The 120,772-nt window shown below is 33.7% G+C and overlaps 7 protein-coding genes, 2 long non-coding RNA genes, 1 other non-coding gene and 1 pseudogene across 19 annotated transcripts; 5 read left to right on the top strand and 6 right to left on the bottom strand.

The window, feature by feature from the left end:
• Positions 1-2,503: 2,503 nt before the first annotated feature.
• LOC121249090 lies at positions 2,504-3,322 on the top strand. The gene is made up of 2 exons (XM_041147753.1): positions 2,504-2,849; positions 2,978-3,322. Exons 1-2 carry the CDS (start codon positions 2,599-2,601, stop codon positions 3,201-3,203), a joined length of 477 nt encoding a protein of 158 aa, XP_041003687.1. The 5' UTR covers positions 2,504-2,598; the 3' UTR covers positions 3,204-3,322.
• Positions 3,323-4,330: 1,008 nt separating this feature from the next.
• On the bottom strand, positions 4,331-6,228 carry LOC121249089 (uncharacterized protein At5g64816). Of its 3 annotated transcripts, none has more exons than XM_041147750.1 (2): positions 6,103-6,228; positions 4,331-4,870 (listed from the first exon to the last, which is right to left on the bottom strand). In XM_041147750.1, exon 2 carries the CDS (start codon positions 4,821-4,823, stop codon positions 4,443-4,445), a length of 381 nt encoding a protein of 126 aa, XP_041003684.1. In that variant the 5' UTR covers positions 4,824-4,870; positions 6,103-6,228; the 3' UTR covers positions 4,331-4,442. The 3 variants fall into 3 exon arrangements, with proteins under 3 accessions (XP_041003684.1, XP_041003686.1, XP_041003685.1); XM_041147752.1 differs by having other exon boundaries at positions 4,331-4,863; positions 6,103-6,213; XM_041147751.1 differs by lacking the exon at positions 6,103-6,228 and adding an exon at positions 5,394-5,527.
• A 1,380-nt stretch (positions 6,229-7,608) lies between these two features.
• LOC121249087 (small GTPase LIP1-like) lies at positions 7,609-14,679 on the bottom strand. 2 transcript variants are annotated; one of them, XM_041147746.1, is made up of 7 exons: positions 13,818-14,679; positions 11,521-11,612; positions 11,293-11,434; positions 10,198-10,502; positions 8,802-8,855; positions 8,562-8,692; positions 7,609-8,158 (listed from the first exon to the last, which is right to left on the bottom strand). In XM_041147746.1, exons 1-7 carry the CDS (start codon positions 13,906-13,908, stop codon positions 7,963-7,965), a joined length of 1,011 nt encoding a protein of 336 aa, XP_041003680.1. In that variant the 5' UTR covers positions 13,909-14,679; the 3' UTR covers positions 7,609-7,962. The 2 variants fall into 2 exon arrangements, 1 of the variants encoding a protein (XP_041003680.1); XR_005937588.1 differs by having other exon boundaries at positions 8,091-8,353; positions 8,452-8,692; positions 13,818-14,649.
• On the bottom strand, positions 14,430-19,246 carry LOC121249088 (probable WRKY transcription factor 51). Of its 2 annotated transcripts, none has more exons than XM_041147749.1 (3): positions 18,878-19,246; positions 18,610-18,756; positions 14,430-15,229 (listed from the first exon to the last, which is right to left on the bottom strand). In XM_041147749.1, the coding sequence occupies exons 1-3, from the start codon at positions 19,105-19,107 to the stop codon at positions 15,022-15,024; spliced, it is 585 nt and encodes a 194-aa protein (XP_041003683.1). In that variant the 5' UTR covers positions 19,108-19,246; the 3' UTR covers positions 14,430-15,021. The 2 variants fall into 2 exon arrangements, with proteins under 2 accessions (XP_041003683.1, XP_041003682.1); XM_041147748.1 differs by having other exon boundaries at positions 18,610-18,759; positions 18,878-19,244.
• An 8,943-nt stretch (positions 19,247-28,189) lies between these two features.
• On the top strand, positions 28,190-31,785 carry LOC121248484 (ras-related protein Rab7-like). Of its 3 annotated transcripts, none has more exons than XM_041146960.1 (7): positions 28,190-28,547; positions 28,724-28,750; positions 29,254-29,353; positions 29,468-29,614; positions 30,958-31,034; positions 31,110-31,261; positions 31,382-31,785. In XM_041146960.1, exons 1-6 carry the CDS (start codon positions 28,489-28,491, stop codon positions 31,231-31,233), a joined length of 534 nt encoding a protein of 177 aa, XP_041002894.1. In that variant the 5' UTR covers positions 28,190-28,488; the 3' UTR covers positions 31,234-31,261; positions 31,382-31,785. The 3 variants fall into 3 exon arrangements, with proteins under 3 accessions (XP_041002894.1, XP_041002893.1, XP_041002892.1); XM_041146959.1 differs by having other exon boundaries at positions 30,954-31,034; XM_041146958.1 differs by having other exon boundaries at positions 30,954-31,261.
• A 319-nt stretch (positions 31,786-32,104) lies between these two features.
• LOC121250606 lies at positions 32,105-38,773 on the top strand (annotated as a pseudogene).
• On the top strand, positions 36,597-36,693 carry LOC121251287. Its single transcript, XR_005937955.1, has one exon. It is a non-coding gene; the product is annotated as a small nucleolar RNA snoR2/U65 (small nucleolar RNA).
• Positions 38,774-40,424: 1,651 nt separating the features above from the next.
• Positions 40,425-56,917, bottom strand: LOC121251120. Of its 3 annotated transcripts, none has more exons than XM_041150445.1 (7): positions 56,578-56,917; positions 56,136-56,540; positions 54,347-54,604; positions 53,738-53,914; positions 52,381-52,612; positions 51,404-51,409; positions 40,425-40,461 (listed from the first exon to the last, which is right to left on the bottom strand). In XM_041150445.1, the coding sequence occupies exons 2-5, from the start codon at positions 56,479-56,481 to the stop codon at positions 52,449-52,451; spliced, it is 945 nt and encodes a 314-aa protein (XP_041006379.1). In that variant the 5' UTR covers positions 56,482-56,540; positions 56,578-56,917; the 3' UTR covers positions 40,425-40,461; positions 51,404-51,409; positions 52,381-52,448. The 3 variants fall into 3 exon arrangements, with proteins under 3 accessions (XP_041006379.1, XP_041006378.1, XP_041006380.1); XM_041150444.1 differs by having other exon boundaries at positions 53,738-53,917; positions 56,578-56,915; XM_041150446.1 differs by lacking the exon at positions 53,738-53,914 and having other exon boundaries at positions 56,578-56,916.
• Positions 56,918-67,643: 10,726 nt separating this feature from the next.
• LOC121251121 lies at positions 67,644-68,860 on the bottom strand. 2 transcript variants are annotated; one of them, XR_005937923.1, is made up of 3 exons: positions 68,675-68,860; positions 68,462-68,551; positions 67,644-67,945 (listed from the first exon to the last, which is right to left on the bottom strand). It is a non-coding gene; the product is annotated as an uncharacterized LOC121251121 (long non-coding RNA). The 2 variants fall into 2 exon arrangements; XR_005937922.1 differs by having other exon boundaries at positions 68,462-68,527; positions 68,675-68,848.
• Positions 68,861-74,437: 5,577 nt separating this feature from the next.
• Positions 74,438-87,073, bottom strand: LOC121248857. The gene is made up of 4 exons (XR_005937522.1): positions 86,698-87,073; positions 85,348-85,562; positions 74,860-74,904; positions 74,438-74,747 (listed from the first exon to the last, which is right to left on the bottom strand). It is a non-coding gene; the product is annotated as an uncharacterized LOC121248857 (long non-coding RNA).
• Positions 87,074-93,478: 6,405 nt separating this feature from the next.
• Positions 93,479-103,625, top strand: LOC121250404 (probable ATP synthase 24 kDa subunit, mitochondrial). Its single transcript, XM_041149533.1, has 7 exons — positions 93,479-93,728; positions 95,205-95,298; positions 95,882-96,026; positions 97,251-97,361; positions 97,528-97,674; positions 102,274-102,396; positions 103,327-103,625. Exons 1-7 carry the CDS (start codon positions 93,690-93,692, stop codon positions 103,388-103,390), a joined length of 723 nt encoding a protein of 240 aa, XP_041005467.1. The 5' UTR covers positions 93,479-93,689; the 3' UTR covers positions 103,391-103,625.
• Positions 103,626-120,772: the final 17,147 nt, after the last annotated feature.

The raw sequence follows: 120,772 nt of genomic DNA, 5'->3' as shown, positions 1-120,772 counted from the left end.
AAAATTCTATATATTATATTACTATTTTACTTTCATCCTATTAAATATAATATGACATATTTATCACCATTAAATAATTATTTATTGTATACTTCTTTATTATTTAATAATAATAAATATGCCACATACCCAAAAATAAAATGATAGTGTAGTATATAACATTACTCATAAATAATTTATACATAAAATTACTTAAAATATATCATATCATCAAGAGTGATTGAAGATTGCAAAATTTAGAATGAAACGTTAATCAAATCACCGGGAGCTAGTTCATCCTATTTGGAGAACTCAAGCCGTGATTTAAAGATTTCTTGCTTTTATATATATATATATATATATATATATATAAATAAAAGGCCTAGTTTAGTGTTTATAAATAAATGGAGCAATGCTTCGTTAGAACTTGTTTCAATTTGCATTCTACGCAGAAGTCTCACATTCTTCCATATCATTTAATTCAATGTGAAATATGAAGATAAAAAAATAAAATCATATATTTTTAAATCTCACTTCTTCTGTAATCTCACTTCCTACCATCTAACAGAAATGGTTGGCAAGCATAGCAATGCCAAGTTATGAGAAGCAATGGTCTATATCTGTGAACCCATTTTACCCCACCGTTTGGCAACTGAGAAACCATAGGAAAATAAAACAGGAAAAAAAAAACCAAATACGTACCAAAACTTTCTTTTTCTTTTCCTAGACAATCAAAGAGCGGATTGCTGTCTTTGCGTGCATGCTGACTTAGAGAGGAGCTTGGGCGAGAGAGGGGCTTGAGCTTGGGCAAATGAATTTGAGACGTCGGGCTCCTAAGTGGAACTCGTGTTGATGTGCAAGAACCGGGTTCTCCATGTCAAGTGTGCGGTGTAGATTAGTTAGACCGGATGCTAAGTAGATTTTCTCAACAAACTATATACAGGATTTTTTGTTTTTTGGGTTTAAAGATCAATGACCATGCAAGCAGATTGGAACAATGTCAGCCTCTATTCAAATTTCTTGATGAGTGACAGATCATTCAATATTTTCTCAATCGCCTGGAGGCTCCGTAAACATATATCCATAATCATTCAGGAAGGAGTGCAGAACAGACTTTTTGCTGGAATTTACAATTGTACGAACAAGTATGTTCTTTCTAACTCTTTAAAAATGTTTTTTTAAGGTGCGATGATGTTAGACAACACTGCAGAAAGTTATCCAGCGGACAATGTGGGCATGTGGATGTACTTCATGTATTCGGGCTTTCTTTATAAATGTTACTACTGCTTTGGAGTTTCTGAGCTTTTAGAAAAAGGTCTGTTTGGAGAGAGGGATAAGCCAATGAATAAGATAATACCTTCCATTGCAATAGCTTTCTCCACTGTTTCGGGGCAAAGGTTGGCCAAGAACACAAAGCTGCAACAAAGGAAATAACAACATTTATAGTTGTTTTTGTTTTTACAAACAATCTGGACAGAGTTTACCATGTAATTGTTGTACATTACCTCGAACTCGGCCAATTGACATCTACTGAGGATTCTGAATGTCAGTGAAGATTCGCATTCACGATGCATGGTAGAGCAGATATTGAAGAACAAGTTTCATGTGTTACCAAGTAACCAACACACTGCAATCCCTGCCCATGATGCCCTAATTTAGCACTTTATAGAGGTATGTGATATCCGATTCCGAAGCAATATTAGTAGGATAAGGTGTAATAGCAAAACTGAAGAGACATTCAACTTTGAAACTCCATTATAATCCAAGCCAACCAGAGCAAGCTTATTATTGCAGAATCAAATACATCATAGGATAGATGATGACGAATGTCTATTACTTGAACATCTGATTTTGATGCCCTGTTGATACTTTGATAATTAAAACAATCATAGTCGATATATTTAGATAAAGCTAAAGAAACATCTAAATGGGAAAAAGCCTTAGCATCCACAATATAATGGTCATGAAGTCCTTAAAGTGGTCGAATGCTGGAGAAAATAGTTTAATAATAGGAAAAGTTGCCTCTATATAAATATAAATTAATAGAAATAAAATTCTAATCGTCCAAATTACAGAAGAATGTATTTTTTTTTTTCTTGTAAGTGAAGTGTTTCATTATTAATATTTTCAGATTTGATTAAAAAAAGTTTTTGTTTTCAATATTTATTTATAATAAACATGCAGTTGAATGAACCAAATTCAAATTTATTTATGAGATTTGATATGTAAATTAACAAACTTAACCCTCCAAAATCTTTAGATGTTAGTTATATGATATGTGCTGAGCTCAATGGAAAAAGATCTAGAGATCAACGCTCGATCAACGTATAATTAGGAGACACCGAAAGTAGTTTCATATTCATCAGCGGAAAACAAAAAAGATGCTGTAAGATTGGAACATCTGTACTACGTAGTACTGCATTAATTCTCTCAGGCTTTACACACTTTTGAAAAGTTCAAACCAGAATACCTACACGTAAGATCCTAACCCCACGTCACCTTTGCATGTAAGTGGAACGTGTTTTCACTGCAATTCAACCACCTTATTATGCAAACAACCTGCTTAGCTACAAAGGTGGTACTTTCAATTCTTTTGATCCTCCAAACTTAGTAGCTAGCATGGATAGATCTGCTAGAATCAGTATACTATTTCTTTTCTGGTTTATCATTGTTTCTCAGCAAATCCTCCCAACAGTCGGAGGAGAACAACATCATGACTATGCCGGCCAAAACCAGGAAGAGAAACCCTCTTTTGCAAAGATGGTGACAGATACAATTTCTATATTGAAACAGTCCCATCAACGTTCTTGGAGCAAAGTCAAAACTATCATCAAAGAACTGGAGTTTCAAATTTTCCCTCCAAATTTAGAGTGAGTTTATTATTGGTTCGTGTGCATTCGATTGTTTATTTTTATCATCCAGAAAAGAGGGAAAAAAAAAAAAGAAGAACAAACTCGTGGTTTTAAATTCTTTTTTTCGTGTACAAATTTTTGGTCAGTTTCAGAGCCGCGGATGATGCAAATTCTAAGGATCGTGTCGGTGGCATTAACAGTGCCAGTGGAAAGGTCAAAGACGCGGCCCAGAAGAGTTTTAGAACGAGCAAGAACACAGTGGAAGAAACTGCTAAATCTGCAGCAGAAGTGGTGGGAGGAACGATGCATAAGACAGCAGGGAAGGCGAAGGAGAACCTCTCTGATAAAGATGAGTCTGAAGCAGAGCTTTAAATCAAATTTGGTGCTTTATTACTGAGAAAATTTGGTTCTGTTTAAAACTTCCAACTCCTCGTTGTAAACTTGTATGTATCGCCAGTATTCATTTATTTCAATGATATGTTGATCACTTACGACAGGGACACAGACAATGACTATCTGACACAGGTACAGGATTTCTCCATAGATAATTATCATCTAGTGAAAAACATGGATGTTTTTATCTTACTTATACCCAAAAAATAAAAATAAAAATTCATATTATGTTCACAGGTAAAATGATTAGATGATGGTCTCTTCTCTGTAGAGATCAAGTTCGATAGATTAGTTTCTAGACAGTAAAACAGGTTTTGGGCTTAATTGGTGGGCGCAAGTGGCATCCTAAATTCCCAATCAATTCCAAGAACTGCGAAATTGACTGAAGAAGATGAGCTCCCACGTAAGGGTTTGTTGTCACATGTAAGTACACTAGTTGTAATATCATTCATAGCTTTGTGTGTACGTATATGGAGATGCCGAGCTGGTGGTACTCATGTTCTCCTTAAATCGGACTTGTACCCTTGGCTGGCTTGGTACAAGAACCAAATGTCAATATCATCAAGCACTTGTAGAATGAAAACAATACAAAGGATTTGTACAATGTAAAGGGGCATTAAACAGGCAGAGATATAAGTATTTCTTGGATCCAATCAAAAGCAATGAGACGACCAGATTTTGTCCTGGATAAAGAATTAGCTGTTGTCTGTAACTTCTGATCAAGCAGTAGACAATGCAATGGTAGAGTGAGTCTAATTCTGAGGAAATGAGCAGTTGGAAGATCACCTGTTCACTCACTTTAACCAGAAGCCTGCACATGCGCACATGGAGACTCGAGAGATAAAGAGGTTACTGTGATATCAGATATGTATAGCAACTTGGCTAGGCACCTAAAATCTGTGTTGGTTCCAACCCAACACATCATGAGACAGCACCTTATATACGGTGGCCTCAAGAAACGCTCATCCAAACAAAATTTAATATTGGCAATCCAAAAAAGCTAACAATCACCAGTTCCCCGCCAAAAAATAGAGAAGAAAAAAAAAAAAAAAAAAAAAGGCCAGTGAGGCAATTCAGAATACTATTTCATCTCATGAAACTACAAATTGGTCATGAAGTGAATCACATTCAGAGTCAGAAAACAACACATTTCAGAAGGTGGGATCAACCATCCCTATAATACCATCACTTGGTATACAAACTTGAAGGGGGAAATGACTAAGAAGAACGAGAATCAGAGAGTTTGAGACATTCACTTTGGCATCTCCTTAAGCAGACGTCATTCCAATTAGGCACTTGATGTTGATTTACACAAACAGTGCGAGCACACGCATCAGCACAAGCGTCGAGCTCAGACACACCACAGACAGTAACACAAGTATCAGGAATAGGGTCCTTTGAGAAGGAACCAACCTTTTTCAACATTCTCTTTGATGTACATACCCTTTCACAGACAAATATGTCATCAGAGCTCTTCTCCCTACCCCTGGCAGTCTTTAACCTCTGCTCTTCAGTACGCTTTTTCTTCATTCTAAAAGCTTGCCCTGCAATAACTGCTGGGATAGCAGCCCCCAATAGGGACCACCATACTTCCACCATCACCAATTCAGAGGTCCAGCTCCTCTCTTCCTCGAATCTTCTGCACTCTTTAACAGTGACAGCAAAAGTTAGCTACTTTGTTGTGCATTCTTTATTTCATTTGTTAGTGTACAGTGTACACATCCTTATAAGAACATCCTAACAAGAGATTTAGGCGTGCATGATACAATTTATGGGCATTGTAAAATAGAAAGACTAGCACTCTTTTCAATAAACAAAAAGTTTAAAATTAGAAATTTGCTACTAAATCTCATAAGGAAGTGAGATTCATCATTCAATGTTGATGCCTATCATGAAAATGGAAAATCTTCATAAACAATGCTTTTATGAAACTCCTGATTATTTTTTTTGATAGGTATGAAACTTCTGATTATCATGAGATATAAAATGAATAAGTCTCTCTCGTTAAACGCTATTGGAGTCTCATCTTAGATATTAGAAAAGAATGCACTCGCCATAGCCAGTTAAAATGCACAGATTTCACCAAGAGTGCCTAAGTTCTAGAGTCACGAGAACAACCATTTTATGATCATCTTTATTTCCTAAGCAAACTTTGAACTTCCAACATACCTGAATCCCACCTCAGTCTTTAATCACCTGGACCATTGACCAGAGCTCATATTGACAGATATTATCAGTAATCATCCTCGCTAAAGTCGAACCAGATGTGACATTCTAATGTATTACTGCACAATTATCGAGCAAAAACTAGAACAAAATTTAATTTAGACATTCTGTTGTGCACGTCTACGATTAACAAGGGACAATTAAAAACCACCGAAGAAGCATATCTTCAAATTCTGTAAACCATGCAAATTTCACAGGATGCCAAGCCGTATGACTAGTCCTCCAAGCTTTAGACGCCCATAGCTCCACCGAAATTCCGTAAAAAATTTATTTTGGGTGATTCCATTGTGTTTAGCCATACAAAATAATGTTACAAATCAAACGAAATGCCAAGCAATGGAATATGAAAACCCATTATGATGAAAATATTTAGGAAGACTAATTCCAGATCACAAGAAGAAAAATCCGGATAACACAAAATGCTCGCCACCATTTTCAAAGTTAGTACCGGACGGATAAATGGGAACAGAGAAATGTCACAGAGAAACCCTAGAAATCAAGATCAGGAGCTACAGATTAAATTCACAAAAGCATAGCATCTGCCAGAGCGCAAATAAAAAAGGGTTCATCTTTCACATAGTTCGATTAGAAGACCCAAAATCCACACGTTGAAGTAGAGAGAGAGAGAGAGGGAGAGACAGAGAGGTCTGACCTGAAACGAGGAAACCGCCGAGCTGGGAAGGTGAAAAGAGCGGCAAATAATAGGGTTTTAGTGCACACTTTTTAGGGAATTAAAAAAAAAAATATCGGTACCATCTTTGTCTTTTTTTTTTTTTTTTTTTTTCCTCGAAACTTATAGTAAATTTATAAAAAATATACTACTTTATCATCACTATCCTACATATTAACATGTAATTTATTATTTTTATTATTTTATTTAAATATATTTATTTTACAAATTAATATGTGTATTTAAATAGAATGATAAATCACATGTTAGTTCGTGGTGTACATAAGAATAAATAGAATTTTTCTAATTTATAATTTAACTAATAAATTGAATAATCTTTTTAATAATAAGAATATTATATCTGCGGAGTCTCTATTTTTCTTTTTAATATATAATCTCTATTTTTTTGTGGTATAATCTCCAATAAATAATAAGTAATATTAATTTTTATTTTTATTTTACATTTATTATTTTTACATTTTGTGAAATGTGTGGAGTTTTTTTTCTTTTTATTTTTAGTTTTATAAAAAGTTCGTAATGTTACTTTTCATCATTTACATAGTAAAAAATAACTGAAGTGAACGGACAAAGTCGGCGATTTAGGTCAATAAATGAGTAGATCTTATTTGTTCATTTTTTTAACTTAGTAGGTATAGGGATTTTTAATCTGTTTTTTTTTTATCAGTTTTTTTAAAATCTAAATTTTAAAATTTAAATTTCATAATTTTCAGCATATTAATATCAATACTACAAATAGCTTTTTCCTTTTTAATATGTCTAAGCTCCAACTCGAAGGCTGCGTTTGAATGTTGAACTGAGTTGAGTTGAATTGAGTTGAGATGATAAAATATTGTTAGAATATTATTTTTTAATATTATTATTATTTTAAAATTTGAAAAAGTTGAATTGTTTATTATATTTTGGACTGAAATTTAAAAAAATTGTAATGATGAATTAAGATAAATTAAATTTAGTTTAGCTTCCAAACGACCTTACATCTTGGATTTTATTGTTCAATAATACTAAATGACCTTACATCTTTTAAGTGGTTTCTCATATCAAACATTAACAGAAAGACACTTAAAAATGCACCACGTCAACTAGTATATCTCTCTACCTTCGAGTGCACTTTTTTTTCTTCTTTTTTTTTTAAGAAAATTTAAATCTTTTTGCTAATTATCGTTATTATTTTCTTCACAAAATAAAAGAGGTTGTGCTAGTATGCCGCCCAACTTTGACTGCTGAGCGTGCCTACTAGTACAAATTTCCCTTCCTATTTTTTTTTTACATTTTTTTAAGATTTAAATATTTTTAAAAAATAAAAAAATACACGAATACTCTAATAATTACTTCCTTAATCAGTAATTAAATAAAAAAAATTAAATATATAAATAGTCAAAATAAAAGGACAAAATGAGGCAGCATGATATCATTATTCAAATAAAAATATAGTACAATTAAAGACATTCTTAGGATGATCCATTCGAGTTGAATTAAAAATGAAATTTATACAACCAGAACTTACAAGGAAAAGAATAGAGTTTGATTACAAAGAATCACCTGAAGTTTCAGGTTCAACGAGTCATTACACCATTAACCAAGGGTATGACTAAAAATACAGTTACTGAGGGAGAACCTGTAGATATGAAAGAATCAACAGAACATTTTTATTTTATTTTTTATAAGTGAATCAACAGAACATTTAACAAGCATAGATAGTGAAGAGAACAATTAACCGCTTGTATGATCCGCATTCAAGGAAGAATGGGATTTTTTTTTATCCCAGCAATCAGAGACAGTATCATCCATCTTTTGGCTAAGAACAAGGAGGGTGAGTGGTCATCATACATTAATATCTGAGCGCTTTGATCTGGCATTACTGCTGATCTCTTGAGAGCCAGTCAGGGAGAATCTTGGGAGGCTGTAACCTTCAGAAACCAAAACTGGCTGCTGAGGATAAAGCGTGGGAGGTGGCGTCAGATTGCGTTGCGCTGGAAGGGGGGGGAGCACATTGTATTTATAAGGATCTCCAATGGAACTGCAAATGATAAAGACGTTGGTCAGTGTAGCTGCAAATGGGGTAACAGAAAACAAACTAAAAGTTGAAAGACCTCAAATTGTGCACCAAAAATAATATACCATTCAACACCACTCATATGAGTTAATTAAACAGATATGCAACCCAATAAGCTGTGAAACAAATAATATGTGGAACCAAAATAAGTAAATATCTTTTTTTTTTTTAATAGCCAATGGATATTTTTATTGATGAAAGCAAAAGGAACCTCAATAAGTTAGTATTAATCACACCCCACATTCTATCAAATTCAGAATCTTGAATTTTTAAGCATATCACACAACCAAACGATGATGATTGTTGTTGTTTAAAGAAATCTGGTCACAAGCAAAGCAGAAATTCTCGAGTGTTCAACAGAAATTACCTCATGTTCTTATAAGACTGATCCCCATTACTTAAACCTTCATCTAAACGATGTGAGGCTCTCTGGACTGAAGATATAGACAATGGAGTTGGTGCAGGTAAGTCGTCTGAGAAGTATCTTCTTCTGATCAGCTGAAACAAGGGGTTGCCAAAAGAGTTGGATGATGTCAGAAAGGGAAAGGAAAAAGGGAACTTGGGGGAAGGAGGAAAGGAAACCTACACAAAGAACAAGAATACAGACCATTCGAAAAAATTTCACCACAGCTTCCTTGTCATATCTTGCTTCTTTAGCAGCCTGCATATGCCCAACACATCCACCATGACATACAAATATTATTACGCAGATCTACTACCAATATCTACAATCATCACTGCATCAACTATTACTCTTTTAGTTTTACTATGTCCCATGCCTGCCCTTGATGTAAAGGTTCTAGAATTTTCTATTTGATCTTAACCACTCCCAATCCTGCAAAGTTTGTTCACAGAATATAATCCAACAAGTGGTGGTTTATATATAAGTGAATTAGAGATGCAGAAATGGCCAGGCAGAAATGGAATCATCTTATTTTTGAACAATTTGATTCACAAGTCTTCCTAACTCGTAAGATGGAAATAGCGATGGAGTCATAATGGAAGTAATATATTGCATGAAATCATCTAGTAAAATCCTCAAATCACATTATCTATCAAGCAAAAGAATTTTACAAAAAGCAACCCCTGCAAAAAGGAAAAACAAAGAAAAAAGACAAACAATGGGCACATAACATAAACGTAAAGTGAGCCCCGATATTTTTCATGGGTTGTAATAAAAACGGTCTCTCCATCTTTCTAATAGATATATAGCTAGGTGTAAGAATCTCATGAAATTTTGCGGGAAATTATTTTGAAGAGAAAATCGTGAGGACATCATTGTCTGGAAGTGCAGAAATACATGTAAGATATGAACCATAAATGGAAGAAGAGCTGAAAGAGAGAATAATGCTTCATAACAGCTGAAAGAGACCTGCATAGACAACTCACTTATGTGACCTATGTTGAAACCACTAATATGGAGTTAGCCAACAAGAAAAGTAAGAAGCCTCCCAAGTTGATTATGAAAGACAGGATGCTCAAGTACCACTGCTGAAACCTCCCATTCCATTGTAAGTACAATTTCTATTGGTCCCACACGAGCAAGTTTCTGAAACCAAGAAAGTACATATTTCTGCTTTTGTATTGAAGTAATTCAATTTTGCAATTGATTTCAATTGTATGATGTACTAGAATGCTATGCAAAAGAAGGACTTGGTTTCCAGTCCACTGAAGTAAGAGGCGTGTGGATCCTAAATATAAGGAGATTCAAGGTGTCAGACTCAGGAAACCAGGAATAGACAGGTGGACAAACAATGGAAACTCAGAACTTAATCGTCTTTTCATAGCAATTGAACACACAAGTTGGTTGAGTAGCAAGAACACAACAGATTCATTATTATCTAAATTACAACACAGTAATTTGTTTTCCATGGAGCACTTCGGTAGTAACAGAAGAACAGGATTTTTTTTCTTGGGAAGGGGGGGGGGGGGGGGTAGGGGAGGGTGTATTTCCTATGCCAAATAACAATGATGCAATCAAAAGGTTAAGTCGAAATTCTTACTGCAAGAAGGCTTCCATTGTTGGGAAAACTCTCGTTCAGGGGAAGTTCCTCACTGGATGGAAGTAAACCCTGCTTCTCAACCCAATGACGAGCTACATCAACAAGATTGCCACTGCTTCCTCTTGTACCCTCCTTCGCAGCGATATCAACTTTATTACCGATAACAATATATGGGACTGGAAGGCCAAAGGGACCGCCAGATCCTAGGGGAGCTGAAAATGTCCCATTTGCAGCAATTTCAGTGGCCCATTTCTGCAAGCTTGTTTTTGTCCTTCTCTGGGAGAGATCATGAACAAAAATAACACCTGCACTCAAATTTCAAGCCAGCTCATAACTAGAATTCATAGAACAGCCCTCTGTGCAGTATGTATTGAGGCACCATTAGCTTTAGTGGGGAGTACAATTAGGAAACAGAAGTTCGATCGCTGTTGGATATGATTGTACCGCTACAATAGTAGATAACAAACAGTGATACTACTTAGGGGATGAGAAATGTGAAACAGTAAGAATTGTATGGATGGCCCCATAAAGTTTCATGTAAAAATACCAAATTTTCCTTCATCTTTGAATTACACAGATTTACTTTCCAATGCTAACCAATTCATTACTAATATTTCATTTACTTTCCTGCAGCATCAAACTTACATCTATGCAACTCATATTTAGTTTTACCCTAGATTCCTATGCATTGGCATCTTATAGGATGGTTCCAATTAACTCACCCATGGTTCTCAAAGTAGTTCTCATAGTCTGGAGTCCAATGTGGGATAACTATATGAGACCATCACTATATAGAACTTGCATTGATCAGGAGATGCAATAATGTTTGCTTATGCACTGACAAGCCTAAGAAAGGCTGCACATTTCTTAGTTGAATATCTTATATTGACACCACTTACAATTGGAAACCACTGTTCTTTTGGAGCCTTCTCTTCTACTTTAAATTCTACATGCACATGCTCTTTGGAACCTTTTTTTTCCCCTTTAATTTCCAAGTCATTGACCTACACAATATTTTTGTACAAGTGATTTGACATACACAATTAGCTATCAGGAGAATAGAACATTTATGGAATGAAGAAAATCGGTACTCACCATTGACTTGGGAATAGAAAAGCGACCGGCAGTCTTTGTAACAGTCATGTCCTGACACATCCCAAAGTTCCACAAAGAAATCTCTCTCAGAATCACCTTTTATGCTACTTGAAGAGCTACCAGAATTTCCATATGTAGTGTGCTGGGTCAAAGGAGTGGCATGAATTTCCATAATGTCAGCACCATATTTGAATATCCTTGCAAAATCAAAGAAATTTTAAGTCTTACCTTCACACCAACTGCACACCCGATCGTTTGAGGAGGGCGAGCAACAGAACCACCTTTGACAATTAGATGAACAAGAGAAGTTTTCCCAACACCTACCATGAGATCACAAACTGAATATAGGTAAAGAAAGGACTAAAGACTTTTACAGAGTATTAAAGAAAACAGAGTAATAAAGAAAGCAGGCATTTTGTGGAAGCAAGTCATTTCGTGAAAGCAAATAATCAGTCTTCCTCAATCTCAATTCCTGTGTGACATGTTAATTTTACATCGAATTTCTCATTTTAGATGCAAAATAATGATTGGATAGACCGGCAGAATATCATAATTAGATGATCCATTGTCCATCCTAGATATCTAAAAATTATGCTATTGTAGATCATAATGTACTCTGTCTTGATGGAGAGCCCAGAAGCCATAGACACAACACCTCTAGACTAGATACTGATAATGCACACACCTCATGCATTACTTACTATGGTTTGAATGTGTGTTGCACATAAAAAATGAAATAATAAGTATGACAGTGGAATTCAAGAATTAAATTCTCATTTAGCTTTCTGGTTTAATTAGAATAATTTACCCGAAGTGCACTTGTAGGAAACTCCTTGCCGAGGGCTTGTGCACCCCCGGGATTAGTCGAGACGATGTTCCCAGACACCCGGTGCCAATAAAAAAAAATTAGAATAATATTCCAGTTAGGACTACTACGATAGATTTGATAGATTCAAAAGCACCAACCATGCTGTAATTATGCCCCTTAACGAAAGTATTGTTACCACCCTAATCAGCAATCTGTTTCTTTAAGCACCTAGTTATTGTGGAAACATTTGCATCTACCACCTGCTCATTAATATAAGAATTATCTGAAAGAAGTGAAATGTCATAGTATTGTCACCAATTTCTTGTGAGTAAGCTATAAGTATGCATGGAAGTAAGTTATATTGAATTCTGTGTGATACCTTATACCATTCACAGCCAATTTCTTGCGTCCTGTAGGTTTTTGTGTTCTTTTTATTCTTCTTTCTAGACCTGTAAGTAATTTGTGAGAATAAAATATATTCTTATGCTCAATAAGGTTCATGGAAGTAAGAAGTGAGAAAATTATTTTCATCAGTCTAATTTAACAGCCACACTCATAAAAAAACTTACACACACTGCCTCCTGTTTATCCTACCAGTTTCGAGCAGAATTTAAGACTTAGTAACATATTCTGCATACGGGTTCGCCATATCTATAGTCGATTGTTGTTGTTGAAGTCGCAACTTGTGAGTAAGAAGATGGCCGTAAATCTCATCTACAGGCATGAGATCCACACGGGTGAGGATGGAAGTAACAAGAGACTCATAAGAGAAGTCAAGACCTCCCAAGAGGTAGTAGGTGTACTCAAGATCATTCAAAGGTTGTCCAGCAGCTGTAAGAGAGTCCGAGTAGGACTTAACCTTGTGATAGTATTCAGAAATTGAGCTGCTGCCTTTCTTAAGAGCAGCGAGTTGAAGTCAAGTGGTCGTCACCCGCGCACGGGAGTTGGTAGAGAGATTTCTCAAGGGACGTCCAAACTGCATAAGAGGTGGTGAGGCCAACCACCGTTGCCATAATGTCCTCGGATAGAGAGGAAAGTAAGGAGCTGAGAATGACTTGGTCTTGATCCACCCATTGAGTGTAGGCGGAATTGAGTGCGGGTTTGGAAGCAGTAGAAGGCAAGAACTGCGCAGGGCAGGGAATGCTTCCATCAACATAGCCAAAAACTTTTTGGCCACGAAAATAGAGAACCATCTGAGACTTCCAAAGGAGATAGTTATCTTTGGTAAGGTGAATGGTGACAACATGATGAAGACTGACAGTTGGTAGAGGAGAGGGTGTGATGGGGATGGTGGTTGACATGGCTGAAGTGTTTGAGTCAGTGGCCATAGGATCGAAGAAGACGCGAGCCAGAGAGAATTCTCTGCTACCATAAAGAATTAAAATATGGTTGAAATCACTTCTACAATACGTAGAGTGGCTGCCGTATATTATTTATATAGAAAATGTTTGTTACAAGAGATTACATAGGATAAGTACGAGATATGCGGTTACACAAGCCTAGATAATATTGTTATGATCACGATCCGTTTCGTGAGTGTTCAATAAAAAGCATATAGAGATCATTAAACATCCAATATGACGGCACATTACCAGAATCACAGAAGCATATAGAAAACAAATAAATACAGAACCAATCAAAAACGAAAAGAAAAAACAAATAGTGTTACATAACAGCAAATAAAGAAGATAGCAGATGTAGAATGAATAATAAGTACCTGAGTCTCCAACAACAAGTACCCGAACCTGTCCACAAGGCGATCCACCGTTTTGTTCTTTGTTCTCTCTCTCACGGTTCCTCCAAAACATGATTTCCCCAGACCTTTAAACCAAAATCACCTCTGAACGAAGCCCCCAACCAATTTACATCCTCACGCGTTTACCATTCCAAGTAACATGAAGCAAACTTAACTTCCACGAAGAGCAACGCTCTCTCGACATGGGTACCCCATATTTCAATCTCAAACCCATCATTAGATGAAAAATAGGCTAAGATCTAAAGCTGAAATTACATAAAATATTACAAAACACTTTGTGTTGCAAGGGAAACAAATGACAATACAATTACTCTCGCTGCTCAAACAAAAAAACAAGAACCACCAGCGCCAACAGATCCGGCAGGAAATCTTGAAGTGGGTTTCGTTCGAAAAATTCTTAGGCTCCAAAAAGGTGAAAAAAAAAAAAAAGAGATAGGTTCTCTTCCAAAACAAGATTGAACACAAAAAACCGCAAAAATAAGAAGCGGGTCTTGCTCCAAACTGACGGTGGAGCTCAGTATTGAATACCATTAAAATTAAACATCTCGGAATAAAGATATGTTTTTTTTTTATTTTTCCCAGCAATTATGGACAAAAAATCAAACGGTACGCAAAATGGTTTGTGTCGGTGAGGTGTAGGTGCTCGAAATGGAATGTGGCTCGTGATGGAGAGAACGAACTTGATAGAGAATTGTTCTCACCATGGGTGGGTGTTGTGAACGCTATAAAAAAATCGCGTGAATACAGTAGCTGGTTCAAAGGTCACCGCTTGGAAACATGGCACGATGTCCATAATATAATATGCTTTGTAGCATTGTTGGCTAAAATAACAAACTTCAAAAGAAACCCAAGCATTAATAAACCTGCTAAGAGTAGCATTAATACATATTTAGTTTGTGTACTGGGAAAGCCCGAAGCTGGGGCCCATTCATAAAAGATAGAGGCCCATATGTGGATAAGCGAATGCCGACAAAACAGCAGTTCCATTCCTAGCTACTTTAATAATTGTTTGCCACATGATCATCTGGTACACAGGAAAAAAGTGTCACTGTTCTCGATCATTCTGGTTATCCCTATGGAACATATATATTATTATTTTGACTATATATAACACTATTATATATAAATTTTAAGGCCAGGAAAGGAGTCAGGACGGTTGGGGGATTCAGGAAGAAGAAGAAGAGCGGGAGGAATTAGCTTGTAAAGTCCAACCAGTCGGAACCATAAGAGGTGTCTGGTTATAATAGACAACACAAGGGCTTTCATGGTTGTGCACTCCCTCGTACGTTGTTAACACGTAGCTTGCGTCTTCTCTGTCCCTCTCCACTCTCTTCTTCACGTCGCATCCTCCGCTTGAACATTTGTAGTAGTTCCTGTTTTATAATCACAAAAATGAATCTCATCAGTTATAATTAGAATTTATGTTTAGATCCCAGCCGGCCACCAACAAATTAAACATCATCATGAATCTCAACAAGATCATCAAGTAGTACAAAAGCTTATAAATAATATGGCATGGAGATTAATGTTTAATCAAAGCTGTTTAATTATCTGTGGTATATATACTCCTCAGGATCGAGTACTGATCATCATGGATCGAGTTGATGATCACTGTATGTGCAACTTGAAAAGAAGGATTATTAATTTCATGAGATCAGTCTTCTGCACGCACGTACGTACGTGCAGCCATCTTTTCGACAGTCAAGTATTTGTGCACCAAAATTGCAGCCATATAATTAGATGGTAGACCTCATGGGGCCATGATTGTCCACAAATTAAGATATTTCTTTTGCAATTACATTAAAACTACTCCAATATCCAGCTTTCTCTCTGATCAGAACGTCACCTGATCTCCATGATCACCACATGATTCTTGCACAAAGTTTCGAATAAATTAAATATGCTAGCCACATATATATATATATATATATATATATATATATGGTACTTTGTTAATCTAACTAGTTTATATAGAGAATCAAGTGCCTAGCTAGACCTCATGAATATATGATAAATATATATGATATAATGTGCTAAGTCTCTACCCACCATAACTTGGAAGGCTTTAAAGCCACATATAGTGGAAATCCATGCAGTAGTGCAAGAGGCGGCTAATAAAAAGTACCCTTTGAGCTCGCAAGCAGTATCCCCAAAGCTACTATATGTATGGTGATCTTGAATGAAGTAATTAAAAGTACTGTAGTCATATGAGTCGTGTCCTAGCTAGTACTGCGGGTTTCTGATCAAGACTATATATATATATATATATATATATATATATATATATATATATATATATATAGAAATTAACTTAATTGGCATGGGGAGAAGATCACTGAAAATAATCTTTCTGTGTTTCCACGTATGCGTGGTACTTTCCATATATCAAATAGTCAAGACAAAGCTATAAATAGGCATGAGAAACACTCGATCCTATCTTGGCTAAAAAACAAGTTTATCTGAAGATTATGTATAATTAGTATAGATGATATGATATTATAACTTAGATGTCGATCAATTATGGCCTTGGATTAATTGACTGGTCTCTGAGGGTTACGGTTCCTAATTGTAGAATTAGAGGTGATTGCTATAATATTGTCTTTCCCTCTCATTAATCTCTCTCTTTTTTTTTTTTTCTTTTTCTTTGGCCTTTCCCTTCGCCTTTAATTAGTGTAAAGATTTCCTATATGTACAAGTTTTTCGGGTATTTATGATGTAGTTTTCTTTTCCTTTTAATTAATCCCCATCACTAGTTTCAAATTAAATTGTTGAGAATGATCTTGGCATGAATATTTGTTATTTTATCATATTTAATATTTTTTTAAAATGGTAAATACTTATGTAATGAAATATCAATCATTTAGGAAAGAAGAATATTAGAGATATAGAAAATTTCATGGAGTAAAATATCCTGAGAATTATGGAGATTAATCCTAATTAATTAATTATATATCCTAGCCTTGAATTAATTATAATAGGATGATTATGTAGAGTAGTAAACTCATACCTACGCATGGAGATCAGCCCAATATTAGAATAATTTAGTGATTCTAAGCTGCTTGGTATATCAAAGCTCCATGCATGCATGAGAGTTGCACGTTTCTGCATGGGGTGTCTCAACAAATTAAACTAAAATAGACCAATTAGTTAATTATTGCCGCTCGCTTTGAGTTGATCAAGTAGTGAATATCAATACATATATAAAAGAAGAAAATTAGAGCTAGATTTATAAATTGGAAGTACTTAATTTTGAATTTCCAAATTAATTTTGTAAATTAAGATATAAAGCGCCTTTGTTAAATGAAAGAAAGGAAGAAAAATTAAACTAGATTTAAATTTAAAGAAACTACTAGAAAAATAAACTATATATCTTTTGAACTTCAGTACGAATGTTAAAAAGCATAAAAAAGTGCTTGATGATTAATTTTTATGCATACAAACATCACTCAAAAGATACATGATATGTATATGCACTCTAATAATACAAAGATTATAAGTAAAGAGCAGCCATACATAAATACATACATATATATATATATATATATATATATAATATGATACATGATGATCAAGACCGATAGCAATATCATTAATTGACACATAACAGACGCAGTAGTGTAATTACACACCACGCCTGCATGCAGTACTTCGATCCTTCTCATGGACCCGATCGATCCATGCCTCACATGACTACATTCCCACTCTTCCATTCTTTAACCCACTTGCACTTAGTATTAGACTCCTCGCTCGCACAAGACTCCACACACACACTACACGCACGCACACAAAACATATATATATATATATATATCGGTATGTATGTATGTATGTATGTATGTATCCAATAATCGTAATTTGGGGGATTTTATGAAGGGATCGGAAGATTATCACGAAAGGACAACTTCATCTTGTCGCTTACTATATTGTGCAAGTTGGATTTACTTCCCGACATTGAAGCTTCGCTTTAACTTGAGGAATAGCATATAAAACCCGCAAATTGTGCGAGTTTCTTTGTCTCTTTTTCTGATGTGATAGTGTAGTACTGTGAGCTAGGGTCTCTCCAGTCCCCTCAACTAAATTAAAGTACTGTTGCGGCTTTCTCACTCTTGTAGTCTCACAAACACGCACACACATCGCAGAAAGATGAGCAAAAGTAAATTCCCTTGTCTCAGTTCGTGAAGTAGAGGAGAGGCAGAGGAGGAGGAGGAGGAGGAGGATGATGATGATGATGATGATGATCGGAGGAGGAGGAGGAGGAAAATAAATAAGAAAAACAAAATAGTGACAAGAAATCAGAACTGGTACGTACGGGATTCAGATGTTGTTATTGAGCTCCTGGGGTGTCTGGGAGAGAGTAGATAGAAAGAGAAGAGCTAAAGAGCTGGCCGAGATCAGGTTCTGTGGTACTAAGCCTAACAAGCCAAAAATGTGCACATCCAATGCCCATGGGGTCCATCTGAACCATTTTAAAACCAGGGGATCCACTGGTTCTAATTCCATGCAATCAGTAAAATTAAACACTTCTCTCTCTCTGTGTGCATGTATCACTGGTGGAACCTCGTGTTTATATTAAAGCTAGAGATCCCCACCATTTTGATTCGGGAAATGCACACAGCACATTAAACTATCTTCATCCAATCATTTCACCATCTTAATTTAAGCAACAGAATGAAAAACCCAGATAAAAAAGAACTAAAATCATTCCCAAGTTGGGAATTTAAATATTAGTATTATATATATAGTATATATTTACCTTGGGTTTGGGCTGTTCTTGACAGATTTCTTTCCGTACTTCCTCCACTTAAACCCATCATCCATCACCTCCAGCTCCGATTGGGTTCTAAATGCAACCCTATGACCAGCATCCATCTTACTTTTCTTCACACCAATATTTTTGCATCTTCTATATAGAAAAAAAATAAAAAATTAGAGAAAAAGTTCAACATATATAGCAATGATATGGAACTAGTACCCTAATTTCGATCTTTTCTAAAAAAGAAAAAGAAAGGGGTTTCACTTGCATGTCATTATTTCTCGATATTACACCAATGGATCCGGCAGATGAGGAATCCATGATCTTTTCGGATGATGCTATTCTTTGCAGCTGGGACGTCGAATCTTGGTCAGCGCCACCATCAAGCATATTCAGATACTCCGACAATTCGAAATCCCAAGACAAAGGATCAAGAGCACTCTCGGGTAGGTGTGTGTAATTAGGGTTACGATTAGGGTTTTCAGGGTAATGATCCATTGCCGCTGATCAGGACCGGAGCTAGCTGCTTGTGGGAAAAGAAAGTGTAAAGCTGAGAACAGGCTGAGATATGATGGCTAGTTATCAGGCATGCTTCCCATAAAATATACGGTATATTAATATAGAATGTATATATTATAATTTATGGAAGCTAGGTACTGCTTGACAATAATAATAATATATATATATATATCTTTATTTGAGCTAGCTTGCTCCTTCATCCACACTTTCGTGGAGGAATCACAGATGGTTCTTTTTCCAGGGGAGCCACGTGTCATTTTAGGATGATGTGTTTGATGATGCTGGCATGATGACGTATGATGGACCACGAGGTAATTATAGTTTTGCCTCCTTATTTTGATAGGCTAAGGTATATTTCGGTGGAAGTGTTGTGTAGAGTACTGTAGTTCTAGCGTTATGATTATATATGGATAAGAAAAGCCATCTTCCCTCTCTCTTTAGTGTCTGAAAATTAGTCTTGAGGCACAATTTGACCGGTATTTGTATTAGATTCATCATTTTTATATTTAAAATTTGATAAAAAGTATATATTTTTCATAAATAAAAAATATCTCTATCTATAATTTCATATTAAATTAATTATTGGATTCATCAAAATAATAATATAATATTATTTTATTAATAATAATATTTTAAATTTATTTTTTTTCATATTTTACAATTACACTAACTATATTTTAATTAATAATTTAATTTGATATTTAAATTATTATTTCCTAACTTAAATATATTCTGGCTCAAAATTAGGAAACAATAATTTAAATAAATAAAATAATGGTTATAGAGTGTGAATAGTGAGTCTTCAAATTTGAAGATGAAGATGAATGTACTGTAGCTAAAAGCTTGACATTTGAGCATATGGTGAATCCAATGCCAGGATTTTAAAGCCAAAATCATCAAATTTTGAAGATTGGACTCATTTGATAAGTCCAATGCTAGTGCTCTAAAGCACTCTAGTTACGAGCTAAATTTATTGAGTATTTATTGAGTATTTAATTATTAGAGAATAAAATATACTCATAATAGATTAACTAAATTTTAAATATTTAGAATTTAATTACAGTGATTTTCAAAAAAATTTTTAAATTTAAAAGTTACTGTACATACATCAAATACATATTTTATTAATTATTTCTCTCTTCCTTTCTTTCTATCACATATTTTATCACAATTGATATATTAATTTGAGTTAGTGATATATTAATTTAATAAGAATATGATTATTAATTAATGTATAATAGGTAGAATAGTAAAATATGATAAAATTAAATAAATTAATAATTAAAAAATTAAATATTTTTGAAATTATTAGTTATTCATTACTATATAATGAATAAATGTATAATCTAATGTGGAGATTTGATGTGAATAATCCAAACTAAATTCATTTTATATTATTTTATTATTATATAATGAAAAAATAGCTATTCCAATGTAGAGATTTATGTGAATGGAATAGCCAAAAGTCAAATTTCTCTTACATTCATAAAACATGTCCTTTAACTTTGGCTAATCCAATGAGAGTGTTCTTACTATTGGCATTGACTTCATCAAAAGCCTATTCAAATATAATATGATAAATTTCATTAAAATAAAGCTACATTGGATTAGCCAAAGAGATAAGTGAGAAACTTTGAGCTACACAGTAAATGGATAGATTTCTTCAAATTTGAAGGGCCACTATTCAATTATCAAATCTATTTTTTATTCATTTTTAATCTCCAAATGTTTTTTTTATTCACGTTTAATCTTCAACCGTCTTGTAATAATAATGTAAGAATCAAATTAAATTATTAATTAACATATGATGAGTGTAATTGTAACATATGAAAAAAAAATATTTTTATTAAAAAAAATTTTATATTATTATTTTGATGAATTCAATGACTAATTCAATATGGGGTTATGGCTAGGGAGGTTTTGAATTTATAGAAATCATATACCTTTCATCAAATTTTAAAGATAATTTTGATGAAGCCAATGCGAATGCTCTATGTAAAATTTTATACATCATACTATAATCTCATTTTTATCTCATTAAATAAGATGTGACATGTTTTTCACTATTAAATAATCATTTATTGTATGATTTTTTATCATCTAATAGTGATAAATATGCCACATACTACTTAATATGATCAAAATAAGATGAGAGTGTGGTGTATAGCATTACTCGCACTCAATTAATGTTTTTGCAATATTCCTCGAATTATTATTAAATTTCAATTAATTTAATGTGTCTTTTAAAATATTTAGTTGGTCTTTATGTATCAATACCATTCATCATCCTCAAAATATAAGAACACTACAACACAACTTAATATCTAAATACTACTTTCTCTTAATTAAAAATAAATAAAAAGGACGTACAATAAGATATGATATTATATATATATACACACATGTGTGTGTGCACGCGCTCTTTTAACATTTATCTTTCTTGAATGATTAAAGTTTTAAGATAAATAGGTTAATTAATAACTATTTTTGAGTTTGTAATTTTCCAAAAGTATTAATTGAAAACTGATTAGAATTATTGTTCATTTATTGGAGTTTTTTTTTTTTTTTTTTTTTAAGGAAAACTGTTATCATTCATTTATAAGATAAATTTATATCCATGACCGGATATATTTTGGAATGTTCCCATATCAAACATGATATAATAACAAAAATAATATATTTAGAGCTCCACCAGTACACTATTTCTTTTTGTGACTAGTCTGATCTTCAATATTGCTAATACTTTTTACAGAAAAATGTTCAAGAAACAATATTATTTGTCTAAACAAAGACTCAATCTCACTCTTCATAAAAAGAAATGACTCAACCTCTAGAGACAAACGCCCAAGAGAAGATTTTTTTTTTTAATTAACAATAAAGAAATAAAAAATGAAATTAGTAAGATATATGCGAAAAAGAATGGATTACAATTTGGACCAACTCTAGTAGAATTCAAAATTTGTGACGGTCCGTAAAGACAACACATTTGTCTCTTTTCAGCCACAAAGGTTAAATCTTAAAAGTATGGTGGTGGCGAGTTCGATGATCTGATACGTGTGTCGAGAAGAGCTGCCAGAAGAAATGGCGTGTGAGGACCACGCATGTTGATTTTTGCAAAATCATCACTTTCCTCTAAACGATTTTCAACCTATGAATCTACTTGTGCCATGCGTGTTTCTCAGGAATTTCCGGAAAACTGTAGATCTATCTTTTTCGACCTTGAAAAAAGTAAAATAAAATTAAACAAAAGAAATCTTGATAAACAATGTGAATGAATTGAGGAATGAGGAAAGAATAAGAGGGAGGAGGAGGAGGAGGAATCCGAGGCCTCCTCCCCCTCTGACGAAAATCAGATTTGAAACCTTTGATTTTTTATGAGAGAGAATGAGATGTTTATGATTTTTTCTTTCTGAAATCCCGTCATGTGCTTGTATTTATTGGGTTAAAACTATATATGAAATGATGTTGATATATATATATATATATATATAACTTTTCTTTGAGAGTACCATTAAGATATTATTGAATATAACCAAGATTAATCTCATAAAAAACAAATTTAGTAGGTTGATATTCATGTTTCAATAACCATTCATTAAGAAGATTAATTACATCTTTCCAATGAATCAATTTTGAAATTTGAATCTTATAAGCATAACTTTAGATTTTAAAAATCTTATCACCTGAATTTTTAAAACAGTTTTAAAATTTAAATTAGTTTTTAATATTCTATAGTATATAAGATGATCATCATGTCCCGTACGTTCTGAATGATCAAATTAATTAAGTTTCTTCAACATATAATAAAGTAGTAGCTCATAATTAGGAGATTAATTTGGATGAGATTGCATGCCCTAGTATATATAGATCATCACCAGCTCTTTAAAAAAAAAATCTTCATTTTAATTGTTACACCTCAGTACCGGTTAAGAAAATCTAACCGGTTACTAATTAAGTCTCGTTTGCATTCATAATCCATCTCATTTCATCTCATTTTATAATTATAATTTTTTTAAATTTTCACATAAAATATAATAAACAATTCAACTTTTTTAAATTCTAAAATAACTTTCTCAAATTTCTACATAAAATATAATAAATAATTTAACTTTTATTTTACTATTCACAAATCATCTCAATTCATCTCTAAATCTAAATCATTTCTTAATTAGTAACGATGCAGGCCCGCACCCTGATGATCATCTCCATCGGAGGTTGTGCTGATCATCACTAAGTACGGCCTGATCATGAGTGCGCGCATGCAAATTAGTCGATCTCTCAATTAATTAATTTAGAATTAATTATATCATGATCATGAGTGCATCATGTAATTATATTCTTAATTTGTTATTGCCTGCAATCATATTTATTAATTATGATTTTTTTTTATTTGACTTTGAATATTAATGACTCCCCTTAATTAACAACATTGGAGACTATAAAGCTAATTAGGTACACAATCACTTTAATTATATATTGTCCCTCGGATCGGATCATCATCATCATCGTGTACTGATCATGATTTGATATAAAACATTCCAATTAAACAAATTAATCGCTTGAGTTACGTACGTTGGCCAGCTTGTATTATATACAGCTTTTTGCTTTAATTCTGGCCAGTTGGCCAGTTGGGTAGACAGCCTAAGACAGGCTACAGCTAGCACAGAGGCTGTACGACGGTGTATGGCTTTATTCTCTCTTTACTTGGCCGCCCATAAATTAAAAGCTAGATAGCTAGAGTATGAAATTAATAATATAATTAAAATTAAAATTATTATTATTATTTTTCAATTAAATGGGACCGGAAAAGCATGCAGAATTAGCTCTACTTTATCAATTGCCACACTTAAAGCGATACAGTACTTTAAAAAACATGAACTTATATCGTACAAAAGTGAAAATGTATTAATAACGTACTCAATCAAATCAGCTAGAACAACTTCATCAATTGCCTCACTTAAAGGCGATTTATGACGTTTCTTATCTCTAGCTACCTCTCATCTCTTTTAGAAATAAAGTTCATTTTTTGGATGGTGGAAGACTCCTGTGGACCTCAACTAGACCCGCACGCATGCACCTCTCACAATTAATTTCCTTAATTCTCAGCTAGGAGGGTCGATTTAATTAATATATAATTAGTGCACAAGTCAATAAAAGCTACAAATTTAATGTTTTTTGAAAGTAGGACATTAGTTTAAAGTTGAACGATCACCTTAATCAGCTAGCTAGGGTTGAATATACATATATGTTGACAATTAGAGAAGCAGCAACACGGAAATTAAGCCTCTGATACCGACCCATTGACCGTATGTCTGTCCATCTTGCATCTTTTTGATTAATTAGGAGAAGATCATCGAAGTGCTGCTACCTACATACGTGAAAGTGCAAGGAAATGTGTCGTATGATGGGATACTTGACCGTATCGATATCAGAATTCAGAGGTACTACTTTCTTTTTAATATATATAATGTCTAGATTCAGTCCCTTATAATATATATATATATAATTCTGTTTTCAGAGTATTGAACTTGAACTAAAGCTGGAAAAAAGCACGGAAACTTCACCTCATGATAGCAGTACTACTACTAGAATGCCGCCTAATTAATATATAAATAGCCATCAGCCATCTAAGATTCTCTCCCTTGCTCTTAAATTCAAACTTGAGACCCATAAGTCGGCCATGTATAAATATCTATATAGAGTTTTGCACTTTTTGTTTCTATAAGTGATACGATTATAAAGTGATTTTATAAAATTAAATTTATAGACTGATATAATTTTGATATGTTAGATCTATTTTATGATAGAAGTAATTTTATAATTTAATGTAATATATTAATACATATTAGTTTATAAATTTATTTTTATGAGATCTTTTTATAGTTAAAACATTTCTATTTGTTATAAATAATAATATTTAATTCTCAATTTTTTGGGACGTCCGTCTAGACTACTTTAAAACTTATAAACTAATTATATGTGAGGATGTTTCAGATGTTACGAGACATGAGATCAGATAGATAGCATATATGCATCTGCGGCTGACTTGCACGAAACTTTCGGGGAAAGAGATACAGTAGTAGTAGATCAATTAAAGTGGAAACTGGAAGTCGTGATGAAAGTCTATTAATTTGTTTTCTATGGGTCTTGGTCGTCGATCGTGTGAGAATGAGATGGTGAAATGAACCAAATTTTTATACAAGTCTACTAGTCTTCCCATCTTCTTTCTAATTCTCATCATGTTTATTATCTCGTGGGGTCCAAGATCATTTGATGCATGCATGGCCTTAATTAATAAAGAAAAAAGAAAAAACAATTAAAAAAGAGAAAAGAAAAAGAATAGACATGATCAGGTTGATGTATCTCTAATTGTATTATTGATTAATTTTCTTACAGTATACGTCTAAATGTGAATTTGAATCTTTATTTGGATGTTAATATTATATATAAATGGTATCCTATTTCAATTAAAAATATGAGATTTAATCCGTGCCACTTACGACAAACTGACCCAACGAATATGTCAAAGATTCATTTTAAAAAAATTTGAAATTAGTTGATAAATCATATCAAACCCATGCATCACTATTATCATCAATAGCTAGCGGAAGCCATATGTCTCAAATTTAAAAAGACTTATACATGTATGTATTGACGATCCAACGAAATTGGTCCACAATACTCTTATGTGTCACAACATTATAATATTAATTTGGTTGTCTTCATCGATCCACAATTCGAAAACTATATGTAGACTTGGCCCATAGATCAATGAAACCGTGGAAGATGAAGTGGAAACCATGCAGGACCGCTTTAATTGGTCCTCAACATGATAAAAATATATAAGGAATATTAAAATCATGATGATCATCACCACAAAATCAAGTCAAACGACCTATAAGTAAATAAAATATTATTTATTCATTTATATATATGGTTTGAAATTTACAAACTATTTAATAATTGTAATTTCTTTAATTTAATTAATGGTGCAATATTTTTAATTAATTAATAATTGAACATTTAAAGCGAGATTAGTATTGGACGCAAAAATTAACGGCTATTTCGATTGAGTTATATATAAAAAGTTTATAATTATATAAAAATAAGGAAATTTAGAATTTTCGATATGTTTTTTGCCAATATATCTTCTCAAAGATATCTAATGTTCCTTATTAAATGGCTAATTACTTGAAATCATAACAGATAGTTTTATGGATATGTATGAACGTACGTACGTAAGATCACGAACGAGGATTTATAATTAATTAGGATTGTCTTAAGTTCTCAATTATTATTTTAGACGTAAAGCTGAGAGATGGTCCTAAATAAATCTTTGTGAATCTCTGAATAATAATATAGAATATTCTATATATTATATTATCATCTCATTTTTATCTTACTAAATAAGATATGTCACATTTATCACTATTAAATAATTATTTATTATATATATTTTTATTATATAATAATTATAAATATATTACATATTATTTAATATAATTAAAATAAAACGAGACTATGATATAACATGGTCCGTGTCAAATTAGGTCACAACGTATGTACAACTAATGTCCAACCACGTACGAACACAAGTTGTCTTGATCTCATATATTGAAAGCTAGCCCACGTGCCATTGTCTCAGCCGCATATAATTTGTCCACGATTAGATCAACATGATGTAGATGAGTAATGCTATTATGTTTCTCATTTTAACTGTTTATGTATTTAATTTTTATTTATTAATTAAGAAAATAGTTATTAGTATATTGATATTTTTTTATTTTTTAAAAATATTTAAACATGTTTTAAATTTTTTTGAAATAAAAAAAGCACACTAAGTGAATAAATTAAGAGGGCATAGTAACACTACTCATAAAGTTCATGAATAAAGTATAGAGAGAAAGAAGAAGAAATTATGTATTACTGGTCTAAAAACACAGATCAGCTATATATAGAGATTAAAAAGACTAATAAAGACTTGAAAACTAAAGTTGAATATAATATATTTATTTATATAAACACGCTGACATTTATTAGATATAGTTATGAGTTATGTAAGTAATGTGCATTATTTTTAAAATAGAGTAGAGTCTATTATTAAAAAATTAATTTTTTCATGTAAATTTCATATTTACTTACTTTTTTTTAAAGTATAGCGCACTCTATAACTATAAATATAATTGCTCCTGTGATAAAGAGTCAGATTTCTTTTAACTCCTCGTAGATTTGGCACTATAAAAAAAATACTTATTAGTAAACAGTTAATTATTACGAAAATAACTATTTTTTTTTATATATAAAAAATAATCTATTCATACGAGCCACAAAAAGTTTGGTGCTTTCTATCCGGCCTCTATATGCATCACATGATTAGGCAAAGTATAACCATTTTCTACAAAAATTTCACTTTAATTAAATTAATAATTTAATTGGATATCTTATTTCTTATTTTATAAATTGATAATTATTATGTATATTATGTAATAAATGATATAATTATATAAGACCAATTAATTTTATTTGATATTAATATATTGAGATAATTGATAAGTAAAATATTTAATTATATTATATTATTATAGTATAATAACAAAATAATTATAGTGATAATAACATTATTATTTGAAAGGATCGATGTTTCTAATGCCGCCACCAAATGGGGCCCAAGGCCCTAATTAACGATGATAATAATAATATCAGAAGAGAAAAGCTTCAATGTCGCCTAAAATGTACCGTTTTAGTATATCATTGGAGGTTTTTTTTTTAATATTTTTTTTATTTAGTGATTAAAGTAGTTATTTTAAGTGTATTGATATATATTTTTTTATTTTTTAAAAATATTTAAATATATTAAAAAAATATGAAAAAAAACTAAAAACCGAGAAGCGGTATAAACGAGTGGCGACAGAGTAGCACCGCTCATATCAGAACAACCTGTCGACTGTTGCCAACCACATCTACAGATTACGAGGACAGCAACTTAGCAAAATAATAATAATAATAATAATAATAATAATAATGAAGGCGACGACGACAGCACGTACTGCACCAGCTTTGCTAGCTAATATGGCGGGTTTGGTTTTGGTTGGCGGAAGTTCACATGGTTCTCACTTGGCGCCATTGAGACGTACAAAGAAAAAGAGAGAAAAAGCAGTACGTAGTACCCACAAAAGACATTTGAGAATAGAGAAGGATCAAGAACAGCCTTGAAAATCAGTACCATCCCTTTTATTGATCGCCATCATAACTCATGTGATCTTTCTGAACCATATATTAGATTTAGAGAAATTTAGCCGTTGTTCTGAACATTTTCGATCTCCGTTGTTGGTTTTTTGGAAAGCATTTTGCGGTGGTCAGATGGACGGGACTACAAGAAAAAGAAGCTTGCTAAAAGTCATTGTCCTTGGTGATAGTGGGTATGATTTAGAACGATTTCTTTGTTTTTATTCTTTCCTTTTTTCACATGATTCTCTTTGGATGGTTGGATCCAGAACTGTTCTTCATTATCTAGTACTTTACCTACAAGAATAGTTTACTTCACGTACACTTTTCCTAAAGTAATCATGAATTTTATTTGTTTGGTGGTATTCAGGGTGGGAAAGACATCTTTGATGAATCAGTATCCTTTTACATAATATTAATAATTTTTTTTTTGCCTTTAGTATGGTTTATTTTCTGATCGAATTCTTGTTCCAAATCTTAGTGTTCTTCAGTCTCTTCTTTTCTTATTTATGCAAACCAGCTATCACAAACATCCTTAACTTTCTGTTGGGTTGTCCCGCATTGGTTGTGGAAAAGGAGGGTGGTCAGTTTATAAGTGTGAGAGAAAGTCTAACCTCTTGAACTAGTTTTTGAGATTGAGAGAGGCCGTCCAAGACCACCCCACACTTTCTCACCCAAATCGTGATGGACTTGGTGATAATAATGACAGGAATGGAGTTGGTGTTGAGAATGGAGGTGGAGGTGGAGATGAGAAAAGGGTAGAGGGGGCCGCGGCTTTGATGATGTCCTAACATTGAACACACATACGCTGCACACTTATAACCCCTGTGCTCACAACATTTGAGTTAGTGCCTTTAGAATCCTCTGCCAGATTCTGTAATTCATTAACTCCTTAATCAGATATGTTTATAACAAGTTCAGTCAACGATATAAAGCTACAATTGGTGCTGATTTTGTCACAAAAGAAGTACAGATTGATGATAAACAGGTCACTTTACAGGTAGGCAACTAATGCTTTCACGAAGACAAGCATTATTCTTGATCTTTTTCCTCATTTAAACCGAGGATTATAGTAAGTTTCCTGGTAAAATTGGTTCAAGTAATTGTTTTGCAGATTTGGGATACAGCAGGGCAGGAAAGGTTTCAAAGTCTAGGGTCTGCATTTTATAGAGGGGCCGAATGTTGTGTTCTTGTATATGATGTAAATGCACATAAATCATTTGAAACACTGAACACTTGGCGTGAAGAATTCCTTAAACAGGTATCATGATGCCTCTCTAGCTCCATTGTCTCTCCATGCATTGTGTGATTTTTAAAAAGATCTTGTAATCTTGGCTCAGTGTATATTAATTATAGCTTTCTTCTCATCCTGCATACCCGAGAAGCAAATTATTATTATTTTTTTGATACATGGGGAGGGGATTCAATCCTTGGTTCTCTTAGTGAGAAACCAAGGCGTTGCCAATTGATCCAAAGGATCTTGGCAAGAGCAAAATATTTATATGTGCATACTTCAACATATTAATTTATACGAAATGAAGGTTGTGTGAAATGGTAGATGGCAGAGAACTTATCCTATGTTCACTAGTAGAAATGGAATTATGATATTTTATGTTAAGGTATTAAGTATTCTGTATTCGTAGATTAAATACGGTTTGAAAATTAAGAGTTGATTATTCTGCAACGAGAATATGATTTTAGTGAGGAGTCAGGTGACATTAGATCCTACCAAACACTAAATATCAGATTTTTTTCTTTACAATCTAACATGCAACAAGTGACTATACATCCCCTCATCCAGACCGCTTGTGCCCGCCCATTCTGTCTCTCCCTATATGGAATGGCTCTCTTAGTTATGCTGCGCTCTGACCTGAGTCCCCTCGTCCGCTCTTCTCCGACCACAACCTAAGAAGTTGGCTTTGCCAACATAACATTAGGGCCATCCCCTTTCCTATGAGTGGGGATTGTCCTGGAGTAGGATAGAGGACTTATCATGATGCCCGCGGACCAGTTTGCGATGTCTCCGTCGCTGACCTTCGTCCAGCAGGCCTAGTATACTCTACTTGTTCACCTGTGTAGAACATGATTTCAGCATGTGAGGAGTCAGGTGACATTAGATCCTACCTAACACTAAAATCACATGGAATTCAAAAAATAAAAACTGGTAGTTTACAGTGGAAATCTCTTCATAGATTACATGTTACTAGGACAAAAATCTCAAGCTCAAATAAACTATTTGAAGGCAAATATCGGCAACTTTGTGAAAAAAAGCAGGAGTCCTAAACTGTAAAGTTTGCTACTTTGGTGGAAATATGGTAATAGGAAGCTATGAAATTCTGTGACATAAAAAGAGGGCACATGCATATACCGTGGAGAGCCAATGTTTTCTGGGGTAAAACTGCATGGATTATCATTATAGGTATCAACTTTAAGCAGAAAAAGATTACATCAATAAACTTGTTTAATTTTCTGCTACATGATGTGTTAAAACAGATATTATCCAATATATGTTGTAGTTGCTCTGTCTCTGGAGATCCTTCTCTTACTCTTTCTTACCAGCATACTTGATTAGGATATGCACTGATCCTCATTTGCACCAGGTAGATCCGGCTGCACCCGGCAACTTTCCCTTTATATTACTTGGAAATAAGATTGACAAAGATGGTGGAAACAGCCGAGTGGTATGGACATGGATGCATCCCTTACACTTGTTGCATTTGTTCTTGGCATATAATTTAAGGCAACCAGCGGTGCAGGTTTCTGAAAGGCAAGCTAAGGAGTGGTGTGCTTCCAGGACAAATATACCTTACTTTGAGACCTCAGCGAAAGAGGGCTACAATGTTGATGAAGCATTTCTCTGTGTTGCTAGAGCTGCGCTAGCTAATGAACAAGGATGGGATTTAGACAGGTAAGGTTATAAACCTCAAGACTAATATCTTCATTCTCTGTAAGTTCTGGTCACAAACTCAATTACAGTTTATAGCTAGCTATCCTCTCACCAACAGCTTACAGTAGGTTCATTTTGCAGTTACTTCCAGGGTATCTCAGAATCTCTATCAGATATTGAACAGAGAGGATCTTGTGCATGCTAAAGTTGGTTCCCATGGATTGGATCCTTCTACCAAGCATCTACGGCTTTTATAATTCTTTTATTACTGTTGTTTTTATTACCAATTTATTTTTGGGTGATAGGAGGTGTTTGATCTTTTTCAAGTATTCTAATATGCATCAGTATAGTTATTAGGTGGTAATTATGCTGCTTAATCGACAAAGCGATCAAGTTCGTGTGACATAAAAACCTGCAAATTCTTGTACTCGATGAACATTCAAGCATGCATGTTTGTCTGCAAAGTTGTAAGTTATCGCTGTTTTCTGAGCAAGGTGTAGATGAATTGAATACAGTCTGGATATCATTTCACACCATTTCCTGGCTAATGGGTTTCCCTTTCTTTTTGTAAGTTCATTTGAAAATGGAGTGCATATTATTATTTATTAACATACTAATTTATAAAAAAAAAAAAAAATTTGATAATGGCTTTACACTTTCACTGCATAATCCAAACATAAGAACTAATTAGTAATTCGGACAGGCAATCAGAATTTAGTAATTTATTAGATTTACTTCAAATTTTAAAACGATAAATATTTATAAAAATTAAATAATTCCGAAAAAACAGCGAACGGTCAACAAACACAATTTGAGATTTCATCAACGGTCAAGGTCTTAAAAAATATCACATACGCACGGAGAAAGAACTCATTCGGTCCTCTCCGATGGCGTTCTCTGCGATTACAACCCGATGCTCCCTCTTTCTTCCTTTAACCCCCTCGTCAAGCTCTTCACCTCAAAATTCAGTTTCTTTCCGACTTTCACCATTAAAAGTAAACGGTCGAAAACCTATTGCAATTCGAGCAGTTTCGGTCTCAGGTACTCTTTCTTCTTCCAAACATTTTTGTCATTTTGTGTGTACTTTCAATGATCTATTTTTTCTTTCTTTCGAAACTTCGTTGGACTTTAAGTTGGTTAATCTGAAAGAATATGTGATTTTTATTTTATCATTTTTTTTTGACTTAATTGGTATGGCGTGAATTACTGGGAAATTATAAATTGTCATTTCTTTTCTTCTCTTGGCGTTTTTTTCCTTTATTTTTTCCAGATGTATACCTCGGAGCACCTTGAGTGATTAAACTTGTAATTGGGACCGGTATGCTTAAAACGTAGCAAATCGTATAGAATATGTTAAAAAATGCCCAACATTACAGGACTCCTTGCTCAATTACAAGAGAGTATTTTTTTTTTTTTTTTATAAGTATCAATTACAAGATAATATTAATCCTTTATGGGCTGGTTAAATGCTGTAATGGGTTTTGGACTTATCTTAATTACACCTCCTTTTGGGCTTATGACAAAAACTTTAATAGTAACAAGATCTGACATGTAATATTTTTTTTTTTCTCAAAATGAAATACTTTTCTGTCAGTTTTTTTTTTCTCTCTCTTGGTTGTATGGATGATGGGAAGGTGCCAATTTTAGGATCGTGTAATTCGCAAGGCTAACAGGCTAACATATTGTGTATCAATCAGTGCATATGACGAAGTGTACCCTCCCTTAGCACACAAAAGGATTGCACATATTTATATGATTATCAGAAGTAGTTTCAGTTGGGTATGTTCTGAATGTGGAGAGCATGGCTAACATTTTGGAATGCAAGATATCACAGCTTACTTACATAAAAAATAAAAAAATCTGCCAATGAAATATTTGAGTCTTCCTTTGGGTGCCGCGTTCAAATCAAAATCTATTTGGGATGATGTAGTAGAAAAAATGCAAGGGGAACTGGCTAGTTAGAAGAAGTTGTATTTATTATTCAGAGGTGGTAGGGTCACTTTAATTAAAAGTACCTTATTCAACTTGCCAACCTACTTTCTATCACTATTTCTGCTTCCTACCAAGGTGGCTCGTCACATGGAAAAACTCCAATGAGATTTCTTTTTTTTTTTTTTTGGGGGGGGGGGGGGGGGGGGTGAACGATGAGTTTAAATTCTGCTTGGTAAAATGGGCCACGGTGTGCTCCCTTATCCATGAAGGAGGCTTGGGAATTCGGAACTTGCAGTCTTTTAACAAAGCTTTGCTTGACAAATGGCTATGGAGATACCACACTGAATGGGGAGTACCATGGAGAGCCGTTGTAGAATCGAAGTATAGTGAACCATGGGGAGGATGGTGTTCAAATGAGATAAGTGTGCCATATGGGGTGGGAATGAGAAAATGATGGGACACGTATTCAAGAAATATCCATTTTGAGGTGGGTGATGGCCAGGTCCAAAATCAAGTTTTGGCATGATGTATGGTGTGGTGATAGGACACTCAAGGAAGCTTATCCAGAGTTCTATGACATAGCAAGAATGAAAGAAGCTTCAATTGCGGACCTCTTACTCCTATCTAATGGTACTCCTCAATGGGACGTTATATTATGTCACGTTACCCCCCACATATGCCTTCATCCGAGCCATCCACTACTTGATCCAGCAGTTATTAATTTTCATCACATGTTTATCTCAGAAAGTACAAGTGTTCCAGAATGTTCATGTCATTTTTAGTGTCTTATTCGAGTAGTTAATTATGACTGAGTCTTTAGTTTAGTGGGCCATGTTGGGCCAGTTATTATTTGGGTTATGTAATTGGTCTAATCGTGCTTAAAATGGTCATCAATTAGTTATTATGGGTTGTATTTATAGTCTAGTTATCCATCAATGAAGTATCGAATTATTTTAGCTTTCATTGCACTTTGGAGGAATTGGTCCCTTGAAGTACCAGATATTATTTACTTATTTTGTGGGCTCGTAACACATTCTTTAGAGACGCACAAGATTGGAAAGTTGACGCTTTCTCGGAGTTCTATGATCTAGTGTACTCTACCCGTATAAGGAGGGGAGATGAAGATGATCTTTTGATGCCCTTTTAAGAAAGGGAACTTTACAGGCCGATCCTACTATCATATCATGATCACATAATACAAATCCATTTCCGTGGAAGAGAGTATTTGGAAGACAAAAGCACTCCTAAAGGCAAACTTTTTTGTATGGACGGCTTCATTAGGGAAAATACTCACAATAGACAACCTACGGAAATGCCACATCATAGTCATAGATTGGTGCTGTATATGCAAAAAGAGTGGAGAATTCATAGATCATGTATTACTTCATTGTGAGATTGCTACGATCCTGTGAAATGACTTCTTTGCCAGAATGGGATTAGCTTGGGTGATGCCGAAAAGGGTAATCGACCTCCTAGCTTCTTGGCGAGGTATCTAGGGCAACCCTTAGATTGCAACGGTGTGGAAGATGGTCCAAATTTGTCTTTGATGGTGTATTTGGAGGGAGAGGAATGCAAGAAGCTTTGAAGATCGAGAGCGGTCAATGGAAGAGCTTAGAAGTTTATTTTTCAATACTTTACTCCACTGGTCGATTGTAATTGATTTTAATGGCATGCCTTTTCATGACTTCCTTGTATCGTTAAGCTAGCATGCATAGGTGACGCTCTTGTGTATGTCCTGTGTACTCGGGCCTTTGTCTGCTTTATGCCCAATAAAATTTTGTTTATTGATAAAAAAAATGATTATTAGGAAAACAACTTGTTTGAGATACTTTAAACTTTAGAATGATTCATTTTGCTAGTTCATGGTATGTAATCCTATGCAGCTGTGTTAATTTCTTCCTTCTAAAGCAGTTGATGAATTAAGAGTAGCTGCATCAATCTTTCATTTCCTGAGGTTTTCACCTGATACTAGGGAAAGCAGTCGACATTGTAATTATTTTTAAAGTTCAGACTTTTTGAGTATATGACCATAGCCATATAAATTTCCTCTATTTTTCAGCTGCACCAGCATTTGAGGGCATCACACCGGCAAATTTGCTTACAGATAATGCATTGAAGCACTTGAATTGAGGCTTGAGCGTAATGAAGATTTGTGCTTGAGAATTGGTGTCAAGCAGGGTGGATGCTCTGGCATGTCTTATACAATGGAGTTTGAAAATAGATCAAATACACGATCAAATGATTCCATCATCGAATATAATGGTTTTGTGATTGGTAAGTCTTCATAATTGTACATGTTTGCTTATGTTAGGATCTACACTTTATACAATTTTTAATATAATTTATAGCTAAGTGGTGTCACCCTTTGTGGATACCTTGTTGGTAGACAGATAGGCAATAGTCCATGAAGGTGAGGGAGTGTATTCCAAAACTGGCATGCTGAGTGTTTAGTGTGATCTAAAACCCCAGGCAATTGTTACGTCCTGTTTGAATTTTAATTATTAAGGAGATAATATTACAAGGGAGGTTTAGGATGATAGATGAAGGTTTTATATGAGCAGAAGGGAGAGAAAACTGATAGAATACAAAAGAAAAATCGAGCAGAGAAGTATCTAAAGTGGAGTCAATTTTAAAAGGATATTGTGTGATGAGCGCTTCTGCCTTTTGATCATTTTCTTTTACATCTAACCTTAATATTTATGTAAGAATATAATTATAGAGTCAAAGACTTAGACAGTGGAAATATTTTACTCAAGAATATTCACATATGGAAAAGAAATCTAAGTAGAAATAATTAAAAGGCTTGACAGTGAAAATAACTTACCAGAAAAAGTGGGGAAAATGACGGTGGAGCACTTGCAGGCGGCAAAATGTTTGAATTATCATATTCAATCTGCGGACTATAACCCAAAAAGAAAATCCTCAGACTCCTTCCCATCATTTGCTAGTTTTATATGATCTTTTAGGCTTGGTATTTCAATAACTAATTCGCTACTGTAAATGTGTTATCATTTATCGCAATTCTGGCAGATTTTTCTAACAAGAACTTATACCATAATCGTAAGCTGGACTGTAATAAAATGGATCTCACATTAAGTGGTGTGTTACACACCTGACTTGTAGATAGCAAAACTCATGACAGTATTATCTTGTTTGTGTGATAAAAGTCAAATCCAATTGCTAATTGTGGAAGATTCTTATCAATAGAAAAAGAATTCTGCAATATACAGTCACTTTTGAGTACTCTTTGTGCACTCTGTTTGCGTACTCTGGTGATGTGATTGACTGCATTATTTTAATTATAATCACATAGAATTTTTGATAGAAAAATGATGTCTACACATTAAAAGAGTCGCATACTTGTATGTTGAGGTGAATGATGCCAAACATATATGATTGAGGATAACGGACTTGACTGAACCTAGGGACTAGCACCAAGAGTGATTCCATGTTTCGTATGCTGATAGGAATCTATGGATCTGATATGTTGGTCCATGGAGCCGATTTCTGGGATTACATTTTAATCAATATATTTATATATACTTATAAAAAATATATTTATATTTACTTATATAAAAAAATCTGTTGTCTTCAGTTTCCAGTAGGCCTCGTTTGGTTATACAGATGAGATGAGAAATATGTGAATAGTAGTGAAATAATTTGTGAATAGTAGTGAAATGGTTTGAGTTAAGATTTTATGGGGTTTTGGGAAATGAGAGAGAAAAAATTGAATAAAAAAATTATAAAGTTAAAAGAGGGTTATAATTTAATTTTTTAATATTATTTTTTTTTTGGAATTTGAAAAATTTGAATTGTGTTTTGTGTTTTGTTTGGAAGTTTGGAAAAATTGTAATGATTAGATGAAAAATTTGAAAATTTGAACTTTTGAAATTGAAAAATGTTTGTGTATGAATAGTGTTTGGATGTTGAGATGAGATATGATGGGATGTGAGATGTGATGAGATGGTTTGTAAGGTTTGTGAACCCAAACCAGGCCTAAATCTCAACAAAGAATGTGTTTGCAAATCATATTTAAGAAAAATGTCAGAAAAAGATGATTTGCAATTTTGCATATAGGTTTTTTTTTGTATTTTGCTGTAAATTAAGGGCATGTTTGGCAAACATGAAAATTTTCAAAGTTCCTCGTAACTTCATTCCCAAACATCACTCAAATACAAATCACTTTTCAATTTCAAATTTTTTAACTTTTTCATCTAATCATTACTCAATCGTAAAAGTCAATATAACTTTTACAAACTTCAAACAAAAATAATATTTAAGCAACTTTTGAACTTTATTTATTCATTTTCACAAATTCCAATACAATATTTATTTTAAAATATATTTTTATTCAATTTTTTTCTTTCATTTTCCAAAACCCAATAAAACATCTTCACTCAAACAATTTCACTATTATTCACAAAATATTGAGATACTTTAAGCATCCAAACATGCCCTGAAGATGAATTGCAAGCACTCACCATCATTGCTTGCTATTTGTCATTGTAACCATTTCAATCCTTAAGACACCTGGGCCAACACTAGTCTTAATGTCCTTATCCGTATCCTGTAAATGTTGCCAAACTGGATTACCATGGGAGGTTTTTACAGGATATAATCCATGATTAATAATGATGAGTAATTAGGTTCTATTGCAATAACCATGCACCAACTCGAGTTTTAATTATTTTTTCATTGTTAGCATTGCCAGTTGCTATAACAATATGGCCTTATTGCTAAGTGTATAACATCTGGAAAGTTGGCGTCTTTCATGCAGAACACCTGAGTCATGAATAGAGTTAACCCTGTCATGTGACATGGTTTGGGTGATTGCCATACACATACCAAACTGTCTGCACTTGCCAAATACCAAAAGGAAAATGCTATTTAGCTCCCTCAATGTTATTGCTCAAAGTTATAGCTCGAATATTTTTATTTTATTTTTTTATTTTACTCAATGATTAAGAAATTGATTATTAGTGAAGTTGTATATTTTTTTAATTTTTTCTTAATGGTTAAGGATGTTAAAAGATATTTACAAAAAAATGATAAAAAAAACAAACTACACATTTGTGCTAGCGGAATGCCCAGCAGTAAGTGCTGGGTGGCCCGCTAGCACCACCCCTCTTTTATCCTCTCTTATCATTGTCTTCCTCTTTTCTTTGGAGGTGCTCCCTTTGAAGCGAGCGATTTCAATGTATTTTTCTTTAAGTAATTTGAGGTGTGTTACACCACCCAATACCCAAATGCCTCTACAAGCACTAAGATTATGTGACAGTTCTTAATCTTTCTAATGTTTTTGTTTTAAGTATATAACTTCCTTTTCACTGGTTATATTTCTTTTTGTGGCAGTTTGTGATCCAAAGAACCTTCTTTTCTTATTCGGGATGCAGTTGGACTATAGTGATGCTCTAATTGGTGGAGGCTTCTCCTTCAAGAACCCAAATGCTACACAAACATGTGGTTGTGGTAAATCCTTTGCAGCTGAGATGTGAAACTGTGTTTAAAACAACTGAAATGAGATTAAATAGATTACACCATGACTGTAAAATCGGGCGAACTAGCCAGTAATGTATAACTATAACTTTTGCTTTTGTTCTCTCTTCCTAAGGCTTCCCATATGTTGATTTTAATCTTTCAGTGCGTTTCATATTTCCATATGCTGCTTCACATTTTTAAACTGATTGCATCTATAGCCAAACCGCAATTTAGGTGTGCTTTATAGGAAATGATAGTTCAACAAAGCTTTAAAATTCCATGTTTACCATAGGTATTATTTGTTTACTTTTTAATTCCACTCTTGATGTAATTGTTAATGCTAAATTATGCAGAACTACTCTCATTCCCATTATTTTAGGTGCTATATATATGTGTGTGTGTGTGTGTGTGTGTGGGGCACCAGTATCTCTATTTCTTAATCAATCATTTAGGAAATAGTAGCTGTGCTGGTACCATTTGTCCTCCTGGTGACATTTCCTTTACAAAAACTCATGCTTACACGTTCTGCTTCCTTGGTTTGTTGGTCTTCTTAGGCTATATATCTGAATCAATACCAAATTCCTTTTTCTTTCTTTTTTTTTTTTATTCTTATTTTTTTTATTTATTTTTTTAATGTAAGCTGTTGAGGAGTTGGAGTGAATAGTTGATTATGGTCTTCTTGGTCCTTGAGCTCAAGGTTTTAGTCACCATTTCTTTACGTTGAATTTAGACCAGTGAGATCCTGTGTAGCCACGACGATCCAAAATAGAACTGTGGATCATTTTCATTTCACTCGTGTGTTTAAAAGATATTTAGACTGAATCTGATTTTCTTTCTCCTTCTAAGTGGAGAAAGGAAGTTATAAAAAGCTCTTAATTATCTTGATGAGGGCTGAAATTGCTCAAGCCTTCTGTTCATGCTCGACCTCTGCAAAATAATAATAATAATAATGAAAAAAAAAAGGCAGGAAAGATGGAAATTTTATAAATCATAAGAGAAAGCAGAAACAAACAGCCCAACTAAGAAATAGTATCGATATTCAATGTTTAACATTATAATACCCATTTTAAGGGAAATAGTGATGATGCTATTATTGACATTCTTCGTTGAATAATATCCACAACCGTTCCTTCTGCAGCAGCTGTCAATGACTCAAAACCACTTCTGAAATCGCTGCGTCTGATCCACCACTGGCTCTGAAGATGCTGATTTATAATATGGAACACCGGCAGCAAATGCTGACATTAATGTCTACTTCAATCTTTCCTGAGCATTGATTGGGGTTCAAAGTTCAAACCAATTTAAAACCGACATCATTTTCACATATTTCTGTTTTCTTTTTCTTAGAAGAAATCGAAAGATTCACAAGACACTGACTTTAGTATCATTAATTATAAAACTTTGGGATATTACCAGGCTACAGCAACAATACTATGTACACCTCCTTTCTTAATTAGAACTATTGCAATATATAACCACCTCCTTCCTTCACTCTTAAAACGAAAGATAAGACATGATTGGCAAGAGTGAAAACCAAAGATCAAGATAGAAAAAGGACGAGGCATAGTAGCAAATTAATTACAACCTCAAAAAACAAAGAAAGATGGTTGCATAGCCCCCCGAATCAAGTCACCAACCAAAGTGAAACCTCGTGTGTGTTTAGCCCACAAGGGCAGAGTTTCCAGAGGAAGAATAACTATGAGGACGACAAACAATCGGAAAACAGAGGAAGCTCCGACTAAAAAAAAAGAACAAAAAGTAGGAAAGTAATAAAAGCTCGAGACATTTGAACACAACCGCTCTTTATATATCTTCCTAATACTTAAAAGCATGTATAAGATCTACAGTAGTGAACAGTGTTTCATCCAGTTTCTCGTTGTTCTTTCTCTGTTCTTTCTCGTTGCATTCGAAAATTTTGTTCCCTTCTTCGTTCAGTTAGCATGATCTGAACAATCAAAATATCTCAAATGATAAAATATCTAATCTACACACTTCAAATTCAGATTTACATAACAATTCTCAAACTCAACTACACAATTTACAGAACAATTCTCAAACTCAACTCGAGGAAGAAAAAAAAATTTCCGTGAGATTTCTTCTCACCGTTGGTACGCAATTCTCTTCTGATTTCACCTCTAACTTCTGCATCTTGTTTCTTTTTTTTTTCCTGTGTTTCTCGCATGTTTTTTTTCTTTCTAACTTCTCCATCGCACACTGTGAATCTCAGATTCACAGTGTGCGATGGAGAGGCAAACGGAACCTCGTGGTGGGTGGCTCTGCTAGAGGTTGTCGTCGGTGTCAACTGGTGGAGGTGCGGTGGCTTGGGTGGCTGCCTACGGCCGCAGAATCGGTGAACAAATGGGTGAAACCCATTTCGGTTCGGTTTCCGTGGGGGAGAGAGAGGGCTGCGCGTGGGGGACTTCGATGGTGGCTGGGATGGTCGCCGCCTTGAGGGAGACTCCTCGGTGGTGGTCGTGAGGTTCGGTGGCCACGTACGGCGGCGTAACATGACACAAATGGGTGAAACCCATTTTGGTTCGGTGTCCGTGGGGGAGATCGAGGGCTGCACGTGGGGGACTTCGACGGTGGCTGGGTTGGTCGCCGCCTTGAGGGGGACTCCTCGATGGTGGTCGTCAGCTTCCGTGGCCGTGTACGGCGGCTGTAGCTCACATAAATGGGTGAAACCCATTTTGGTTCGGTGTCCGTGTGGGACATCGACGGTTGCGCGTGGGGGACTTCGACGGTGGCTGGGTTGGTCGCCGCCTTGAGGGGGACTCCTCGATGGTGGTCGTCAGCGTCGGTGGCCGCGTACGGCGGCGCTATCTCACACAAATGGGAGAAACCCATTTCGGTTCTCTTTCCACGGAGGAGAACCATGGCTGCGCGTGGGAAACATTGGTGGTGGCAGGGATGCTCGTCGGCGTGAGGGGAACACGCCGGTGGTGGCGGTGATCATGGCCGGGGCTCGGCGGCGCCGAGCTGCGCTGGAGGAGAAGAAGCCGCGCGGATAATCGCCTAGGAGAGAGAAAATTTGGGAAGAAAAATTTCTTCCTGCAAAATGAGTTAAAATCGATTTTATATGTTTTAATATTTTACAAGTTTTCATCTGAAAACATTAAATAACAGTAAATTCTTTTTTTTTTTTTCTTTACAACTTTGCTTTTGTCCTTACTAGAATATTATATTGTTGAATTTTTTATATAGGTTGAACTCTGTGAAGTTGAAAGTGGAAACAAGATATCCCAACAACTAGCTATTTATAAAAGTGTCAAAAGTATGAATCCTTTAACTTTTTAGTTTCATATTGTAAATTAATAACTGGAATAATCTATTTTTTTCTCTGATTTTAAAATCTTTTAAGTCATTTATTTAATGTTATTTATTGAATAACTTACATCAATATTTACAGTCTTCCTTATATAATTACATGTAATCAATTATTAAAATATTGAAAATTTTAAAAAAGAATTTAATAAAATAGAATACGTACTCATTAAAAATAATATTCTGCATAAAATTATACTCTAAAAAATTATTGAAAAATAAAATGAAATAAAAATTTTGTGAATATTAATAAGAAATTTTGTGAATAATAGAGATGTAATTTTGGATTAAACACTTATTGAATTTTAAAAAATGAGATATAACAGTTAAATAAAAAATATTATCAAATTAAAATATTTTTAAATTATAATTCTATAATTATACCTCTTTTAGTATTATCTTACTATTAAGCAATTTTTTTTTTCGTTTTGGTATTTATATTTCAATTAAAAACTTCAGAATTTATTCTTATTACATAATATACAATAAAATTAATTGAATCAATCAATATAATTATATAATTTAATTAAAAATAAATTTAATTTTATAAAATTTAACATTTTTTTGCTCTTTGAGTTTATTTTTATCATCAAGTAATATCAATTTCTTGAAGTTATAAACTTATAAATTAACGTTCCGACATAATTACATGTTATATCTTATTAGTTATATATGCATATTTATCAAAAAAAAAATTTTAACAAAATTGCTATAAAATTATTCATAAAATTTTACCAACAAATTTAGTTCTATATGTAAATACTTACATCAATACTTAGAATTTTACCCATATAATTATACATAATTAATTATTAAAATGTTGAAATCTTTAAAATTCAAAATTCAATTAAAGAATTTGATAAAATAGAGTACATATTCAATGAAAATAATATTATGCATAAACTTGTATTTTAAAAAATGCTTCAAAACTCAAACAAAATAAAAATTTTATGAATATTGATAATAAAGTTTGTAAATAATAAAATTTATTTCTATTGTAAATATAGATTAAATAGATTAAATATTTCGAATTAATTTAAAAATAGTACTACATTTTAAGAAGATTTTTTCTGAAATCTTCCACTCTAGATTATCTAGAGTATTTTGCAAATATAGCAACTTCTATATAAAAGAGATTCTATTATAATTCCAAAATAAACAATTAGTTCTACCTGTCTTAATTGACTTTAAACTATAAGTTTATTTCTTTTATAATTCCAAAATAAACAAAATACATTTGCCATTAGAAAAATTACATCAATATTTACAGTCTTACTTATATAATTATATATAATCAATTATTGAAATATTGTAAATTTTAAAAATTGAAATTTCAATTAAAGAATTTAATAAAATAAAGTACATACTCATTAAAAATAATATTCTGCATAAACTTATATTCTAAAAGATGCTTGAAAAATAAAATGAAATAAAAATTTTGTGAATAATAGAGATGTAATTTTAGATTAAATACTTATTGGATTTTAAGAAATGAGATATAACAATTAAATAAAAAATATTATCAAATTAAAATATTTTTAAATTATAATTCTATAATTATACCTCTTTTACTATTATCTTACTACTAAGCAAATTTTTTTCCTTTTGCTATATATATTTCATTTAAAAACCTTAGAATTTATTCTTATTACACAATATACAATAAATTAATTGAATCAATCAATATAATTATATAATTTAATTTTATAAAATTTGACATTCTTTTGCTCTTTAAGTTTATTTTTATCATCAAATCATATCGATTTCTTAAAATTATAAACTTATAAACTAACGTTTTAACATAATTAAATGTTATATCTTATTAGTTATATATGCGTATTTATCAAAAAAAAAAAAATTTACAGAATTGCTATAAACTTGCTCATAAAATTTTACCAACAAACAATTCTATATGTAAATACTCAAATCAATACTTAGAATTTTACCCATATAATTATACATATTCAATTATTAACATGTTGAAATTTTTAAAAACAAGATTTATTTATAAGAGGAAGGGAAAAAGTTGGCTTCCCCAAATCAGACAAAAAATACAAATAATAAAAGTAATATATATAAAAACTTGCAAACAAAATATAACATTTTTATGGATTTCAAAATTTGTTGTTTCTTTTTATTCGTTTAAATAATTGATTTAATTGTGAGTTTTTAATTTCTACTTTCTTCATCTGCAATTCATGCTACAGTCATATAATTTCTATACATATTGGTTATTCATTTCTAATTTTCATTCTCCATTTTTTGCAGCTTCGTTGAATTTGCTGAATTGATTGGATTTTTTTAGTCTTTTTCTGAGACTACCAAGGTAACTAACGATGCTACAAATATATCTCTTTCAATAGATGATTTAATTTTGTTCAAATATATACTTAAATTGAAAAAGTTTTTGATTTTGCATTATTATAAGTTTTTCTTTTATCCAGTTATCGACAAGAGTTCTTTCATTCCATGTATAAATGAAAAGTGGTAAGTTTATATTAATAAATCAATACAAATTTAACATCATATAATCAATTATTTATTTCATATTATTCTTACTTTAATCTTTGTTTAAAATAATTCCCAAGGTGCTGCAAAACATCCTAAGATACACAATTTACATGAGACTCTTTCTTTAGAAGAAAAAGAACATGTACGACAAAAAAAGAAAGAAAGATATCTTCAACAAAGGAACTCTACGAATGATACTACTCAACATGAAGAACAATTTTTCTCCCAACGAATCATTCATAATGAAACAAATGTGTTGGGAGATCATATAGAATTCATACACAATAATGAAGACGTCAGGCCATATTGTACAAAAAGACAACGCACTTTTCGTGCTGATGCTGGAACCAGTGATATATCTTCCGTTGGTAGTTCCGGAGCTCCCTATCAGGAAATAAACACAGTTGAAATTATGTCAACAGAACCTCTTTCTTTGGACGATACCACAATATCTTTAACACTTGGGGCAACAAATACATGTACAGAAAATGTACATACATCTGGTTCTCTCCAAATCGAACAGGTTTATTGTATTTCCTTTATTCTAACCGTACTTTCCCATCAATCATTTTATTCTTTTTTATTCAACATACTTAATTCTTTATTGAATAGGCACATTCCCTTCCTCAATGCCAACCCAACTTTGATACAAGGTTGTTAACAAATTCTCAGGGTAAGAAAGATATATAAAATTAAGTCGTACTTCTTCTCCTTTTTTTCCTCCCTTATATACAGTTTCATTCAACGATACCTTTATTAGAAATTATAGCAACTTTAAGAATTTACCTCAATTCTATGGTTCATTTTTCCTCCATAGGAAATCAGTATCAACAATCAGCTGGTCATAGGAAAATATTACAAACAGTGCCATTTGAGGCAACTTTCTTATCATCAGTTCCATTCTGTAGATTTTGTGAAGCAAAGAGATTTCAACATGAAACGAAGGGTTTTTGTTGTGCCGATGGAACAATCTCTTTAACTACAAATGATGTTCCAGACCAACTTTACCATTTGTTTACTTCTAATACAGTTGAATCTGTTAACTTTCTTACGTATGTTCGCACATACAACAACAAATTTGCTTTTACATCATTTGGAGTTAAATTTGATAAAGATTTGTGTAGAAGAAACAGAGGTATTTATACATTTCGAGCTCAAGGTCAAATTTATCATTACATTAATGACTTGGTTCCTTTGGATGGACATCCTTCATATCTACAACTATATTTTTATGATACCGAACATGAATTGGACAATCGTGTTTATGACATCGAAAGATTGGATTCATCAACTGTTGCTCAACTAATGGATATTCTTCATGTTAATCCATACTCAACATTCTTTCGAAGTCTTGGGGATTTGCCCAATTTAGAAAATCACAAAATCCATATTCGATCAGATGCGGGTTTGGATCAGCGTGTTTTTAACACACCGTCAGCTTCCCAAGTAGCAGTCATTTGGATTGAAGATGATGATTCAGAACATTTAAAAGGACGAAATATTGTGGTATTCAATCATGCAGGTGGAAGTCATATAGTCCAATACTATTTTGGCTGTTATGATCCACTGCAATATCCATTGTTATTTCCTTTTGGTGATACTGGTTGGCACCAAGGAATATTAAGAGTAAAGAAAGGGGAAAGACTACCACAACGAGTAACAAGAGCAACAATTGACCCTCAACAATCAGTATCAGCGGAACAACTGCTTATAAAGGAACAAGAAGGTTAAAATAATTAATTTTCTTTTAACTTTTAATTATTCTAATATAACAATATTATATTTCTAATTTGTTAAATTTATCATCTTACAGTGCTGAAAAAGAATAGAAAACAACAGGTCGTTTCATGCCGCGAGTACTATTGCTACAAACTTCAAATTAGGAAAAATATAAAATCTATTTTGTTGCTCTCGGGACGTTTACTGCAGCAGTTTGTTGTTGATATGTACGTAAAAATTGAGACATCAAGATTGGATTATTTTCGTAATAAGCAACAAGAGATTCGATCTGAAGTGTATCAAGGAATAGTTGACAGTATATCAATTGGAGAAAGCAATGCTTCTAAAGTTGGTAAACGTATCATTCTGCCTTCTTCTTTTATTGGAGGTCCAAGAGATATGCGCAAAAGATATATGGAAGCAATGGCTTTAGTCCAACGCTTTGGAAAACCGGACATCTTTCTAACCATGACATGTAACCCAAGTTGGAAAGAAATCTTAGATGAGTTGGGTCCACGAGAAGAAGCACAAAATCGTCCTGATTTGATTGCACGTATCTTTAGAGCAAAATTAGAAGAATTGAAGGATGAATTATTCAAACGGGAGATATTTGGGAAAGTTTCAGCATATGTATATGTCATTGAACATCAGAAAAGAGGACTACCACATGCACATTTCTTGATCATACTACAAAGAGATTGGAAAATCTATGCTCCAGAATCTTTTGATGAAATTGTATCAGCAGAAATACCTGACAAAGAAAGAAATTTACATTTGCACAAGGCAGTAATAAGACATATGATGCATGGTCCCTGTGGAGTACTAAATCCGAGCAATGTGTGTATGAAAACAAATGGCAGTTGTAAAAACCACTTTCCAAAAGGCTTTGCATCTAACACAACTGTTGGAATCGATTGTTTCCCACAGTACAGACGTTGTGATAATGGAATAACTGTCAAAGTCAGAGGTAAAAATTTGGATAACCGTTGGGTTGTTCCACATAATCCATATCTCCTCGCAAAATTTGATTGTCACTTGAATGTAGAAATTTGCTCAACAATCAAAGCAGTCAAATACCTTTATAAGTACATTTATAAAGGTCATGATCGTGTTGCTTTCAACTTGATTCCTGGACAAAACATCCAAGATATAGATGAAATCTAACAATTTCAATCAGCTAGATGGATTGCTCCACCAGAAGCCATGTGGAGAATATATGGCTTTATTCTTAATGAAATGTATCCATCAGTTTACAGTTTACATCTACATCTTGAAGATCAACATCTGGTAGCTTTTCATGCACATAACGACCTTAACAATGTTCTGAGATCTGATTTTACGGCAAAATCAATGTTGACTGAATTTTTTTCAACAAATCAAACTAATGAAAATGCACGAAGACTACTGTACAAAGAATTTCCTGAAGCTTTTGTTTGGAATCAACAACACAAAATATGGACTCCAAGAAAGAAGAAAACTGTTATAGGCCGCATTGTTACAGCAAGTCCATTCGAAGGTGAAAGGTATTACTTACGGATATTGTTAAATCATATAAGAGGCCCTTTATCATTTGACCACATCAAAACAGTTGGCAATGTCACTGCACCAACCTTTCGTGAAGCAGCTACATTACATGGTTTGTTACAAAGAGATACCAGTTTGCAAGATTGTATGCAAGAGGCTTCCTTATACCAAATACCACACAGTTTAAGACGGTTATTTGCAACAATTTTAGTATATTGTAACCCAACAAATCCTAGAGAACTTTGGGAATACTTTGAACAAGATATGTCAAGCGATTTCCAAACAAGTGTTGCAACATCAGCAGATATTAGGACAAAAGTCTTACGAAGCATCTCTTCTACACTTGAATCGATGGGAAAAGACATAAACATGTTCCATTTAATAGAACATGATGTTTCTTTTGATCAGAATGAAACTGAATCTAGGGAAATAAATGATGAATTTGCAGTTTTGATACCAGAAGAAGATCTTATGGCTTCGATGAGTCTTAATCCTGAACAACAACATGCATATGAATCAATTTTACAGAAAGTCCTTCTAAATGAATCTGCTGCATTCTTCATTGATGGTCCTGGTGGAACAGGGAAAACATTCTTATATAAAGCACTTCTCGCTACAGTGAGATCAAGAAACTTAATTGCTCTTGCAACTGCATCGTCTGGTGTTGCTGCATCTATTTTACCTGGGGGTCGAACAGCACATTCACGCTTCAAAATTCCATTAGATCTTGACAAAAATAGTACTTGTTGTGTAAGCAAACAAGGTGCTCTTGCCAAATTGTTACGTCTTGCAAAGTTAATCATATGGGATGAAGCACCTATGTCTAGAAAAGAATGTATGCAAGCATTGGATAAAATGTTACGAGACATAACTGATTCAAGATTACCATTTGGTGGAAAAATTATCGTATTCGGTGGAGATTTTCGTCAAGTCTTACCAGTGATTCGTAAAGGCACAAGACAAGAAGAAGTTAATGCCAGTTTAGCATCGTCATATTTGTGGTCCACTTTAACTAAGATTAGTTTAAGTGAAAATATGCGAGCAAGATTCGATCCAAACTTCTCAAATTATTTACTTCAGGTCGGAAATGGAACAACACCAATCACAATTGAGAATAAGATCAAAATTCCCAGTGAAATGCTCATTCCTTACAAAAATGATGTGGAGTCTTTAGATGATCTGATCGATGCAGTCTTCCAGGATATTGGCAGTTATTCAGAAAATTTATCCGAAATGACAAATCGAGCTATATTGACACCAAAGAACAACTCCGTCGATGAGATAAATACAATACTTATTCAAAGATTTCCTGGTACAGTTACACAATACTATAGCTTCGATGAAACGATTGATACATCAGAACAAGGCATCATGGAGGATTTCTTAAACACATTAACACCAAATGGACTTCCACCCCATGAATTATTACTAAAAAAAAATTGTCCTATCATGTTACTCAGAAATGTCAATCCTTCAGAAGGTTTATGCAATGGAACACGTCTTATTTGTCGCAACTTTGAACGAAATATCATTGATGCTGAAATTGCAGTTGGTCACCACACCGGAAAAAGAGTTTTCATACCAAGGATTCCTTTCTTGCCAAATGCAGACGATAATAGTGGTTTTCCATTCAAAAGAACACAATTTCCTATCAGATTAAGTTTTGCGATGACAATAAATAAAGCACAAGGGCAGACATTAGATTTTGTTGGTGTATACTTGCCTCAACCTGTATTTTGTCATGGCCAACTATATGTAGCACTGTCAAGAGCCAAAACTTCTGCTTCAGTAAAAGTTCTTATAAGACCAGTGTCAACTCATGATTGTGAAGAAGCTGAAACAAATAATATTGTTTATAGAGAATTACTAACACTAGCATATCCATCATAAACTTCTGTGAGTAATCAAATTTCAATATATACCTCTCAATTAAATACAATTTGTTTTTCCACTATGTAATTTTCACAACTTCTTATTATTCTTTTATTAAAATTGTTTTATTTAAATTCAATTGTTTGGACTAATATTTCTTTCTTTTAATTCATATGTAGGCTTCAACATGCGGACTGTCTATACATCAATCAAAAACATTACTCCAAGTACAAGAAATTGGAGCATCAAGATGATTATGTCAGACAAATCACCCAAACGTACTGCACAACATTCACCAACAAAATATCAAAATCTGACATTGATAGACCCTGAGGTAACACATTGACATCAATATCATACTTGCAAGAACATACTTAATGTTTACATTGTATTCTTTCACATGATATATTCAAAATATATATGTTTTCCCCTTACAACATAGATTCATTCTAACTATATTTTTAAATTAAATCTTATATATATATTTAATAAGTACTATTTTCTAATCAATTGAATGCAAATAACTATTTACTTATGCAATATTATGCAGGGCAACCGACTACAAGCAACAATTTTCGGCAAAGATATAGACCTACGTAATGACATGTTACACATATTCCGGTCTTACTACATCAGTAATGCTTATGTTAAGCCTTTAGATCCCAAGCATAGAATTGAAGCACATGAATACCAGTGGATCTTAAATTCAAGAACAATCATCGAAAACATTCCAGATAACGAAGTGGAATTACAACCACCAGAATATGATATTATCCCATTCACCAATCTGCATGACTACAAAAACACTGGAACTGAAATAGGTAAATATCACATCAATATATTTAACATACTTCTTAATACTCTTATTCAGTTTTCACAAAAAAAAAATTCAACATAATTGAACAGCTATTCTGGCGATCGCAATATATATGAAACCTCCCAGAGAAATTACCTCAATACATGGGCCAACAAAAATTCAAGAAATATATGTTATCGACCAGAGGTAAAGAAGATTTCTCAACTATATATGTGATATTAATAAATTCTTTAACTACCTTGTTTTCAATATTATTTCATCATACTACACTTTTAAATACTTTATCCTAAATTTTACAGCTTGATGCCGATATGGTTAACTATGTGGAGTCGATTTGTAGACGGTGAATGCCGAGCAATCTCTGATATTATTGAAGCTAAGCCAACTCTACTCGCAACACGTTTAAAAGTCGGTTCATACAATGGTATATTACACAACTTATAATATCAACATTTATTAAAAATAGAATGTTATTATCTACTAACAAATTTTTTTTCTTTATAATATAGGTCTTTCTCTTTCATCTCAACCGACAAGCGTATTTACCTTAAATCCTGTCATCCCTGCTGCAACTCCATTATGTCAATGGTAATTCTTCAAAATATATATTCATCAACTAGCTCTAAAATTGTTTTTTCTTTTATATCTTTTCCTCCATGATTTCTCTCATTCATTTTAAATTATTCTAAAAATATTTAGGACGATGCTTAATCATGCACTGCTTGAAGAAATCGTCGAAAAAAATCTACATCATACAACGGCATCAGCATCAGCATCGACATCAAATGTTGACATGAAAGACATAATTAAGCTTGATGATCTTGCTGGTTTTCTTAAATCACTACAACCAATGACGGTACAATTCTACGGTCTTCTTAAACTTTTTTTTCTTTATATATATTGCCTTCTAAAAATTTTACACATGCCTTTTCAAAATAAATATAACCTTATCTTAAGGCTACATACTATTTACAACCATTAAAAACATATATCTGTTCCAAAATTAATGCAGAAAGCAAAATTTTGGATTAAAGCAACTATTTGTGTGGTTGATCTCCATCAAATATTCTTCTACATGTCCTGCATTGGGTGTAAGAAGGGGACTGGATATGAGCAAAATGAAAAATTTCAATGTTATCATTGCAAATACATGAGCAATGCACAACCACGGTATATATGTTATATTCATATTTTACGTCGTAAATGTTTCTTTAATCAATTTTATGTTATATTTAAATTATTACTTAATCATTCAGACTAAAAAATATAGTTTGTTTATATAGCTGTCGAGCTTACATCGAAGTTGACGATGGTAATGGACGACTTGGGGCTGTCATGTTCGGTCAAATTGCAGAAGAAGCTCTGGGTTGCACAGCAATCGAACTAATGGAACATACAGGAAAGGTAACCAACTTATTCATATTCCAATTTGTATTTTAAAAACATTTAATCTTAGATATTCAAATAGAAAGTTATCAAAAATATCTTTTACATTATATTTATTCACCATACAGGAACATTTACCGTATATCCAAAATATTGCAAAATTATGTTCAACCAAAAAATGGATCATACAATTGGGTGCAGATTTGGATCAACTCCAAAAACAACGTCACAAAAACTTCAATGTTCTCTCCATAAATGCTGTAAATGACGAGAACACACCACTTTGAATCCATAACCAGCAAACTTTACTTTCAATAACGAAAGAAACAATTATGTAATATTTAGCAGTTTCAGACTTTACTTTCAGTAACGAAAGAAACAATTATGTAATATTTAGTCGTTTTAGACTCTACTTTCAGTAACGAAAGAAACAATTATGTAATATTTAGCAGTTTCAGACTTTACTTTCAGTAACAAAAAAACAATTATGTAATATTTAGTCCTTTTAGACTCTTTTCTTCTACACTAGATGTTTATATTTTAGAATAATTTAATACAGGGCAAACGTGCATCGCACGTAAATTCACTGCTAGTATATATATATATATGAATAAATAGAACTCTAGAATGTTTATCTACGCAGCATTAAGAGAACATACCTCCAATTTTATCAATAGGGACCCCTTCGGGTATATTCATTACTTCTGAAGAGTCGAGAGAATTTGAGGTTGCGTACTTGTTGCCATTCTTGTCAGCAAAATTTTCTGGTCCAAGAAAGTTATTCTGGCGCTGCTCTTTCAAAGAATGATCTGCGTATCCGATAATTTGCACATGGTCATATTTCTTTTGTTGGAAAGAGTACTGTAGTCTATATATATAGCTGGTAACTAAAAAATATATATATATATATATATATATTTCAATAATATGAGAAAAATGATAAAAAAACATATATGAAGTAAATTTATAGTGTATGAAATTGAACTCGCAATTTAATTAATTAATTACCACCCACCTAATTGATTAGGCGCCTTTGTGCCTGGACTCCCGACGTTGCTGCTCCAATTTTTTTGCTTTACAGAGCTTTCCGGCTGCCCTCCAAGCAGCTGGTTAGGAGCATTGCCTCCACCCCATTCATGAACTGTAGTACTGCTTTCTGCCTGCCTCCGCCTGTTAATATTCTTTGGTAATGACTCTTTTGACACAACATCTGCATATATATATATATGTCAAGCAAATAACAGTTTCTATACGTGTATTTTAATTTGTTGGGAAAATTAAGTTTCATGCAGTGATGTTTTTGCTTAATTGTGGTTGACTCATGCATGGTTACACTTTCGTTGCAAATGTGAAAATACATACCAATTATAAACTATATATTACTAATATTTAAGATGTTACAATATGATCATCCCTAAAAGTTAACGAGTAGTACTGTTCTGTTGGGAAAAATTACATTCCTATATATAATTAATCCCAAGCTGCTAGCTAGCTAGCTAGCTGACACAAATTTCTACCATAAGTACAAGTACTAGCTGAATGTTAATGTCCATGAATAATGCAAAGATCAGCGCAATTAATTCATACCATCAATATTTAGAAGAAAGAAGTGTGTGTATATATATATATATAAATGCTATATCTGGTTACGAAAACTTAGGAGAAGGGAATGATCAGGACTCGGCCAGCATGCAATTTCATGATAACGATCCATGCAACAAAATTCTAAAAAAAAAAAAAAACATATATAAAAACAGAGCAAACAAAGACTAATTCGCGAAACACTATAAAATATATGCATGTATAGAAACTCTGAAATTATTGCATTCTATGAACTATGAGATTTTAATAGAATAAAAAAATAGCAACAAAAAAATATTAAGTATATTTAATAATAAAAAAAAGCTGGAACCCTTGCAATAATCTAGCGCTACCTTCTTTGTCATGCATGACGGGATGTTCGATGGTTTTGCGGGGTCTGATCTCGCTGTTGCCAAGATGATCAGCTTCATCTTTTGGTGGCTCATGTTGTTTTATCATTTTGATATTTTCGATTCGAGGTTTTTCTTTTAACCCGTCAGAACTCTTTGGTTGCTCTTTTGACGACACACCTACTGCATGCATGCCAAGCGGCATATCTAGCTTTATTAGTATACATTAATATTATTTTGCTGGGAAAGAAAATGTGAATACTTCAATAATGCACGACAGCGCGAATTATTATCTTTTTATTTTTGCATATTTATGGTGATCAAGGTTAATTTGATTGGACGTTGGTTGTGAATAACCACCAACGATTATAATATAAAATGATGTTTAAAAAATGAATGTATTTCAACACTTACAATGCCCATCCTTCTTGAAATTATCATGATAAGAAGCCTACGTACACTATATATATAATGATGTACGCATGTCATTGGCATGTGGAGAAATATGAAAATAGCAAACTTCGGAATTAATATGACAAACGAAAAAAAATAATCATATATGAAGCAAATTAGATATGAAATTCATGAATTCTCTATATATAATATGTATACCGTCACGGTTGATGTCCCCTACGCTGAGAGCACCGTCAATCTTTTTTGACGAGCTGGGAAGCAAATCATACCCAGTACGGAGTACTCCATCAACAGCCTGAGCCTGGTTGGGCTTTGTACTTTTCGGCTGCTCTTTTGACATCGAGGGACTTTCGTTTACAGTCCTGTACATGGTCGACTTCTCTCCAAGCTGGTTAGGAGCAAGGTCTCCACTTTCTTTATAAGCAAAGACTTTCGACGGCACAACATCATGATGAGCTGCATAAATATATATATATATATATATATATATATATAAATATTTATGTCCAGTGAGGCACATTTTTATACGTGTATTTTGTTGGAAAAATTAATGCAGTTTCATGCACGACTCTTTTTGCGTACACTTGTGGCAAATCTAGTTTGATCATATACAATAAGAAATGTTCTTCTTTATCTTATTTTTTTTCATCCCAAATTACATGTGTTGACATGACACATGATGACTTTAAGTGCATGCATGGGTAGTAATATATATATAATTGCCTTATAATATAAGTAAATCCATTGAGGCATGCAGGTGGTTGCATCTTCTAATTGCCTTATAATATTAGTTGGTAAAAGGTCTCAGAAACTCTGCTACACAAACGCGTGAAAGCAAACTTTTTTAATTTTAGCAAAGAAGCCATTATACATACATCCAGTTGGACTCTTTCAAGGTGCTTCCAAGGAAATCTTTTCCCACAAGGAATGCAGAAGCTCGTTTGCGGAGTCCCATAATATTTAGAAGGACAAATACCGGTAACATACCAAGTAATTGTGGAAATACTGATGGAACCGCTAAACATATATAATTTCATTCTTGATCAGTCAATATGGAGGCTCAACAAAATTTTATCTTCAAAGTGTGCTTTGTTTTCCGTAAGTGATGGATGCCTTCTCAAATTGAAGAAATACTCTGGCAGTGTTCATAAAGTGATAAACTTTTCAGAAAAAAATTAGACAGCAATCTTCTGTTCTTTTTGTTCCTTTAGTCATTGGAGTGATGCTGGTCATGTCAGTTTCTGTATCTGTAAGCAAGAGTCCATCCTGTAAGTTTGATCTCTTGTTACATATTTTTTTACTGGGAGGGGTTCGGTGTTCGTTTGGTCGAGTGAGTATTGATGAGGGCTTCGGTGGTGGTCTTCCTCTAGGAGGGGCTGCGCAGAGCAGAGAAGGGAGAGTGAGGTCTTCGTCTGGGAGGGGCTATGCAGAGAAGGGAGTGAGGGAGATAGGCAGACCGTGACGTGGCAATCAACCGGATTGATGAGTAGCAGGTTTGTGGTGTGTGATAGGAGGTTGAGTAGATTTTTTGTTTAAATATATATAAATATACACGTGAGTACTAATAACATTACATGAATATTCTTTGTTTTAGATGGAAGCGAATTAAGTGTGATCAACCCATCATATGTTATGTTTATAATAACATAATTAATTAATTAATTACAGCCTACCAAAGAGAGAGAATAGTTGCATTTTATTTACTTTATTGTTACGTATTCACTTTACTAATTCCTAAGTATTATATATGCTCTGTTTCGTTCATATGAGAAGAGCATTCTTAATTACACATGCTAAACAGTTAAAATACATGAGGATGATAAAAACCATGTACCCTTGAGACGTGTTTCTAACATGCGGTAGAAGCTCAACCCTCCCGTTAAAATAACAAAAACAGGGTGCGGGTTCGTACCTAATTAAATGGCTAAATTACGGAAAATAGAAATAAATCTTAAGTTCGATCAAGTATATTAATAAATACCCATACCTTTTCTCTTGTGATCATCTTCCTCCTGCCTGAGAGCACCGGTCTTTGGCTTCTGCTCTTGATCCGGAAACGTCGGTGAACTTGCTGCATGTATTGGAATTCTGTTTGTGCTCATCTTTGTAGTTGTGGGGACGGGATCTCTGTCTCTTGTTTCTCTTTCCATGTTGTCCCCTCCAAGAACAGTACTAGTACCCTTAATGCGTTGCTGATCTTCCGGTGGATGAATAGGGTTATACGTAGTAACGCTGCCGTCTTTGCCTTTAATTTCGCCACTAATGTTGTCTTCCCGTCCCCCGACACCCTTTTTGATGTGCTGCTCTGTATCGAGAAGTTGACTCCTATTCATTCTAATAATTTGTGTCAAGAATGAAGGAAGTTATTTTTCCTCAATTTAATTAGGGAGTATTTTTAGCTGGAAGAAGGTGCTGCGTGATGAGCATTACAGGTTAGAATAGGTTTACGCATTCTGTATGTTTTCGCTAGGTTCTTCAAACTAGATCAAGGGATCATTTATAACTTTGTTTAAGATTCTCCACTAACTTTGCAAGAACGAAAAGAACCACCTTCGAAGAAGTTGTTGGTCTAGTCAAGAACCACTTTGAATATATTAATAAAGCCGAATCACTTTGAAGAATAAAGGGAAGGGATGAAGCTGCCTAACCTAATTTGGTCTAGTCATGCAGATATATATAAAAAGCCTCCCATTCATGTGATAGTGTTATATATATATATATATATGAAAGTATGATCTATGGAATATTAATTGCTTATGTAAATGCTGCTAAGAGAAGGGGAAACAAGCACGCTGCATGCATGCTGTTGGCTTTGGTAACTTTAGTCATTTATGCAGAAGCAGAGTAATGAAATGCAGAGAATGAGTCTGTTGCAAAATGGTGCGTAGCTTGTACTATTGCATTTCCTTTTTACAGTGTATGGCACTACCTATTTATAGTAAGTACAAAGGAATAAAAGAATAATAAACCTAACTAATTTGTACAGTCTTGTAAAACAGAATTACAGCACATTTCGTTCTAGAAGCTGGAGCATGACTAAGGTGGCTTGCTGTGATGACTATGAGGTGGAGCTGCGGTGACTGGCTGTGTCAATTCTAACAGCCCCCCACAAGATGGAGAGTGTATGTCAATAACTCCCATCTTGCTCAATAATGAATAAAACATTGGAGAATAGAGTGCTTTTGTGAGGATATATGCTAACTGGCAAGAAGAGGGTGTGTATGCAGTTGAGATGATACCCTCATGAATTTTATCCCAAATTAGATGACAATTTAATTCAATATGCTTGGTTCTTTCATAAAAAACTGGATTGGAGGCAATGTGTAGAGCAGATTTGTTGTCACAGTGAAGCACGACTGGTTGAGGATGTGAAACTATGAGATCAGCAAGTAAGTATTTTAACCAGACAAGTTCACAGGAAGTAGCAGCCATAGAACGGTACTCTGCCTCAGCTGAACTACGAGAAATAGTGGTTTGCTTTTTGCACTTCCATGAAATAAGTGACTGCCCAAGGAACACACAATAGCCAGTGGTAGATCTTCTTGTATTTGGGCATAAGGCCCAATCGGAATCACAATAAGAGATTAATTGACAAGGAGATGAAGCAGGAAATAACAACCCTTGTCCAGGAGATTTCTTGACATAGTGCAGCACCTTGTATGTTGCTTGAAGATGTGGAATCTGAGGGGCACTCATGTATTGACTGAGTAAGTTAATAGAAAAGGAGAGATCAGGCCGTGTAATTGTTAAGTAGAGGAGTCTCCCAATGAGTCTTCTAAATTCTAATGGGTCATGTAGTAGTTGGCCTTCATCCTTGGTGAGTTTGAGTTTCGGGTCCATGGGGATTGAGCTAGGTTTGCAAGCTGTTAAACCAGCATCAGCAAGTATGTCTAGGCAATACTTCATTTGACATAATTGAATTCCAGTTGAATTGCGAGCCACCTCCAACCCAAGAAAGTATTTAAGTGTACCAAGATCTTTAATTTTGAATTTTGATTTTAAAAAAGCCTTGAGAGCTGAAATCCCGTGAGGATCATTGGAGGCTACAACAATGTCGTCAACATACACAAGTAGAGCAAGGAAAGATGAACCACTTCTTTTAGTAAATAGACTATAATCTGCTCTTGATTGAGTAAATCCAAATTGTAACAGAGAGGAAGAAAACTTTGCATACCATTGCCGTGAGGCTTGTTTGAGTCCGTACAAGCTTTTGTTTAATTTGCAAACCTTATTCTTTCCTTGAACTGAATATCCAGGGGGTATTTTCATGTAGACTTCTTCCTCCAATTCTCCATGTAAGAATGCGTTATGAACATCGAATTGATGGAGTGTCCAACCTTTGATGGCTGCCACGGCAAGTAAGGTTTTGATTGTAACATGTTTTGCTACGGGTGAAAAAGTTTCATGGTAATTGAGACCCTCCTCTTGAGTGTAACCCTTGGCAACTAAGCGGGCTTTGTGCCTTTCAATCTTGCCATCCGAATTGTATTTAATTTTGTAAACCCATTTTGAACCAAAGGTCTTTTTTCCAATAGGTAGATTAATAACATCCCAAGTTTTGTTCAATTCTAAGGCAGCAATTTCATTATCCTTTGCAATACGCCAGTCTAAGCTTTTCACAGCTTGTGCATAAGTAGAAGGTTCAATGTGATGAAGTATAGAAATGGCAAAAGCAGCATGTTTAGGAGACAACTTAGCATGAGATAGGATATAATGTAATGGATATAGAGGAGTTGCTAGTGAATTACCTATAATCCTTGAGCTTGAGAGGGAAGTAGTGGGTGCAATGACTTGTTGACAAGAGTAGTCCTGGAGGTAAGCAGGAGATTTTTTTTGTCTTGTGGATTTGCGGGAAGGAATATTGGTTTTGGGTGGGTGAGAAGGAGGAGATGATGTATTTTTTTCAGTGAGGTCAGAATGGTTCATGGGAAGGGTGGGATTTGTTAAATCATGTTCTATGGGAATATGAGCAGGAAAGGGAGAGGTGGCTTGCTGAGGTGAGATATTTTCTGTTGAAGAGTCGATATGTGATGGTAGTTGTGGTGAAGTTGGTTCTGGTGTAGGGTCGATATGTGATGATAGGTGTGGTGAAGTTGGTTCTGGTGTAGGGTTGATATGTGATTGTGGTGGAGCTGAGGTGGATTCTGGTGTAGGATCTAAAGGCTGTGATAATGAATATGCTGAAGGAAGATCAAGGTGTAAGTGTGGGGAATGTGTGGTGGTATCGGTGTTGGGAGGTAGAAACTGAGATGTGGGAAAAGATTGTGAAGTGTGAGAGGTAGTTTTATAGGGAAAAATGTGTTCATAAAAAGTGACATCTCGGGAATAAAAAATGGATTGATTGAGTAAATCGAATAATTTGTATCCTTTGATGCCAAATGTATATCCAAGCATAATGCATTTTCTTGCTCTAGAGCCAAATTTATGTCTGTTGTGTTTTAGAGTGGATGCATAGCAAAGACAACCGGAAGTTCTCAAGTGTTGATAAGCTGGTTTGGTTTTAAAAAGCAGTTGGTATGGGCTATTGTTTTGTAAATTGGGTGATGGTGTTCTATTAATGAGATAGGTGGCAGTTAAAATGCAATCATTCCAAAAAGATAGAGGAACACCAGATTGGAATTTCAAGGCACGAGCAACATTCAAAATGTGTTGATGCTTTCGTTCTATAACCCCATTTTGTTGGGGACTTTCGACACAAGTTTTTTGGTGAACAATTCCTTTTTGCATAAAAAAATCAGTCATTGAGAATTCATTTCCATTATCGGAATGAAGGACCTTAAGTTTTGTTTAGAATTGTGTTTCAATTAATGAACAAAAAGATTGAAGTAGAGGTCGGGTTTGGGATTTGTTTGTCATTAAATAGACCCAAGTGGATCTAGTAAAATCATCAATGATTGTTAAAAAATATTTTGAGCCATCATATGCTATTTGGGAACAAGGTCCCCAAATGTCACAATGGATGAGATCAAATGGCTTTGAGGCACGGTTGTTACTTAAAGAAAAAGATAATCTGTGATGTTTTGATAAATGACATGTAGAGCATGGAACAATTGAGTTCATAGAAGGGAGAAGATGTAAATATTTGTTTAATAATGATAGACGTGAGTCAGACAAGTGTCCCAATCTACAATGCCATAAACTGTGAGAATGTTGTTGAGAGGTAATAGCAGCAGAAACATGTTGATTATTGAAAGGTAAATTGGATAAGATGGAGGATAATGTTGTGGGAGGCACTCCTGTCAACCGAAGATGGTAAAGACCATTGACAACCTCACCCTTCCCAATCGTGCTCCAAGAAGAAAGGTCCTGCACATAACACTCATTAGCAAAGAAAACAAAGCAAGAGTTGATGTCCTGAGCTAATTTTTTTGTTGAGATGAGATTGTATTTAAAGGATGGAATGCATAAAACATCTTTTAGAGTGAAGGCAGAATTAATTTTAACAATGCCCTTGTGAGTAACCTTGGTATGGTTACCATTTGGAAAGCTGACTTTAAAATCAACTATTGTGGGTGAGGAAGTATAAAAGGAGGTGCAGCAGATCATATGATCTATTGCACCGGTGTCAATTATCCAAGGAATGTAAGATGAGGATTTTGTATTAGAAACTAAGAAGCAGGAAGATATACCAGACATGCTTGAAGGAGAAGGGCAGATTGGAGATGGATCGATGGATTGAACTTGATTTGCTGCTGGTTGTGTAGCATGTGAATGGAGCAAGGCAATGATATGCTGATATTGTTCCTTAGTTAAACTTGTTTGAGACTTCTCATTGATCTGTTCTTGGGGTGAGAGACTCGTTTGGTTAATAGAGGGGTCAAACCCTTTGGATCGAGTGGCAAGCTTCTGGCCAGGAGGATAGCCATTCAATTTGTAGCACCTCTCTGCAGTGTGACCAACGAGATGAAAATGTGTACTTGTGGGTTTCTCAAGGTTTGGATTGGCCTTAAAGCACTTTTCCAGAGAATGACCTGAAACTTTGCAAAAAGTGCAAAACAATTTTTCTCTACGTTGGGAGTTAAAAGGTTTGGGAATATATCGGTTGGGTGACTATTGAGTTTTGGTAGCTAAGGCCAATGTGTCATGGAGATTGGGAAGGTTAGAGATCTGCTTACGTTTCTCTTCCTGTTGGACGAGAGCATAAACTTTACTCAAGGATGGCGTGGGTTTGAGAAGAATAATCTGAGCTTTGATGTTCCCAAATGAGTCATGGAGCCCCATGAGCAATGTCATCATTCAATCACGTTGTTGATTCTCAAGGATAGGTTTCAAAGCACCACATGAGCATAATGGAATGGACTCAAAATTAAGAAGTTCATCGAACAAACCTTTTAATTTTGAGAAGTAAAGACTGACCGAATCATCACCTTGTGTGAGATTGTGAATGGATTGTTTTAACTCATAGATGCGTGGCCCATTGTTTTGGGCAAAACGTTGCTCGAGTTCAAGCCATAAATTATGGGTAGTATCAACATAAACGACACTGTTTTTGATTTCAAGGGACATCGCATTCTGGAGCCAAGTTATAACCATGCCATTGCATTCAAGCCATGGTTCTAACAAGGCATCCATGGGGGAAGGTTTAAGAAAAGTACCATCAATGAATCCTAGTTTCTTCTTGATTCTCAGGGAACGATGCACAGTGCGTGCCCATGAGTGATAGTTTTCAGCAGTGAGGGGATGATTGGTGAGCAGAGTTGCTGGACCATCATTGTGGTTAAGAAAATAAGGACAAGAAGGATCTTTTGGATTGCAGTTGATTTTGGTGCTATTTTCAGTAGTCATTGAAAACAGAGAAAGGGAGTAAAAAAAATGGAGAAGACGATAAGGTTTCAGTAGGCTCTTGATACCATGTTGGCTTTGGTAACTTTAGTCATTTATGCAGAAGCAAGTAATGAAATGCAGAGAATGAGTCTGTTGCAAAATGGTGCGTAGCTTGTACTATTGCATTTCCTTTTTATAATGTATGGCACTACCTATTTATAGTAAGTACAAAGGAATAAAAGAATTATAAACCTAACTAATTTGTACAATCTATGTAAAACAGAATTACAACACATTTCGTTCTAGAAGCTTCTTTGTTGAGCTGGAGCATGGCTAAGGTGGCTTGCTGTGATGACTATGAGGTGGAGCTGCGGTGACTTGCTGTGTCAATTCTAACACATGCCCTAGCACCACCTAAATGCAGAGAGATTTTGATGTAGAAAACCAAGGGACGAAGTACTGTTGGACCCTTGGTTGTACTATTTTCTAATTGTCTGTTCACAGAAGATCAACCGATAATGCATATCCTAATTAATAAAGGTTAAATACTAATTAAATGATGCATATGATTTTGTTAAAAGTCAATTGATCGTTCTAGTTTGCTTGGTTTATACAGAGATCTAATTACAAAAATAAATTTATAAATGGATATAGTTCTTTAGGTTGTAAAACACCTTCTTTTATAAAGTAGATATAATGTATAATTACATCAAACCATATCATTCTATAAATTTCTATTTATAGAATATTTCTCTTTTTTCATTGATACTTTAATTTACATATTTTAAGGTTTGATAAAATCGTTTCTTTCTATTAACCTTCTGTTACTATAGAACTCAATTAACTATTAAGTTACGGATGTCACATATATGCCACACGCGTCTCGTATGAACTTAGTTTCTTAAAAAATATCATAAATGATATAAAAAATAAAAGGAGATAAATTTCATAAAATTTGAAATCTGAAAAAATATAAAAACCAAAAAAAAAAAAAAAAACCATGCTATTCATTATTGGGAGAGTAAACCCCCTCAAGCTACCGTCAGGGCCGGGTGTGGAAGATCTCTTCCACTCGATCCAACTTGACTAGGGGGAGATGTTCGGTTTGTAAGGCCTAGTTTATTATTGTGATGGCCGATTTTATGATCCGACTTGACAATGAATTGTTATGATTTTTGAGTGAATTTTCAATGAAGTTTGGAAAATTTTTTGCACTATTTTGACTCAAGAAGCGCCAAAACAGAAAGTTCACTCGACCTTAAGCTCGAGTGAAGATCAGATAGAAAGTTCGCTAGCTTGAGTCTTACTTGACAGTGGGCTCGAGCAAAGCCTAGACAGAAAATTCGCTCGAGAGTTGTTCGACTTGGCGCTCAAGCAAAAACTAGACAGAGATTGAGTTCGCTCGATATGTGCTTAGTAGTACTTCGCTCAAGCAAATGTCGTAGAAAAGTGGAAGTTAGGATTTTTGCAATGTAACCCTATAAATATGCTTATTTTGTATAGTATGGCCGTTTTGAACAATAAAATCCTCAACATAATAAAATCCTCTGCAACTCCATGGATGTAGATACGTTACCGAACTACGTAAATTTGTTTCGTGTGATTGATTGGTTGATTATTTCTTGTTTGCTTTTACTTTATTTTTTTCCTTTTTTTGCAGCAAGAGGGCCTCCCACTCTAATTTTTTTTTTTTTTTTAAATTGTAGTTTTAGAGGTTTTATTTATTTCACTTGTTTAAGGTTTAAGGTTTAGTTGATCTGTTTTTAGTGTTTTTTTTCCCCTTTTCTAACTAAGTCTTTACATTATTTTTAAAAATAACTTTTTTTTGCACATGGCATGTTATGTATCATCTTTTATTGTATGCATACGAATGATCAATAGAAAGAGCTAGGTGCAATCAAACTTGCACTTACAGGGATTAATTAGGCCCCATTTGGATGTTGAGATGGTCCCATCTCAACCCATCACATCTCATCTCAATATCCAATTAAAATATTATTCAAACACAAACACATTTTAGTTCTAAATTTTTAACTTTTTCATCTAATCAATACAACTTTTTCAAACTTTTAAACAAAATGTAAAAAATAATTCAAAAATCTCAAATCTCAAAATAAAAATAATATTAATAATATTATATATATATATATATTATAACAATGTTTTCATTTTATTTTTTTTTATTTAACTTTTTTTTTTCCTCTCATTTCCCAAAACTCCATAAAACATATTAACATAAACCATTTCACTATTATTTATGTATTATTTCAATACTATTAATAGATTTCTCATTTTATCACATGCTTCTCAACATTGGCCTAAAGGTACGTTTAGTTAAAAACTAAGTGACCAATTTGACTTTTAAGAAAATAACAAGAGCTAATTTTAGCATCTGCCCCATTTACTTTTAGTTTGAAACAAAGAAATAGGAGCTTTCTCTTTTTTTTTTTTCGTTAAGAGAACTACTAGGGGTATACATAATTTTTATACAGATGAGTTTACAAATCGACCTGATTTCTTGTCATGCATTAGATTTAGTTATATTAAAATGTATTTTATAATCTGAAACATCATATCAAGTCACAATTTATAATTTTTTTTAAAAGACTGATAAATGAAGCATTTTTCTTTAAAAAATATTTTTACATGGAAGGAGTGCAATATAAGAACGTTAGGGCCGAGAGTGGTCATGAGTCCGCCCACTCTAGTTGTTTTTGTTATGTTCATCATGGTTTGAAGCATTTTCACCTTAATTATTTTTACAAATTATCTCATCTCATCTCATCTTATTTAATTATTATATATCTATATTTAAAATTCTTATGTAAAATATAATAAATCATTCAATTTTTTCAAATCTCAAAACAAAAATAATATTCTAACAATATTTTATTTTATTTTCATCTCATTTTATCTTATTTCATCTTTATAACTAAATAAGAACTAAATTCCCTAGACACGAATATTGCTGATAAATAAAGCAGCAGCTATAGAATCAAATTCTAATGTGGGGCACTCGAAGAATAAAGCAAAATAATTATTGGCTAGCTGTGAGAATGCTATCAAGAAAGGAATAAAGCGTAAGCATTATTCGATCTGTTTTATAGGAAATTGAGAAGGATATAAATGATTAAGTTAGATCTAGTTGTTAATTTAATTTTTTTGAAACAAGTGGTCTGATTTAACTTGATATCCCAATAGAAGACTTGAATTTGAATCCTGACTTTATAATATTTATCATTAATTAAATATTCTACTTGTTAGGCCCGCTTATTAAGAGAAATACAATCCACATGCTAAGGATATAAATAATTAGATTTATAATTTCTTGTTAACTTAAATTTTTGGGATACAACTTGGTATCTCATCCGTTGGACTCACTCATTGAAGAAAAGTTTAGTCTACACATAAAGGGGGAGTCATGTTAAGGCCTTGTTTGTGTAATAAGGTGTAATTAGTAAATGGGCGTTCCATAGTGGGCACCACTTCTCCTTCCCCTTTCTCATTCCTTTAGTTAGGGGTTATGAAGTGGGTATTAAGCTACTTCATAGGCCTTAACTAATCCTATAGACTTTGGCACAAATAGATCTCTTTCTCAAATGTGTTGGTTTTCTCTAGTCTTGACATTTAGGCTATAGAACGTGTGGGTGTTATTCTGGCTTTTTACCACGTAGCACATCCACTATTGAGAAAGATGATTTCAGATGAACAACACTTGTGGAAAAGTCTGTTGAACAACTGTATCCCATCAATGATTAGTCGCTTGAGGTAAATGCTTCTGCTATACTGTGATCTAACTTTTCTAATACAATGTATTCTTAGTATTCTCAGATATTTTATTCTCAAATATCAGTCAAATACAAAATAATTTTCAATTTTAAACTTTTAACTTTTTTATTTAATCATTACCTAATCATTACAAATTTTTTAAATTTTCAAACTAGACACAAAAAGCTATACAACTTTTTTAAATTTGAAAACAAAAATAATTTTAAAAAATTATATTTAAACAATTTTTTAATATTTGTATTTAACTTTTTCTTTTTAATTTCTCAAAATCTAATAAAATATCTTAATTTATTCAATTTTACAATATTTATAAATCATTTTACTACTATTAACAGAATTCTGAAATATTTTAAGTATGGAGCCCTTGGAACTCAAGATCAGAGAGAGAGATCAGAGCACTCATGCACTGAAACACTCGGCTGGTTATATCAATATATATATATAAATTTACAAGCAGTACCCATTAATGAGTTCATAACTAAGAAACATCACTGATCGAATTACTAAGATGTGAGAAACACAAATTGAATCAGAGAACGTTTTTACGATCCTCCGAATCTAAAATAAATAATATCATGCTTTTTACATTTTATGTTCAATGAACATCACATGACCTTATAATTAACAAGCTGTACGTACGGCATAATCAGTAACATGCAGCAAAATTCAATTGTCTCCTGCAAGATCGAGCTGCAATATCACATGATGATGGTATGGGCTTTGCTAGATACAAGCGAGTTCGTGCACCATATCACGTACCAATAATTTTTTTTATTCCACCACTACTAGCGCCTCTTCCTATTTTTATTTTCAATATGGTGCACCAACGTTTCCATGAGCCAGAAACTTTCTGTTCCCAAAATCAGAATTTTGTTTGATCAGTGCTGAATGCACAATTAATGATTAATTAACTAAAAAAATATAAAAAAACATCTTTATTTAAATAAATAAATTAAAAAATTCATTGTAATTGTTTCCAAAATTTTCATATAATGAAATCGTTTCATCACTAATCAGCTTATTAAAAAAATATTTTTCAATACGATTTTAGTCACGGCCTGGCCGGTGCATGCATTAATGGTAGAATAATTAAATTATTAGCTTTTATATATTATACATGATTACTAGCTAGCTAGGGAATTTTCATGCTAGATTCCTGTGGGTGTAATTGCACCCACCGTACACCTCCGAGCATGTTGGGAACGAACCAACTCAAAATGATCAAGACATTTTATAAATTTTTATTTTTATTCTTTCTTGAATATACAACTTTGAGATTTCAGTAGTACTGTTTGTGAAGTGTTAGTATTAATTGGGCATCACTAGAAAATTGAATGAATAAAATATCTTAAATATAAATAAACTATAAATTAGATCTGTGCAATATACCATGCATTTTGAGGATTCGTAACTATTTATGAAGTGTTGTTGGGTAGCACTAGAATGAAGAAATAACATTTAATGGATAAAATACCAAAAATATAATTAAGTAAATAAGTAATTAGATATTTAAAACATACCATTTTGAGAATTTGGAACTATTTGTGAATTATTGTTTGGTTCTAGTAGAATGAAAGAATAACATTAAATAAATATATATATATATATATATATATTTTAATGTAAGCTGTTGAAGAGTTGGAGTGAATAGTTGATTATTCCTTGAGCTCAAGGTTTTAGTCACCATTTCTTTACGTTGAATTTAGACCAGTGAGATCCTGTGTAGCCACGACGATCCAAAATAGAACTGTGGATCATTTTCATTTCACTCGTGTGTTTAAAAGATATTTAGACTGAATCTGATTTTCTTTCTCCTTCTAAGTGGAGAAAGGAAGTTATAAAAAGCTCTTAATCATCTTGATGAGGGCTGAAATTGCTCAAGCCTTCTGACGTTAATGCTCGACCTCTGCAAAATAATAATAATAATAATGAAAAAAAAAAAGGCAGGAAAGATGGAAATTTTATAAATCATAAGAGAAAGCAGAAACAAACAGCCCAACTAAGAAATAGTATCGATATTCAATGTTTAACATTATAATACCCATTTTAAGGGAGATAGTGATGATGCTATTATTGACATTCTTCGTTGAATAATATCCACAACCGTTCCTTCTGCAGCAGCTGTCAATGACTCAAAACCACTTCTGAAATCGCTGTCTGATCCACCACTGGCTCTGAAGATGCTGATTTATAATATGGAACACCGGCAGCAAATGCTGACATTAATGTCTACTCCAATCTTTCCTGAGCATTGATTGGGGTTCAAAGTTCAAACCAATTTAAAACCGACATCATTTTCACATATTTCTGTTTTCTTTTTCTTAGAAGAAATAGAAAGATTCACAAAACACTGACTTTAGTATCATTAATTATTAAACTTTGGGATATTAGCTTAGCTAGATTGGATACCAGGCTACAGCAACTGTACTATGTACACCTAAAGGGTCTCATTTCTCTAATTCCTTCATTAATTAGAACTATTGCAATATATAACCACCTCCTAATTCCTTCACTCTCAAAACGAATGATAAGACATGATTGGTAAGAGTGAAAACCAAAGATGAAGATAGAAAAAGGAAGAGGCATAGTAGCAAATTACAACCTCAGAAAACAAAGGAAGATGGTTGCATAGCAAAGAATTTGTGCACAAGTAATCAACATCTCTCTAATACCATGTTATCAGATGAAAATAGTTCTATCACCAAATATATATAATTAAAGATATTACTGTAAGTTAATTAGAACTCAGTCCTGACGTACCATTCTTCTTTTCGTTGGACGTTGGTGGTTGAATGACGACGGCCAGATTCACGGTCGGCGGCACCTCTGCATATTAATGGAACTTATTTTCTAGCTTGAGACATTTGAACACAACCGCTGATCTTTAAATATATATATATATATATATATATATATATAAATAAATAAATAGAACTCTGGAATGTTTATCTACGCAGCATTAAGAGAACATACCTCCAATTTTATCAATAGGGACCCTTCGGGTATATTCTTTAATTCTGGAGAGTCGAGAGAATTTGAGGTTGCGTACTTGTTGTCATTCTTGTCTGTAGAATTTTCTCGTCCAAGAAAGTTATTCTGGCGCTGCTCTTTCAACGGATGATGATCTGCATGTCCGATAATTTGCACATGGTCATATTTCTTTTGTTGGAAAGTGTACTAATTTGTTGGGAAAAGAACTAAAATTAAAGGACTAGAAATTATTGGCTACCTTTTATGTTTACTATTTATTTAGTTAATTTCTTGTCCACGAAATTAACAAAAGAAATCTTGATTATGTTCTTCAGAATATTCGAAATACAACAACACAAAAAATGAGTGTAGTGCTGCTTTCTGCCCTCCGCCCGTTAATATTCTTTGGTGACTCTTTTGACACAACATCTGCGCGCATATATCATGTCAAGCAAATAATTAACAGTTTAATTTCTATACGTGTATGTATTTTGTTGGGAAAATAAAGTTTCATGCAGTGCAGTTCTTCTATACCCATAACAGGGTGCGGGTTCGTACCTAATTAAATGGCTAAATTAAGGAAAATAGAAATAAATCTTAAGTTCGATCAAGTATATTAATAAATACCCATACCTTTTCTCTTCTGATCATCTTCCTCCTGCCTGAGAGCACCGGCCTTTGGCTTCTGCTCTTGATCCGGAAACGTCGGTGAACTTGCTGCATGTATTGGAGTTCTGTTTGTGCTCATCTTTGTAGTTGTGGGGACGGGATCTCTGTCTCTTGTTTCTCTTTCCATGTTGTCCCCTCCAAGAACAGTACTAGTACCCTTAATGCGTTGCTGATCTTCCGGTGGATGAATAGGGTTATACGTAGTAACGCTGCCGTCTTTGCCTTTAATTTCGCCACTAATGTTGTCTTCCCGTCCCCCGACACCCTTTTTGATGTGCTGCTCTGTATCGAGAAGTTGACTCCTATTCATTCTAATAATTTGTGTCAAGAATGAAGGAAGTTATTTTTCCTCAATTTAATTAGGGAGTATTTTTAGCTGGAAGAAGGTGCTGCGTGATGAGCATTACAGGTTAGAATAGGTTTACGCATTCTGTAAGTTTTCGCTAGGTTCTTCAAACTAGATCAAGGGATCATTTATAACTTTGTTTAAGATTCTCCACTAACTTTGCAAGAACGAAAAGAACCACCTTCGAAGAAGTTGTTGGTCTAGTCAAGAACCACTTTGAATATATTAATAAAGCCGAATCACTTTGAAGAATAAAGGGAAGGGATGAAGCTGCCTAACCTAATTCTGAATACATTTTTTGTATTATACATAAACCACTAAGAATGCTCTAAATTAAGCATTTTTCTTTAAAAATTATTTTTACCTTGAAGGAGTACAATATAAGAATGTTAGAGGCGAGAGTCATGATGAGTTGGCCCACTCCAGTTGTTTTTGTAGCGATTTACTCCTCGCCTCGTTTGTTTTATAAATTTCGTTTTATCTAATTATTATAATTTTTTTAAATTCTTATATAAAATATAATAAACAATTTAAAATTTTAAAATTTTAAAATAAAAATAATATTATAATAATATTTTATTCAACTGTTATCTCATTTCACGTATAACCAAACTAGGTATAAGATTCCCTAGACCCCAATATTGCTGATAAATAAAGCAGCAGATAATCAAATTCTAATTTGGGGCACTCGAAGAATAAAGCAAACTAATTATTGGCTAGGTATGAGAATGCTATCAAGAAAGGAATAAAGCGTAAGCATTATTTTGCTCTGATCAAGATGAAAGCCTTCCATTGCAATAGCAATAACAATAACTTTCTTCTTCTTCTTCTTCTTAATTTGATCTGTTTTATAGGAAATTTTTAAGGATATAAATGATCGATTAAGTTAGATCTAGTTATCAATTTAAATTTTTTTAAAATAAATAGTGATTTAACTTGGTATCACAGTAGAAGACTTGAATTTGAATCCTAACTATACAATCTTTATAATTAATTAAATATTCTACTTGTTAGGCCTGCTTATTAAGGAGAGTGCAACCTAAATGCTAATGATATAAATAATTAGATCTATAATTTCTCGTTAACTTAAATTTTTGGGACATATAGTGATTTAATATGATATTTTAGGCGTTAGACTCACTCATTGAAGAGAAGTTTAGTCTACACGTAAAGGGGGAGTAATGTTAAGGCCTTCTTTGTGTAACTAGGTGTAATTAATAAAAGGGCACCCCATAGGGGCATGTACACCCCTTCCTCTTCCCTTGGCTAGGGGTTATGAAGTGGGTATTAATACACTTCATGGTCCTTGATGGATGGCTTTAACTAATTCTATAGACTTTGGCACAAAAAGAATCCCTTTCCCAAATGTGTTGGTTCTCTTTAGTTTTGACATTTAGGCTATGGAATGAGTGGATGTTGCTCTGGCTTTTGACAACATAGCATACCACACTACTGATGAGGATAATTTCGGATGAACAACACCCATGGAAAAGGCCGTCGAACAACTATACCCAATCAATGATTATCCTCTCAAGCTAAACGTTTGATTTATTGTACTTTGATCTAGTTTTTCTAACACAATATATTTTAGGTATTTTCAGATATTTCATTTCTAAACATCACTCAAATATAAAATAATTTTCAATTTCAAATTTTTAAAATTTTCATTTAATTATTACCTAATCATTACAACTTTTCAATTTTTTAAATAAAACACAAAAAATAATACAAATTCTTCAAATTTAAAAATAAAAATAATTTAAAAAAATTATATTAAACAATTTTTAACTCTATAATATTTATATTCAAAATTTTCTCTCTAATTTCTCAAAATCCAATGAAACAGATTAATTCATCCTATTTTACTAATATTCACAAACTATTTTACTGTTACTAAAAGAACTCTGAAGTATATTTTAACTCTGAAGTATATTTTAAGTGTTGAGTCCTTGGGACTCTCTCTCTCGAGAGAGAGAGAGATCAGGGCGCTCACCTTTTGCTTTATGTATGGAAATTAATGCTTTTCATCATATGACAAACAGATAAAGCAATATTCAGATAAATTCAGTTGAAAGAACAAGAAGCTATCAGAGTTTAATTTACACACCGAAACACTGCTGGTAAGATCAATATACATAAATTTACAATTAGCAGTACCCATTAAGTTCATAACTAAGAAACATCACTGATCAAATTACATATAAGATGTGAGAAACACAAACTGAATCAGAGAACGTTTTACGATCCTCCAAATCTAAAAATATAAATAATATCATGCTTTTTACATTTTATGTTCAATGAACATCACATGACCTTATGATTAACAAGTACGGCATAATCAGTAACAGCAAAATTCAATTGTCTCCTGCGTGCAAGAACTGCTCATCACATGCTCCAGTAGTACCATGACTAGCTCTTCTTATTTTTAATTACAATATGTGAACCAACGTTTCCACAAACTTTAAATAATCCTTCACCTTTGCCACCAAGAAGATACATTAGAATCCTAGGAGCTCCTGGTTATTTGCAGTATTACTATTGTAATTCCTCTACTACACACTCTGAATTAGTTTCTCCAACAGGTTCTATCTCTCATTCTCTCCTTTCTTCAATCAAATATGATATCTCCAATTTTGTTTCTTCTAATCAATTGTCTTCTGGTCATAAATCATTGCTTTTGCTATTTCTGCTGATATTAAACCTAAGTTCTATAATCAAGCAGTCAAACACTCTCATTGGAGAGATGCTATGGCTGTTGAGATTGCTGTTTTAGAACTTAATAATACCTGGACTGTTATCAATCTACCTCCCGATAAACAACCCATAGGCTATAAATAGGTTTATAAGATCAAGTATCGTTCTGATGGTTTTGTGGAGAGGTACAAAGTAGGACTTGTGGTAAAAGGGTATACTCAAACATAAGGTTTAGACTATTCTGAAACTTTTTCCCATGTTGCCAAAATGACTACTGTCAGAACTTTGTTAGCAATTGCTGTTATTAAAAATTGGCATCTTATTCAATTTGATGTCAACAATGCTTTTTTGCATGGTGATCTTTTGGAGGAAATATACATGAAGTTACCTCTTGGTTTTCATATCAAATGGGGTCACAAGTGTGCAAGCTAAATAAGTCCCTTATGGCCTCAAATAAGCCTCTCGACAGAGGTTCTCTAAATTTTCTACTACTCTTTTTGATTTGGGGTTTTTGCAGTCCAGATCTAATTATTCATGGTTTGGGTATCAAGAGTACTTCTTGTATTCTTAGAATACTCCACTATTATTTATTACATTATTATTACTTATCTCCTACTTTTTACTATTATTCATTACTTTTCACTACTATTCAATATTCTATTATTACTTTTTCATTACTATTCACAACTCTTCTCAAAACTTCTCAAAACTTCTCACTACCCAAACTTAAGTCCACTGGCCATTCTTTTATTGCTCTACTAGTCTATGTTGATGATATTTTGATAGCTAGTAGTGATTTGAAAGTTGTAAATTTTTTGAAATCCTTACTTGATGCTAAATTCAAGCTCAAGGATCTTGATTCCCTCAAATATTTTCTTGGTTTAGAAGTGGCCAGATCACCCAGTGGCATTTCACTGTGTCAGCGAAAATATGCCCTTGAAATTTTACAAGATGCTAGTTTTTAGCATGTAAACCAATATATTTCCCTATGGAGTAAAATTTGAAGCTTAGTAAAGATGATAGTGACTTGTTGCCTGACCCTATAGTGTTTCAGAGGTTAATTGGTAGGTTTCTCTACCTTACCATTATAAGACCAGATATGTCTTACTTAATTCAAAAACATAGCCAATTTATGGATCAACCTAGACTACCTCATCTGAATGCAGCTCACAGGATTTTACAATATGTTAAAAGTGCTCTTAGTCTTAGTCTATTTTTTCCAACTCAGAATTCACCAACAGTCAAGGCTTTAGCAGATTCAGACTGGGCTTCTTTTCCTAATAGCAAAAGATTTACCACTGGTTTTTGTGTTTTTCTTGGTTATTCATTGATCTCTTGGAAAACTAAGAAACAACAAATTGTTTCTGGCTCTTCAGCTGAGGCTGAATATAGAAACATGACATCCACTACTTGTGAAATAGTTTGGCTTCTAACTCTTCTATTTGATTTTCACGTTTCTCATTCTCATAGTGCTCAACTTTTTTGTAAAAGTCAAACAGCTTTACACATCGCTGTCAATCCAGATTTTCATGAATGAACTAAGCACATAGAGTTAGATAGTCATTTAATACAAGACAAAATACAAGCTGGAGTCATCAAAACATTTTATCTTTCTTCCCAGCATCGACTTGTAGATGTTCTTACCAAACCCCTTGGCTCTCAACAATTTTAGTTTTTAAACACCAAGATTGGAGTTCATTCCATTTACTCTCCATCTTAAAGGAGGTATTAAGATGTAAAATAGTTTTTACACGTGTACTTGTATTTTTATTTTATACTTTACATTCATTTGTATTTTACTTTACATTTCATTTGTATTTCATCTCTATTGTTTTTTAGGCTGATTTATTTAGCTTAGTATAAATACTTGTATTAGTTTTATTTTTCGACACTAGGACATTTGGACAGTTTCGGCATTATTCAATACAAGAGGCTTCTAGTCTTTCATTCTTGGTAACTCCACACCCAGATTTTCTTCTCTACTGACACACAGCGATGTTTTTCATATGACAGACAGAAGCAATATTCAGATCAATTTAGTTGGAAAAACCAAGCAGCTATCAGAGTTTTTCACACTGAAGCATTGAGCTGTATATGTAGATGAATATAAAAAACATGAAGCACCCCTAAACTTCATAACCAAAAAACAATATCACTGATCAAACTATCATGATATAAGAAGATCGAGCAAACTGAATCAAGGACGTTTTACAAGCCTCTGAATCTGCACTTCTATTTTTACATTATCTGTTCAACGAATATCACACCTTATACAACTTGTCTCCTTCAATAGCTGCATAACATGATCCACCACTACTAGCTTATTCATATTTTTATTTACAAAATGGAGCAGAGCTTTTGGCAACGCTGGCAGAAAGATTCTGTGCCCAGAATCAGAATTTTGTTTTAGTGAATGCACAATCTAACAAAAATAAAAAAATAAAATAAAAAATTAGATAATACTATCTTTGGAATATACCATCTTGAGGCGTCGGAACTATTTGTGGAGTGATGTTGGGTATCCCTAGAATGAAGAAATAATATCAAATGAATAAAATATTAGATAACTAAATAAGAAAATAAATAAACTCACTACAAGAAAAACGGATTTATGTGGCCATTTAATTGAGACGAAAAGACTATTTGTAACCAAAACAAACTCATTTTAGCTGTAAATAGTCATTTCGCTAGAATTAACTGACCACAAATAAGCAATTTTCTTGTAGTGACTATAAATTGGGACTTTGGAATATACGACCTTTAGGCATGGGAACTGCATGTGAAGTGTTGTTGGGTATCATTAGAATGAAGAAATAATACCGAATGAATAAAATATAAATAAGCAAATAAATAAACTATAAATTAGGTTTTTGGAGTACTAACCTTGCGGCTTCGGAACTATTTGTGGAGTGTTGTTGGGTATCACTAAAATGAAAAAATAATATCGAATTAATAAATATCATATATATAAATAAGTAAATAAGTAAACTATAAATTAGGTTTTTGACATATATATACCACCTAATTGGAGCTTCGGAACTGTTTGTGGAGTGTTGTTGGGTATCACTAAAATGAAGAAATAATATCGAATTAATAAAATATCATATATATATATATATATATATATATATATATATAAGCAAATAAAGTAACTATAAATTAGGTCTCCGAAATATACCACCGTGAGGCTTCGGAACAGCTTGTGGATCAGTGTTTTTGGGTATCACTAGAATAAATAAACAACGTCGAATGAATAAAATATAAAAAAAATAAATAAGTAAATAAATAATCTATAAATCAGTTTTTAAATATATATACCACCTTGAGGCTTTGGAAGTGATTGTAGAGTGTTGTTCATGGGTATCACTAGAATGAATAAATAACATCGAATGAATAAAATATCAAAAATATAAATATGCAAATAAATAAACTATAAATTAGGTTTTTGGAGTCTACCACCTTGAGGTTTTTGAACTGTTTGTGGAATGTTGTTGGGTATGACTAAAATGAAGAAATAATAAAGAATTAATAAAATATCAGATATATAAATAAGCCAAAAAATAAACTATAAATTAGGTCTTTGAAATATACCAACTTGAGGCTTCGGAACAGCTTGTGGATCAGTGTTTTTGGGTATCACTAGAATAAATAAACAACATCGAATGAATAAAATATCAAAAATATAAATAAGTAAATAAATAAACTATAAATCAGGTTTTTTAAATATATATATATATATATATTATACCACCTTGAGGCTTCGGAACAGCTTGTGGATCAGTTTTGTTGGGTATCACTAGAATGAATAAATAACATCGAATGAATAAAATATCAAAAATATAAATATGCAAATAAATAAACTATAAATTAGGTTTTTGGAGTCTACCACCTTGAGGCTTTTGAACTTTTTGTGGAGTGTTGTTGGGTATCACTAAAATGAAGAAATAATACCGAATTAATAAAATTAATATCAGATATATAGATAAGCAAATAAATAAACTATAAATTAGGTCTTTAAAATATACCACCTTAATTGAGGCTTTGGAACAGCTTGTGGATCAGTGTTGTTGGGTATCGCTAGAATAAAGAAATATCATCCAATGAATAAAATATAAGATATATAAATAAGCAAATAAATAAGCCTAAATTAGGTCTTTGAAATATATATATCACCTTGAGGCTTTGGAACTGATTGTGGAGTATTGTTGGGTATCACTATAATGAAGAAATAGCATCGAATGAATAAAATATAAGATATATAAATAAACAAATAAATAAACGTAAATTAGGTTTTTGAAATATATATACCACCTTAATTTGTTTCTTGAGATTTTAATATTATTGTTTCGCTCCCTTGATTTTACATTTTTTTTCAATTAACTACTTCTTTCAAATTCTAGTTAACTAATCTAACGTAAATACTAATGTAATTCAACATAGGATTGTAAACCGAATCAGTCGGTTCGGTTTGGGGCCGGTCAATTCAGTTTTGGCCCCAAATCGAAACCGACCGACCGGTGATGTTTCCTTGTGAAAACTGGCTGAAATCAATCAATATAAAAGGGGTGAAAGTGGTTGTTCTCGATCGGTTTGGCCGGTTTGGGCCTTTTCTTTTGGGCCTTTTTAGCTTAATCCAAGATCTTTTTAGGTATTTTTTTAGTTGATTTCAAATTTTAATTTGTTGAGCTTTTAAAATTCATTTTAAATATCCAATTTCATTTTAATTTTAATGTCATTTGTAATGTTAGCCTTAGGTTAAAAAAAATTTAATTAACAATAGTAAAATAGTAATGCCGTTGTAAGGGATTTTTCTCCCTTATCAGCCCGTAGGGCAAGTCCATGAGGAACCACTAGGAAGTGAGTCAGATAGCCCAGCCAAGGCCGACGATCCTCCTCCAAGGGAGTCAATGGGCCTCTTCATGGTACCCGGCCCGCAAGCAAGGCCCACCCCAAAAGCAATCCACGTACAAAAAAAATGAACGGAAAGGGACAGATAAGGCTCGCCAACCTGACTCTGCCCCAAGGACACCCCGCCCTCTTAAACCAGTATAGGCAGGTAGGCAAAAAATGTAAAAAATTTTCGATCTCCTGACAAACAGGCATGGAGAGGTTTGATGGGAAACGCCTGTAAGATAAAGTAAGTCAGGAAGCCACACCGCATTAATGACACCACTACCCAAACTCCACGCCTCTCCAGAAGCCACACCTCATTAAAGGCTACTAACAAACGAACAATGGAAAGGACATCAGATTCTCAAAGTCAGGGACGAGGTGTCCCATTCAAAAAACCTAGTATAAAAGCTAATATCTCGGTACGAGGAATTATCTCGGATTCCTCTAAGCTTACACACAAACTAACAAGGAGATATACTGACTTTAGTATCGGAAACTTCCCAGCCACCACCAAGGTCCCCATTCTCCGTGTTTGCTTAAAGTGTGCAGGTGATAACACGAAGACCCAAGTTTCTAGAACCCGGCCCAAAGGCATGCGAAACATGACATTAACAGTGGCACCGTCTGTGAGATCTCTATAGACTTCATGTATCCTTCGTATGCCTGCAACAACCCATTGTCAAACAACTCAGGGACATGAAGAAACAACATCAACAAACATGGAAGCGAGGCTCGCCGCACTGGAACAATTGGTGGGAAAACTAACTATCGAGGTAAAGACCCTCTGAAAGAAAAATGAGACACTCAAAGCGGCCACCAACGAGCTAGAAAATGAAGCGGAACCAAGCTACAACGAACATGTGGGATCTAGGAATGCAGGAGAAGGAGGAAATGTAGAGGAAGAAAGAAAAACATGCGGGACGAATTGCGTAACCTCAAAGGAAAGTACGAAGATATGGCTAGGAAGATGGGCACATCGTCATCGGTAGACCAATTGCTCACCAGCACAGGCCTCCCATACAGCGAGGAGGTGATGGTCATACCCCTATCACCAAAGTTTCAGGTGCCTCTCATGGACATGTACGATGGAACTAGAGATCCCTTCGAACACCTGAAAACCTTCAGAGCCCACATGACTCTGCATGGTTTCTTGGGAGAAGTAGCTTGCAAGGCCTTCCTGCTAATTTTGATGGGGCCAGAAAGAGTACGGTTCAGGTTTTTGGCACCCAGGTCCATAGACAGCTTCAGGGAGCTGGCTTGTCTATTCCACACACAGTTTATGGCGAGCCGGAGAAGGAGACGCCACGCAATATTTCTCCTCACCATCAAGTAAGGGGAAGACGATAGCCTAAAGGCATACCTATCCAAGTTTAACAAAGAACGGATGACTACGGACAATTAGAACGAGAAGATAACTCTAGCGGCCCTCTTGGGAGAAGTGTGGCCAGATCCCAGTTAATGGCAGAGCTGGCACGAAGAAATCCCTCCACCTTGTGAGAACTCATGGACCAAGCCGAAAACTATATCAATGCCGACGATACACTTCGGGCCATACGAAGCTAAGGAGGAGAGAACAAGAACAAGCTGAGAAAAAGGCTAAGGTGCCGACCAAGGGCAAGGCTAGCGAGAAGCCGGAGAAAGGGCCAAGACACAACAGGAGGGAAGAAGCCTTTACGAAAGCCCCGGGCCTTCAATTTGATTGGTCGGCGCTCGCCATCAAGAAAGATGACCACCAGCCAGCCTAAGAGGACAACTATAAGAGCGCCAGCCACCGTTATTACACCTACTACCAGTCCCCCACCCACAGCACCGACGATTGCCTTTTCTTGAAAGAGAAAAAAAGCAGGCTGGGCAGTCAAGGCCGCAATACCCTCCCACTCAAAGGCCAGAGTGGGAATAGAGGAAGAGGTCACGGGAAAGAAGTATGGAGAGGATCAGAGAGTAGCCTCTCAAGGACCCCATTGCGATCACCCCGGTGCACCACATCAAGGAGGACCGTCGCTAAGGGAGATCAGAACCATCATGGGAGGCTTTGTTGGTGGAGGCGCAAACTCATTTGAGCAAAAAGCGCATGCCAAGTGGGTAAGATACTAAGAGGTGTATTCGACGGCCGCCCCACCAAGTACAGAAGGAATGACCCAGTCCCAATCATTTCCTTTGGAGAGGACGACAAGGAAGGGGTCCTCTATCCGCACAACGATGCCTCGATGATGACTATGTTGGTTTTCAACTTCACTACTCAGAGGATCCTTATCGACGATGGCAACTCCCCAGATATCCTGTTCTGTGAAGGCTTTACACAGGGAATAGATGCTTCCCAACTCCAACTAGCCCCCATGCCACTAAAGGGCTTCTACGAGGATATGGTCCAGCTAGTCGGAATCATCACACTGTCCGTCTTAGTGGGCAATGCCCCCCCCCCCCAACGCCTCTGTCATAGTTGATTTCTTGGTGGTGAAGGCCTCTTCATCATACAACGCCATAATCAATCGACCCACCCTCAACAACTTAAGGGCAATAACGTCGACCTACCACTTGAAAATGAAGTTCCCAACCGCTGAGGGGGTGGGAGAAGTTCAAGGAGAATAGGTCCTAGTGCAGGAGTGTTATGCACAAGAATTGAAGCCAAAAGGTCGCACGTTACACATGGTTCATGCCCACGAGACGCCAAGCGTTTGCGGAAGCTTCACTACGAAGGAACCTTATGACTTGTAATTTACATTTTTGCATCAATATGTAAATTCTATTAATGAGAATGTGACTTTTCAGGAATAAAACTTAATCTCCACCAACATAATCTCCATCAACGTAATCTCCATCAACATAATTTCCACCAATGTAAGCTCCGTCGACACGATCTCCACCAACGCGATCTCCACTGACATGATCTCCATTAGCGTATCTCTACCAACGAAATCTCCATCAATGACTACTTACCTCCTTGCAAGGCACCAAAGGGATGAGTTACGCCAGGCTGCTCTCTTCTTCTCACAGTGGAGAGCAGGCCAGCCCTCGACTGCTTGACACTTAACTTCCTTGTGAGCATCAATAGACGGAAATGGGTCCAGTCCCAAACTTCCCTGTAACTTACCTCCCTGCGGGAGACGGAGGGTGAGATGAGCCTTAAGGCCAACTCACCCCTCCCACAACGCAGAACGGGTCCAGCCTCTTGGTTGCCTGACAAATTACCCTGATATCTGCCACGACAAAGAGTAGTATCAACACTAGTCTGACCCAACACTTACCTTTCCTATGAGGTCAACAGGTGGAAGTGGGTCTAGTCTCAAACTGCCATGTGACTTACCCCACCCCCACATAGTGAAGAGCAAACCAGTTTCTCGGCCATCCGACAAATTGCCTCATTTGGAGACCAAAGGAGTGGACTTGTCCTAAGGCATTCCGACCCCTCCCCCGGCAGAAAACGGGTTTAACCATTTGACTACCGGACACTACACCATCTCCAACAACAAGATGCCTAATGAGCGGCACTTTGAAATCCCCCCCCCCCAACTTCCTCTCCACCAAACGGAACGCCAAGTAATTAACGTTGCGCGTCTCCAGCGAAACAACTCAAGTTTACAAATTCAGCACTCGTAGGTCGAGGATAGATTAATCTAACTTGGTTATTTTTCCCAACAACACATTGGACTCAATGTAGTGGAACCAAGTCCCACGGTGAAGAGTGAACCACCTTCTTAGCCATCTGACATACTACCTCCTCAGGAGAATTAAAGGGGCGAGCTAGACCTCTAACCCTTTCCCCGGTGGAAAACGGGTTTAGACTAACAGGCATAACGGCATTTCCAACGATGGGACACCAAGCATATAAAGCCTTGGAATCCTCCCAAACTCCACCTAACAAGAAGTGTGTTGATAGCAGAAGGGTGGTGCCTAGCTAGGTGGATAGGCGCTAGTAGGGTAGCCTACGAGTATCCTTGGCATCAACACCTTCCCTATCAAGGCCTTGCGCTCCAATGCCGCCTGGTCCAGAGGAAATATATACATCATCAATACCCTCAAGTAGCTGGGATTCCAGGCGTCACCATGCCTCCACAGACTTATCAACCTATGAGACCGATGAGAAAATCGAGGAAGCCGAGTGCCGTGTCTCCACAGACTCACCTCTTCCCTTGCCTCAATTAAGAGGCTGACGGGAAGACCAGGGTTGTCCAGCACCATGTCCCTACGGACTTGCCCCACCTCTTACCCTAGTCTACAACACCGGTGAAAAAGGCCGCGACATAAGAATCGCATCCCTCGCCCCCTAGAGGTGATTTATCCCTTGCGTTGGGCCCGCCAAGCCGAAGAGGAAAAATTAAAGGGAAAGAGAGCATTGAAAAGAGAGAGAGAGAGAGAGAGAGCAAATTACCAAGAAAAAAAAAAGACATTTTATTAATAAGTTACAAGTATACAAGCAGATAATGTGTCTAAACCTTACAAACAGAGCGACATGAACAAGGACTAATGCTGGGGTGTTAGAGTCGAGTCTCACTCAAGAATGTTGGGGTCTAGTGCTGGCAAGTTAGGATCGAGATCAGGGGCATCAGAGTCAGGACGGAAGGTCCCTGCCCAAGTTGCAACCATGCTCGAGCATGTTAGGGTCTGGAGGGAGTTCACTGGAGTCGAGGGCTTTTAAGTGTGCCTCTAGGGCTTATGAGTCTGCCTAAGGGTTCTCCAGAACGTAGTCCCCCATCCTCTTAAGACATTCAATGTATCCGTATGGCTAAGCCTAGTCATGAACGAACAAAACCGACCTAGCTACCCTTCTAAGTGGGGAACGATGTCCTCAACTTAAGACAGGTTGCTCCGCAGATCTTCGATGACCACTTCCTGGGCCGCCAACCTCTTCTCAACTTTGTTTAAATTGTCAAACGCCTGGTCAGCCCTTCCCTTCTCTTGGTTAGTGGTGGCTTGGGTGACCGCCAATGAGTCTTCCTGCCCATTCAAGGCTTCGGAAAGGGATTGGTGATCTTTATCCAATTGACCCAGCGACCCTTCAAGAATCGCCACCTTCAATGTGAGTACATCGACTAACCCTTCAACCGAGCTCCTCTCTGCCAACGCAACGAGGGCATCATTATGGGCCAACTCAGCCTGCTCTTTCGTTATGGTAAGCTCAATTTTTAACATCTTTCGCCGACAATGAAGCTACTTCATCTGCGCAAGGACACCCTACCCTCTGAAACCTACAGAGGTAGGTAGGCGGGAAACGTGAAAAACCCTCGATCTACTGACAAACAGGCACGGAGATATTTAACGGGGAATGCTCGTAGGATAAAGTAAGCCAGGAAGCCACACTGCATTAAAGACACCACTACCCGGACTTGACGCCACAATAATGGCATCGCTCTAAAAGTCACACCTTATTAAAGGCTATTAACAAACGAACAGTGGAAATGACATTGGATCCTCAAAGTCAGGGACAGGGTGTCTCATTAAAAAAAAAACCTACTATAAAAGTCAATCCCCATGTACAAAGAACTGTCTTGAATTCCTCTAAACTTACGCACAAACTATTAAGAAAATATTTTAACTTTAGCATCGGAGACTCTCCAGCCACCACCATATCTGTGTTTACTTAAAGTGTGCATGTGACAGCTCAAAAAATTTGAGTTTCTAGAACTCGGGCCAGAGGCGTGCGAAACACGACGTTAATAGCCGTGATGGTGTAAGTACTAACTAGTAACCACTATACTAATTGTTAGATAACTTAAAAAAAAAAAAAAAAAAAAAAAAAAAAAAAAAAAAAAAAAAAAAAAAAAAAAAACACTCCACTAGATGCTAACACACATTACAAATAAAAAAAAAAATCCTAAGCAACAACCCACTAGATGTTTTATAAACGTCATGTCTAAAACAAGGATATTTTATATACGTATAATATAAAAGTGAAAGCCTACTCTACCGCCTCCCTATTACAGCTCAAGTATACTGTTCGGGAAAAAAATTATTATTTTTTATTTAGTGGTTAAGGAAGTGATTTTAAGTATATTGGTGTATTTTTTATTTTTTTAAAATATTTAAATATATTAAAAAATGTGAAAAGAAAAATAAAGAAAAAGTAAAAACTCAAAAATTGCTTTGCGGTCAAACCGAGCGGGCTACTCTGGACGGCAGAGAAGCCGGACTCAATATAAAATATATATACATATATATATGATTGGCCGGTTTGGCAGTTTGAACCAAACTGGGATTGAACCAGCCAACGAAGGTTTTTGCATATTTCTACTGTTAACCGACCAATTCTCTACCAGTTTCGACTGTTTCGTACTCATGTGGCCGGTTCACATCGAAGATGGCCAGTTTCCTCTATTTTTGTACCACCCTAATTCAACATGTACCATGGTTGAAAAAGGAAAATAATTTAGAAAAAAATATAAAAATAAAATTTTAACGAAAAATGAGAAAATGTCTTTGAAAGGTCGTTTTTTAAAAGATATCAATAAGATAAATGAAAACACAAAAATGTAGAAGTCCCAAATATTCTACAAAACATAGACATGCAATACAAAAAATTATAAAAACATTATATATAAATAAAAAAAAGTAAAAAAATATATATATAAAATTAAGAAAAAAACATATAAAACAAGAATCCAAAAACAAGAAAAAAAAAAAAAGAAGCCTAAACTAATAGAAAATGCTACTATGCCCCTAGCTAATTTATACCACCCACTATGCTTTCTTGATGTGACACTGCCACTTAACTTATTAAAAAAGTTAAAAATATTGAAAACACAAATATAAAAAAGTATAAGGAATATAGGATTTTACTCCTCTTCTTCTTCTTCTTCTTCTTTTTATGTAATTTAGAGTCATTTTATTTTAAATATATATTTTTTAATTTTTTTTAATAGGCCAAGTGACCTGCACATCAAGAAAGAAAGTAATTGGTATAAATTAAGGAATATAGTAGTATTACCCTAAACAAATTATTATAAAATAAAATGAAGAGGAGGAAGTTTCTCCTCTCAAATCTCTACCTTCGGCAAAGGGAATGGTCCACTCTCCTCGCCTAAACTAACATAGGTGGGGAGTAGCTGCGAGACGCATATTTGATACTTGGAAGTTAGAAGGCAAATCCAAGTCAGAGCTTTGCTAGGTACAAGCGATCTGGCAAACCAAATTGTGTACCGACGCTAACATGACTTTTTTTATTGAAAAGAAAAACAAAAAAAGAAAAATTTAAATAGAAGAATAAGGTCTATTATCTCATGAAAATCATTTTCGTCTCAATTCACATCGATTCATTAAACGAATGCCTTATATGTCAGCATCGGTACACGTTTTGGTGCGCAAACTCACTTGCAAGAAGACTTTTTCAATATCAATATATAATATTTATATTGATTTTACACTAGAGCTTGTTACGATAATCCTATCGTTAACTATATCATTTTTTACAATAGACTAGTTTGAGTTTGATCATTAATGCTTTCTTGTTTTAGCTTTGCACTATCTTCGGTTTGCTACTTCTTAATCCTTATAATTTTCAGTCTGTTTATTTATAAGTTTATCTGCATTTTATTTTGATCTGTTATGTATTAATTTTGCATTTATATTATTTATTAAGGGAAATAATATTTGCAATACACGAAATATATGTAAGTCTCGTGCACTTCTTTTGAAAAAAAAAAGTGAGTTGTAAAGATGATACATACTCGAAAAAATTAATTTTTTAATAGTAGATCCCACTATTTTTCAAAAAGAAATACGTGAGACTTACACACTCTACAACTATATTTAACAATACTCTTTTTTTAACCATATAGGCTACCATGTGATCAACATCTTGGTTTTTGATAGATTAATTAACATAAATCTAACAAAAGACCAGCTTATTGATAATTTAGCAAAAGCTCGTGAAGGAGACTATAAAAGTCCATGAAGCAAAAGGATAATCGTGCAACACTGATCAAGATGATGCTAGTTAGTTCTGTATTTAACCTAAATATATAAAAATATCGTTAATAAAATAAACACGAAAATATCAATATATAAACTTATAATCGATCAATATAAATATATATATATATATATATATATATATTATAAATTAGAATTAGTGATATACCGTTTTCGTTCCAATTGCCATTCACCGAAAATGTTGTAGGAATATTAACGTTCAAACTTTTACGTTGATCTGGTACCACCGATATGGTAACTTGAATGCTCACGCCAGGCCCAGGGCAGCAGTTTCAGGAGTATAATTAATAGATGGGGTTTTGCCATCGTCCCTGTCGGGATATTCATGTTGTGGTTCGTCTTTCTGTTGTGCTTTCGGCATATCTGCGTGTCCAAAGATGTCAGATATATAGCAGATCGATGGTCATCATCTTTTTAATGAAGCTTTTTTTTTTTAATCTCTTTTTTCTTTTTCATGAAACAAAATCAGCGTTTTCTTTTCACGTTGTTTAATTCCCATATTAATAATACAACATTAAATAAAAACAAACAGATCGAGGTAGTCCACAAAACAAAACAAAACAAAGATGAGAGATTTTTCAAGTAGAAAATTCTAACATAAAACTAGAAGTTTCGCTGTATATAAATTGGTATGTTAGGCTTTAGCACAGTACTAATGATGCTTTCACACTTGAGGAGCTCTCCTGCTAATTGTTTTGCAACATTCCGGCATTCATGTCCAAGACTAGTACTGCATGCACGGGATCATCTCTAGCTCAAAGGGGGATGGGTAATTCGTTGAGAGTATTAAAAATTAGGAGTCCTGGGACTCGTTTGGATAGTGATCTCAGTCAATCTCATCCTATCTTATTTTATCTTTTTTTTTTTTTTTAAACATCACTCAAATACAAATAATTTTTAATTTCAAATCTTCCGTTTTTTCATTTAATCATTACTTAATCATTACACATTTTTTAAACTTTCAAATAAAACACAAAAAATAATTCAACTTATTTAATCTCAAAATAAAAATTATATTCTAACAATATTTTAACTTTATAATATTTTTATTTAACTTTGTCTCTCTCTTTTCTCAAAATCCAATAAAATATCTTAACTCAAATCATTTCACTACTATTTACAAACTATTTTACTACTATTTACAGATTTTTCATTTCATCTCAACATCCAAACGATGCATTTTAAGTGATAATAATATGAACACCAGAAAGAAGAAGAATTTTTCCCGCTCATAAATTAATTAAAGAGATCATAGAAGAAATCTGCTTAGCAAGAACGTCTGCATGAGTTAAAATATAAGATGCAAGCCCTCTGTACTTTAGTACGACATGAGTTTTAATCTTACGCGCGTGAACATCCGAAATATCGTTTGTTTGATAATTGAACTCAACTCACACATTAATAAAGAGCCCAACAAACACCTTGCACTAATAATTATAAGTTGAATAAATTGATTAAATTTGAATATTGAAGAAAAGATCAAAGTTTAGCAATCTACCATCCATCTTCTTGTTTTCTGCCTGAGAATTTATAATAAGATCAGCACGCTTTTGCTGGTTCTGCTTCTGCTCTTGCGACAATATCTGACTTTCACGTGATGGGCTGCTCTTGATCCTCGGTACTAGTGCAGAGCCGGTGGGCTCTGAAGGCGGAGGCATTGATCTAACATTAACATGTGCAGGAGTGGGATTGATGTGTCGTTGGTGTCTGTTTGGATGTTGTCCTTCCCCGGAACACTTCTCTGATCGATACTTGGGTTGGGGTCGTTAGGTAGAGGATTAAAAGGCATTCTAATGAATTGGGTATGTTTCTGGGGGCTGTTATTCAATTATAGAAATTAAGAACCTTTTTTTTCGAAGTTAGTTTTTGTACTTCTATATATATATATATGTATGTAGTTAGTACTACTCAAGGAACATTACAAGCTGTAAGAGAATATATAGGAACTGGCCAGGGCAGTATAGGTCGTGGAGGCTAGAAGGGATTTCCACTTCTAAAATTCTCCATTGCTGAAAAGTTGAGCAGAAAAGAACCAAATACGAATGTGGGATTCAGATAGGAATATAGGCGCAGCTTGAACCGTGCTTTAGTACTCTAGAAGCCTTTAAGTAAAACTAATTTCATGCATTGATAATAAAGAGATCTAGACAACGATTAATTACGATGAACCGATGAGCAGCAGCATCTCGTACTCGTGGGGCCTGGCCTGGTAACTAACTGGTAAGCAAAATGATCAAATGAATATTGGTGCTTGTTGTAACAATGGCGGAGGCAAGGGGGCAAGGGGTACTACTTACTGGCCACTGCACAGAATATATAATATTTAATATGATAAGTACTTTAGATTGTAAAATTATTTTTATCATAAAGTAAATCTAACAGATTACATGAAATCACGTCATTTTATAAATTTATTTTTATTTAATTTCTTTATATCTGTAATATTTCTCAAATTTCAAACCCCCAACTTGCCTCCCTTGTAAAAAATTACAAAATTTAAAAAACAATTGGGACCCAAATGATTCTTTATTGGAAAGGTTATACATCCTTTGATAAATACAAATGTATTAAATAAGATATTTTTCTTATTGTAAAGTTAAAAATAATAAAAATAAACTTATAATATGAGCTTATACGATGTTAAGCTTTATACAAGTTATATGCTTTGATTGTTGATCATAATCTTTTTTTTTTTCCCCCACAAATCGTTCATGAACTTAACAAACCAATTAGACGTAGAATATGGCCAACCCTTCTCAAATAAAATGATTTATATATTTACAATATTGTTAATACTTGCGTATAAGTCAAGCAGAATATAACCAGATCATATGAAAGTCATGAACTCTCGAATAAAGCAACTTAATTATTAAAGGGGGTGTATTCTTTCTAAAGGGCCACTTAACAAATTTAGCGGACTTAATTAATTCTATGGTGGATCATTAGAATGCTCCGATCGAGAATGATATCAAAGAAGGGGATAATGCTTTAATGAGCCAATTATCTTTTGATCCGGAATAATTCTATTTTGATATGGTTTTTTTTCCCCTTCTGAATTATAAACATGACCATTAATTTGCTTGATCTTGATATGCATGCGGCAAAATGACTCAAAGTTGTTGATCAGTCACTGATCTAGAGAGCAAAATGACTTCTAGAAATGCTTCTTGATTCCTAGCTAGAGGGTGCATGCTGATTTATTAGGGCTTTCTTTTAAGACGTCATCGAGAAATTCGATCGATTTGGTGCGATGCATGCAGCCGGCCATTAATAGCACTACTGCATGATGCGGTAAAGATGCATTTCCTAATTATGAATTGGATTCTCGCGCTTTCGAGTTCTGAGAAAGGATGCGATCCGTCGACGTAGAAATACTGCCAACTAGCTAGCTTGAACATTGACAAAGTTTGTAATAACTTACGAGTTAAATTAGTAAGAAAATAACCACAACAATAATAATTCTCAAACTTCAAAAAATAATTTGTGATATATATAGCACAAACCTTTCAAGGGTTGGACAGAGTAATGGGTTTATTAACTATGAGTGTTTTTCTCCTTAAAGAAAATAGAGTTTTCTAAACTTTAAAATATATATATATATATATAGAACTTCTAAAATCTCTTTTCAAAGAATAACGCTTGAAAATGATATGCATTTTTAATAACATCAAATTATATATATTGAGATCAAGTTATTTTCAAATTAAAAATAAATATTTGAAAAGGTAATTTTTCCTACTTTTTAAAGACAGTGGTGTTAGGTTGCCGTCCAGCAATGACCGCTGGGCGTGCCACCTAGCACAAATTTGTCTTTTTATTTTTTTATTCTTTTTCTTTTTCATATTTTTTAAACATATTTAAATATTTTAAAAAAATAAAAAAAAAATGCATCAATATACTAAAAGTCATTTTCTTAATCATTAAATAAAAAAAATATATATATATATAAACAGTCAAAGTGAGGGAGCAAACTCAATTTGCAATATTAGTATTTCTCTTTTAAAAAATACGAAAGGCAATCAATCTAGACTATCTAGTCACAATCAATCTAGATTATCTAGTCATAGCACAAAAGGTAGTCATAGTACAAAAGGAATAAGAAAGAGTAATGGATAGTGAGTTGAGACGAAAGTTAAAAGTTGAATAAAATATTATTTTTAAATATTATTATTGTTTTAAAATTTAAAAAAATAGAATTGTTTATTATATTTTATGTGAAAAGTTAAGAAAATTGTAATAATGAGGTAAGATGAGATGAAAGACTTCTTGTATTCAAATAGGGCTAATGTTTCAAATATGGTTTGAATTCTCTCATCTCATTTCGTTTTAACATCTGAACGTCATTCAAATACAAATAATTTTTCATTTCAATTTTTTAATATTTTAAAATTTTCATCTAAATATTATCTAATCATTCTAATTTTTTAAATTTTTAAACAAAATATAAAATTTAACATTTTTAAATTATAAAACAACACAAATTATTTCGTTATTATTTATAAATTTTATAGCTCAACCATCTGGGTCAAGGGAGAGATCCGCCAAGTTGAATGAGTCAACTCTCCAGAACCAAGATAGATGACATGTGACATAACAAATGATTGATAGCAGGACATGTCAACATGACAACATAATTAATGCAGGTTTAGAGGGAAGAAATAGGATACTGATAGGATTATTATATTTTTACTACCCATTTACTATTTATAATGTATTTTTTTTATCATTTTCTTTTAAATATTTTTTTAACATCCTTAATTATTAAGAAAAAATTAAAAAAATATATAATTTTACTAATAGTAACTTCATTAACCACTAAGTAAAATAAAAAATTAAAAAAACTAAATATAAAAAAAGTAGTAAATAGATAGTAGGAGGATAGTAACCCTATTATTTTCCAAAAAGATATACATACCCATCTTCTTAGACGTCTTTTCACATTCCTTTCATTTGCTCCTTATTAGATTTTTTTTTTTTAAAGATGAAACAAACTTCATTCATTCATAACAGGATGTTACAATTTTGATATGAGATATACATAATACAAACCAACTATTACTTTTAAGGCTCCACAATACACAAATTTCTTTATGACTGATATGATTTAGTCCATTGATATAACTCTCTATAGACAAATCGGTTGAGAGACAACACTCTGTCCTAAGATAAATATAACAAACTCCACATTTTGTCCTAAGATAGAATTAAACAACCACACACTCTGTCTAAGATGGAGTAGAGGACACACTCTATGGACAAAAATTCAAAAAATTGTGTTTTTTTTAACCTAAAACAAAGAAAATAATAGAAAACGTAAAATATATATAGAAAAATAGAGAATTATAGCTTGGAAAGCTATAGATCCGCATTTTCAACCTTAGAGGAAATAAAAGAATGCAAACACCGAGCTGTGGTGGGACACGCGCCACTCTGGAAGTACGATAGAATATCAGGTTTGAAGAAACTGATGGCCCTGGTCCCAAAACAATCGCGTGTGTGGCTCACGCGCCGCTCCATTCGACGAGATACTTCGTTTGTCTGAAGGATCGGCGCCATGAAAATCTTGTGGTGGGGTGCGTGGTGGTCGCCTGGCTCCAGAGAATAACAACTCTACATTTCATCCTACTGTGAACAACAACAACAAAAAAAAAAAAGAACAAAACCAAAAATATGAAAGAAAAACTATAGAGAAGAGGGAGGAGGGATGAGGGAGGAACTCCCTCCCTCCTCTCGATCTAAGTTTTTTGAGGGTGGGTTCGGGGGGAGGGCAGCTGTGTGTAGAGAGAAAAGGGAGGGAGGGCTATGTTTTAGTGTTGTCTTTTTCCTTATTAGATTTGGTCGCCACAGCAAAAACCCATATTAAATGAGCTTGGCAAAATTAATGAGAAATTTATTATATTTTATATTATATGTTAATATATGATTTGTTATTTTTTTATTCAAATATAAGTATATTAATATATAAATATATATTTAAATAATAATAATAATAAATTACATATTAGTATATAATATAAGATGATAAATAATAATTCTCAAATTAAATACACATGCTTAATGTGATGGAGATGAAAGTTTTCTCGGGAATGAAAACCCTAGGTCAAAATCCCCCGACTCCAACTCTAACTCCGACTCCGATTGAAGTCGGAGCTCCTAGAGTCGGAGTCAGAGTCGTGAAGTCGGAGGTGATTGCCAAAATATCCACACACAAAAAAAAAAAATCAATCCAAATGGCAAATGCAAATCTCTTATTGCCAAAATCTGTTAGAGACCCAAAGACGACAGAAGCCCTAAAGACATGAGGAATAAGACAGAGATGAAGTGAAGAAGCGAAGATTTGATCCTACGAAGTGAAGTGAAGATGATGTCTCGACTCTCAAATTGGAACCTAACAAAATCACCCATAGAAGCAAAAACCAAACCAAATCAAACTACAAAAATACCCACATCAAGAAATTATATGCACAAATCAAACTACAGAGAACTTGTCATGGGTCTGCTACTCTCTCACAAGATTAATGAAAAGAAAACAAGCAAGATATGCAAGAAAAGAATCAAGAAATCGAACTACTCTCCCAGCTCTGCCACGTCCATCTCGTGCAATTGATCAGATATTGCAAAGATCAAGATGTGAAGATGAGATGATTCTCGTCTATGATTTCATGGCTCGTGGGGCTCTCCTCTAGCATCTCCACAAAACAAAAGTCCCACCTCTTCCATGGAAGCAACCCCTCTAGATTTGCATTGGTGCTGCCAGTGGGTAGAGTATCTTCACTGTGGTGTGAAGAACACGATCATACACTATGACGTAAAGTCAATAAACATCCTGTTAGATGAAGGAGTGACATTACTCATGGAGGCGCTGGAGCCTGGAGGGGAAGAGAGGAGAGGAAATGCATAGGTTAGGATTTTGTTCTATGAAAGAGATGAATATATACTCTATTAAAAGTGGCATCATTTTAGGTTTTCTTAAAAAATTGCAAAACACGAAATGGGGCTTGAGGGACTCGAATGCAAATTCTCTGAGAACCAAAACCATGCCTCAACCATTAGGCCACTTGGCTACATGATGTTTATATTACAATATACAATATAAGGTACAAATAGTCGGAGTTCGGAGCCCACATGGGCTCTGACTCCGACTCCAAACTCCAACTAGTGGAGTCAGAGTTACTTCGACTCTGACTTTGAATTCCGAAAACTCCGACTCCATTGGAGTTGGAGCCTTATTGGAGTTTGGACGGAGTCAAAGTATTGAAATTTTGCCCATCCCTAAGGAACATACACTCCTTTCATCTCTGGCAAACTTGTAGTGTCACGCTTCATTTAGATAGATAAATAAGAACAAGTTCGATGAACAAATTGTTGATAATTGTAATCAGGAAAAGCAGGGATATGCTCTCTTCGAGGGAGCCCCTCTTCAATAAGAAAATCATAGAGAAAAAAATAGAGAAAAAGGAAAAGAACTCTCTATATCATTCTAGATGGTTTTGACACGCCTCCCAGCATAGTACATAAACTGCTAGGCAACACTAACTGAAACAACAAACCTAAAGGGCATGGGCTACTTTAAAATAAAAGTCTAAAGGCTCGTTTAAATACTAAGATGATATAAAATTTTTGAAAATAATAGTAAAATAGTTTGTGAATAATAGTAAAATAATTTGAGTTAAATATTTTTTAGATTTTGGGAAATGAGAGAAAAAAAGTTGAACAAAAAATATTATAAGGTTAAAATATTATTAGAATATAGTTTTATAATATTATTTTTGTTTGAAGATTTGAAAAAGTTGAATTGTTTTTTATTTTTTGTTTGAAAATTTGGGAAAGTTGTAATGATTAGTTTGAAAATGTTTATATTTAAATTATGTTTGAGAATTATATAAGATGAGATAAGATGAAATATGAATTTTGGGAAATGAGAGAAAAAAAAATTAAATAAAAAAATTATAAAGTTAAAATATTGTTAGAATATAATTTATAATTTTAATATTATTTTTATTTTGGTATTTGGAAAAATTGAATTGTTTTTTATGTTTTGTTTAGAAGTTTGAAAAAGTTGTAATGATTATATTAAAAAGTTAAGATTTAAAATTAAAAAATATTTATATTTGAGTTGTTTTTAAATATTGAGATGAAATCATCTTATTATCCAAACTACGCCCAGAGCAAATTACAAATAAGTCCTTACATCAGTCCGGCCTATTGGCAAACGCTCCAGGCCCATGAGACTAGATAATGGAAAGACAGAGTCCATCGGGTCCAGCCCAGCCCACGCCATGTACAACAGTTTGACTCAGTTGAACTGATCTTGAGCTAAACGAGTACGCCGATCCTTCTTCACCCCAGCATCTCGATACTTCCTTCTCAGAGCCTTTCCTTAGGGCAAACCCTAGATTAACACCGTTACAGAACAGCACCGTTACACTCGCCCTACCCACCACATTTGGAACAAGAAGAACAGGAGGAAAACGACGCCGCTTAGCGATCATGGCCTTCTCGTTTCGACTCTTGTCCAAATCGAAACCGGTAGTTCCTCATATCCCGATATGGATATTCCTGTACCTGTATATTTGGATCGTAATCTGATTCTTTGACCTATCTAGAGCTCTCATATTCGAGCCGGTCAGATTCGATTTGTTTCCTGTGGAGTTATGTTTTGACTTCATTTGGTTACTCTGGAAGTGAATTTTTCTATTGGAAGCCAAGCAAAATATTTTCTTTTAGATCTGAAATGATGAGTGATTTGGGATTATGTGGCTTATTTTCTTTTGGTCTCCTGCATTTCTAGGTTACACCACATTGAGTCAGGGCTTCCGTAATTTGTGATGATTTTGGGAATTGGAAATTATTTTTCAGGTGTTTTTTGTATGTGAAAATGTTTTTGCTTTTTCTTTTGAGTGCGTTGGATGTTAATTGTGGATCCGTCGGATAGTTAGAATTGAGTGGTTTGTTCTGGTGGCAAATGCTGTATGGTTGGGATTTTTATTTTAAACTGGAACTTTTATTTCATGTTTTGCTTGGTTGGTGTGAAACTTCTGTAAAAGAATGCAAGTTTTAGATAGAAGAAGTATATGTTGGTCACTGGGTTTATTGGTGATGGTAATTCAAAGAATGTTATATTTTACCCAATTTTTTACCAACCAATGAAAACTTAAACAAATGGGTAAAAGAGGCAGCATGGCAACAATAATGTGGAGGGGGATTAATCTTTATGTAAGTTTTTGTTATCAGAACAAAAAAAGAAGTTTTTAATCTAACAACAAAAAGTGATGTAGAGGATGGTCGTATATGTGTTGATGCACATGGGTGGGTGAGATCAATTCAATAGGATATTTCAATGCTAAGTTTGGAAGCTTGATAAGGTGGCATAAGAAATAAAATATGTTTATGTAAACTGTTGTTTGATAGAAAATATATTTTTTTATAAGTAAAAATTTATTAATACCAACAGGCGTAGCCAAGTACACTGGATGTATACAAGAGAAAACACCTAGTTGGGGGTTTGATAGAAAATATTTAAGACAATGGTAACCATGATGTAGTGGGTTGAGATTTTAGTGAACCAACCTGACCTCCATTCTCTTGGTAGGCAGTGTTTTACTGGACTTTGCCACATATTGAGAAGAACTAAATTTGTTCTTGTCGCAGTGTGTAGATTTTACTAATTCTGATGGCATCTGAATTTCAGAATTAGATCTATATATATATATGAGTGATGCACACATTTAAATATGAATGATACATATATTTTTTCTTTTACTTATAAAAAAATCTTGAAATATATGAAATGTTTTTTTCTTTTGATAAGTTTAAATATATGAAATATATGAATGACACAACATGGTGTGTGTGTGTGTGTGTGTGTGTGAGAGAGAGAGAGAGAGAGAGAGAGTAAATTTGTACGTATCTTTACTTTTATTAAGGATCTTATTGCGCAACCAGCTGACTTAGTATTCTCTACTTCTATTTTTGTTTCTTTTTCTTTTCCCCTTGAAACTACAGGTTTTTGGTAGCCAAACCACCTTGCAGCAGGCTCATGCTATTCCTACCCGCTTCTTTGCCAAACAAGCTGGTCCACCTGCTCTTAAGGGAGATGGTGAGTCAATATGAAGATTTCTCATTGTTTTGGTCAGTTAATGGTGCCTCAATTGCATTGTCCACATTCAAAAAAAAGAGAGAAGAAAAGTACAGTGCGTTAGATAGTTTTTCATCACTTGGCATGCACGTGCTACCGTATATGAAAATGCACATCATGCATGCACTTGTCATTTACGTTTTTAACTGTCAATGCCTGCTTATAACATATGTATTTTAGCCATACAGTACAAAGATAATGGATCTATGAATGTCACAAGTAGACTAATATCTAGAAGAATTTTTACCATAGAAAGCTGAATCAGGATGTTATCTCCTACATCAAATATCTGCTTTTATCTAATATCCTCCAAGGTTGACTCTTTATGGGTAATGCTAAAGGCCCATAGCGATTTCTTATCCCCTACCCCTTCTCCCCCTATCTAGCAAGATAGAAAATGTGCGATGATTGTCATCATGCATCAGTGATCCATAAACGTCAAATTTTTCTTCAACTTTATATGCTTTTTATTTGTTTGGCACTGAAATTTTACCTCTATACTATCCTTTTTGCTGACAAATAATTTAAATTTTGACCCTTACAGACATGTTGAAGGGCATCTTTTTTGATGTTAAGAAGAAATTCGAGACAGCCTTAGGGATACTTCGAAAGGAGAAGATCACCATTGATCCGGAAGATCCAGCTGCAGTTTCTCAGTACGCCAAGGTCATGAAGACGATAAGAGAAAAGTAAGTCTTTGATGTCTGGGTCCACATATCTGCTGCAGTTTCAATGTACAATGCTATGAACAAATAAATGCACGATACTATTATACAAGTATTTATGTCGCTTTAGTAGTTCAGTTTCCGAGGAATAAAATATGAAAGGAGTGGCAAGTAAATGAAAAAGAAACCCGATAGAAAGGAAACTTCAAATTCTCTGGGGTGGGGGTGTGAGTGTCAGGGCAAACAATCGCATTGGAAAGGATTATGAGGCATCTAGTGGTGTAACCAATTTAAGAATGTTGACAAGATGAATCTAGATATAGATTAAAGGCTTATGGTCAAAGGTTGGGCTGTAGACCCAGACATCAAGAGTTCCATTCCGGATTAGGAGTCACCCTGGATTACCTGATACATGGCTTTGGCTGGTGGGATTATGTATCCAGTGTTTACTCAGGTTGGGTCTGAAATTCTGAATAGCCCTGTCTTGGTAAGGTTCAATGTCATAAAAAAAATGTTCTTTTGAACTGATATTAATTATATATGTATATACAAGTAAACTTGTCTTAATCAGTAATTCCAAAAGCACCTACAAAATAATTTATTAATTAGGATAACGTTTTCCAGTCGCATAGAATTGGATGCCACACCTAACTTTTGCTCAAATTTCTTCTCTGCAATTCCATCGCAGATGTCAGAACTTGCAAAAGTTTGATGAGATCCTAGGGATGTTTCTGATTAGTATGATCCATTTCTTTCGAAGGATAATTTGAACTGCCCCATGCTTTATAGAGTAGCTTCTGTAGACTGTATCCTCTTGCATTTCTACTTTTTCTTTTTGGTTCCTATCCTGAAAAATAATGAAGGGAAATTACAATGTTGTGTCATCTGATTGGGCAGCCTTTAATGGTAACTTGTGAATTGGTCATGATGAAGCAGTTATACATTTATTAAACATTATTGTCTCACACTTTGGAAATCAATGATGCCAAGTCTTTGCCACTCACGCATGTACATACTTACTCACATTCATTAGTCCCTGGTAGATGTTTGTATCACAAGAATTTATATTTAAGCCTTCGCGCTACATTATAATTACTGAATCACGTGGTTTTGGAAGTCATACTTGTATGACTTACAAAACGTGAAGAATAAGTATATATTCTGTTTGTTGAAATCACTTTCTATCATTCATCCTTTGTAATCAATATTTCATTCTAAGTTATTTTTCTGCTGTTATGTTTCCTGCAGGGCAGACTTGTTCTCAGAATCCCAAAGGATCCAGTTCACCATACAGACACGAACTCAAAATATTCCAGATGCTCGGAATTATCTGTTGACATTGAAGGAAATACGGATCAAGTATGTGCTACTCTGTTGTTCACCTAGTTGCATTCTTTACTTTAGATATGATCAGTGTGCTAATTAATGTTGCAGCTGGCAATATCTTGTTGATTCTAACTGTTTATTTTCCTGTGCCACATGTTGTATATGCTCATGTATGTGAGTGCCTGTTTTTCTGCTGCAGGAGGGGTCTCACGGATGAACTTGGTGCAGAGGCAATGATGTTTGATGCACTGGAAAAAGTTGAAAAAGAACTTAAAAAGCCCCTCATGAGGAATGACAAGAAAGGGATGGCTCTTCTAATTGCAGAGTTTGATAAAATCAATAAGAAGTAAGTGCTATTTTAACCCATTGGGTTTCAAATGTTTTTCTTGGAGGGGCGCGTCAACGGTGGGGTAATCAACCAGCTGAGTGTTAACCCTTAAATTTGAGTTATTGCGTGGAAGGCTGTTTCATTTATCTAACAATAAGTAGTTTTCTAGGTAAGTGCATGCTTTGGGGAGCTGTATGGTAAGGTTGTTTTACTTTTGATTAGCCCCTTAAGATTATGTGGGCTCATCTGACTACCACACCTTTTTACGTGTTCCCACCGTTTTGATGGTTAAATAATAACGGTTACAAGTGCTCTGGCTCAAAGATGAGCCCTTGGACCATTGACATGTCCGCAATAGTTTGAGTCACTCTAGAAGCATGCTTGTGTGATTTTTAACAAAGAGAACGAAGTGCCAAGATATATATCATTTTACCTTTTCCAGCTAAATCAGTATCTTACACAAGATGTGAATCTATCAATGGTTCAAAAAAAGTACTTTGTCTAATCTTCCGACTTATTTCTTATCTCTTTTTCCGTTGCCGGCAAGGGTAGAAAGAAGAATTGAGAGTTTATTTCGGAATTTTTTATGGGGTGGTAAAGGAGAAGAAAAAAAGTTCCATTTGGTTAGTTGGAAGAAGGTATGTCAACGGATTGATTGTGGTGGGTTGAGGATAAAAAACTTGAGATTGTTTAATAGAGCATTACTTGGGAAATGGCTTTGGAGATACCACTTGGAAAGAAATGTCTTATGGAGAAAGGTTATTGATGTAAAATATGGTAGTTTGTAGGGAGGTTGGTGCTCAAAAGATACAAGAGGTGCATATGGGGTGAGTTTATGGAAGTTCATTAGGAAAGGATGGAGGGAATTTTCTAATCATATTAAATTAAAGGTGGGGGAGGTGAGAAGATGATACTTTTCTGGCATGACTTGGTGTGGGGAATCTACACTTAAATTGGATTTTCCCTCTTTTCAGAATTGCAAGGGATCAAAATGCAGCTGTGGGATATTCTTTCTTTTGCATTGACAATAATATTCAGTGAACTGTTAACTTTTTTAGGGATGTTAATGCCTGGGAAGTGGATGATGTTAAGGCTTTTCTGGAAAGACTTTACAATTCAAAGTTGATGCTAGGTAGGGAGGACAGCATGCTGTGGGTTCCTGCAGGAAATTCTAAGTTCTCAAATTCCTCTTTTTACAGCATATTAACCAGTCACAGGAACTGTGAATTCCCCTGGAAAAACATATGGAAAGTGAAAGTTCCTCCCAAGGTCGCTTTTTTCTGTTGGGTGGTATCCCTGGGCAAAGGGTTGACAACTGAAAATCTTAGAAGGAAAGGTATGTACATTGCTGATTGGTGTGTCATGTGCAAGAAGGATGGGGAATCTGTTAATCATCTCTTTCTTCATTGTGAAGTGGCCAGGTTCTTGTGGAATGAGGTTTTGAATCGGTTTGGTCTTCTTTGGGTAATGCCTAAGGAAGTGGTGGATTTAATGGTAGGGTGGAAGGGATTGAAGGGTAGCAAGAATACTGTTGATATTTGGAAGATGATTCCTTCTTGTCTATGGCTTGAAAGGAATGGGAGATGCTTCAAATGCAAAGAACGTTCATTAGGAGACCTTTGAGAATTTGTTTTAGATTTCCTTTTGGTATTAGAAAGTAGTAGGTATTTCCTTTGTATACACCTTGTGTACTTGGGCTTATGCCTATTCTTGGGAATAAAATCTCTTATTACTTATCAAAACAAAAATTGCAGTGAATCTCAACATTGTGTTTGATGTTATAAAATTTGGATACTTTAGAGAGGATGGACAGAGGAGAATCTGTTTAGATGATGACTTCTCAAGGAGAATCCCTAGCCGGTTTTCTAAGCTTTTGTTTTGGAACTTTTTTTTTCTTGCTACCCTCCCTCCATTTAGATGATGACTTGACTGAACGGTGGGCCATGTGTCATACTTTCTGTAGCATTTCTTTCGTATGCATTTTAATTGTGAAGGTTAGCAGAACTCAAGTTGTATTTAAAATATGGTGGATTGTGGGGAGGATGGAGTTCGAATGAGTTGAGTGGACCACATGGGGTGGGGCCTTGGAAACACATAAGAAGAGGCTGGACTAACTTCCATCGATCAACACGCCTTGTAGTTGGGGATGGTTCTAGAACTAAATTCTGGGATGACTTATGGTGTGGAGATCGAATTCTTAAAGAAGCCTACCTGATACTATACAACCTTGCACAAAGAAAGACAGCCTCAGTTGCAAAGCTTATGGATCTCTCTAGTGGATCACCCCAATGGAAACATCATTTTTCTTAGAGCTGCCCAAGATTGGGAAATTGACTCATTTACAGATTTCTTCAATCTTATACACAATTTTAGAGTGTCTGGAGGAGCAGATAAGATGAAACGGTCACCATCCAATAAGGGGAAATTTACTGTACAGCTGTACTATAAGTCTCTTATGACACACTCTACAAGAAGTTTTCCATGGAAGAACATATGGAAGACTAAGGCCTCCCTAAAAGCTTCTTTTTTTGTGTGGACAGCTTCGTTAGGGAAGATTCTTACCTTAGGTAATCTAAGGAAACACCACTTTATTGTATTGGATTTATATATATATATATATATATATATAGAAAAACACTTCTCATTAACTGCCAAACAGCATTACAAGTGTAAGTCAGTCCATAGGACTTGTTGAACACAACTGGGAACAGAATCCCACCATACGTTAGTATCAATAACATTTCTAGAAAACCTTGCTAGTCTGTGTGCAGATTCATTGGCTTCTCTATTGATGTGTACAATTGAACAACTTTGAAATCTGCTCTTGAGCTGCTGAATATCTGTTACTACATTCCCATACATTGAATTCGAAATCTCAGAACTGGTTATCTCTTGGACTAGTAACAATGAATCAGTTTCAATGCATAAAGACTGAAGACCAAGAGGAATGCAGAATTGCAATCCTCTCAGTATCGCTATTAGCTCAATCTCCAAAGGCTCAATCACAGCAGCTTCTTTCTTACTCACTGCTATTAAAACTTTTATCTTCCCAATCTCTTAATATGAGCCCTACCCCTGCACTGCCCTCAGCATGAAAAATTGCCCCATCCACGTTGAGTTTGGTCATTCCCCCTGGAGGTAACTGCCATTGAGACATCTTCTTTGTACTATGATCGAGAACTCTAACTGCTTTGTAGGTCTTATGCAAAGAAAGAGCATAGTTGATGACTTCTTCCGGTGTGATCTGTTTGTCTTCAACCCAATTGATTTCTTCTGTACCAGCATGCCCAAGCTATCATAAATAATTTATCCACCTCATCTTTACAGCAACTGTCTTGTATTCAAGAAACCATCTCCCTAAAATCTCCATTTGGTCCTGCTGATCTGAGCTGAGGAAACGGTTTGCTCCACATTCCTGTAACTAGTTGACAGTGACAAAGGGCATGTGCTGTGCTTTCTATATCTGAAGAACAAAGCTGACATGTTGCATCTTCAACTACTTTCCTTCTTTTCAGATTGCCTCTTGTGGGAAGAGCCTCAATGCATGCCCTCCAAGCAAATACCCTAACCTTATGAGGAACCCTCATATTCCAGATAATTTGCACTGCTAGTAGAGCACTCCCCCTCTGCTGGTTCTGAATTCAGCTTTCTGAACATTTTGTAAGCACTTCTCACACTAAAACAACCATTCCTCTCCATATCCCATATTAATTTATCTTCATGGCTTTCTGCACTGAGAATGATTTTCAGAACTGCATCAGTAGGTTCAGGAGGCAATAATCTTCTTACTTTTTGCACATCCCACCAACCTGTATTTTGATCTATCAAATCCTCCATCTTCTGATCATTTCCTCTGGTTAGCTCCCCCATCTCTCGTAGATTTTTGAAACTAGGGACCCAGTGGTCTTCCCATAATCTAATAGTCCTCCCATTCCCAACCCTCCATCTGCAGGCCTGAAGAAGTTTGTCTTTCATTGACCATATTCCTCTCCACACATAAGATGGGTTATGTCCAAGATTTGATGTCTGAAAATTTGTTTTAGGGAAGTATCTAGCCTTGATATTTTATGAAGTAGGCTATCCTCATTCTGCATTATTCTCCACCCTTGTATTGGATTGGTTTTACGTGTAAGAAAAGTGGCGAGTCTATGGATCACCTATTATTGCATTGTGACGTAGCCATGAGTTTATGGAATGATATGTTTGCGAGAGTGAGACTCATTTGGGTAATGCCAAGAAGAGTTGTTGACTTTTTGGCCAGTTGGCAAGGCATCCGGGGTAATTCTCAAATTGCAGCTTGAGAATCATGAACGGACAATGGACAAGCTTAAAACCTTTTTTCTGCACACTTTATTCCATTGGTCGATTGTAATAGACTTTAATGGCATGAACGTACATGATTTTCTTGTATCCCTAGACAGTCATGCGTAGGTGTGGCTCTTGCATATGTCCCATGTACTTGGCTTCGCCTATTATCAATAAAATTTCTTATTTACTGATCAAAAAAAATTTATTGCATTTCCGTTATGGTTTTTTTCTTGCTTCTCTGGTTGACGTGTGATGCAGACTTCATGGCTTTGTTTTCATCCTTTCTCAATTATGCTTTCATTTTTCCAGGCTTGGAATCCGAAAGGAAGATTTGCCCAAGTATGAAGAGCAGTTAGAACTCAAAATTGCCAAGGCACAACTGGAGGAGTTGAAGAAAGATGCTCTTGAGGCAATGGAAACTCAAAAGAAGCGGTATGTTGTTAATGCTTGCTGACCATCTTGTTTTACCCACTTTACAGTTAATTTTTGGCAGACCATTCAGAGTTTTCTAGATAACTGAGAGTTCAAAGACCTGGGATATTTCTGTGACCATTGATTTTGATAAATGGCTGTAGAAATGTGGTTCTGCAAACATAGATGTTTAACAAAGGAGATGTGTGCAAGAGAAATATTGTCTAGGTCTCTTGGGGGTCAAAAAATCGAAGTTCTAGCAATGCATTGATCTGATCTCTTTGTAGGTATTTTAACTATGAACAGATGTTTTTTTTTTTCTTTGGTAAGTAATAAGAGATTTTATTAATGCAAGTAAATAGGCATAGCCCAAGTACATAGGAAGTATACATGCGGAAACACCCAAATACAAGCTAGGGACTATGAACTAGGAAAGGCTGAAAGGAAGAACAGACTAAAATAAAATCGTAGTGTATTCTTCATATATGTTCACATATGTAGTTATCTTCCTTACAAAAAAAAAAAACATGTTTATATATGTTTTGGAAAACTTAGATGTTGGAAAAGGACTGGGAGGATGGGGCTGAGACTAGTCCCTCTGGAGGTGGCATCATATTTATTATTTTTGAAATTATTCAAATTTAGAGGCCAGTGACAATTTGAAGGGCCTCAGACAACGTGCAAAATCTTTGGTAGTGATAGCAAAGATCCTGGCCACAAGGTTACTTTTCACTGTCTTAGCAATGGCCCACCTGTGATGTCGTTAAGTAGAATTAGTAGCAGTTAGTTTCTTTTTTTGAAAGAACTAGTAGTGGTTCTTAACCAGATTGATTCAGGTGCATTTTTTTCCCTCTGCATGTTCGATATTTGACTGATTGTTTGGTTAAACACCTTTGACACTCTTTACATTTACTGATTTGGAACTAATACTTGGTCTTGATTTTATTTCAGGGAGGAATTCAAGGATGAGGAAATGGTTGATGTCAAGTCTTTGGACATTCGGAACTTCATCTAAGATTGGAATTTGCTCCTGACTTGTCTGTTTGAGGTCAATAATTGTTTGGGCAGTTGAAACCAACATTTTTTGTTTGGAAAATGGAGGTTTGGGAGTAAATCTCCTTTTATTTCCTTTCCTTGTCACTGTTGGATACTGTGATCTTTGATATCTGATCAGTGGATTCGAAATAAGTTGTGTAGGTAATTGCAAGATTGTGAGTCTCAAGATTTAAAATTACAGGATTTGGAAACCAGAGGATCTGAGTACCCCATGATCTGTAATTACTCCTTTTCTTGTGATTAAGAAAAAATATTTCAGGTGCACAACCATGTACAGGAACTCCAGAAAGCATTTCTGAAATCTCCTGCAGAAAACACTGGAGAAATTTGTTGAATTGGCAATTCATTGATACCCATTAGTTTAGGTTTCGAGTGTGGAAATCTATGTTTTTTTATGAGCTTGGAAGTTCTGTCCAAAACTACCAAAAGCTTGTAGTAGGTTTCTTATTCGAGGAAAATAATTGAAAAGGAAAAGTAATTCAATCATCGTCTCTCAGAATTGAAATTAGAAGACCGTTACAGCTAGACGAGGATAAATTTCCAATCTGAAGAACAGATCTTTTTTGTTAGGTAAACAGAGATCATTTTTCCGGTTATGATCTCCGAAATTTGTGATCCAATTTTTCTAAAAGAAAAGAGACGATGTTTTAGTGTGTAGATTACGTGTACTCTCTTTAAAAAAAGTGGTAGATTTTTATTTTAAGAGTACGTGAGATTTACACGCTCTAAGATACTGTAACGTTACTCAAACTATTAAGAACCGAGTTACTGCATAAAAGTATTTATTAAATCCTGAGATACAACTCTACTAAAACACTAGGTCTAATCGCCCACGAGAACAAGAGGGTCTCTCCTCCCCCTTTCTGTATAAGCAATCCATGACAAAATAGATAATGCTTGTGCCTAAATTTTCTCGGATTCAGTACAATTAGGATTTCTTCTTTTGTTTGATTTGGAACCAAGTTCATCCTTACTTTGCTTTTTCCCACCTTTGCGACTTTCTTTCTTATTTCTATCGATGGATAAAATTTTATTGATCATACAAATAGGCAAGAGTCTTTTAAGTATACAGAACATATATACGAATATAAGGCTATACATGCACTTAGGGTGTGACTTTCTTTTTAATTTTCATGGCCCTTAATTTTTAAACAAATGAGACCTTAATGAATTATAGGATGAGATGACATTCAAGATGAACAATTTTTGAGTTTTTACTCTTCCAAAACTGATGTTGAGTGAAGGGGTGGGAAGAAGAAAGTTGGGAACAGAAGGGTATAGCTTAAACTATTAATATCATTGAATTATATCTCCCACTGTAAAAAAAAATAAAAAAATTAAATAATATCTGGTTTAACTTTAATTGTTAAGAGGAAGGAAAATTAAGTTGAAGTATATAAAGTTTGAAATAATAATAATAATAATAATAATAAATTATCCGTTTACATGTAGTAATTGCTATGTTTTATGAAGAAAGTTAGGCTATGGATTCTAATTTTTACGAAGATGCCCCATCTTTGTTCTAATAAAAATAATTAAAAAATAAAATTATTAAACACTTTAAAAATATAATTACACAATAAATATTGTCTTATTATAAAATGACATGTTTGTTATAAATGTATACATGAACTTGGTTGAATGACCATTTAGATTCCACATTTTAGAATTCTACCATATTCATGTATCAACTCTTGAGATTTCTAAACTCGTGAATGTATCTCATTAATTCATGTATCACCCTTTCATATTCCTTATCCCTTATCTCTATAAAAGGGTGTCTTGAGAATCATTTATATGATATAAGAAATTCAAAGTAAATGATATTAAGCTCCCGAAAAGCTACTCTTATGTTGCAGTCTTTTTATTCTCTTACTATTTCTCTTAAGTTTTACAACACGTTATCAGCACGATACTCTAGCCAACCATGGTCATGTTCTTTTGATCTTTAGCAAGATATTTGCGTAACATTTCTCGAACCACTGCAAGTTTCTCTTCCATAAATATGATATATGCTTATTGTAATATAAATCATTTTATAAAATCTTGATATGACTTATGTGATGTATTATATAGAGTATAATGTTATCATATAAATGTGATGAATATTTTTGTCTTCTATATATGAGTTCGATTTTAAATATTTCTTTCTCATACTTCATTTGTTTGTTATAGATAATGTTGAATCTTAGAAAACTCAAATTTGTTGCCATCAATGTTTTTGGGAACAATTATTTATCATGGATGCTGAGATTCATCTTGATGAATGAATTTTAGAAATATTATTAAAAAAGGAAATGGAGCATCCCTGAAGGATCGTTCAAATTAAAAATAATATTTTATTAAAAATTGAGTACCTCACAATAAAATATCCATTAATTATATGGGATAGTTTAAGGGGGTGATATGTGTACCATAAGACCGTATTCATCCCAAAATCTCATTATGATTAAATGCACCTGAAGTTGCACAACATTGTGCAAAGAAAAAAAACCACTAGAATATATTTGAAGTGAAATATATAACATATTTATGTCTTGAATGTGCCTCCTGCAACATCAATATCAACTGTGAGAATTTACTAAGTTACATATTGTTTATGCTGAACAAAACGAGTTGGTAATGAAAAACTACATGTCTAGTTCAACTAGTTCTACTCTGGTTTCTTTATAGATCCAAACAAAAATAATGATATTTTGATTAGTGATGCATATGATCATAACAATTAATTTTATTTTATTTTTTATAATTACATTGTGTTTGAGTCGTTATTTTTTAATACATTTTTTTAAATTTCCTTTTACATTAATAAAGTTTTATACATATTTTTGTTTATAAGGATACATGAATTCTATTGATGCATTGACCAATTCCAAGATAATTAGTGAAATATGTATCTGGCAGACAGTTGTACAACACACACAATTCTTAAGGATAAGAAATATTTTCAATATTTAACATTATATAGAGCCAATGTCAATAGAGTATCTGGGTCATCAAACCTAATTGAAAGCTCCAAAAGAGTCGATATCATGTTACTAAAAGGAACAAAATTTTGTATTGACAATGTTTTGTATTTTTTGAAGTCTAGAATATTTACTTAGTTTTAAAAATATTCGTCGTAATGGTTATCATGTTGAAACCACCAATGAAGGCAGTGATGAATATCTTTACATTACAACAATAAATTTGGATCAGAAACTCATATTAGAATAACTCCCAACTTTCTTTTCTGGGCTATATTATACAACATTAAAAAGAATTGAATCACATGTTATAATGCATTAAAAGTGCTGATTTGATCCAAAGATCTTTATGCTTTGGCATAATCGTCTTGGTCATCTGAGATAAAACATGATGCATCGAATAATTGAGAATTCATACGGACATCCCTTAAAGAATCAGGAGATTCTTTTATCAAATGATTATCCATGTGTAGTATGTTCCAAATAAAAGTTAATTGTCAAATCATCACCATATAATGTAATTATTGAATCTCCATCATTTTTATAAAGAATCCATGAAGATATATGTGGACTTATACATCCACCATGTGGGCCATTTAGATATTTTATGATTTTAATAGATGCATCAACTAGATGGCCACATGTTTGTCTACTCTCTATTTGAAATGTTGTATTTGCTAGAATTCTTGCATAAATTATTATATTACGGGCTCAATTTCCTGATTATCCAATTTAGTATATTTGATTGGATAATGCAAGAGAATTTACATTTAAATTTTTTGATAATTATTGTATGTTAGTTGAGATTAATGTCGAACATCATGTTGCCCATACACATACTCAAAATGGTTTAGCTGAGTAATTTATTAAATGTCTACAATTAATTGCTCTGCCATTATTTTTGAAAACAAAACTCTCTCTCTCTCTCTTCTTGGGAACGTGTAATTTTGCATGCTACATCATTGATTCAAATAAAACTAACTGCTTATACTAAATATTTTTCAATGCAACTTACATTTGGCAAACCACCAAATATTTTTCCTCTTCGTACTTTTGTTTATGCTGTGTTTGTTCTAATTGCACCTCCCCAACATTCTAAGATGGGTCCTCAACATAGACTTGAAATTTATGATTGTTTTGATTATCCCTTCATCATTAAATATATCGAGCTTTTGACTAAAAATATTTTTAAGGCACGTTTGAAGATTGTCATTTTGATGAAATAGTCTTCACATCATCAGAGGGAGTAAGGTTGTCAAAAACACAAAAAAAAAAAAAAAAAAAAATGGAAGTTCAAATGATTATTTATTTGTAATTTATTGCAAATCAATTACCTAATGCCTTTGACAATAAAAAAATAGTGAAATCTTGCGACTGCTAATACTCCAGCAAAGATCGATGCCTCCATAGACAATCAAATAATGTAGTAGCTAATAAGTCTAAGAAACACCTAAAGCATGAAAGACCTATTGGTGTAAAAGATAAGACTTCCCGAAAGAGAGAAGTAAAAATAAAAGAAATCAGTACTACTGAAGAGACCATACCCACAAAACATAAAATAATTATTTGATAATTCTGCTAAAGATGAAAAGGTACCTGAAAATAACGAGATTACGATACATTATGTAAGTACAAGAGAATTATTTGATATAAATAAAATTATTTTTGATAACATATTTTCATTTAAAATTGCTCTTTGATATTATCAGAAATGATGATGCAAATGAACCAAAAACCTTCAAAGAATGTCGACGTGGAAATGATTGACAAAATGGAAAGAAATAATTCATGCAGAATTGATGTCATTAGCAAAGCGTGAAATATTTGAACTTGTACTCCAAACACCTAAAGGTTTGATGCCTATTGGACATAAGTGAGTATTTGTATATAAACTTAACGAGAAAAATGAAATTGTAAAATACAAAATACGATTTGTTGCACTATGTTTCTCATTGAAACTTTGTATTAAATATGAGAAACATATTCTCCTACAGTGGATGCAACTCTATTTAGATTTTTTATAAGGTTGGTAGTTATAGAAAGTTTGGATATGCATTTAGTGGATGTGGTTAATGCATATTTATATGGATCACTAGATAATGATACTTATATGAAAATCCTTGAAGAATATAAAATGTCTGAAGCATGTAATTCAATCCTAAAGTATTTATTTTATGAAACTACAAAGATTTTTATATAAATTAGAGCAATCCGAACGCATGTGATACAATTGTCTCAGTGAATGTTTAATAAAAAAAAAAAGATTTGAAAATAATCTAATTTGCCTTTCTATTTTGATCAAAAAGTTAAATTCTGGATTTTCTATTGTTGCAATATATGTAGATGATTTAAATCATGTTGTAACTTCATAAGAGCTCATGAAAAAATGAGTTTGAAATGAAAGATATTGAAAAAATAAAATTTTGTCATGGTATGCAAATTGAGAACTTTTCAAATAGAGTTCTTGTCCACCAGTCAACATATAAAAAAAAAAAAAAAATCATGAAGCACTTTACATGGAGAAAGCCTATCCTTTGAGTACTCCAATGGTTGTCCGATCATTTGATGTGAAAAAAGACCCATTTCGCTCTCAAGAAAATGGTGAAGAATTTCTTGGTCCTAAAATACCATATCTACGTGCAATTGATATTTTGATATATCTTGCAAATTGCACATGACTAGATATTGCGTTTTCAATTAACTTACTAGCATGATGCATTTGTACATCAGCTATAAGACATTGGAATAGAGTCAAACATATTCAACATTATTTTCGTGGAATAGTTGACAAATGATTGTTTTATCCAAAAAAATCTAATCCTCAATTAATTGATTATGCAGACTTAAGTTACCATCCTTATCCGCATAAAAAAAGATCACAAACAGACTACTTATTCATTTTGAGTGGTACTGTTATTTCATGGACAACTTTCAAGTAAACATTAGTTGCTACTATTTCCAACCATTCAGAGATTATTGCAATTAATTAAGCGAGCCAATAATGCATTTGGTGAAGATTAGTAATTCAACACATTTGGAAAAAATGTAGTTTATCCACAATGAAAGATAACCCAACAATATTATATGAATATAATGCTGCTTGTATTACACAAATCATGGGAAGCTATATCAAAGGTGGTAGAACCAAGCATATCTCGCCAAAGTTCTTTTATACACATGAGTTTCAAAAAAATGACGATATTTATATTAAGCAAATATTATCATTTGATAATTTGACAAATTTATTAGACGGTTTTGTTCACTACAACATTACCAATTGAAACATTTAAGAACTCGATACACAAAATTGGAATGGATCAACTCAAGGATATTTTATTATAAACAATTGAAGCTCTACATACTTTTGAAGAGGAGAAAATAAACAAATGGATTGTACTTTTTTTTTTGTTTGCTACTGCATTCCAAGATACAAAAGAATATTATATAATTTTTCTTTCACCATTCGTTTTATCTTATTGGGTTTTTCCTTGGCAAAGATTTAATGATGCATGTTCTTTATTTATGGTCATCCAAGGAAAGTGCTATAAATTTATACATGCACTTGTTAGATGCCAATTTAGATTTCACCTTTTATATTTCTACCACATTCATGTATCAACTCATGAGATTCTTAAAATTCATGAATGTATCTCATTAATTCATGTATCTCCCTTTCATATTCTTTATTCCTTTAAAATGTTGTCTTGAGCATCGTTCGTTTGACACAAGAAATTCAAAGTAACTGATATTAAACTTCTTAAGAGCTATTCTTACATTGCAATCATTTTATTCTCTTACTATTTCTAGAACGTGAAATCTAAAAGTTTTAAAAGGTGAAATCTAAATTGGCATCTAACAAGTGCGTGTATAAAAACTTCTTAAATGTTTCATAACAATGTTAATTAAAATTAATATTTATTTAAAAATTTTTAACTTAGATGAAGGACAAAATATCTATATCAGCGGCCAGTCTGTCTCGGATAGGTTTCTCCCGTTTAGAAGACCCTCAGACCAGAAGTGTCTATTTGAAGTTCATGCTCCAACAAATCAAACACCTAGGATTTTCATGGTCAATTGGGTTGTGTTGTTGTAACCACTTCTTTTTATATACTTTATCTCGATTCAAGGATGTATTTAACTTCAATCACTACTACCCCACTCTACACACAAATATAAATTCACAACCATGATTCCTCAACTTCATGCTCTCTAAGTCATTCAAACCACCACCGATAACATCATTCATCAATTCACTCAACTTTCACAAACCACACTATCGTCTAACACTCCCATTTCAACTAATCCAATTTCATGTATCATAAAGACCATCTGTAAATTGAGTACTTTTCAAATGTTCTTGTCCATCAGTCAACATATACAAAAAAAATCTTGAAACACTTTTACATAAACAAAGCTCATACTTTGAGTACTCCAATGGTTGTCTGATCATTTCAGGTGAAAAAAAAAAATCAAATTTCGCCCTTAAGGATCATCTGTCAAGCAAACATCCACTCAGATATTATTGCAATTCATGATGCAAGCTAGGAACGCATTTGGTTAAGATCAATAATTCTACACATTTGAGAAAATTACTAGCAATTATACTAGCAAGATACAGTTCTGTACCAACTAGAAGGTATTAGAATGGGGACAAACATATTCTACATGAACTTCATGAAACAGTTGACATGTGATTGTTCTATCCAAAAGGATCCAATCCTCAATTAATTGGTTATGCAAACTTAAGTTACTTTTCTGATATACATAAAGGAAGATCACAAAGAGGCATTTTCATTGGGTTGCTAATGTATTTCATGGAGAATTGTTAAGTAAACATTAGTTGCTATTTCATCTAACCACTAAGATATTATTGCAACTCATGAAGCAAGCCGAGAATGCATTTATTTAAAGATCAATAATTCAACAAATTCAAGAAAATTGTGGTTTATCCACAATCAAAGATAGCCCAACAATATTATATTAAGATAGTGTTGCTGGCATCACAACTATCAGGGGAGGCTATATCAAAGGTGGTAGAACCAAACATATCTCTCCAAAGTTCTTTTATACACAAGAGCTCCAAAAGAACAATGATATTTATGTCAAACAAATATGATCATGTGATAATTTGATGGATTTATTCACTAAAGGATTACCAATTGCCACATTCAAGAAATTGGTATACAAAATTGGAATGGGTCAACACAAGGATATTTGATCATAAATGATTGAAACTCTACATAGTTTTGAGGAGGACAAAATAATCAAAGGGATTGTACTTTTTTTTTCCTTCGCTAAGGTTTTTTTTCATTGAGTTTTCCTGTGCAAGGTTTTAACGAGGCAATCCTACAACATTCTAAGGTTAACAAGAATATTGTTCTATTTTTTCTTCACCATTGACTTTTCCCATCGGGTTTTTCTTTCGAAAGGTTTTAACGAAACATATTCTTTGTAGAAGTCATCCAAGTGGGAGTATTCTAAATATATACATGAACTCGGTAAATGACCATTTAGATTCCACCTTTTAGATTTCTACCACATTATATATCAACTCTTGAGATTTTTAAGATTCATGAATGTATCTTATTAATTCATTTATCATCCTTTCATATTTCTTATCCCTATAAAATTGTGTCTTAAGGATAATTTATATAACACAAGAAATTCAAAATAAATGATATTTAACTCCTGAAGAGGTATTCTTATATTGCAATCTTTCTATTCTCTTACTGCTTGTCTTAAAAGCTTTACAACAATATTATTTAAAATTAATATTTATTTGAACAATTTTAATTTTGATAAATGATATAATATCTGTATCAGGGATCGAATTGTCTCAGATAGGTTTCTCCCATTTACATGACAAACCCCCACTCTTTTTCATCTAAAACCTCCAGACTGAAAGTATCTGTTTAGAGATTATGCTCGAGTAGATCAAACACAAATCCTAGGGTTTTCATGGTCAAATGGCCTGTGTTGTTATAACCATTTCTTTTTTATATGATCATCTTGGCTCAAAAATAGGTTCAACTTCAAGCATTACTTCCTCTCTCTACACAAAAATTTGCAACCCCAAATTCCTCAACTTCAAGCCCTATAAGTCAACCAAACCACGACCAATCACATCATTCATCAATTCACCTTACTTTCACAACCCTCTTTATCGCCTAACACTCTCATTTCAAGTAACCCAACTTCATATATCTTCAAGACCCTCTACAAATTGAACACTTTTGAGATGAAGTTCATGTTCATTAGTCAACATATGTAGAAAAATTCCTGAATCATTTTTACGTGGACAAAACTCATCCTTTGAGTACTCTAATAGTTGTCCAATCACTTGATGTGAAACAAGACCTATTTTACCCTCAAGAAGACAAAAAATAAATTCTTGATCCTAAAGTACCATATCTAAATGCAATTGATACTTTTATGTATCTTGCAAATTGCATACAACCAAATATTACATTTTCAATTAATTTACTTACAAGATATTGTTCTTCACCAACTAGATAAGTATTAGAATAAGGGTCAAACATATTCTAAACTATCTTTGTGGCATCGTTGACATATGATTGTTTTGTGTAAAATTATTCAATCCTTAAGTAATTAATTATGCAGACTTAGGTTACCTTTATGATTTGCATAAAAGAATATCACAAATAGGATACCTATTCACTTGAGGTGATACTAGTATTTCATGGAGATCTGTCAAGCAAACATCTACTCTGATATTATTGCAATTCATGAAGTAAGTCGAGAATGCATTTGGTTAAGATCAGTATTTTAACACATTCGAGAAAAGTATGGTTTATCAATCATCAATGATATCAATATACTAATTGATATTATATATTAGTTAATTCATAGAAATTAACAAGTGTTAATAACATATTTAAAATTTTATATTGTTAATAGTGATAGGTTAGATGAAGATATATATATAAAATATTGTTAATTTATAGAATATTAACAAGTATTAATAACATATTTAAAATTTTATATTGTTAATTGTACAATTATTATATAAATAATATATATAATTTTTTTTTTCATTTAGTCCGGTCCAGAAAAACCTTGGACCGTGGACCAGACCGGAACTTTTCGGTCCTCTAAAACGTGAATTGAGACCGACCAGTCTCAGTCTCGGTCCGAACCGAAACGGTCGGTTGATTCGGTCCGACCGAATCGTTTATCACCCCTAAGCCCAATAATATTATATAAAGATAATGTTACTTATATCACACGAATAAGAGGCGGCTATATCAAAAGTGGTAGAACCAAGCATATCTCACCAAACTTAATTATGTAGACTTATGTTACCTTTATGATCTGTATAAACGAAGATTACCAACAAGATACCCATTCAATTGATGTGATACTATTATTTCATGGAGATCTGTCAAGCATTCATCCGCTCAGTTATTATTGCAATTCATGAAACAAGCATAGAATGCATTTGGTTAATATCAGTATTTCAACACACTTGAGAAGAAGTGGTTTATCTATAATTAAAGATAGCCTAACAATATTACATGAAAATAATGCTGCTTATATCACACAAATAAGGGGCGTCAAAAGTGGTAAAACCAAGCATATCTTACCAAACTTCTTTTATACTCATGAACTCCAAAAGAGCAGTCATATTGATGTTAAGCAAATACAATCATGTGATAATTTGGCAAATTTATTCTAAAAAATATTACCAACTACAACATTTAAGAAGTTGGTACACAAAAATGGGCCAACACACAGATATTTTATAATAAATGATTAAAATCTACATACTTTTGAGTTGGAGAAAAGAATCAAATGGAATGTACTTTTTTTCCTTAGCTAAGGTTTTTTCTCATTGAGTTTTCCTTTGAAGAGTTTTAACAAAGTAATCCTACAACATTCCAAGGTACATAAGAAGATTGTACTATTTTTTCTTCACATTTGACTTTTTTCTATCGAATTTTTTCTAGGCAAGGTTTTAACGATACATGTTTTTTATGTATGGTTATTCAAGAGAGAGTATTATAAATATATGCATGAACTTGGTGGATGACCATTTAGATTCCACTTTTTAGAATTCCACCACATTCATGTATCAACAATTGAGATTCTTAAAATTTATGAATGTATCTCATTAATTTATATATCACCCTTTCATATTCTTTATTTCTATAAAATGGTGTCTTGAGGAACATTTGTATGACACACGAAATTCAAAGTACATGATATTAAATTTCTAAAGAGCTACTCTTACGTTGCAATCTTTCTATTCTCATACTACTTCTCCTAAAAGTTCTACAACAATGCTAATTAAAATTAATATTTATTTAACAATTTTAACTTAGATGAATGATATAATATTTATGTCTGGGCTAAGACTGTCTCGGATAGGTTTCTCTAATTTAGAAGATAAGCTCGTACTCTTCCTCATAAAAAACCGCCAGACCAGAAGTATCTATTTAGAGTTCACGCCCAAGCAAACCAACCACAGAATCTTAGGGTTTTCATGGTCAATTGGGTTGTGTTGTTGTAACCACTATTGTTTATATGATTCATCTCGGCTCAAGAACAGGTTTAACTTTAATCACTATTGTTCCTCTCTAAACACAAACATAAATTCACAACCCGAAATTTTACATTTGCAACTCCAAGCTCTATAAGTCATTCAAACCACCACCAATCACATCATTTATCAATTCACTCTGCTTTCACAAACCAATCCATCATCTAACTCTCCCATTTCAACTAACTCAACTTCACGTATCTTCAAGATCATATGCAAATTGAGCACTTTTCAAATGGACTTCTAGTCCATCAATGAACATATAGCGAAAAAGTCTTCAAGTACTTTTATATGGACAAAACTCATCCTTTGAGTACTACAATGGTTGTCCGATCTATTCATATGAAACAAAAAAACCCATTTCGCCCTCAAGAAGATAGCGATGAAATTCTTGATCTTTATGTGCAATATCTAAGTGCAATTGATTCTTTTATGTATCTTCCAAATTGCAAACAATCAAATATTGCATTTTCAGTTAACTTACTAGCAATATACAGTTTTGCATTAAGTAGAATGCATTGGAATGGGGTCAAACATATTCTACGTTATCTTCGTGGAATAGCTGACATGTGATTGTTCTATCCAAAATGATCTAATCTTCAATTAATTGGTTTTGCACACTCAAGTTACCTTTTTGATTCGTATAAAGGAAGATCATGAAAAGGATACCTATTCACTCGGGGAGATAATGTTATTTCATAGAGATTTTCCAAACAAACATTAGTTGTTACTTCTTCCAAACACTCAAAGATTATTGCAATTCATGAAGCAACCTGACAATGCATTTGGTTAAAATCAATAGTTCAATACATTTGAGAAAAACTTGGTTTATCCATAATAAAAAATATCTTGACAATACTATATGAAAATAATGTTGCTTGTATCACATAAATTAGAGGAGGCTATATCAAAGGTGGTAGAACCAAACATATCTCGCCAAAGTTCTTTTATACATATGAGATCTAGAAAAACGATGGTATTAAGCAAATACCATCATATGATAATTTGGTGGATTTATTCACTAAAGCATTAAAACTGCAACATTTAAGAAGTTGATACACGAGACTAAAATGGGTCAACTGGATGTTTTTATTATAAACGATATCAGAACTCTACGTACTGTTGAGGGAGAAAAAATAATCATACGGATTGCACTTTTCTTTCTTTTGCTAAGGTTTTTTCATATTGAGTTTTCCATTGAATGGTTTTAACAAGTCAATCCTACAGCATTTCAAGGTACACAAGAATATTGTACTATTTTTTCTTTGCTATTGATTTTTTTCCATCGAATTTTTCCTTGCCAAGGTTTTAACAATGAATGTTCTTTATGTATGGTCATTCAAGGGGAAGTGCTATAAATATATACATCAACTTGGTGAATAAACTCTACCACATTCATGTATGGTCATTCAAGGGGGAGTGTTTAGATTCCATATTTTAAAATTCTATCACATTCATGTATAAACTAATGAGATTCTTAAAACTCATAAATTATCCCATTAATTCATGTATCACCCTTTCATATTCCTTACCACTATAAAATTGTTTCTTGAGGATCATCTGTCAAGCAAACATCCACTCAGTTATTATTGCAATTCATGATGCAAGCTAGGAACGCATTTGGTTAAGATCAATAATTCTACACATTTGAGAAAATTACTAGCAATTATACTAGCAAGATACAGTTCTGTATCAGCTAGAAGGTATTGGAATGGGGACAAACATATTCTACACGAACTTCATGAAACAGGTGATATGTGATTGTTCTATCCAAAAGGATCCAATCCTCAATTAATTGGTTATGCAAACTTAAGTTACCTTTCTTATATGCATAAAGGAAGATCATAAAGAGGCATTTTCACTTGGGTTGCTAATGCTATTTCATGGAGAATTGTTAAGTAAACATTAGTTGTTATTCCTTCTAACCACTAAGACATTATTGCAACTCATGAAGCAAGTCAGGAATGCATTTACTTAAGATCAATAATTCAACAAATTCAAGAAAATTGTGGTTTATCCACAATCAAAGATAGCCCAACAATATTATATTAAGATAATGTTGTTTGCATCACAAATATCAGGGGAGGCTATATCAAAGGTGGTAGAACCAAACATATCTCTCCAAAGTTCTTTTATACACAAGAGCTCTAGAAGAACAATGATATTGATGTCAAACAAATATAATCATGTGATAATTTGACTGATTTATTCACTAAAGGATTACCAATTGCCACATTCAAGAAATTGGTATACAAAATTGGAATGGGTCAACAGAAGGATATTTGATCATAAATGATTGAAACTCTACATAGTTTTGAGGAGGACAAAATAATCAAAAGGATTGTACTTTCTTTTTTTTTTTTCCTTCGCTAAGGTTTTTTTTCATTGAGTTTTCCTGTGCAAGGTTTTAACGAGGCAATCCTACAACATTCTAAAGTTAACAAGAATATTGTACTATTTTTTCTTCACCATTGACTTTTTCCCATCGGGTTTTTCTTTCGCAAGGTTTTAACGAGGCATGTTCTTTGTGCATACTCATCCAAGTTGGAGTGTTATAAATATAAACATGAACTTGGTAGATGACCATTTAGATTCCACATTTAGAATTCTACCACATTATGTATCAACTCTTGAGATTCTTAAAATTTATGAATGTATCTCATTAATTCATGTACCACCCTTTCATATTCTTTATCCCTATGAAATGGTGTCTTGAGGATCATTCGTATGACACACAAAATTCAAAGTAAATGATATTAAATTTCTAAACAACTACTCTTACGTTGCAATTTTTTTATTCTCTTACTACTCTTAAAAGTTCTACAATAATGTTTATTAAAATTAATATTTATTTAAACAATTTTAACTTAGATGAAGGATAGAATATCTGTATCAGGGGCTGGATTGTCTCGGAAAGGTTTCTCTTGTTTAGAAGATACACTCGCACTCTTCTTTATCTAAAACCGCCAAACTAGAAATATCTGTTTGGAGTTCACGCTCGAGCAAATCAAACACCAAATCCTAGGATTTTCATGGTCAATTGGGTTGTGCTGCTGTAACCACTTCTTTTTATATGATTCATCTCGGCTCAAGAATGGGTTTAACTTCAATTACTATTGTTCCTCTCTAAACACAAACATAAATTCAATACCCAAAATTCTTCAACTCCAAGCTCCGTAAGTCATTCAAACCACAACCAATCACATCATTCATGAATTCACCCTCCTTTTGCAAACCACTTTATCGTCAAGACCTTGCTTGCTTTTGCAGATGGAATGAGATGAGTTAATATTAAAGTTAAAATTTAAATAAAATGTTATTAAAATATATATTTTTACTATTATTTTTGTTTTAAGATTTGAAAAAGTTAAATTGTTTATTTTATTTTATGTGAAAATTTGAGAAAGTTATAATGATTAGATGAGATGAGTTGAAAGGAGTTGTGAAAACAAACAAGGCCTAACACTCTCATTTCAACTAACTCAACTTCATGTATCTTCAAGACCCTCTGCGAATTGAGCACTTTTCAAATGGATTTCTTATCCACCGGTCACCATATAGTGAAAAAGTCCTAAAGCACTTTTACATAGACAAAACTCATTTTTTGAGTACTCCAATGGTTTTCTGATCTCTTCATATATATATATATATAAAAAAAAAAAAAAAAACCATTTCGCCCTCAAGAAGACGTGAAAAAAGTCTTGATCTTAAAGTACAATTAATTCTTTTATGTATCTTACAACTTGCAAACAGCCAGATATTACATTTTTAGTTAACTTACTTGCAATATACAGTTCTGCATTAAGTAGAATGCATTGGAATGAGGTCAAATATATTTTATGCTATCTTCGTAGAAAGGAAGATCACGAAGAGGATACCTATTTACTTGAGAAGGTAATACTATTTCATGGAGATCTAGCAAACAAACATTTGTTTCTACTTCTTCCAAACACTCAGAGATTATTGCAATTCGTGAAACAAGCCAACAACGCATTTGGTTAAGATCAATAATTCAATACATTTGAGAAAAGCTTAGTGTATCCACAATAAAATATATCTTGACAATACTATATGATAATATTGCTTGTATCACACAAATCAGAGGAGGCTATATCAAAGGCGGTAGGACAAAACATATCTCGCCAAAGTTCTATTATACATATGAGATCCATAAAAGCAATGATATTGATATTAAGCAAATACGATCATGTGATAATTTGGAGGATATATTCAGTAAAGCATTACCAACTGCAACATTTAAGAAGTTGGTACACAAAATTGGAATCGGTCAACTGGATGTTTTATTATAAATGATCGGAGCTCTACATACTTTTGAGGGGGAAAATATAATCATACGGATTGTATTTTTCTTACCTTTTTGCTAAGGTTTTTTCATATTGAGTTTTCCTTTGAAGGGTTTTAATGAGACAATCCTACAGCATTCCAAGGTACACAAGAATATTGTACTATTTTTTCTTTGCCATCGAATTTTTTTTTTTTTATTGAGTTTTTCCTTGCCATGATTTTAACGATGCATGTTCTTTATGTATGGCCATTCAAGGGAAAATGTTATAAATATTTACATGAACTTGGTAGATAAACTCTACCACATTCATGTATGGTCATTGAAGGGGGTGTGTTTAGATTCCATATTTTACAATTGTACCACATTCATGTATAAACTCATGAGATTCTTAAAATTCATGAATGTATCTCATTAATTTATGTATCACCCTTTCATATTCCTTAGCCCTATAAAATTGTTTCTTGAGGATCATTCGTATGACACAAGAAATTCAAAATAAATGATAGTAAACTCCTGAAAAGCTACTCTTACGTTGCAATCTTTCTATTCTCTTACTACTTCTTATAAAAGTTTTAGAACAATGTTAATTAAAATTAATAGTTATTAAAATAATTTTAATTTAGATAAAGGGTTGAATATCTATATCAGAGGCCAGACTGTCTCGTATTGGTTTCTCCTATTTACAATACACACTCCTACTATTTCTCATCTAAAACCCCTAGACCGAAAGTGTCTGTTAGGAGTTCATGCTCGAGCAGATCAAACATGAAATTCTAAGGTTTTCGTGGTCAATTGGATTGTATTGTTGTAATCACTTCTTTCTATATGATTCGTCTCAACTCAAGAATAAGTTTAACTTCAATCACTACTGCCCTCTATACACACAAACAAAAATTCACAACATGAAATTCCTCAACTCCAAGCTTTGTAAACCATTCAAACCACCACCAATCACATCTTTAATCAATTCACCCTACTTTGATAAACCACTCTATCGTCTAACACTCCCATTTCAACTAACCAAATTTCATGTATCTTCATGACCCTCTACAAATTGAATGTTTTTCAAATGAATTTCTTGTCCATCAGTTAACATATACAGAAAAAGTCAAGAAACACTTTTACATGGACAAAACTCATCCTTTGAGTACTCTAATAGCACTCCCAATGGATTATTCATCCTATCTTTTAAAATACATCATAAAAACTCACTTTTTTCTATTTTACATAATGATTTTTACAATATACCATACATCAGCTTATCTATTTTTTCTTCATATCATTTAAATATTATATTTTTTATTCATTTCAAATATTTTCTCTAAACTATCAATGATATCCTCATATATTTTGATATTTGTAATATCTCTCTATATACTATGTTATATAATTATGTTCTATTTTAAATAAATCCAAATTTATAAGCTTAATTAAAATATAAATTAATTCAAAAAATAAAAAAAATAGATTATATAATGAAATTAATCCAAATTAAAGGGTCTTTTTTTT

This window comes from Juglans microcarpa x Juglans regia, chromosome 2D (genome assembly GCF_004785595.1).
Source record: "Juglans microcarpa x Juglans regia isolate MS1-56 chromosome 2D, Jm3101_v1.0, whole genome shotgun sequence".
Lineage (NCBI taxonomy): Eukaryota > Viridiplantae > Streptophyta > Magnoliopsida > Fagales > Juglandaceae > Juglans > Juglans microcarpa x Juglans regia.
Note: the sequence above shows the minus strand (reverse complement) of the source record. Positions and strands in the feature narration are given on the sequence as shown.

Coding starts and splice junctions, on each gene's coding strand:
- LOC121249089 (XM_041147750.1), bottom strand. CDS start 4,823: ATGGTGGAAGTATGGTGGTCCCTATTGGGGGCTGCTATCCCAGCAGTT.
- LOC121251120 (XM_041150444.1), bottom strand. CDS start 56,481: ATGAATAGGAGTCAACTTCTCGATACAGAGCAGCACATCAAAAAGGGT. Junction 53,918..54,346: donor AGGGGACATCAACCGTGACG/GTATACATATTA, acceptor GCATGCATGCAG/TAGGTGTGTCGTCAAAAGAG. Junction 52,613..53,737: donor CGTCATGCATGACAAAGAAG/GTAGCGCTAGAT, acceptor TCGGATACGCAG/ATCATTCTTTGAAAGAGCAG.
- LOC121249090 (XM_041147753.1), top strand. CDS start 2,599: ATGGATAGATCTGCTAGAATCAGTATACTATTTCTTTTCTGGTTTATC. Junction 2,850..2,977: donor ATTTTCCCTCCAAATTTAGA/GTGAGTTTATTA, acceptor ATTTTTGGTCAG/TTTCAGAGCCGCGGATGATG.
- LOC121250404 (XM_041149533.1), top strand. CDS start 93,690: ATGGCCTTCTCGTTTCGACTCTTGTCCAAATCGAAACCG. Junction 93,729..95,204: donor TCTTGTCCAAATCGAAACCG/GTAGTTCCTCAT, acceptor TTGAAACTACAG/GTTTTTGGTAGCCAAACCAC. Junction 97,675..102,273: donor TTTGATAAAATCAATAAGAA/GTAAGTGCTATT, acceptor TCATTTTTCCAG/GCTTGGAATCCGAAAGGAAG.
- LOC121249088 (XM_041147748.1), bottom strand. CDS start 19,107: ATGGATCATTACCCTGAAAACCCTAATCGTAACCCTAATTACACACAC. Junction 18,760..18,877: donor ATATCGAGAAATAATGACAT/GCAAGTGAAACC, acceptor TTTTCTATATAG/AAGATGCAAAAATATTGGTG. Junction 15,230..18,609: donor AAGAACAGCCCAAACCCAAG/GTAAATATATAC, acceptor ATTATAAAACAG/GAACTACTACAAATGTTCAA.
- LOC121249087 (XM_041147746.1), bottom strand. CDS start 13,908: ATGTTTTGGAGGAACCGTGAGAGAGAGAACAAAGAACAAAACGGTGGA. Junction 8,693..8,801: donor TGGTGAAATTTTTTCGAATG/GTCTGTATTCTT, acceptor CCCTTGTTTCAG/CTGATCAGAAGAAGATACTT. Junction 8,159..8,561: donor CAGTCTTATAAGAACATGAG/GTAATTTCTGTT, acceptor TATCATTTGCAG/TTCCATTGGAGATCCTTATA.
- LOC121248484 (XM_041146958.1), top strand. CDS start 28,489: ATGGACGGGACTACAAGAAAAAGAAGCTTGCTAAAAGTCATTGTCCTT. Junction 28,751..29,253: donor AAGACATCTTTGATGAATCA/GTATCCTTTTAC, acceptor CTCCTTAATCAG/ATATGTTTATAACAAGTTCA. Junction 29,615..30,953: donor GTGAAGAATTCCTTAAACAG/GTATCATGATGC, acceptor CATTTGCACCAG/GTAGATCCGGCTGCACCCGG.